This window comes from Pseudoliparis swirei, chromosome 11 (assembly GCF_029220125.1).
Source record: "Pseudoliparis swirei isolate HS2019 ecotype Mariana Trench chromosome 11, NWPU_hadal_v1, whole genome shotgun sequence".
In the NCBI taxonomy this organism is placed as follows: Eukaryota; Metazoa; Chordata; class Actinopteri; order Perciformes; family Liparidae; genus Pseudoliparis; species Pseudoliparis swirei.
In genome coordinates, this window is record NC_079398.1 from 23,127,304 (window position 1) to 23,271,482 (window position 144,179).

The 144,179-nt window shown below is 45.1% G+C and overlaps 2 protein-coding genes across 5 annotated transcripts; one reads left to right on the top strand and one right to left on the bottom strand.

Annotated features, from left to right (window-relative positions):
• Positions 1-17,733: 17,733 nt before the first annotated feature.
• On the bottom strand, positions 17,734-21,744 carry LOC130201206 (uncharacterized). 2 transcript variants are annotated; one of them, XM_056425995.1, is made up of 6 exons: positions 21,329-21,741; positions 19,910-20,026; positions 19,626-19,819; positions 18,606-18,753; positions 18,210-18,414; positions 17,734-18,047 (listed from the first exon to the last, which is right to left on the bottom strand). In XM_056425995.1, the coding sequence occupies exons 1-6, from the start codon at positions 21,545-21,547 to the stop codon at positions 17,740-17,742; spliced, it is 1,191 nt and encodes a 396-aa protein (XP_056281970.1). In that variant the 5' UTR covers positions 21,548-21,741; the 3' UTR covers positions 17,734-17,739. The 2 variants fall into 2 exon arrangements, with proteins under 2 accessions (XP_056281970.1, XP_056281971.1); XM_056425996.1 differs by lacking the exons at positions 17,734-18,047; positions 18,210-18,414 and adding an exon at positions 18,487-18,519 and having other exon boundaries at positions 21,329-21,744.
• A 24,963-nt stretch (positions 21,745-46,707) lies between these two features.
• fgfr3 (fibroblast growth factor receptor 3) lies at positions 46,708-102,430 on the top strand. 3 transcript variants are annotated; one of them, XM_056425994.1, is made up of 16 exons: positions 46,708-46,969; positions 50,664-50,717; positions 61,790-61,959; positions 74,616-74,739; positions 74,859-75,049; positions 83,196-83,340; positions 84,298-84,473; positions 87,220-87,368; positions 87,996-88,117; positions 88,758-88,868; positions 89,311-89,501; positions 90,955-91,077; positions 92,230-92,300; positions 95,440-95,577; positions 96,986-97,091; positions 98,205-102,430. In XM_056425994.1, exons 1-16 carry the CDS (start codon positions 46,771-46,773, stop codon positions 98,367-98,369), a joined length of 2,235 nt encoding a protein of 744 aa, XP_056281969.1. In that variant the 5' UTR covers positions 46,708-46,770; the 3' UTR covers positions 98,370-102,430. The 3 variants fall into 3 exon arrangements, with proteins under 3 accessions (XP_056281969.1, XP_056281967.1, XP_056281968.1); XM_056425992.1 differs by having other exon boundaries at positions 46,709-46,969; positions 50,664-50,729; positions 87,223-87,368; XM_056425993.1 differs by having other exon boundaries at positions 46,709-46,969; positions 50,664-50,729; positions 84,301-84,473.
• The last annotated feature ends 41,749 nt before the right edge of the window (positions 102,431-144,179 follow it).

A 144,179-nucleotide genomic window follows, 5' to 3' on the forward strand; every position in this document is an offset into this window, starting at 1 on the left:
GCCCTTCGTGTGACGCATCAGGGCCGAGCTGAAGTGACGAGATGATTGATGAACACTCCCTCACAGAGGAAACCACCTCTCAGGGCCTCGTGCTCTTTATGCACGTGGGTTTTATTGTGCTCCTCCCCTTGTTTACACAACAACGACAGAACGCGACCAGCAGCATTCTGCTTCCGTCTCAACGGGTTTTCATCGGGGGATCAGATCGCATCATTTTTATTCAAATTTTACGTAACACGTCGATGACTTTTTACCACCTCAGGATGGATTACTACGCAAAGTGTAGTCATATTGTGACTGTTCAATTATTGCAGTTCAGTTTAGTCCGTATTGGCATTTCGTCCCACCCAGAAGTCACAATAGAACATTACAGTTAATTTCAATATTTCTATATATGTACACTACCGTTCAAAAGTTTGGGGTCATCCAGACAATTTCGTGTCTTCCATGAAAACTCACTTTTATTTATCAAATGAATTGAAAATTGAATAGAAAATATAGTCAAGACATTGAGAAGGTTAGAAATAATGATTAATATTTGAAGTATTAATTTTGTTCTTCAAACTTCAAGCTCAAAGGAAGGCCAGTTGTATAGCTTATATCACCAGCATAACTGTTTTCAGCTGTGCTAACATAATTGCACAAGGGTTTTCTAATCAGACATTAGTCTTCTAAGGCGATAACACAATGTACCATTAGAACACTGGAGTGATCGTTGATGGAAATGGGCCTCTATACACCTCTGGAGATATTTCATTAGAAACCAGACGTTTCCACCTAGAATAGTCATTTACCACATTAACAATGTATAGTGTGTATTTTTTTATTTTTTTTATTTTTTTATAATGGTTTATTTAATAAGGGACAGTGCACATTAATAAAAACTTTGCAGTAAATGTGCCAGAGTTAGCCAAGAGGCTATTTTTCATCTGTAGTCCCAATGTTGCTGATGTTAAGAACAAACCTAAAAACATAAGATTACAAATACAATCTACAGATAAAGCAAATAAAATAAGGGAGAACAATGTTAAAATGGACAGAATAAAAACATAATGTCACAGATACAACGTAAAAGCTTACAGACTAAATGTGACATATAACTGCAAACAGGTGAACGACAAGAGGAGACACGCAGGTGGAGTAAAACGGCCGACCAGCAAGTCAAGACATACAGAGACCGGACAACAGACAGACAACAACTGACAGACAGAAAAAATGAAAGTCCAACCTGGACAGATGGAGGAGGTAGTTACAGTCTAGTGCTGACAGAGCTGGGTAGTAATGTACCATTTCTTTGTTTCTGCTTTAAAAGAGTTGAATGATTGTAGCTCTCTGATAGATACTGGAATGCAGTTCCAGTGAACTGCTGCTTGTACTGAGAAAGCAGCGTGACTAAAAGCACTTTTCCTGAGAGGGACGATACAATCCCCTCTCGCTGCTCCTCTTGTGAGCCGATATCCAGTTCGTGTGGTGACAAATTGTTTGAGAGGAGGAGAGGTCAATCCATGTATGATTTTGTACATCAGACAGACGTGCACATATTTAATCAAGTTATCCCAACTAAGCAAGTTGTATTTTTTTAGTATAGGACAATGATGTGACAGAACTTTTTTTTTTATCAAGAGTTTTGAGCGTCCGCTTGTATAATGACTGTAATGGTTTGAGCGTAGTGGCACTAGCATGTGACCAGGTTGTTAAACAGTAGGTCATGTGGGAAATAACCATTGAATGCATGAATGTTTTAGCTGCCTCTGTTGACATGTAGTTGCGCGAGAATCGGAAATTGGATAGATTGTATTTTACCCGATTACAAACTTTTTTCACCTGTGATTTGAAAGACAAATTAGAATCAAAAAGTACTCCCAGGTACTTGTATTCAGATACAACCTTTAGCCTCTCCCCAGATACAAAAACATCCGGTTCTACACTATCAGAGTTTCTTTTGGTAAAAAACATACACACAGTTTTGGATATATTGAGTTGTAAACAACATTGCGTTAACCAATCCTATTTTTGATTAATGTTGTCTTTATTGAAAAAACAGTGCTTTTCTTTGAAAAATAAAGACATTTCTAAGTGACCCCAAACTTTTGAACGGTAGTGTATGTCAAGATTAAGGAGATCTAACAGCTCATGGCGTTTGGCCTTTTCAAAAGCTGCATTCTGTGTCTCGTTTGGGTTTTCAGGTTCAGTAAAAGGTTGTGTTTGGGGTTTAAAAGAGTCCATCGCTGTTGCTTTCGCATGAGACACAGACAGCGGTCCGCTGGGTGAAAGTCTCACCCATCCATCCGTCACGACCTCCTTCCAATGCAAAATTTGATTTAACATATTTGTGACACAAGAAAAATGAACACGCCCTGTGTTTGATACGTTAATCGACTCGTGTGAAGTTCAATTACACTGATATTTAAAATAGAAACGTAATCCGGGAGCAAACACGACCTTTGGAAACAGACTTGACGAGGCAGTGCGGGAGTTTTATGAGACCAGGCGCATTTTTCTGAGACTATAGTCCTGTTGGAAATGATTGTGCTGCAGCTGATGAAATACGCAAGATGGGGTCCATGTTTAAAACACACCGACACGGACTGTTAGTCGGAGTGCAAAGCACACCTCAGGCTTATTTACACCTGGATCGTTTCGCTCGGGTTCGAGAGAAAAATAAATAATCAAGGAGATCGAGCGCAGAGGAAAAACAAGTTGACCCGTATTCAGTGGCGGCTCCTGTGTTTCACTCGCTGTTTAGACAGCGATTAAAGAATTAGCGGCGAGCATGGCACTTGTCAGGTGTGCACTTGTCATGCACACCTGTTTGGACAGCGGTGACATCACAAGGCGCCTCTTCAGGTGAGGTGACACGCACTGCGATCGGCAGCTCGTGAATCCCATCGAGCCGAAGTCACCGCGCCGCTCTCGCCCCGGGCTTCAGGGAACCGGTCCGACCGGCCGCGCGGGTCTCGCCCCGCCGCCTCCGCGCTGTTCCCACGCTGCGAGGCGCGACGATCGGGCGGAGATCGACCTCCCCCGCCGTCTAGAAAGCGGAACGAGAGAGGGAAACATCTCCCTCGTGTCCCGCCGAGGCCCCGTGGGAGAGGAACCCGCCGTAGGGCCCGCTGAAGGCAACGCCACCGATACAACCAGGGCCATTTTCATTGAAACCACACACACACACACACACACACACACACAGACACACACAGATACACACACAGACACAGACACACACAGATACACACACAGACACACACACACACACACACAGACACACACAGATACAAACACAGACACACACACACAGACACACACACACACACTCCTGCTCTCTGAAACCCATCTCCTCTCTCTCTCCATCTCTCTCCTCTCTCTCTCCGTCTCTCTCCTCTCTCTCTCCGTCTCTCTCCTCTCTCTCCGTCTCCCTCGGTTGGAGCGGTGGCTTTTTGATGTTGGTAAGAAGCTGAGGGAGTGGTGATTAATACAGCAGGCTAAAAATAGTTTTTGGAGGAGAAGCGGGCAGCAAATCGTCTTTCATGTGTCTCTGCAGCCTTCGTTCTTCTTTGACACAGAGAAGGAAATCCTGAGATCAAAACCTGCTTGGCAGCCGGGTCTCAGTGAAGGCCCGGGAGCAGACGGGTCGGATGTTGCAGTCGGACCGAGTTTCTAACCCCTGAGTCTTCATCCTGAAGATGAAGTAAACAAACCTGAATGGTATTGGACTTGTTGTTGCTTCCGTCTGTTCGGATGTTGAGCCTTTCAGGTTTTTTGTTCGCTGTTTTAAGCGGAGTTATGTTAAGTCATCTCTTAAAACATTACATTTAAAATGTTGCTGGTGGACTCACATTACAATGGATCTTGTTGGAGCAGAATACATGCCAGGCGTTGTGACCAATAGAGAGCAAGTCTGAGAAAGCAAACTTCTGACTCACTTTCCTCACCTGTCTTTGGGTTTCCACCAACGTTTAGTCCCAGGGACTACTTTTCATCCGGTCCTTCGCCCCATATTCATCCACGTTTCCACCGTGGTCTAAAGAACCGTGAAGAAAAGAGACGGCTGTTTGAAAAATAATAATAATTGCCTGATTTAACACACGAGCCGGTACACAAAGACACCCGATCGCCTCCACGAGAACGTTTGTATTTGCATAAACTGAACACATGGAGAGAATTATGAATATCTTACAAACTTAATACGGTGGCATTTCAACAGCTATGAGCAGTCTCAAGGCGCCTCGCCAGGCACTCCTAAATGAAGATTAAATAAGATCATAGAGGTTCGTGTCGCTTCGTTAATCAACCGAATGCAGTGATGCAAACCCCGCCGCAAAGTTCCTGAACTTTGAGGAAGCACGACGCCTCGACCAGGGACTTCACTTCTCAAGGTGCGTTCACACCAAAAGCGAAACTATTTTTCGCGTCGCCCAAAACGCGTGAGTTTACTCGCTCGACCGTTCGCCGTGTTCTCGCCATGAGCGTCGAGACGCTCCGCGAGGGGCGGGGCTTATCTCCGCGTCTCGTCTCCGTAGAGACCGTTATCATCTCCTTCATCCACCAGAATAATAACCACTAGTTCTGCTTTATACTTGTTGTGGACGTCTCACACACTGACGCCCTCGTGTTTGGGTTGATGACATCACCCGTAGGCTCACTCAGCTCGGTCACTTTCACCGATGAAGTCACCGTTACGTCTGAAAGACTTCCGCTTCCAGCGACGAGAGAGAACTCAAGAGCCGATTGGCCCGAGTTGCGAGATGACGCCTCAAAGTTGAAATATTTCAACGAGGGGCGAAAATTGCGCCGCTGTAAACGCGCCGCCCACATCGCGACGCCCCAAACGCGCCGCCCGGGAAAATATCGCGTCTGTACGTTGACTTCTCATGGGATTCGGTCGCGCGAAAAAATAGTTTTTCTTTTGGTGTGAACGCACCTTTGGACCCCCTCCCTGCTGCTGACGGACAGAGTTCCCCTCAACGCTCCTAGTTCGATGGCAAAGTTAAGGTGGAAAAGGTGTTTTACATTGAGCCCATGTAGAAGGCAAAAAGTAAATAATTTCACCAATAATGTGATCGGGATTTTGTCTTATTGGTTAAAAAACTTCCACATTATTGGTGCTATTCTGTTTTTGGAAGAATGATGAGAAAATGAAATGAAAATGTGGGAAAACATCCGGTTTACTCTTGGTCATTTACTTCTGAATTATAAAATAACACGCTTAAGTAGTTACATCTTTCTTAATCCTTTATTATTGTAGTATTTCAAATAGATTGAAGTGTTTCCTTCCTGCTTGTTACACAATAGCAGCTGGCACTTCTTTGAAGCCTGGAGCTGTTTCTCTTTGGTTCTCAGGTCTATTGTAGCTGCAATATCCACACTGCTGGTGTGGAAATGGCTTTTGTGCGGCTTCCTCCTTCTATTAGGTATTATTTCTAAACGTCGGCACCAAATCGCAGCAAAGGAAACCTTGACTCTTTGACTGGCAACAATCCAGATTGTTACGGTTGCTTTCTCCCCAGCTCAGTTAAATAAAAACGGCACAATGGACCAGAAATGGCATCACCAAGCTGCGGATGTGCTTCCACAATCAGTTTTTTTTTTTACGACATGATGTTTCGACAGTGAAATTCATCTTTCCCTCTACAGGGTTCGTACGGTCATGGAAAACCTGGAAAAGTCATGGAATTTTAAAATGGTCATTTCCAGGCCTGGAAAAGTCATGGAAAAAACTTAAATCATAAAAGTTTTGGAAAAATCATGGAAATCTTGTTATAATCACATGTTCATTTACGCCGAGTTTGAAATAATTAATATGTTTTTTAAAGAAAGACGCACAAAATATAAGCCGGCGTACGCTCTCAATACGCAACATTTTCTAAATTTTGCATGTTTATACCGAGATTTCAGTTTGGTCATGGACATTTGGTTTAAAGTCCTGGAAAAGTCCTGGAAATCCACTGGTCAAAATGTGTAAGAACCCTGCCTCTAACTTCTCTCATCCTCCTCCATTGAGGGGCTCTACCCAGAAGGCCCTGCGTCATAATGCAGCGCCCGAGTCGTGTGACCAGGGCAGCGGCGGGATGAAACCGAGCCGCTGTGATAGCGCGAGGCCGTGGCTCTGAGAGGAGCAGCTGACCCCGTGAGAGGAGGAGGAGGAGGCGCAGCTGAGTTTGTGTAAGCTCGACGGAAGAGCCGGCTCACCGCTGTGTCCAATGTATATGTTTGTGTAGTGAAATACAGTCTGCTGACCGCTGTGCGTCTTGATCCGAGCGTGAAGTCCTGCTGCTGTGACGGAGCGATGGACCGAAGGGAAAAAGTCTCATTAACACACGTTATCCAACATGTCTGAAGGAGGACGGATACATATGAGATTAAAAAGACCAAATATCTCTGGATGTAAGGCTTTCAGATTAAAAGGAAATAAGAAAGGATGGACATGAAGAGGTAGGAAGAGAACGGCAATAAAACAAGGGGATATAAGGAAGAATGGATGGAAGGAAAGAAATAAGCTGTAGGAAAGAATAGAAGAAAGACGATGAAAGAAAGGGATGCAGAGCAGGAAGGGAAGAAAGAAAATGGGATATAAGGAAGGGAGGGTAAAGTAGGAAACTAGGGAAGAAAGAAAAGAAAGATATATCATGAAGAAAAGAGAGCAAGTAGAGAAAGGAAAGGAAGGAAGGGAAGTAAAGAAGGAATCTAGGAAATCAAAATCTATATTATGAGGGTATATGCAGCCGACATCTGAGTTCACAATCCGCTCCGAGGGAGGAGGCGGCGTGTTGCTCCACCCCGGGCCGAGACCCCAGACCCCCGCGTCTCCGCCATCTCCACCTTGATTCAATAAAGTTCAAGAGAGTTTTTCTTTTTCTTCTCTTTCCGTTCCCGCCGTCTGGCCGGCTGCCTCGCGCTCGCAGCTGCCTATTTAACCGAGATATCGCTCGACGTTCAGGTCCGACGATTAGATAACGCCGCTTTGTTTGATCGGGCTGAAGTGTTGAAGCCTGTGCTGCGATTCAAAGAGGAAAAGCTGCACGGGGAGAGAAATCCACCCCAAAACGTTGCCTCTTTTTTATCCGATTTGGCTTCTTTCTCCTTTTTTTTCCCCGCCAAAATGCAAACAGAAGGAAACTCGCGCTCCGTCTCGAAGCCCGGCGTTCAGCTCGCTCTCCGGCCTCACGAGGAGTCGTTGCCCCCTTGTTTGAGTTTTGTCTGCGAGTGGAGTTTAAATATAAATGGATTTGTGTGGCGTAGTGCTTCTGTTGTTTATCCCCTGTAAACAGCAGATTTACTCTGGTGAGGGGAGGCGGGTCGCTAGAAGAGAGCCGCTTTCCCATTCTCTGAAGTTGTTGTTATTTTGGAGAAGGGGGGCGCCAATGCAAACACAGCTGAGGGCTTGTTTTGTTTTGCTCTATTGACTCTCACTTTTACACCTCGGCTCATAATCAGAGCAGAAAGGAGGCGAAGCCGGAGAGGGACGGAGTGTGCCAAGGCCCCGGCGGACTGAACAAGAAGCCTCTGTGGACGAGACGCCGCTGCTCTTGTGCCAAACTCCGGCTTTGAAGAGCGGCAAATAATCTCCAACGAACCTCTTTTAATTTACTCTGAGGGGCCCCGTCTCTGTGTTTCTGGAGGATTCAACTCAGATGCTGCAGAGTAAGATCTTTAAAACGGAGGACGTCCCCGGTCCACTTTGTCCATTCATACACGTGGCTGTTTAAAAGGGGATCCTTCCTTATCTATTTGAATATCAGTACCAATATGAATGCCATATTCACACACGGGAGCGACGGAAGAGAGACCTGACAGACGGGGAAAAGTGCGCGAGTCAGAGAAGTCATTTCATTTGGTGCTCCAAAAAGAGAAATGTGGACAGCTTAACCAGAGCCTTTAACCAAGAATGGATTCTAATGTTTATTATTCACACAACTAGTATCTCATGTTCGGCGATATTAAAAGCAGCGATGCGAAGCGCCACTAAGAGACAAAGCACACGTCTTTTGAGCAAACGTACCGACTCACATCTGAAATGAAATACACCTACGAGCCCAAAATGATCAGAATCCTGACGCGTGAATTAACTGCTCAACAATAATGTTAACAGAGACGAGAAATGAGAAACAAGAAGTTTAATAACCCAGATAATGTCCCAGCACACACATGTTGTCATGGCTGAGGGCAGGTGAAGGGAATGAACCAATCAGGGAGACAGAGGAGTGGCTGAGGGCAGGTGAAGGGAATGAACCAATCAGGGAGACAGAGGAGTGGCTGAGGGCAGGTGAAGGGAATTAACCAATCAAGAAGACAGAGGAGTGGCTAAGGGCAGGTGAAGGTAATTAACCAATCAGGTAGACAGAGGAGTGGGCTGAGGGCAGGTGAAGGTAATTAACCAATCAGGGAAACAGAGGAGTGGCTGAGGGCAGGTGAAGGGAATGAACCAATCAGGGAGACAGAGGAGTGGCTGAGGGCAGGTGAAGGGAATGAACCAATCAGGGAGATGGAGGAGTGGCTGAGGGCAGGTGAAGGGAATGAACCAATCAAGAAGACAGAGGAGTGGCTAAGGGCAGGTGAAGGTAATTAACCAATCAGGTAGACAGAGGAGTGGGCTGAGGGCAGGTGAAGGTAATTAACCAATCAGGGAGACAGAGGAGTGGCTGAGGGCAGGTGAAGGGAATGAACCAATCAGGGAGACGGAGGAGTGGCTGAGGGCAGGTGAAGGGAATTAACCAATCAGGTAGACAGAGGAGTGGGCTGAGGGCAGGTGAAGGTAATTAACCAATCAGGGTGACAGAGGAGTGGCTGAGGGCAGGTGAAGGGAATTAACCAATCAAGAAGACAGAGGAGTGGCTAAGGGCAGGTGAAGGTAATTAACCAATCAGGTAGACAGGAGTGGCTAAGGGCAGGTGAAGGTAATTAACCAATCAGGTAGACAGAGGAGTGGGCTGAGGGCAGGTGAAGGTAATTAACCAATCAGGGAGACAGAGGAGTGGCTGAGGGCAGGTGAAGGGAATGAACCAATCAGGGAGACGGAGGAGTGGCTGAGGGCAGGTGAAGGTAATTAACCAATCAGGTAGACAGAGGAGTGGGCTGAGGGCAGGTGAAGGTAATTAACCAATCAGGGAGACAGGAGTGGCTGAGGGCAGGTGAAGGGAATTAGCCTCTCTCTCTTTGGGTGTAATGGGGGCTGTGTGTTTGACTGTGCCCAACGAGGAGGGCTGGGCTGCCGTCTCCATGCGCTCTCCTCCAAAGAGGTTGCCATTACCGGGGCCATTGCACCCCGGCGGAGACGGAGAGAGACAAACACCAACGGTGAGCTGGAACCCCCGCCGAGCCGCGAGCAGAGCAGCATCAGATCGGCTCGTTTCAGGTGTTTTTGTTCGAGGGGTCGGTGCTCATCGCAATCCGTGGTTAATTCAATTCAATTCAGTTTATTTGTATAGCCCATTTTCACAAATTACAAATGTGCCTCAGAGTGCTTTACAATCTGTACATATAGACATCCCTGACCTTTGACCTCACATCGGATCAGGAACAACTCCCAAACAACCCTTCAGGGTAAAAGGTGAGAACCCTTGAGGAGAGAACAGAGGAGGATCCTCTCCAGGATGGACAGAACAATAGATGTCATGTGACCAGAAGGAATCATTACACACTAATTAAAACACAGGAACAACACAATGAAGATGACAGAGTGCATGAAGAGTTGGTAGTCGGCATATTCCACAATCCAGACCTCCACCATCCATCAGGCAGATGGAGGTAGAAAGGAGGAGTGGGTGGAGTCTCAGCAGTGGGCGGAGTCTCAACAGTGGGCGGAGTCTCAACAGGGCCATGGCATAGTTGGTAGTAGTCTGGACCACGATCCAGACCTCCATGATCCATCAGGCCGATGGAGGTAGAGAGGAGGAGTGGGCGGTTACACGGGAGTCACTGCACACAGTCTCCCATCGCCTGCATGTGTTCTGAGCTTCTCTTCAAGCGCTCCTTCGTCGCGTGCAGATGTCGACGCTCTTCATCAGAAGCGTTCTCTGCAGCCGATCTACACAAACTACTCGACTAGATTCCCTGGAACGGCAGATTGGATCACGAAGCGTTGGGTGACCTTTGAGTGTCGTCCACTTGGAGACGATCTTCACGGCTCTCGCCTCTGAAGGAATGGGAAGCCAAAGAGAGCCTCATCGGGGAGGTTTTACACGGCGGCACATTTCCCGTTTTAAAGATGTGGAATGGTTGAAGCGGACGCGTTCGAGATACTGGCACTTATCTCTGGAAAAAAGAAAAAAGATTTTTTATTTATTTCAACTGAACACAGCTTTCCATATTCTTACTGCGTCTGGAACATTTAATAACTTGCTTGGGGAAAAAATGTGTTTAACATTGTTGCATAAAGCAAGGGTTCCATCCAAATGTTCCCAAACACATTCCCCTCCCCCCCCCCCCAAAAATAGTCAGGAACAACTCATTAAAACCCTTTTACGACCAAAATGTGCTTATACATGCAAGTTATTCTAACACTGGAAAACACACTCAACATAAGTGGAAGCCTCTCAAACCAGGTGGTGGTTGTTGGGACAGTGGAAAGAACGACTTGTTTGGTGAGTTATTTTGGTGTCCAAGTTTTACTGAAGAAGCACATAAACTGTCTGTTTCTTTTCTCACCTACACTACCGTTCAAAAGTTTGGGATCACCCAGACAATTTCGTGTCTTCCATGAAAAATCACACTTTTATTTATAAAATGAATATAAAATATAGTCAAGACATTGACAAGGTTAGAAATAATGATTAATATTTGAAATATTAATTTTGTTCTACAAACGTCAAGCTCAAAGGAAGGCCAGTTGTATAGCTTATATCACCAGCATAACTGTTTTCAGCTGTGCTAACATAATTGCACAAGGGTTTTCTAATCAGACATTAGTCTTCTAAGGCGATAACACAATATACCATTAGAACACTGGAGTGATAGTTGATGGAAATGGGCCTCTATACACCTCTGGAGATATTTCATTAGAAACCAGACGTTTCCACCTAGAATAGTCATTTACCACATTAACAATGTATAGTGTGTATTTTTGATTAATGTTATCTTTATTGAAAAAACAGTGCTTTACTTTGAAAAATAAAGACATTTCTCAGTGACCCCAAACTTTTGAACGGTAGTGTATATCTCATCACGTCTCCTACCTCATCTCTAACTTCATAACCTCGACTGCCACCTTCACCTGTACTTCACCTGCACACATATCACATACACACACTTAGTGTAAATATTGTACTGTAAATATTGTGTTGTTTTTTATTGTAAATAGTGTGTACTTGTTGCCCTTGCACATTCCTGCTGAGCATTGCCACTTTCATTTCACTGCACACCCTGTGTGTGTATGTGACAAATAAAACATCTTGAATCTTGAATCTTGACATATCTATGTCACATCTGCACTTTTATCTATATTTATTTGACCATTTGCACATACGCTGCACTCTTCTGCTTCGCACTTCTGGTTAGATGCTAACTGCATTTCGTGAATGACAATGACGTTGAATCTAATCTAATCTAATCTAATCTACTCCGTGTTTCACAGAAAAGCAAAGACAAGCGAAGGAAGAGTTTTCTCTCCTTTCCTATCCCCTGAACCCTCTCTCGACCCCTCCGGTTCATCTCGTCGCGACCCAACGGAGGCTTCCCGACTGCCTCGGTGCTCGTGTGTGGCGGCACCAGACGCGACCCGTGACATTCGTGGTATCTGGGTCGACAGCGCTGAGTCTAGTGGCGTGTGAAGTGTCCTCCGGGGATCGACTTCCTCTCTTTTCGTGTCCTGCGTCCTAGTCCGGCCAGAATCCCTCGTGTTAGTGATCAGTCCTGCTGCTGTTCTCCTCTTCCAGACAAAGACACCGAGAGGCAATCGGCTGGCCACCGGGTGCAGAGAGAACGTCACCGGATCCTTATCAGTGACCCCCCCCCCCCCCCGCCATCCCATCAAACCTGATAAACTGGAGAGCTTTTGAAATGATTCTGGCTGCTTCCATTCTTCATCATCGCCGCCTCAAACTAACCCAACAGACCTCTGAGGCTTTTGATGATAAGATAAGATATTCCTTTATTCGTCCCACAGTGGGGACATTTCTAAAATCACAGCAGCGGTGCACATCAGAGCATTAATAAAAATAATTATAAAACACAAAACTAAATACTAAAAACAAAAAACTAAATACTAAATACTAATACTAAGTATACAGGGGGAAAACAAAGTAAAGTAACATTTTCATTTTTAACTCCATTTTAAATGAAAAGGTTTCACCTTTCATCTCCTGCTGATCTGTTCCCTGAAGGGATGGGGGGGGGGGGGGGGGTAAGGAATGCAAGTGGAGTGTGTGTGTGTGTGTGTGTTCATGAGAAGTTAGGGTGTTTCGGGGGGGTGCAAAGAGGAGTTTTGTTTTTCCTACTAACATGAGCAGTGGTGGAGAGCCAAGGAGTGTGTGTGTGTGTGTGTGTGTGTGTGTGTGCGTGTGTGAGGTCATCTGGTCAGTTTGCCCATCAGTACTGGAGCTGTCTCACTGAGCATTCTCACCATCTCTATGACCTCTCCTCCTGAACCGGCTGGCTTTTGTTCGCCCCCCCCCCCTCTCCTCCCTCCCCCCCCCGCTGACGTTTTCTCAAGGCACACTGTAGTCCAAAAGGTCGCGCAGCCCGGCATTCACCGTTGGCCTGCCCTCCTCTTCCTCACTGACTTTAATGAGAAAGGCTTGTTGCTTCTCCCTTTTTAATTTCCCCATGAGCACTGAAGCATGATCACCTTTATGTGGTGGGGGGGGGGGATTTGGATTCAGCACTTTTTAAGCTTACAAGCGGATTGGCTGAAGATTTAGGTGTTTTAATATGTGTTTTATATTTGTAATGGATTCCGATCATGTTGTGTCTTTTATTAGGTATATATATATTTATATATATATATATATATATTTAATGATGTATTCTATGCTTCTGAAAGTGATTCAAATGAGAAAATAATTATTATTTAACACCTAATTGTTTTGTCGTTTTCGTCCAAATAAAAGGTCCAAACACAATTTCAAACAGCCGTCACAACCTCCCACAACCCAATCGGACGGATTCGTTTTGTGTAAAAATGCAAAGATATAATATTTATAATGAAATGAAGCAATAAAATCCATCTACCTGATGAACTCCTCCCATTTCCTGTTATTTATGACGTGTTGACGCGGACTGTCGCGGACCACAGTGAAGAGGCCCGACGGCACACTCCGCTCCGCTCCGCTCCGCGGCGCCATAAAGTCGCCTCCTCAAAGCGTCGTGTGGCCGCGATGGTCGTCTTGTTTAAAGCGGCCGTCGCCTCGGTCCTGAGGCAGTCGTCATTTACTGTCCACTCGGCACACTTCAGGGCCGACTGGTCAAACATTGGTTTGCAATCAGCTAATCACTGAGAGGCAATTAAGTCTGGGAGAAAAGCGACTTAACTTACGTTATCGGTGTTTAACATGTAGGAGTTACCAGCAGTGAACGTTTACCGTACGACAGCGAGAGAACCGATGAAGGGCCGATGTGTAGCATTTAGAGCAGAGTGACTTTAAATCATAAACTGTATCAGGAGTCTTTTTTCTAAACTCTAGTAGCTCATTTCTATCATTCAGAAGTGTTGAAAGTAGAGTTTAGTCTCGAGAGGTTTCCCCGTTGTCCTCCGCGGTGTTATTGTCCACTATAACAGACATATTATTTCACATAATTATTATTTCAAAAAATTTGAATTCAGAACATTTTGATTAAAAAAACCCATCTGTGATGGATAAAAGAAAAGAGCATTTTTTTTTTTTTAGGTCAGTTATTTGAGCTGATTAATTAATTAAGGGTAATCAGAGGCATGGCAGTGATCTGTAATCCCTGATCTGTAATCCTCTGTAGTCCCTGTTCAGGGACCCTCTATCTGGATCCTCTGATTTCTGTCAGCACTTTATTCTGACAGAATAAAAAGACATGAATCAATCATCTGCGTCACAATAACTATCTCGAGACATTCGGTCGCTGCATTAAACTCAAAGAGAAAGTCAAAAAAGTAAATCTCTTTTTTTCGCCCCAAAGGACCATGTACAGTCCCCTCACGTCCCTTTGTGGTCACCTAACCCTCACGTTGGCCACCACTGACTGTAAAGCATTCCGGAAAGTTGGTTAGGGCTCAAACAGCAGCTTTGGATTCTGCCGTGACGCCTCGCCCCATGGAGTCTTTCTGAACTGGAGTAAAAAGAGGTGGAGGAGTCGCCATGTGCGTCACTTGCTGCCTCCAGCGGCCCCGGAGGAGCGGCGCGCAGAAGTCTGCCCCCCCCCCCCCCCCCACACACACACACACAAGCACCCACCCACTCACCCACTCACGCACACACACACACACACACACACACACACACACACACTCACACACACGCACACACACACGCACACACACACACGCACACGATGAAAACCAACATGACCCTTCAAAATAAAAGTATGCTCTGTGTAGCTGCGTGGCATACTGTGATTCATTTGATAGCTTCATCCGAATAATTCGAAATATTTTATTTACTAAAATGATCATTATTTCCCAGCAGAGTGCCGATAAACATTTTATTTGTATTAATACAAAAAAGAAATTGTAAAAATGTGTTTAAAATATTTTATATATTCATACAAGTTACACAACACAATATGGAAGCAGTCGATACAACTGAGATAATTATGGAAACTAAAGCACATATGATGACTTCAAGTGATGAAGACCTTATAAACATATCGTGTTGCTCACTGCATAGTCCACTTCAAATAGCTCATATTATTTCGCACTTCCTTGACGTCCAAGAAAAGCATTGCGTCACAGTTCGTCGGCTGACATTTTATTTTGAAGGGACACACGGGAAGTCCTCCTGTCCCGCAGCCGGTGTCTCTTGACGGCAGCAGCCCGGTGCAGCTGCTACTTCACAGGCAGCCAGCGGAGGAGAGGGTCCGTGTACGTAATGTTATTTCGTTTTTTCGTTTCATTCCAAATACGGAATACGGAAATCACGTGGTTTTTTCGTTTTCCGTTTGAAAACCAAAAACGGAAAAACGGAATACCACCTCCGTATTTCGTTTCTGCCGTCTGAAACCAAAAACGACAGAACGGAAGTGCTTAAAATGAAGTCAAAATAAAAGCCAGTGATACATATTCGTATTAACCTTAGAAGAATATTAATTAATCAATATAAAGAATAAATAATTAAACGGGGATATTTTAACGATGCAAACACATAGCAGGGTAACGTTAGAAGAATATTAATTAGTCAATATAAAGAATAAAGAATTAAACCTGGATATGTTAGCGACAGTGGTGACGACGGAAGTTTAATATTCATGTAGCCTACACAGCAAGAATCACCTTCTCACTTAATCGTTGCATTGTTTGATGCAACACAGTTCCTAATATAGATTAATCAAAGTAATGTTTCTGTGCAGAGACTATATTTCCACCGCAGAGTAAACGGTTCACCTTTATACCACTAGATGGCAGTATACCTGTTATTGATACATATGTATTTAATGCCGTTTATTTCCTCTGATATTTATGTTCATGGTTAATTTCCAGCATAGTTGTATACATCATGTATTTACTTGTTTTATTTGGGTCATTTTGGAACTAAACATGGAAGAGTGAGGATATGATGACCACGAGGCAATACATATTGACAATTGAAAAATAAAGAGACAGTTGAGTTTTTCTTATTAAGCAGCGTTCAGTTAGCACCCAGTCACAGCACCACCTGTGCTTCACCTGTAACCTTCATTACTACATCATCATTACATCAACGGTTAATGGGGACACGTTTTTTGTTTTGTTTTTCGTTTTATGTTTATATGCATGTGTGTGTATGTATAGTGTGTGTGTTTATATGTATATATGTGTGTGTGTGTGTGTGTATATGTATGTATATGTATACGTATGTATGTGTGTATATATATATATATATATATGTATATATATATGATTCTTTGAAATAAGTTTTTTCGAGAAATCATAGGTTAGGGCACTTATAAGCTCGTTAGCTTCATCCTCGACCCTTTCGGTCAGCCACTTTCTTCTTTTGTTGAATTATGATTGTTGTATATTTTGCTGATCGAAATAAACTAAATCATCATAAACATATAACCTGTTCTGTTGTGACTCTGCTGTCAGTGTCTTTACTCCTCTGACTACATCACATCATCATCATGTAGTCCTCTGGTCTCCAGAAGGATGGAGCTCTGTGTTGTGTGTGAACATGTTTTGAGGAGCTGACTACATGAGTTATTGTATCAGAGTGAAACATGGAGAGCACAGCTCCTCACATCTCTAACATGTCTCACATAGTTTACAGTCGTGATTGTTAGGCATTGTTGCCTGTGTTTAGCCGTATGGCTATATCTCTGCATGTACATTTAGATAAGCCATATTCAGCTCAGAGCCTTGTGTAGCTTATAGAGCAACAGGTCATGGCCTTGTTTAGCTAATAGCAACAGGTCATGACCTTGTTTAGCTCAGAGCAGCAGGTCATGACCTTGTTTAGCTAATAGCAAGAAGTTTAGCTCAGAGCAACAGGTCATGACCTTGTTTAGCTCAGAGCAGCAGGTCATGACCTTGTTTAGCTCAGAGCAGCAAGTCATGACCTTGTTTAGCTAATAGCAACAGGTTTAGCTCAGAGCAACAGGTCGGCCTTGTTTAGCTCAGAGCAGCAGCTCACATCTGATCCAATGACATCTGCACACTTCTAGATTCGTAAAGAAAGACAATCTTTGGTATTTTCTAATTCTTTATGTCAAGCACAAGTTAACTACTCCCTAAAGAGGAAGCCTTCAGAATTAGTGGTAGCATTGCATTAGGATTACATTCTTGTATTTGAATTGTATTGCTGGATCTCAATTCCTCTGATTCTTCCATCTGCAGTTAATCTGCTCGCATGATTTACATCATCAAAGTGTTGCCTTCCAAGAGCTGTTCCAAATGAAAAGTGAATGTCAGATGTATGAACCGTCCTGACTGAGCTTCACTGAAGCTTTATACCTGCTACAAGCTCAGGTCAAAATGGTGTTTAGTATTATGTGATTTATAGGTTGGCTCAGATTGTTTATCATTGATGTTTGTTCCTGCTGTGTGATTGTAGTGCTCAGACATCAGCTGTGTTCTTAGTGAAGCAATAGGTGTCAGATTGACATCCAAACTGAGGGTGTCAGGGTCCTTAAGCTGCCCTTCATAAACAAGCGAGGTTCCTAACCACATAGGGGTCCTCCTCCAGTGGGAAATCTTCACACTGGGTCCAAATCTGTGATACCCGGCTGTCGGGGAGACCGATTTATGAGCCTGAAACAAGTGATACGATGGTGGCTGATGTATGAAGTTATCATGGCTTCACCGCCCTAAACCGGCTGCAACCGTCTTGTGTGTGTATATTTTGGGGTGTACGTTTGTTACCTAGGTCAGAGGTCACTGAACAAGCCATCTTCCAGTGCCTTACTCACACTGGCAGGGGGTCAACACACCGTGTCACTATCAATAGTTGGTGTTACAGGTCCAGCCTTTCCCATTACAGATTAAAAATGAAATTCGTGCCAGACTTTAAAGACATAAGTGTTTATTCAAAAAGAACATATTTCTCCTTTAAACCCCAACATTTGAAGAAAAGAAAAAACATCCCGTCAGTTGAACCAATTAATTAAAAGCACAGACAATAACAACTTAGACACACAAAAACATCAGCGTTGACAATTTCTCCTTGAGATGTCGATGAGGCCTTTGAGTCCATCTTTGAACGGTTGTGGCAGATTATTCACTGCATTGTCCAGCAGTACACTCGTATCAGGGCACTGCAGAGCAAATTCCCTCACTGCAGCTTCCTGGTCCTGTGAACTTGGAAATGGGTTGGTGCCAAAGTCTGACACTCGTGTCAGTGAGCCCACTTCCTGGTCGTACCAGTCTGCAGCCACAGATGCATTTGGCAAAAGGTCTGTCGACAGTTTATTTGGGCATCCATCTCTGGCCAAGTAATTTGGTATCCCCCTCCCTGTAATAATAATTCAATGTGGCTGTCACAACCATGCCATGTATTGCAACATGCTCCTTCTAGTATTTGATAAAACATGTTTAAGAAACATTCAATAGTAAAACATTTAGAAAATAATTATTCACATTAAAAAAGGCTTGAAAGACCAACCCGAAGACATACCAGGAATCCTGTGTGCATTCCATGCTTGCACAGTTCGGTTAACACCGATCTGGGCCAACTGGCATGTCAAAGATGACACACAGAACCGAGTCATCTGGTCCTCCATGTCCAGCTCCTCCTGATCCACCAGTTGGACCAATGCAGCTTTCAATGGGTAGTTAACCCGGTTGTTGATTTCTGGCCAGATTCTCTCGATTCTGTGATTCTGTCATTGCAAAATAGAGACATTTTCAGATTCTTGATAAACAAATATTTCCCCCCCCCCAGACTAACTTACTTTCACACATTTCAATATCTTCAGTTAACCATTCTGAATAATTAATGAAAGTGTGAAATAGTTATTTAATTACATGTTGATTAACTTTATAATCAGCAAAACCATTGTATGTTGATCACCTTTGTCGATGGTGTTTGGAGATATGGTGGCCTTTCAGTGTTGTGGCGGTGGCTGGCCAACTTCTCCTGCATGAAAAGAGTGAGGTAGAAGTCCTTTCCATGATCCACTCTGACCTGGTCCCACATCCCATATTCCATTACTGCACTCCTGCAAGAAAACATAACATTGGCAGACAGCAGTATGGAGGGTAAGGCTAATGGTGTCAGATACATTTACAAAATGTGTAGTAGGTCTTGTGTTATCAGGTACTGATGAGGTGAGTTGAGTTTTAACTTGCTGCTTAAAAAGGGTTTCTGTAGTTTTCAATAAGTTTAATTTAAGTCCTTTTTTAGACCAATATGAATGCAATTTAATACGTTGATTCAAATCCAAACTAAAAAAATATATATTATGAAGGTTTTCACATACGACTAATCCCACTTAAATTGAGCATTTTCTTTTAATACATTAACAAGCCATATTGAATTTAAATCCACTTTCGAAAATGTGCGTCTCTTCCTAATCAAGTGCATTTTTCAGAGCTGACAAAATGGTATTCAAGAAATTGTAAGATATTTAATTTTAAATGCATTTTTTTGTTTTTAACCCTTGTGTTGCCTTAGGGTCATTTAGACCCGAATCAATATTACACCCTCCCCCCGCTTTTGGGTCATTTTGACCCGATTCAATGTTTCACCCTCCTGTTACCTTTATATTTACTAACATATTTTACCCTTTGGATTCAATTTGACGCCAGCAATTAAAACCTCCAGAAAATTATTAGAATTAATATTGTTTTCCAAGTTTAAGTGTGAGGCACTTTATGTTTGTTTGTTGACTACCGAAAGAACACCGACATTAAACATTGAATGGGGTTAAATTAATCCTAAGGCGGGGGGAGGGTGTAATATTGATTCGGGTCAAAATGACCCTAAGGCAACACAAGGGTTAAGGACCCACAGACACCCTGTTAAAACACCTCATAAAATGGGGATGATTTGTAATGTTTAGGGTACAAGGACAACAGTCTTTTCAATTACCTGTAAACGTCATTGTAGATGGTGAGGTTGTTCTTTACAGGCATAGTAGCTTGTCCAACAATTTTGCTGGAGAAGCCATCTATTGCCAGCACATGAGTCACGCCAAACATGACAATCTTCTCATTTTGGTCCATGTGGATTTTGTGACCCACATAGGCTGCATGGTAAGGAAGAGGGTTGAGGTTCCTTGCTCCCTTAAACACAGACAAAAAAGAACATCATGACCTTATTGAATAGCACAACATATTCTAATTTGAGAAGAAAAAAAAAATCTGGCATCGTGCCTTATGGTAAGGTGGGTGAATGTTGCGCAAAACAGCTCCAACACGACCCTCTGATGCAAAGACACCTGCAGCTGCAAGACTCCCAGTCATCATTTTCCTGCCATAGGTAGGACCACCCTGAAGATAAAGAAAGGAATACATGTTGCATTGTAATGTTAAGCCATGAAATGTCAACTTCAACTCCAATTAAATTACAATTAATTGTTAAGTGTTTTGAATTATAGATGATTATGAAAACTAGTTGCAGTTTAAACATGTTTTACTCGTAGTTGTAAGAGACAAATTTAATTAGCAGTAGGCTACATTATTTAGTTGGATTCAGATGTTGACCTTTAATCAGATCTGTGTCTAACTTTAATGTTAAAAGATGTCGTTATCATTTGTTATTGTAATAAATACAAGCAAGTTACAGAATGACGTCACATGGATCACACTTTACGGCAGGTATTTGCGGCTGGAGCTGCGTGGAGCTGCACAGTTTTCGGACCGTGTTACAATAACTATATAACTACTAAATACAATAGCTATTATGGAGTTCCCCTCTTTGTAAATGTGGGACAGTCTTTCTTACCATCTGTTTGTATGAACCATCTATATCCTGCCTGTGTGCCCATCACCCCACAAGAACCACACTTTACAAATGTTTCTCATTTTCCCCCTAAATACACCTTTATTGGACATGGGACACTAAAGTAAGGCTTTCTTTCATGTCTCTCCTAATAAATATGGTGCTCTAGTACTTCTAATAGACTGGGTGACTGAGAGTGACACACACCCTGTTCAGGGCTCTCAAGTTTTGAAGACAGGCAAGAGTGACATTTCTGCAGATCCATACGACTGCACCAAGAGGATGACTATGTGCTGGCCTTTGGTCATCTTTTATAACATAATGTATGCATATCAACACTATAAATGAACATAACTAAAGTTTACTTTCAATACAAATCCTTTATGACTCATTTGGCTTGATTTTTAGTGGGCGGGTCATTATGACCCTGAACACAGGTGTCTCATCTCTATTTATCTACATCACCCCATGAAATTTTTCTACTAAATGGTAATAAAAGGAGAATATACATGTTATAGTAAACTAATGCAATTTAATTTAGATTTAGATTTTTTAATGTACCTAAAAAATTGTTTGAACATGTATTTTTCATTAAATCTATGGAGGGTGAATAACTCAATTCCACTAAAACTGATTGGATTGTTAGTAATGGTGTTGGTGATGAGGTACAAACTATAGTTATTAGGATGTTTTGTTTCTGACCACTTTTGGGTCAAACTGACCCGGGAGCATGACGGCTGTATGTAAGAAACGAACATAACAGGAGGGTTAAAGTATAACATACTAACCTTACACACACTTATAGTTTCGTTGTATGCATTTTTCGCGCAAATAAATTAACTGCACCCTACCTGTGTTATTGCATTGGAGACTGCAGCTTCAAGTTGTTGGTCCGTCACTCGCTGTCTTTTTAACCCGTGGTCTTTACAAAACTTCCGAATATTGGCCACGGACGTTCCTCTACGCAAGCCACATTCAAATATCAAGTGTTTTTTTATGTCCACATCACTACAGCCACTATGCATCATTTGTTGTACAATATCTAAGTAAGGTAACAGGCTGGAGTCCATCTTGCGTGCTTCAGTGCAAAAGGGTGTATATAGCAGTGGCGAACCTAAACACGTCTACTGCGGGAGATAAACACAGAATAAACTCAGTTACCCAAAATGCAACCCTTTGTAGTGTCAACTACATTTAACCCTCCTGTTATGTTGCGGGTCAAATTGACCATTTGTTTCTTTGTAAATGTGGGACAGTCTTTCTTGCTCCCTCCAACCATATGTTTCAAAACACACACACACACACACACACACACACACACACACACACACATTAAGTGAGAAGGTGATTCTTGCTGTGTACATGAATATTAAACTTCCCGTCGTCACCACTGTTGCTAACATATCCAGGTTTAATTATTTATTCTTTATATTGACTAAATTATATTCTTCTAACGTTACCCTGCTATGTGTTTGCATCGTTAAAATATCCCGGTTTAATTATTTATTCTTTATATTGATTAATTAATATTCTTCTAAGGTCAATACGAATATGTATCACTGGCTTTTATTTTGACTTCATTTTAAGCACTTCCGTTCTGTCGTTTTTGGTTTCAGACAGCAGAAACGAAATACGGGGGTGGTATTCCGTTTTTCCGTTTTTGGTTTTCAAACGGGAAACGAAAAAACCACGTGATTTCCGTATTCCGTATTTGGAATGAAACGAAAAAACGAAATAACATTACGTACACGGACCGGAGAGCCACCAGTCCGAGTTGGTTGATCCGAGGCGCCGAAGCAACACCGACTGGAGCCGAGCGCGGAGCCGCGTTCAGTGCGTCCGGTGCCGCCTCCCCGACCCGCGCCGCGTGCGCCGCAGGATGAACTCGTTCCGGAGCTTTGGACACGTTGGGCAGCAGCGCGCGGCGGGACGCGGGATCTAAGTGGACAAGTTGTCGTTCGCAGCCGCGGGGACCGAGCCGAGGACTCTCGCCGTCACGCTGTGACGGGGATTCCGGACTTTCCCCCCCAACTGTCGTCACGCCGCGACCCGCAGCGCGAGGATTTACGGATTTTAAAGTAGTTTTACGGGTTTTTATGAAGTTTAAAGTACAATAATGGCGGTTTTATTCCTCCTGAGTGATTGGTGACACCTGGAAGGCTGCGAGTTGCTGTCAAAACGGGATATTGTTGGTAAGTAGCGTATTATTATTATTATTATTATTATTACTATTATTAATAAGAGTATTATCATGATTATGAGTATACAAAGACAGCTCTTTGCAGCCTCAGAAGTGCGAGAGGAATAGCTCCACTTCCTTGTAGAAGTGGATCAGACAGGTTGAGCTGTCCAGTCTCTCGGTGTCAAGTCGCGGTGTTAAACACCGTGTGCCTGTGAAGCGTGAAAGAGGAGGTGGAGGAAGAGGAGGAGGAGGAGGAGGACCAGCCCCGCGGCCGCGCCGTGGCACAGGTGCCGCAGTGGGGGATGTGTGCGCAACCCGCGCGCGTCTCCGCCGCTGTCAGCGGAGTAAAAGGACGCCTTTCTGCGCGTCATTCCATCTCGGTGTGTGAGAACGCGCACAGGTTCCTGGTCCTCATGTTGGCTGAACTGCGCGCGGCCCAGAGCTGTGCCATTACGCACACTGCGGGGCTGGAAGAGACATATTGTTCCATCTCAAACTGGCAGTTGACTGAGCGCATTCCCTTATTTTCAGTGGAAATCAACTTGCTCAATGAGTGCCTCATTCTGTCTGTTAAAACTAAAACAAATACATATATATATATATATATATATTGACACTTTGGTTTCGAGAAAATATTGAGGGCCCCACGTCACCAGGAGGAGCGTGAGGATCAGATGCGTCTGAACAAACTCTGCTCTCCCTTTGCAGTCAGACGTTTCCCTGCGTGATTTCTAAATCCCCTCCAGAAGAAGCGGAACAGCCTCTACAGGACGAGCGTTTCTCTCCTCACTGCAACAGTGACGTCTTCTCTGGTTTAGCAGCAGCGACATGAATCACACATCGGCCTCGTTCACAGAGCCGCGCTCCTCGGCGCCTCTCATCGTCTCTGAAGTTCCTCCAGAAACCAGAAAGCATCACCCCCTCTCCCCCCCCCTCCTCCTCTTCCTCTCCTCCCTTTGAATGAACGAGCTGTGCGGTTGCCCTCCCTCAGCAGCAGATCAGTCCCCCCCCCCCCCTCTTCAAACACACGCGCGCCTCAATGGGATTCAGATGGTGACGCCGGCCCCCTCAGCCGCAGCTTTGACTCCTATCGTGTCCTAAAAAAAAAAGCATCACCGGATTATCGTCATCCCGGAATGAGACGTGTGACCGCTTTGGCCGGTTAGATGTCGGAGGCGTGAAACGAGCGCGCGGGTGATAATAGTTTGGCGTTGGCTGCACATTAATTGCATTTATTGACCCGAGACATGTTCGTCGTTTTCAATCCGAGGCCAAATGAGCCTCAGTCTGCCTCTGTTCATTACCGGCACCGGCCTGAGAGAACTCCCCCCGCGTGGAGCTCCGCGCGCGCGGTTTCTCCACGCGTTCATACATCAGGAGCGCGAGGCTATAATTGGCCCCGACTCGTCTGATTTGAGAAGAAACGCTGATGTGTGTGGCGCAAACACTAATTGACTGTAATATTCCATATAACCAACATGACCCTTCAAAGTAAAAGCATGCTCTGTCTTGCTGCGTGGCAGACTGTGATTCATGTGATAACTTCATCCCAATAATCCGAAATGTTTTATTTACTCAAACGATCATTATTTCCCAGCAGAGTGCCGATAAACATTTTAATTGTATTAATACAAAAAAGAAATTGTAAAAATGTGTTTAAAAATATTTAATATATTCATACAAGTTACACAACACAATATGGAAGCAGTCGATACAACTGAGAAAATTATGGAAACTAAAGAAAATATGATGACTTCAAGTGACGAAGACCTTCTATAAACATATCGTGTTGCTCACTGCCTCCCGGGATGATCGGGTTTGAACTCTCGCTCGAAGTCCTTTCGTCCAGCTTCCTAGCGTGGATTCATTTTATGTATTATTCAGGATCGTGTTTCGCTTTACAGGTCGAGAAAATATTTCCATTAAAAACACTGAAGCAGTTTGCAACCGTGGTCTCGCGGACGTATCCAGATCACGTGTCGCGCTTCTACGTAAACACGTCTCGTGGTTTCATCACTAATTATCCCCGAAACGAAATGCTGCACAGCTTCACGTTCCCTCTTGTTCCATGAGACGATGACTGTGATCGGACAGCTCTCACACAGGGTTTAGGGATTCAGTTGTACGTCCGGCCCCCAACACTTTGGACTCCTCATAAACAAGCATACCATTTCGCTGTCAGAGGTGACTTCCGTATCGAGCTGACGACCGGTGAAGAAGAAAACGCTAAAACTGCTTTCCGCTCCGCAGACATGATTCCTCGTTTGAAAGAAGCCACGCTGCCCTGTCATGACGGCACGTCGGAGAAGTCTCGCATGGGCCCGCGTCGAGCGTTGCTCGCTTCATCTCGAGCTCTAGCGTGTGGTGTCTTGATTGAGTAGACCACCGATGTGTGTGTGTCGATGCTGTGATGTAATATCATAACAAGACCTCGGCAAGTCGCTTCAGCGTGCTGATGGATCTGTAAATCGCCACGCGATTTCTCAAGACGTATCATTCAGTGTAATTTAAGATTCAAAAGCAATACCTCTACATGACGAGTTCCCCTTGGAGCAGTGAGTGTTCTCTGGTTTGTAGATGTGATGATTCAACAGTTCGGCCTCGTTCGCGGTGTGCCTCATCGCTCGATGTCTCAGCAGTAGTTCCCTTTTTCGCGTGGAAATGTGATTGTAACCTCAGAGAGATGTCGTTTCAAAACGTGCTCAAGTTGGGCATCAATTACGCCGGTAGCACTGAAGCTTGACAGCTGCCTCAGAGAGCTACGATCGTTCCGTGTGACTGGACGTGGCTTTTCGACCTCGCTCTTAACACTTTGGCGTTGCCTCAATAATTCAATTGTCCGAGTTCTCCGTTCTCAAAGAAACATGAGCCAGTCGCTCCGCCTCGTCTACCGGCGCCTATAATCCCGCTGAGTCCGTCACGTCCCACGCGTTCCAACTTCATGGACCAGCGTTGAGCTTATCTGTAGACCCCGAGCGTCTGCTCTTGGACGGATGGTGTGACTTATGAATCTTCCTTCGACTCGTCGTAAACAGCACGCCTGAGGATCGTTGTCTCGGCAGACGTCGTGTGATGTGTATCGTCCTCCTCAATAATCCGATGATGTGTTATTTGTGTCTGTTCGAGAGTGTGGTCCGATAGCACATTTCTGACGTTTCAGGTGTTCGTGAAGTGTCTGAGAAAACTGATAGGATTTCATGAAGTCACACGACAATGAGGAGAGTCGAGTGCAGGAAGTGGGAAAGAGCCAGCGAGACCTTCGTCTCAACACTCGTTTCCAACTGCATCCGATATCTTCAATGCTCCAGGTCGATTGCGTCCGCTACCAGAGAACGTAAACTTCTTCTGTCTTGTTGGATTCTCTTACTCATTCAACAGTCGACCACTGAGTACGCGGATGCGTGCCGGGACGCGGGATGTTTGAATCCGCCGTCGAACGGTTCCAAGCCAGGCGGAGCATGTTTCTGAACAGAAGTCGTGTTGCTTTCTGCGTCCGCACGACCTAAAGCAGAAGTGTGGCCGGCCTGGCGCTCCTCCTGGCATCGGTGCCTCTTCCGCCGAGTCCACGTCCAGGGTTCACTCCTGATTCCGGCCACAGGAAGTTAAGTTCCCCGGTCGTCGACGACATCGACGGATGTTCGCTTCTCAGCGGGTTAACCGTGCGCTCAATTCGTCGTGACCGAGCTGAGTGATGCGTAGGTGTGTGTATGTCCCCAAAGTCCGAAACGAGCGCCTGTCTCATCGCTGCCACGTTAAAGCACTAGGGCATAGTTCCCGCGGAAGGAAGGGAGAGTGACGGCCAGTGGAGACGAGAGACGCCAGATGCCTGTTATCGCACGCGACCTACACCCCACAGCGTGTGCTTTGTGCTCGTGGACACGGCTGCGTCTCTGTTTGACGAGCAAGGACTCTCGCGTCCTGACGGAACAGTTAGGTTAAGTTAAAGCCACCGCGCCACGGAGTTAGGTGTGCGCTTCCCGCGTGATGAGGGTGAAGCGTCGATAGTCTGTCGTGAGTGTCCAGCTGTCATGTGATGATCAGTGTGCTGTGTTTCCTTCTGCTCGATGTATTGCTGACGCGTGGAGTTAGGCGTCTTGTGGTTCGCCGCGTCTTCAGGAAACGTCAGAGTTTATTTATTACCCAAAGGGAATCGGAAGCTAAGTGCCCTTTCAGAAGATCTGTGTTGGTCCAGGTGGATTTCTCGGTCTCACACTTTGCGTCTCAATCGGCATTCCAGTCTTCTTCCTGCTCGGAAAGAGACGGAGAAACCCGAGCAGTCTCGCGCTGCGCCGTGTAAACCGTCACGCTTCTCCTCCGGCTGCCGTAGCGTCCGCACGCTGAGAGAAGATGTGATCAGTGGTCGTGACCACCAGGAGTAGGTGTGTGTTTGTTCTTCACTCGCACGAGTCGGCTCCAGCTTTCCATGACACAGGCCCCAGGCTTCTATAGTGAAAGTTCAGTTAAGTTCGCAACACTTGGACTGTGTCGGTCATTGATGGGGCGGGCGTGCGCCGTGCTTCCGCGGTCTCTGTGTTGCTCGATGAGTGGATGTTCTCGTGTGTGTGTGTGTGTCCTGTTGTTGTGTCGCGTGGGTCCTTCCACTCGAGATTCATGCGACGGGATCGGTTGTTTTGCGGTCTCGCGAGGCGTTCTGGGCAGAGCTCACGAGGTGCCGTCTGGTCGTCGGGACCTCCGCTCCCTGGCAGCGCCGTAAGAGAACGGACGCTGCGCCACCGGCTCAGCGTACCTCCTCCCCCTTCGCCGGCAGTTGACGCCCCGTCCCATTCAGACGAGCGCCTCCGCGGTCAGGGCTCATTCTCGGTCGTAAGGCGACTTCAACGTGTGATGTGACCTCAAAACAGTGAGCAACGATGTATCCTAGTCGGGGGTGTGACGATCCAGCTTTATAGCAGGTCCGAGTGGTTACCTGCGAGGCTGTTGAAATGATGTCGGTTCGCGGGACGGCCGCGCAGCGCCACGCGAGCTCAACCCAATACGGTCTGCGTTATGCGCTCGCTCTCCATGCTGTCCATCACTTACTTGGTGACGTGAGTTGGTGTAAACCGTCGAGGCCGGTCTCCAGCGTGGCACACTCCAGAGCCGTAATAAACAGACACCTCGACAGGGCTAATGGTGAGCTGTTGCTCCTCCTGCCCTCCTGCGTCGCGCGCACGCGTCCGGCCGTGATCGGGAACTGATTGTGTTCGACCCTTCTACGGTCCAGTGATTGGACAGAACGCCTGGGCATGTGACCCATCAGAGGTCATTTGCCAAAGTGAGAGATACTCAGTGTTTTGGATTCACGGTGGGTTGCCCCGAGCGCGGAGAAACCCGAGATCAGACAGCACGTTTGGACGTAAAACTTTGCTAACTCACTATCTTCTATCAGAAAGAAAGAAATAAAACGTATGCTGTCTCCTGGAAACTCTTCTCAAGTCACTCGTCATCAACAGACCTCAATAAGTATTAGAACTCACACATGGGTACTGCTCAGCTCTCTTCCTTCTGCAGCGCTCAATCGGCGTCGCGCTCAAGTGGTCTGTGTGTGTTGTAATTGTTACCAAGACGTGCTCAGTCGCAGATCTGTTTCCACGGCGGTTGACCTCGCAGCTCATTCCCTCACGATCAACTCAGATGCGAGAGTGGGGAAACCCAGAATGACTCGCATTACAAACCTGAGCAGTGGCTCAATGCTCTCCGAGCCCAAAACAGCACGAAAGAAAGCAGCACACTATCTGTGTGTTTGTTGCACTGTTATGACTCCGATGTAGAGACTGTGATTCGCCTGTCTGCTGGTGCATGATGCACTGGCGTGGGCGCATGCAGACGGTTTGTGTGTAGAGACTCGTGTGTGTGGTGTGTGTAGTGTGTGTGAAGACGTGCTCAGACTCAGTTGTGTCGGATGGTTGACTCGACGTGTGTGAGAGGACTGAGATGATGCTTTGGACGTGAACTGTTTTGTACCGTATGATATGTGACATGTGGAGCATTATTGTTATTGCTGAAAAGATACTGTGTTCAGTCACTGTGCTTGAGGGTGAAACGAGCAGCTAGTTGTGTGTGTGTGTTTATAGAGCCCTCGATGTACAGGGATGTTGTGATGACTGTGCCTTATGACTGTTGTGGCACGAGACCTTTGCTGGTGGTAAGAGAGCTGTTTGGCGTGAGAGCCTGTCGTTCCAGTGCCTCGGGTAAAGAGAGACACTGAGGCTGTGCTGGTGAGACTGTGCGTGGTGTGAGACGTGTGACGTGTGTGAGTGAATGACTGTGTTACTGGAGTGACGTGTCTAGATGGTACTTGGACAGAAGACTGGAGTGTGAGTGTGTGTGTGTGTGACTGTGTGTGTGTGTGTGTGTGTGTGAGAGAGACTGTGTGTGTGTGTGTGAGAGACTGTGTGTGTGTGTGTGTGAGAGACTGTGTGTGTGTGTGTGTGTGTGAGAGACTGTGTGTGTGTGTGTGTGAGAGACTGTGTGTGTGTGTGTGTGTGTGAGAGAGACTGTGTGTGTGTGTGTGTGTGTGAGAGACTGTGTGTGTGTGTGTGAGAGACTGTGTGTGTGTGTGTGTGTGTGAGAGACTGTGTGTGTGTGTGTGTGTGAGAGACTGTGTGTGTGTGTGAGAGACTGTGTGTGTGTGTGTGAGAGACTGTGTGTGTGTGTGTGTGTGAGAGACTGTGTGTGTGTGAGAGACTGTGTGTGTGTGTGTGTGTGAGAGACTGTGTGTGTGTGTGTGTGAGACTGTGTGTGAGAGAGACTGTGTGTGTGTGTGTGTGAGAGACTGTGTGTGTGTGTGTGAGAGACTGTGTGTGTGTGTGTGTGTGTGAGAGACTGTGTGTGTGTGTGTGTGTGTGTGTGAGAGACTGTGTGTGTGTGAGAGACTGTGTGTGTGTGAGAGACTGTGTGTGTGAGAGAGACTGTGTGTGTGTGTGAGAGACTGTGTGTGTGTGTGTGTGAGAGACTGTGTGTGTGTGACTGTGTGTGTGTGTGTGTGAGAGACTGTGTGTGTGTGACTGTGTGTGTGTGTGTGAGAGACTGTGTGTGTGTGAGAGAGACTGTGTGTGTGACTGTGTGTGTGTGTGTGAGAGACTGTGTGTGTGTGAGAGAGACTGTGTGTGTGTGTGTGTGTGTGACTGTGTGTGTGTGTGTGTGAGAGAGACTGTGTGTGTGTGTGTGTGTGTGTGTGTGAGAGACTGTGTGTGTGTGTGTGTGAGAGAGACTGTGTGTGTGTGTGTGTGAGAGAGACTGTGTGTGAGAGAGAGAGACTGTGTGTGTGTGTGTGTGTGTGAGTGAGAGACTGTGTGTGTGTGTGAGAGACTGTGTGTGTGTGTGTGTGTGTGAGACTGTGTGTGTGAGAGAGAGAGACTGTGTGTGTGTGTGTGAGACTGTGTGTGTGTGTGTGTGTGTGAGAGACTGTGTGTGTGTGTGTGTGTGTGTGAGAGACTGTGTGTGTGTGTGTGTGTGTGTGTGTGTGAGAGACTGTGTGTGTGTGTGTGTGTGAGAGACTGTGTGTGTGAGAGAGAGAGACTGTGTGTGTGTGTGTGAGAGACTGTGTGTGTGAGAGAGACTGTGTGTGTGAGAGAGAGAGAGACTGTGTGTGTGTGTGTGTGTGTGTGAGACTGTGTGGGGGTGTGGATTAATGTGTGGATCTGTTTCAGGGTCAAACCTGAGCAGGTGCTGAGGACAAAAGTGCCCGTGATAGTTTACATGTAAATATGAATTAAAAGGGCTTATAGGCTGCAGTTTGTTGGGCAGCTTTTATTCATATGTCCAAATAATTTATTGGTTTCAATTGAGCTGCCAGATAATAAAGTATGTGCGTGACCACTGGCCCCTGTGGGCCACCGTAGTTCTGTTATTTAGATGGGGAACACTGCTTTCTGTTGATGAACGCCACACAAACAAAAAATACATAATTGCCATATTTCTAAAATGCTCTCTGGAATACATATTGAAGTCATCATCTGGTCTGTATCCATGTGACTGATGACACAAAACAGAGGTTGTGTGTGTGTGTATCTTCTCCCCTCTATTTAATGACCACACACACACACTCCCCCCCCCCCCTGTGCATCTCAGAAGGAATATGTGGCTCATCTTCTCCGAAGTTCTCAGACGTTTAAAATCAACACATTGAGTTTGCAGCTAATGCCTCTTTGTGTGTGTGTGTGTGTGTGTGTGTGCTTGCGTGTGTGTGTGTGTGCTTGCGTGTGTGTGTGTGTGTTTTCTATGTGTCAGAGCAGGTCTACGTGCAGTCTGCAGTTAAATGAATGCCATGTCTGTTTGAGTCCAGGTGGATTATGAAAGGCAAGATGAAAAGAGAGAAAAATTAAAGGACAGCGAAGAGAGAGGGAGAGTGTGTGTGGGGGGGGGGGGGGGTGGGGGGGTCATTACACCTTGTAATCGCATTACCAAACATGTGCGGCATTTTCAGAGGAATAAAATGTGTGTAATGTTGTGTGTGTGTGTATACTCGTCCACTTATCTTTGTGAGGACCAACAACAGTTTTAGACCCTGAGAGTGAGCACTTTGGAAAATGAGGGTGTTTTGGCCATTTTGTAATTATTCTACCAACGCAGGTTTATCTCAATGTTCTAATGCAAATTAAAAAAAAGATGTTTTCTTTATGAAAAAAAATGTTTTGCCAATACATCGGCAATATATACCTCGTACCTTCGGGTCCTGCAGTCAGGCTTAGAGTTGTGATGGTAAAGGTCAGGTCGAAGGTGAGAGTATGCTCGCAAAGATAGAAGTACAAGGTTGTGTGTGTGTGTGTGTCCCCCCCCCCCCCCCCCATGTGTAAATGTCAGCAGGGTTTGTTTGGGTCATTAAGAGACTCGTTAAAACCACGCCAGCCGCAGATTTACGCTCAGACTCGACAATTCTCTCGTACACACACACACACACACACACAATGTCACTTCACTTCTCTCTCTCACTCTCCTACTTACACACACTTGTCTTTTGAAAACCTCTCCTGTGTGTGTGTGTGTGTGTGTGTGTGTGTGTGTGTGTGTGTGTGTGTGTGTGTGTGTGTGTGTGTGTGTGTGTGTGTGTGTGTGTGTGTGTGTGTGTGTGTGTGTGTGTAGTACATATAGCCAGCCAGCAGCTTCAGTGCAGGATTGCAGTGAAAACACGCCGCGTTTACAACCAGCTGTTATTGCGCTAATTTTACGAGGAAAGACTTTAGTGTGAGAAAGAGAAATCCCCTTTTCAAGCCGTGTCTACAAATCTGCATCCGGGATCGTGAAGAGTCACAAAGACCCGGCGGACACGTCTCCCGGTTCTTCTTCGTCTCTCAGATGCAGTAGCTCCGCCTCTCCGGCGTGCGCTCATAAAAACAGTTGCTTTTCCTGGAGTCAGCTCTCGGCGTGACGTCCTGCGGTCGCTCGACATTCCCTTCGATCGTCCCGTGATGTAACCGAGTCGTCCTCCTCGTGGGGGCTTTCACGAGAGACAATTGGGCCGTCCATCATAACCTGAGCGTAAAAAGTCGCTTCGTCTTCCTCCGCAGCGACACGTCGGCTTTCGGAGTCTCCGCACGAACGCTCGTTTCCCTGGCGACGTTATCACGGAATCTTTCGCCCAGTGTTGGAGGCACGAAAATCAGCTGTGGAGAAAGACGACTCGTTAAGCAACGGCTGCTCTATCCGTCGTCCATCAGGCACTTCAGACAGTTTGTTGGACGGGTGTTAAACGTTGAACACGGCTCCTGGTTTCCCTGAGGACCGAGGTGGGACGCTTCCCCTTTAAGTCGGACAATAATGTTATGAACACAATAACATATATTATATATTATAATGTTATGAACACAATAACATATATTATATATTCTAATGTTATGAACACAATAACATATATTATATATTCTAATGTTATGAACACAATAACATATATTATAATGTTATGAACACAATAAAATGTATTATATATTATAATGTTATGAACACTAACATATATTATAATGTTATGAACACAATAACATGTATTATATATTATAATGTTATGAACACAATAACATATATTATATATTATAATGTTATGAACACAATAACATATATTATAATGTTATGAACACAATAAAATGTATTATATATTATGTTATGAACACAATAACATTTATTATATATTATAATGTTATGAACACAATAACATATATTATAATGTTATGAACACAATAACATATATTATAATGTAATGAACATAATAACATATTATATAGTAATGAACACAATAACATATATTATAATGTTATGAACACAATAACATATATTATATACTATAATGTAATGAACACAATAACATATATTATATATTATAATGTAATGAACACAATAACAGCGTTTAGATGTTCCGCTCTCGTAGCTGGAAGCGGAAGTCTTTCAGGCGTAACAGTGACTTCATCGGTGAAAGTGACCGAGCTGAGTGAGCCTACGGGTGATGTCATCAACCCAAACACGAGGGCGTCAGTGTGTGGGACGTCCACAACAAGTATAAAGCAGAACTAGTGGTGAGTTATTCTGGTGGATGGAGGAGATGATAACGGTCTTTACGGAGACGAGACACGGAGATAAGCCCCACCCCTCGCGGAGCGTCTGGACGCTCATGGCGTGAACACGGCGAACGGTCGAGCGAGTAAACTCACGCGTTTTGAGCGACGCGAAAAATCGCATCGCTTTTGGTGTGAACGCACCTTGACATTCACACAACGATCGTCTTTAACTTCTTAAGAAACACGAGACGGCAAGAAGTGCAGAACAACAACTTGTTGATGTGTTCTTTGTGTCGTTTGTACATTTTTGTACATGGGTCGCTGTAGGTCAGGGGTCGCTGTAGGTCAGGGGGTCGCTGTAGGTCAGGGGTCGCTGTAGGTCAGGGGTCGCTGTAGGTCAGGGGGTCGCTGTAGGTCAGGGGTCGCTGTAGGTCAGGGGTCGCTGTAGGTCAGGGGTCGCTGGAGGTCAGGGGTCGCTGTAGGTCAGGGGTCGCTGTAGATCAGGGGTCGCTGTGGGTCAGGGGTCGCTGTAGGTCAGGGGTCGCTGTAGGTCAGGGGTCGCTGTAGGTCAGGGGTCGCTGTAGGTCAGGGGGTCGCTGTAGGTCAGGGGTCGCTGTAGGTCAGGGGTCGCTGTAGGTCAGGGGGTCGCTGTAGGTCAGGGGTCGCTGTAGGTCAGGGGGTCGCTGTAGGTCAGGGGTCGCTGTAGGTCAGGGGTCGCTGTAGGTCAGGGCTCGCTGTAGGTCAGGGTCGCCAGGTCAGGGGGTCGCTGTAGGTCAGGGGGTCGCTGTAGGTCAGGGGTCGCTGTAGGTCAGGGGGTCGCTGTAGGTCAGGGGTCGCTGTCGGCCCGACCCCGTCTGCAGGCCACGGTTACGGTTGTATTAATACACCTAATTAATGCCTTTGAAAGTCTCTCTGCCCGTCAGCGGATGACTGATGGACGCCGCTGTGTGTGATCGGCTCGCTGCTCGCCCTGCAGTGGGATTCCATTTTGTTCTTCTCTTCTTCCTCTTCTGCACTCGGATATTTTGACGCAAGCTTTGATATTTCTTATTTGGGCTTCTGTCAAATCCCCGTCAGTTTTCGGAGACCTTCGAAGGCTCTGCCCGTTTCACCCCAACGGTGTCTCTGCAACACACACACACACACACACACACACACCTGTACATGTCCTCTACCTCTGGCGGCGTTGACTTGCGGTCGGGTTTTTAATTACAAAGCTCCCCTTGAGGAAATCGTTGAGATACTCAACAGATACGGCAAACATGGAGCGGAACAAAGAGGCTCGTTGTGTCAGAGCAGGAGGATTGGTTTTGGAGGGCGTGCAGGGTGTGTGTGTGTGTGTGTGTGTGGGGGGTTAAGTCAGCTGGAGCTGCAGTTAAATCTGACTAAATGTGTTTGTGCTGTGAAGTGACTCATTGATTGTGTTTTGTTGAGAGCTACGTGTCTCTTTCAACCGTTTAATGCTGTTCACCGTCTCTCTATCTCTCTCTATCTCTCTCTATCTCTATCTCTCTCTCTCTATCTCTCTCTCTCTCTCATTCATGCACACTATATATATATATGGCTGCATAATTCTGATTGAATAGTTATGATGGAGGATAATTGCTAGAATGAGCCAATATACACAGTCCTCATGCATACATAGAGTGTGTGTGTGCGTGTGTGTGTGTGTGTGTGTGTGTGTGTGTGTTGGACTCCTTACAGCTCGGCACACAACCTGCCACCTGTTTGCCTGTGCCAGCAACAAAATACAATCTTCCAATGGGGTTGGCACAGAACACACACACACACACACACACACACACACACACACACACACACACAGAGTCTTCTGGACTGTTGTTTTTGTTTCTTTGGGCTCCTCCCTCTGCTTTAACCCATTTACATTTCTGTGAATGGAAGCAGAGAGCCCACAGACAGTGTTCACCATGGTGTGTGTGTGTGTGTGTGTGTGTGTGTGTGTGTGTGTGTGTGTGTGTGTGTGTGTGTGTGTGTGTGTGTGTGTGTGTGTGTGTGTGTGTGTGTGTGTGTGTGTGTGTGTGTGTGTGTGTGTGTGTGTGTGTGTGTGTGGTTTGTTTTTACGTCCGTGCTCGTCATTCAGAGTGTGTGTGTGTGTGTCTTTCATCTTCTTCCTCCGTCTATCTTCCTCTTACCTTTCCCCCTCTCCCTCCTGCTTCTTGGTCACACTCACACATCTGCTCTCCTCCTCCTCTTCCTCCTCCTCCTCCTACATCCCTCCTCTTCGTCTGTGTCTGCCACAACAAATCCAAATTGGCTTCATTGATTTGACCAACATTTAGTGCAGTATTGCCAGAGCATGTCGTGCAGGTCTAATAGGCTCCGCCTCTCCTCCTCTCTCAGATGGCTGATCCAACATCGTTGCTCGCCTCCTCCGCCACCGCTTCATTTAGAAAGGTCGGGGGTCGACTCCCTTCTGTTTAAAGCCCCCCCGCCCCCCCCCCCCCACATCCAGGATCCAAGGCAGCTGACTCATCTAATATAAAAAACAAACTTAGCTCCCCCCCCACCTCCCCTCCCCCTCCCCCTCTCTCTCCCCTTATGTTATTTTGCTGGGCGAGCTAAACTAATAAACCCTGGTACCGTCTGCAGAGCGTAATGGAAGAGTGGAAAGAGGAGAAAGAGAGACGCCGGCTGATGGCGGAGCGGTGACCGTCGAGCTGACTCCAGTTTCTTTCCTTTTTTTAAACACCCAGGGTCAAAACCGTTTCAAAGCTCTCATGAAATGTAATTTTTAATTTTTTAATGCTGCCTCTCTGGTTATGAAGTGCATTGTTTCCTCGCGTGCCGACGCTCTCCTCACGACGCCGAAGAAAGTCCTTACTGCAAACTATTCAATCATTTTTACAAGTCTGAGGACCGAGTATTCTTTTTGTCAATCCGGGGAGGCGGGTCGCAGTCTGAACCTCGGCTGCAGCTTCTTTTTAAAAGGGTCATGTTGACGTCTTTGACCTTTATGCAATGACCTCCAACCGAAGTCAGGCTTTCACAACGAAGAGCACCGACACATCTGTTAACTAGAACGGGCACTCGGTAGAGCGCATACCTTCGCATATCACAAGATTTGGCATTGAATTATGAACATGTTGGCATTAGTTGCATGCCAATTGGATAAAAATTGACCGTGCTATGGTAAAAAGAAGATTTTGACCTATCCATGACCTTGACCTTTGACCCGATTGATCCCAAAATCTAATCAAATGGTCCCCGGATAATAACCAATCATCCCACCAAATTGCATGCGATTCGGTTTAAAACTTTTTTTGTTATGCGAATAACACGCATACAAATAAATAAATAAATACATAAATAAATACACGGCGATCAAAACATAACCTTCCGCATTTTCAATGCGAAGGTAATAAAGTAATAAACAACCTGGAAAGAAGACATCAACAACAGGGCTGACAGATTTTTGCAGTTCTAACTTCTTCGTCGCGGTTCAAAGTCGAGTGCGAGAGCTTTGCTCAGCGGCACGTCGGCGTGAACAGGAGAGCGATGGAACATGTTCGTGTGTCTTCCATTAACTCCTTGACCAATGGCGAAGCAGGGCTGTCGGCCATAGTGAAGCATGTACAGATGCAGCCCCCCCCCCCGGTTACCATGGATACATCTGGTCCAGCTGTCGACCCGCAGGGCATGGCTGACGCGCTCTTCAGCGTCACGTTTAGCATTTACAGCTGAATGTGAAACATGTTTTGGGGTTTCTTTGCTCTCCAAACTGTCAGTTGGTTCATCTTGACCCAGAGGACTGTTGGTGAGTGTTCAGGCTCTGCTGGTCTCCATGTCTCAGGACAACTGTTGTGCTCCTCTCTGTGGCCCGTTGGTGCTGAACGTGGAGGGCGGGTCGGTGGGATTAGAGGCTGTCCTGCTCTCGTCCCGCTCTCAGAAGCAAGCGCGCTAAACGCAGCGAGGAGTTCCGCGATGTTCGGAGCGCGGAGCCGGCGGCGGGAGACCGCCTGCTCCTCTTCTTCACGCTTCAACTCGTTCACGCTCTTTCTTCGGGAGTTTGATCGATCGTGAAAGAAACTATCAAGAGGCTGAAGACCAAAAGCACCGGAAAGGGTGATTGACGAACTGTTTGAAGTTGTTGACGCTACAAAAACACACCGTCGACTCGCGGTTGTGTTGGAGCAAAGAATCACGGATGTGGTCCCGCACAAAGACATCACCAACCGGACAAAAGGTTTATTCTAGTCGGCCATCATGCATTTTACTTTGTACGGCATTTGTCCTTTAAGTCAAAATGAGTATTATTTATTAGGAATTTATTTATTTTATAAAGTACCGTCCTGAGCTCTGGTCACTGGGTCTCCATCGGATACTTTAGATTACGCTTGTGCTGCGTAAACCTGACACTTTAGAAAGAAGAAGAGCTTCGGGACAGGAAGCGGCTCAGGAAGTGTGTGTGTGTGTGTGTGTGTGTGTGTGTGTGTGTGTGTGTGTGTGTGTTTGTGTGTGTGTGTGCATGTTTGTGTGTGTGTGTATGTGTGTGTGTGTGTGTGTGTGTGTGTGTGTCCAAAGTCCAAAAAAACAAGTGGGCCTTTCCATACATCACATGACACTGATGTCTTTGTCACCATCCCACCCACCGCCACAGACAGGTCCTGGGGAGCATCAATAGTCAGTGAGTGTGTGTGTGGGGGGGGGGGTTCACTTGCCAGAGTTCAGGGCAGGGGTCGGGGTCAACGGAGGTCAAAGTGTAACATTTCAATCAGGCGTCTCCTCGCGCTGCTGCGTCAGTTCACAGACGTTTTGATCAGCTGTTTCTTGTCTTTGGGGTTTGGGGTATAAAAGCTTTTAAGAAACTAATAATATTTTTTTTTAAATTCCATTCTTCATAGACTGCGTTTGTTCTCGTCAAACGGCGTTCCTATTTTTGTGCTTTGATCTATTTCTAATCACTCCTCTGATCCAGAGACGCTGAGCGAGCGTCCCTCGCCCCTCAGACGTCTCCAGATTGACCCGAAATCAATAAACCGAGCCGATGACTCGTGAAACGTCGCCAGTGAAGTCTTCGTTAAGTCCAAAGAGCAAGTGGCCGGCAAAAAAAAAAAAGCATCTGGAGATCCAAAAAGCCGCCTTGTGATGGGATCGTCTCCTCGGCGTCGTGACGACGTCGCCTCGTGGCCCCACACACACTCCGCTGACATCCTGGCTGCTGTGGGGCCCAGCTTCTTACACTCGTCTGTTGAATTGAAACTCGGCCAGTTCGTCTGTGGAATGACAATTAACCGAGGACCGGACCCCGCTCTGAGGCCGGGGGGCTGGAGGGCGGGGCGGGAGAGGGTCTGAAAGGCCGATTGGCCGCTGCCAAGACGCTCTGGATGTACAGTAGCTTCCGATGCTCGTTAGCGCAGCCGAGCGCAGGGGGTGGGCTGGCACAGGCCGGGGGGGGGGATGTTTAGAGGCAACGTCTATCTTTAACTCGATTGTAGGGGCTCTTTTGATTAAGTGCGCCTGAGCTCGGCGAAGCATGGAGGCAACAAGCCGGGGAACCCCCTCTCCTCCTTCCTCCTCCTCCCCTCCTCATTGATCTCCGCCGAGCCATCCCTCTCTCTTCTCTCCATCTTCTGCTGGCAGGCTTCTCTGCAACGGTGTGAGGTTGTCAGGCTGGCTCAGATTAAGGGGCATTGTCCGAAGGTATTTACATCCGGCCAAACCATATTAAACAGAGATTAGAGGGGGTTTCACTGCACAGGGCAGAGAAGAAAGAAGAGGAAGAAGAGGAGGAGGAGGAGGAGGAGGGAGCTCTTCCAGCACTAGCAGGATGTACAATAGGCATATAGCTGTGAAATGGAGGAAGAGAGATGTGCTCTTTATGGAGTTGGAGGGGCTGATGGTTGGTGCTGGGGGGGGGGGTTCCACAGATCCTGTTTGAAGGTCATGTGACACCGAGTGTGCCAAGCGGTTGGCAGCCGGTCCAATTGTTCAGCTTAGGAAGCAGAAGTAAAAGAATCTGTTGGCGGGACACAGCGAGCAGACGGGCTGCGGCGGAAGAGACTCCTTTCAAAACAAAATATGTATTAGTTTTGGAACTTCTGGGAGCGTGGAGACAAAAGCGGAAAAAAATGACGTTTTGATTCATATATTCAGAAGCACTTTACACGGACAAACTGTTCACGCGACGTCACACGTCCACGCCGTGGTCTCTCCCCCGTTACGAGAAGAAAAGGAGAATCCGTTATTATTTTGACAAAGTAGAAGCAAACAACTAATTACCTGCGATAAGAAAACAGGCTTTTTGACCCTGGAATGTTTAGCACTGGTAGCGTGTCCAGTCCGCTCCGCACATGTTGGAAACATGGCCCTGTTGTATTATTAGCGAGGAGGAAGAGGAGGAGGGGGGAAAATGAGCTTGATGAAGATGAATGTCTCCTCGGCCCATCTGGACTGCATCACTTTCCAAAGTGGTTTAAATGTAGATGGTTTTAAAAGGTATGCGGACCAATAAAAGTTCCCGTTAAGTTCCCCGACAGAAAGAGACGCTTGTCATCTTCCACCGTTTACGATCCGGTTTGAAGCCGCGAGACACGAACAAGAGGGCGTCGCTCTGAAGCGGCGACACGAAGGAGCTTCAGAGGATACGCAACTGGCAGAAGTTGTGTTGTTTTCTTCTGAGGATATCTGGAGATGAAACCCAGAACTGAATCCTCCATTCCTCCGAAATCCATCAACAATGACCATTTAGATAATAAGGCCTCATGTGCATATCCCAAAATAACATTTCTGAAAATGTGTGATGCAGAAAGTAATTGTCAGTCATACAAAATACATAAGTAAATATATTTTAACGGCCATCTTCTTCAAAATGAGTTGTTTTTATATTCTGAGAGTTTACACTTTCCAGAGGGTTTGTTCATATGTCACCCACAGCCTGATTTACACAATATTTTATGACTAATTAAAAAACAGTTAATGTCTGTTCTGACAGTATCTTGTTTATTTATGGAGCGAAACAAAGAGATATCTCAATTTCCCTCTTTAAAAAAATAAGACTGATATGTCAACAACATGATTTAAGAATGTTTAAGCTGGCTTTCTCCAAAATTCAGATTGGGAATATGTTGCCTTTAACTTCCTGTTACCTTCAAATTTACTAACATCTTTTACCCTTGAGGTCAATTTGACCCCAGCAATTAAAACCTCCAGAAAATTATTAGAATTAATATTGTTTCCCAAGTTTAAGTGTGAGGTACTTTATGTTTGTTTGTTGACTACCTAAATAGCCCTTTAAATAAATCAAAAAGTTGATATTTACCTTCGCATTGAAAATGCGGAAGGTTATGTTTTGATCGCCGTGTATTTATTTATTTATTTGTTTGTTTGTATGCGTGTTACTCGCATAACTAAAAAAGTATTAAACCGAATCGCATGAAATTTGGTGGGATGAATGGTTATTATCCGGGAACCATTTGAATAGATTTTGGGATCGATCGGGTCAAAGGTCAAGGTCATGAAAAGGTCAAAATCGTCTTTTTACCATAGCACGGTCAATTTCTATCCAATTGGCATGCAACTAATGCCAAAATGTTCATAATTCAATGCCCAATCTTGTGATATGCGAAGGTATGCGCTCTACCGAGTGCCCATTCTAGTTCTTATATGTTTTACACAGTGAAAACAGCCTGGGGTCAAATTGACCCCAAAGAACACCGATGCGTACAAGTTGTGTTCAGGACATTGAAAACATATCGTCATGTGAATTTGATGTTTTCCCAGTTGTCCCCAATAAATTAGGAAAAGTCGTGAAATATGAAGCAAAATGATGTCATTCATTTATTTAGAGACGTTAAACATTGAATGGGGCCAAATTGACCCCAAAGGTAAGAGGAGGGTTAATGTTTCACTGAAGAAGCTTCGTGGTTCCCTCCTCACCGCGTCGGCGCTGAACATCTGTTGGAGAACTCCTGCTCCGAATGCGAGAGTAATAGTTATTGATATGAATGTGCGTCGACAGACAGTCAGCCGGCGTTGTAAACCAGTAAAACCCAAACGTATCACTTCAAACCACGCGAGTCGGACGAAGCGTTCGCGCGTCCGCCGAGCCGAACGTCGTCCGAGGCCCGACGCGGCGGCGGCTCCTCGGGTCGGGGGTCTGCGCCGCTTCCTGTTCCTCCGGCGTGGAAAAGGCTCCCCGCATAAAGAGCTCTTTTCATCCCGGGGGCCGCAGCCGGCCCGCCGGCCCCTGCAGAAGTTTGTGGAGGATAAATAAACCTCTTCAGACGGACACAGAAGACGGAGTCTGCATGCGGCGCGCCAACGTACGACGGGGTCTCAAAGAGAGACTTCATTTTATTCTGAAGGGCTATTTGTTATGATATTGAGCCGAGAGGGTAAGGAGGGCCAGGAGGGCAGGGGGGCCTCTTGATTTATGGAGTGACCGCCCAGCCTTTTTACACACACACACACACACACACACACACACACTCACACATGCACTCTGTTCCTCGTTTACAATGGCGATACATACGTACACACACACATGTACATTTCACATATACACACACACACACACACTCAAAGAGTACATATCACACATTGATTCCAGCTGGCCCCAGGTTCCGGTGAGAGTGCTCACGCCCCCTTCAGATACACACACACACACACACACACACACACACATACATACCAGGCAGCTGAATTTCTCACACATGCCACACCGGATGAGGAAACAGCGGGAACGCCTCGCTGCTTCCCTTTTCATCTGCCGCGCCGCCATCACTTCAGATCTGATCCGATCCGGCGGCGCTCTGACATCAGACGGGTTCGTTGTCGAGCGGCTCGCCGGAACACAAAGGATTTTGAAAAGACAAAAAGGCTTTGAATCGGCGTGTTTCATGAGAACAGGATACGTAGAGGAATGGCCGAGCAGTCGCACCAAACCGTCCGACCGGTTCAAAGTCGTGATATTTTACCCACAAACCACCACTGTGACGTTTAATTCCTTTGGTTTTTTCAGTCGGAACAAAAAGCGTGTCGTGGCGTTTGTTACCTTCGCATTGAAAATGCGGAAGGTTATGTTTTGATCGCCATTTATTTATTTATGTATTTATTTATTTATTTGTATGCGTGTTATTCGCATAACACAATTAGTATTAAACCGAATCACTTGAAATTTGGTGGGATGGTTGGTTATTATTCGGGGACCATTTGATTAGATTTTGGGATCAATCGTTTCAAAGGTCAAGGTCAAGGTCATGAAAAGGTCAAAATCTTCTTTTTACCATAGCACGGTCAATTTCTATCCAATTGGCATGCAACTAATGCCAAAATGTTCATAATTCAATGCCCAATCTTGTGATATGCGAAGGTATGCGCTCTACCGAGTGCCCGTTCTAGTTATTTACTGCGTTTTGACCGTTGTGAGATACTTCAGGAGCTTCAGCTGGGCTGTGAGCGTCGTCAAGATGGAAAGAAATGTAGATCCCGATCAGTTCCTGCTCTTCCTGCTCTAAAGGGTTTCTGGAATTCTTCCCGTGGTCAAAACGTGGACCTCCTTCTCGCGTTTCCAGGACTCGCCGACAACCTCCATCACGTTAACAACCTCACCTCCACGTTCCCGCACAGCTGGACCGGCAGCAGCTGGGATTTGTGTCTCTTCGGGAACTCAACGTGCCCGTGTGCTCATTAGGACTCTTGGCGCGTTCTTCTTGCACGACCACATTCCAGAGAGCCGTCTCTCGTCACTGTGGTCAGACCGGCGGCCGTGCACTGCGGCGGTCCGTCCTGAAAGCCTTTTCAAACAAAATCCACTTTTATTCAAAGCATCTCGTTTTTTCTTACCCCTCCATATTTTAAATCTGCGTGTCGAAGTGCAGGAGCTGAAGCTGAAGTGGGTGTTTTGTCATTGAGGGTGACCAAAAAAGAGGGATTTGCTCTTTTTTGTATGGCACCCGAGTTATTTCAATTTTTTTCCCCTTTTTTTATGTATGGAGCAAACATCTATTGTTTTTGTTTTGTTCTTTTGGTAGATTGCATTTTTTTCCCTGTGGCAAAGTTTTTCACTTTTTTTTTTTCCCAGGATCAAAGCAAACTTATTTATCACACACACACACACATTCATCGCCTTGCTATTAACACATCCTAATTAAATATGCTGTGTGGCCGCAGGAGGCTTTAAGTACATGAGTACATGTCGTGGAAAAATAACAGATTCATTAAAAGCCGAAGCGTATTGCAACTGAAACTATATGAATTGTTGGAGACCAAGAGCTGCAGCCAAAGTGAGAAAATATGTGTTTTGTAATGAGGGACGGACTAACCCTTTTAAAGCAGGAAGTATGTGCTCAATACAAAGAAGCCTTCCAGCCTCGGTGCAGAGCTGCCAGAGGAGATCATGCTCAGCTGCTCGGATCCATGAATCCAGAGTGAGCTACGAGTGTCTAGAGATTATTATATCCACCCCATGAAGCCCAGTCCCCCCATGTTTAAGACCTGACGATATTCTAAGAACCATTTTCTCCTTTCCTTTGACAGAGGTCATAAGTAACACACATGCCGGGCTCGGATTTATGTTCCGTGATCCGCCGTCTCGGTGCTTTTCTTGCCCTGAATGGGCCTATTCTGCTTTTCTTTTTTTTTTAAGAGAAAAAAAAGTGTTGTAAATATCGTTGTCGAAGCCAAGAGGCCATGCAGCACGTTGTTGACTTAACATCTCCGGGATTTTTATTGGGTGTAACAAGAGAGAGCGTAACATAATTTTTTTTTTTTTAAAGCGTCTCGCAACTCATCTCTTCAGTCCACTTTGTTTAAGACCCGCCGCACCTGGAAGACAGAAACCCCTCGCGGTCGTGTTGGGGGGTCTGAGCTCTGGCGGCGTGCGTCCGTCTGCCAGGGAGCGCTCGTCTCCGGGGCTTCTGAGCGGGCGAGAGCTCATCTATAATTTAGCGCGGCCGTTATGAATTCCCCCGTGAAGACGGTCTCGTCCGGGACCGCTCCCGATTCCGGCCTCGCCTCTCAACTTCAATTTTCAAATTGCTTTGGAGGCTGTTTTTCGCGTTGGCCGCCAGTCAGCGAGGCCGACGCCCTTTCATCGGGTCGACGGTGGTGGGCGTGTTTGCCGTCGTAAATCATGCATCTCGACGCACCTCGTGGCGTCCCCCCCCCCCCCCCCTGCGGGCGGCCGGGTGAGCTCATTCAAAAAGCCTTCCGCAGCAGGCGTTTGTGATGCACGCCTGCACATGTGTGACTTACGTGTGTTATGTGTGCGTCTGAGCGTCCTCAAGGTTGTGTACATAGGTGGCCGTTCCCCTTGAATGGTTGCCAGAGCGACCGGAGTGTTGCGCGAGGTTGATTCTCTGTCTCTCCCCGACGGCGGGGATGTATAATGGAGGTCTGGCTGAGGAGACACAAGGGGACCCACTGTTTGTTTGCTCCAGACCGGCCTTCCATCCTCAGCGAGGCCAGTAAACATGTTGATTTTCCCTCCTGGCTAATCGAGGGAGGTGTGTGACAGGGGGGGAGGTCGGAGCGGGGGAGGTCGGAGCGGGGGAGGGGGGGGGCTTTCCCACACAAACACCAGGATCTGTCTCCGTCTTGGTGCCGGAATGAAAAATGCCACTTTTCCGACTTCCGGAGGCGAATCGACTAATCGGTTGCCGGCGGGTCGGCGGTTAGTTCTGCATCACAGCCTCTTTGATTTAGAAGGAGGCTTCTGAGACCGAGTGTTCCTCCTAATTACACCGTTGAAAGAGAAAGATGGTGTCGTTACAACATCTTAAGGCCTTCATTTTTAGAATTCTACAAATCCGGTGTGGAGAAAAGGGATTTTTGATGATATATATTAGTGCTGTGAAAAATAACGCGTTAACTCAGTTAATCCATTTACAGGTTTAACTAGTTATTTTTTTTTTACGCATTTAACGCATGCGCAGAATGAGCTTCCAATCTGTCTGTTGTTGGTCGTCGGGACGAAAAAAAGTCACTTGCAAAATGAGCTTCCAATCCACCACTTCAATCTGAACTCTGTCCGCTCTCATGCAGACGGTCTGTTCATCGGTAATGATCCTTCCGCAGGTTCACCTACGGAAACCTTGTTACGACTTTTACTTCCTGTAGATCAGGGTCTCAACACGTCGATCGCGACCTGCCAGTCGATCGCGGCGTAGTGTTGGTAGATCGCATGACATTAAAGAGATTGGCCCGACCTCTGTCATGTTCTCTATAGCACGTCTTTGTTCTTTGATTAAACTAAACGTCTGTTGTTGATCGTATCTCCACAGCAGCATGTCATTTCTGTCTCTTCGCGTTGCGTTAACACTTATCGATCTCCGTCTGGCGCGCCACAGAGCTCCGTGCGCGCATCGGGACCGAGCAAAAAAAAAGTCACTTGGCAATCTGTCCACCTTTAGATTGTATCATGGTGGAGTTAATGGTTGACAAACAAGAGAAAAATGCTCTGTTTAACCCTCCTGTTACCTTTACTGACATATTTTACGCTTGGGGTCAATTTGACCCCAGCAATTAAAACCTCCAGAAAATTATTAGAATTAATATTGCTTCCCAAGTTTAAGTGTGAGGTACTTTATGTTTGTTTGTTGACTACCTAAATAGCCCTTTAAATAAATAAAAAAGTTGATATTTCTGATATGTTTGACACAGTGAAAAACAGCCTGGGGTCAAATTGACCCCAAAGAACACCGACATTAAACATTGAATGGGGTCAAATTGACCCGAAGGTAACAGGAGGGTTAAACATTCTGTTTAGGATGAAGATGTATTAATGTTCCATATGGAAGAAAACTGCTAAATAACTGCTGAGTTGCAGCACCATTGTATAGAAGAATGTATAAATGTATATATCCGTCTTTTGTCATAAATCTCTATGTTCTCACAAAATATACCGAGAATATCGGTAATATGTGATTAATCATGATTAATCCACAAAAACCTGTGATTAATCCGATTAAAAATTTTAATCGTTTCACAGCCCTAATATATATATATATATATAGCTTACATTCTAACAGATAGAAAGAAGCAAACCTTCACATTTAACCCTTGTGTTGCCTTCGGGTCATTTTGACCCGAATCAATATTACACCCTCCCCCCGCCTATGGGTCATTTTGACCCGATTCAATGTTTCACCCTCCTGTTACCTTTATATTTACTAACATATTTTACCCTTTGGGTTCAATTTGACGCCAGCAATTAAAACCTCCAGAAAATTATTAGAATTAATATTGTTTTCCAAGTTTAAGTGTGAGGCACTTTATGTTTGTTTGTTGACTACCGAAAGAACACCGACATTAAACATTGAATGGGGTCAAATTAATCCGAGGGTGTAATATTGATTCGGGTCAAAATGACCCGAAGGCAACACAAGGGTTAAGAAGCAGCACATTTTCACTTGATAATAATGAGAGTTTCAATAAAACAATGTAAGCTTTGTTATGTGTTATTTTTAAAACTTAAAGTTGAGAAGTGTATTACGAGATGGAGTTAACCTCTAAACACAGATTTACAAATCGTTGATCGGCTGGATGCGTCTCAACGTGTTGAAAACCAAACCTCACACCTCTGTCTTCTTTTCCTGCAGACTCTGTGTCCAGTGAGACGGCCTTCCTGGAGGACTACGTTCTGGGCGTGGGGGACACCCTGGAAATGTCATGTGACCTGGAGGACCACTCGGAGCCCATCGCCTGGTTCAAAGACGGCGCCGGGCTGGTGCCTAGCAACCGGACGCGGCTGGGCCAGAGGATTTTGCGCATCATCAACGTGTCGTACGCGGACTCGGGCGTCTACTCCTGCCGGCTCGCCCACGGCAACGCGTTGCTCAGCAACTACACCATCCGAGTGACAGGTGAGACCAACAGGGGCTGGTCTTAAACATGACAGGTGTTTTTTTAGACGGGGGAAATCATGCGCCTAGTTGTGTGTGTGTGTGTGTGTGTGTTCAAGTGATACATGAAAATCTAAAATAAAATAAAAAATTGGGACTTGGAACCATGTCTGTATCTCATTTAGAAAGGGTGGTCCCCAGCAGACACCTTTTTGACCACTGTCCTCACCGTGCCAGTTAAACGTGTGTGTGTGTGTGTGTGTCCGTCCATGGATTCACCTCTTCAGCCCTCTAAAAGTCCTACTAGCTCAAACTAAATAGTGAACTATTAGATAGTTAAACTTGGTTTCAGCTACTGGTTAGCTGGCAGCCAAGCTTCACACACACACACACACACACACCTAATGCACAATCAAAGGTGAAATAAATGATCATATGAGGAGATGAGTTCGGTGTTAGGCGAGTGTGCGATGTAAACAGAGCTCTATGAGGGGGAGGGGGAGAAGGGGTCGGGGGGGGGAGGCGGGGGTCAAAAGGGAGAAAGCAGTAGCGTAAAACGTCTGGCAGATTTTTTCCCCCCGTAAAACTCACGGACGCCAGCTGAGCCCGTTATTGACAACTAATTAGAAAGCAATTAGCTCGAAACATTTCATCATTGAAAACAGATGGGGTGGCAAGAAATGAGAGAGTTCACTGCCTCGCAACTCACCCCCCACCTCCTCACACACACACACACACACACACATATGTGTTTGGCTGCAAGCCCGGGAGAAAATGGTCTTTTCCTGGACACGCGTATCGTCTCCAGACTGCAGGATGACACACGCACACACACTCCACACATCACCGATTCAGAAAGAAGACGGTTCAGCTTTAAAATCAAATGTTTCTTCCTCTTTAAAGCAAGTGGACACATTTTGTATGGATATAAAAATTAAACTCTTATTGAGATGAGGTGAGGTATTTGCGTTTGCTTCCAGCTCGGCGTGTCTCTGGAGAAAGAACACACGGGACGCGAATTCATCGCAGTCCGTCGTCAGTCATTTCAATATCATCGTAACACTCGTGTTTAAATCGCACCAGAAGTCAGACGTCTTCCCGTACGCGGCAGCAATATCCGGCTCTCTTCCCTCGACTCTCAACGCAGAGCCTCGGCTCCGTCTCAAACACACATGGGCGATTGTGTTTGTTTTCTCTCAAATATTTGAGTAAGGTGTCAGATATTTAGGAGCGGTATCAGATTTAGCACCTGGATGCCGTCCAGACAGCGGAAAGCAAGGCGGCTCATATTGTGTACACACACACACACACACACACGCAGAAACAAGAGGAATGTAAGGAGGTGAAAGAAGTTAGGTTAGGGCACTTATAAGCTCGACAGCTTCAGCCTCGACCCGTTCGGTCAGCCACTTTCTTCTTTTGTTGAATTCTGATTGCCTTCGCATTGAAAATGCTGAAGTTAATGTTTTGATCGCCGTGTATTAGTATGCGTGCGTGTTATTCACATAAGTCAAAAAGTATTAAACCGAATCTCATGAAATTTGGTGGGATGATTGGTTATTATCCGGGGACCATTTGATTCGATTTTGGGATCGATCGGGTCAAGGTCAAGGTCATGAAAAGGTCAACATTTTCTTTTTACCATAGCACGGTAAATTTGTATCCAATTGGCATGCAACTAATGCCAAAACGTTCATAATTCAATACCCAATCGTGTGATATGCGAAGGTATGCGCTCTACCGAGTGCCCATTCTAGTTGTTGTATATTTTGCTGATCGAAATCAACTAAACTCAAACTCAAGTTATCAGCAACACCAAATGTATGAAAAATTAGCATTTTTTGCAATTGTAGAACGGACAATATTTCTGGGTTTGTGTGTGTCCAGCGGACTTCATGGCAAAGGCATCCTCATTCATTGTTTTTTACAGTCCAATTAGCAACTTGAGACGCGAGACCGGAGTTGACGTTGAGAGACGCCGTCTCCTGCAAATCTCAAGATACATTTTTTTTAAATGCCTATAAAATGCTAAATCACCTTCATGCAACCAAAGCCCGCTCAAACGTGATTGGTCAATGCTCCTCGGTCCGATAAGAAAAATGTTGTCCCTTTTGAAAAAACTAATTGATAATTGTTTCCATTTATACTGAACCTGAATAAACTGCCTTGTCTTTCTTTGTGTTCATTACAACACTCCGAATATTTTACTCAACACATGATCCATTTGTTTCTATAAAGTCAAGCAACGCATCGTGTAGTTTATGGATCCACAGATCCACCATATTAGCTCAACCGATTATTCCGAATCTTAAACAAAGTCAGTTGAATGTGTTGTTCTAGAAGGTTTTGTTCCCTGGAAAATGATTGAGATATTCTGGAGCTTTCTGTCAACGTTTTTCTCGTCACTTTCCTTTGTTGAAATTGTCTTATTTGCTTACATCTGTTCCGTCTAAGACCTTTAAGTCTCGTCTCTTGACATTCTTTGAGTGCAGCAGATGGTTGTAATTGACGCTCCGAGCGCATTCGTCTTTGTTTTCATCTCCAAAAGGAGTTTGGTGAAGCTAGTGCAGTAAATCTGGGCTCTGTGTTTCGTGCAAATTAGCTCATGTTAGCATATCGACACACTAAACCGAGGCAGTTAACCGATAACCTGCCAAACATCAAGCATGTTGCCATTGTGAACATGTTAGCTTGGAACTAACACAGCTTTTCTCAGATTTCACCACTTCTGTAATCGCTCGATTGTGAGCTTTATTTTGACAGAGTTGGAATCCATCCAAACTGGTAATGTGACGTGAGTCAAACCAGCTCCCGCACCACGGCAGCCGCCTGGCCGAGGCGTCGCGCAACAGAAACTAAAGAACCTGCTAGTCAGGAGTTTCAGGAGCCGCGTTGGCTCGCGGGGGTTGTCCAGGCAACAGCTGGCCCTCGTTAACCAGACCTGCGAGGTCGAACCGGGAGACGTCGAGGTCAAAAATAATTACGACGCGGACATGAAAATGTGTGACACGGCAATTATGAGCCGTGGTATTTGCGGCTGGGGAGTAATTAGTCGCCATCCAGCATGCTAGCTGTTAGCGCGAGTTAGCGCCGCGAAGATTGGAAAGACTGTGTGTGTGTGTGTGTGTGTGTGTGTGTGTGTGTACTAATACTTGTTTGTGAACACACACCATCTCATCTCCACTGGGAATTTAGCATGCACAAAATTCCTGCTTTTGTTTTTGGTTCCCCTCTTTATTTTCCTTGCACAGAATCGATTGTCGGAGCGTTCCAGAGCAGGGTTCGTACGGTCATGGAAAACCTGGAAAAGTCATGGAATGTCATTTCCAGGCCTGGAAAAGTCATGGGAAAAAATTAAATCATAAAAGTTTTGGAAAAGTCATGGAAATCTGTTATAATCACATGTTCATTTACGCCCAGTTTGAAATAATTAATATGTTTTTTTAAAGAAAGACGCTCAAAATATAAGCCGGTTTACACTCTCGACACGCAACATTTTCAAAATGTTGCATGTTTATACCGAGACTTCAGTTTGGTCATGGACATTTGGTTTAAAGTCCTGGAAAAGTCCTGGAAAAGTCCTGGAAATCCATTGGTCAAAATGTGTAAGAACCCTGCCAGATGTTCTCGTGTATCTGATGGCTCACGGAGAACAGATGCCAAATGAGATTTGTCCGAAACGCTGATCGTACTCTGTTTTCTCTTTTCTCCAAAGATTCCCTGTCGTCCGGCGATGATGAAGATTATGACGAAGATCCAGAAGATGCAGGTAATGGAAATGGTGAATTCTTAATTACTATTTTTCAGCTAACTTTTTTGAGTGAAACACTGTCTTCGGTAAGGCGACAAGCCTTTCCTACGACGAGGAGACGGTTGATGCTCATGATAAATGGCCTTGTGTAAAATGATCCTTCATGGATAATAACCTGAGAAGCAAAGAACTTCTACGAAAAGTAGAAGCAATAAAGGGACACAACTAGAAACACTAAATACTGTGAAAAAAATGCAGTTCAGCAAACCCAAATCATAGCTGTACCTCTCGAAATGTCGCCCCAGATGTGGGCTCATGTTTTCATCTCAGTTGTCGTTGTTTATTTTGTAATTTCAGCTTCTTTTTTTGCTGACCGCTCTTCAGTCACCCCTTGAAACTCGTTTCTAAATCGAGAACAATGCATGTTTTCATTTCGGTCCACGAGCAACAGCATTTTTAACACCTGAGCGTTCATGCGTTCCTAAATTCTCGTGTCAAAAATACAACCTGACTTCAATTAAGGCGGCGTGAACGAGGTCGTTAAGCTTAACGAGCAGCACCTGCTGTGGAGGGTCTGCGAGGACAAAGAAGACGCGGCATTGTTTAAATGCTACGACTTTATTCCCCTCCCACTGCAAAAGAGTTTAGGCTGGCTGTGAAATCAATATTTGTCAGGGCCAAATTATTATTAAAGGTTGTACGGATCAATTCGCCGGTTTAATCGTAACTATACCTCAACCGCAGTTGTTCCTTTTACTTCAAATGTCAGACTTTTTATTTTTTATTTCTTGAGGCGAGTTCACATATGTTGGACAATTCAAAGTGCTTTGTATCAAACGTTATATAAAAGCATCGCAAGTAAGTGCAAGAGAAACGCATTACTGAAGGACATTTGAATACAACTAGATCAGATTAGACAAGATAAGATAAGACATGCAATAATAAAGGTTCCAGTGCAGTGTGAGATGCATGATACTAGACATGTAGGGAATACAATTGGAAACTATGATTTGTTACCTTCGCATTGAAAATGCGGAAGGTTATGTTTTGATCGCCGTGTATTTATTTATTTATTTATTTGTATGCGTGTTACTCGCATAACTCAAAAAGTATTAAACCGAATCGCAGGAAATTTGGTGGGATGATTGGTTATTATCCGGGGACCATTTGATTAGATTTTGGGATCGATCGGGTCAACGGTCAAGGTCAAGGTCATGAAAAGGTCAAAATCTTCTTTTTACCAAAGCGCGGTCAATTTGTATCCAATTGGCATGCAACTAATGCCAAAATGTTCATAATTCAATGCCCAATCTTGTGATATGAGAAGGTATGCGCTCTACCGAGTGCCCGTTCTAGTTAAGAATAGTGGAATCATCATAGACAATGTTATTGTCTGAATAATGGCCACAGGCAGGACCGCAGTGCAATATGAGATACTTTAACTGTAAACCCTTTTGTTTACCTGAATTTAATTTAATTTTAAGAAATAACTTGACGGACGATTTAAATATTTGGTAGGCAGGTATTCTGTTTCAAACAAAGCATTGTACTCTCTCCATTCTTATAAAGGTCGTAGACTCCGAATGACGTCTACGTATCTTCCAGTTAATTGAGGTATTCTTGTGTTATTAGAAAACCTCATTTCATGACGAACAGGTGGTGTTTTGTGCAAAATGCCGTTAAACTGCATTTTAGAGCTTCACTTGTCATTGTGATTAAAAAATGTTGTCAGTTGAAACCAAAGGAGTTGCTTCTAGAGGAGTTGTTATTGGCAAATATCATTGGATTGATGCAACTGATTAGATTTGTCTGAGTGATCCGAGTTTTATATCTGTAATTGGAATTATATGGCTCTCATAACCGCTCTCCAGCAAAGCGTCTCCCCAGAGCACCGAGCTAAACGCCACCGTCGCGCCATCAAAACCCGGCAGGTTTTAATTTCCCCCCCAGCGGGTAACACGCCCTCCTTGTGACGCGAGCTGTTTTTGGCACTTGGGAGACGTGCAGAGTTCAGGTGCAGGTGAGCAAAGAACGACGAGGGTCGGCTTCTGTTCCCGCTCGGTTCTGTCAACTCGCATGACTCCGGAGACGCGGAAAGAAGAAAATTAAGGGAAGGAAATGATGTAAATATGGTGAGAAAGGAGGAGATGATGTGAACCGAGGGAGACGATCTGAGGCAGAATCTGAAAATAACGGCAGAAAGGGAGAGATCTACAAACGCTTAATTTCCCCCACATTTTTGAAGGAGTGTTTGCATCCTCTGACGGCTCACGATGGTTCAAAGAAGAAGGAATCGATTCCACGACTCGGTATCGTGACTGGACTGCAGCTGTCGATGGAAAAAAACACACGCCGGCAGCGTCAGACAGTCCATCATTTCTTAAAAACCGAAAGCCGTTCGACTTTTACTGCTCAACTAAATTGGTGCCAGAAGCGAAATGTGGAACGGATTTCCTCTCTGTTGTGACACTGGCAATATATATATATATATATATATATATATATAATATGTCAGTATTTTAATGAGGCAATTGCTACTGATTACGGCATTAAAGCGAGCTTTGAGAGACAGTCGGGGAGCAACTGTTAAAGCTGGTGCTTAGAAAAATAAGAGTAAAAGCCCAGTTAGGGATCAAGTAATCCCGTCTTAATTTAACCTAATCCTGTCATTTTAAGACTAATTTATTTTTGTTCTTAAAGCGATCAAAGAATGTAATAAACACAGGAATGTTAATATTCTTTGTCTTGGCTGACTTTCGATCTGTAATCCCCGCCTTCTGCTCACTTCAGATGGATGTTTGTATTGATACAGTCGTGCCTTTTTCTCGAAGGCATGTCGCTGATGCTCTTATCCGGAGAGATTATGGTCGAAAGCAGCAGAACAAGCGGAGCATGACGCTTCCCGTCGCTGTCTTTGTCCCGAGCGTTCGTGGACGGGCTTAACACCTGCGATGCAAGAACCTGAATGCGGCGGTGAAAGCCTGAAGTGTTTTCTAAACGGATCGGAGTGGCGGCGGCGGCAGCGGCTTACTGCAGACATCCTGAATGCCGGTAAATAGCCTGAGAGTGCCAGACTTAATCTCTGGATGTAAGTCTACCTCGTGACATACGAGGCTCCGATTTCCTGGCCGAAAGGAGAGGGATTAGCCCAGAAACGTTAAACCCCTATCGCCGCTTAACGTCCGCTAAACCGCCGCTAATTAGCCGGCTACGCGCGGGAAGGAGCCGCGTGACGCGTGGCGGCGAGCGGCGTGGCGAGGCGGCAGCGGCGTGACGAGCCGCGCAGCCAGACGGAGAGTCCCGGTCCGCATGCAGAGAGGCCGTTCTAGAGGCGTGGCGAACGAGGCTATTAATGTAACGAGGGAGCGGCGGGGAGGACGAGACGGGAGGGACGGAGTGAGAGAAGAGAAAACATGGCGCAACAAAAGAGAAAAGTTGAGTCACTCTGTTGAAACGACGCCGCTGGCCGCAGCTGACGGTCCTCAGACAGGAAGTCGTGAGCTCACTCTCCACCGGCCTCCAGAAGTCACTCGGCTGTCTCGCACGGCCTTCTGGGAAAAGGCAGAGGAGCTCGCCGCCTGCCCGGCCGCCACGGTAATCCCAAACCCTAAGCACCTAAACCCAAATGACATTATAGATTTTTTTTCTCCATTTTATTCCAAGAGAAAGACGGCGGCTGTGATTTGTGAAAAATAAGTGGACACGGTCATCGTGACGTCGACCGTATGTTTGTGGACGGACGCTTTGAAGCCCATCTTGGATTTTGATATTTTGGCCGTCGCCATCTTGAAGTTCGGATTATGGATTACATTAACCCTCCTGTTACCTTTGGGGTCAATTTGACCCCAGGCTGTTTTTCACTGTCAAACATATAAGAAATATCAACTTTTATTTATTTAAAGGGCTATTTAGGTAGTCAACAAACAAACATAAAGTACCTCACACTTAAACTTGGGAAGCAATATTAATTCTAATAATTTTCTGGAGGTTTATTTGCTGGAGTCAAATTGACCCTGAGGGTAAAATATGTTAGTAAATATAAAGGTAACAGGAGGTTAAACATTGAATGGGGTCAAATTGACCCAAAGGCAACAGGAGGGTTAAGTGACCATATTTGGCATGTGGAGGAGTACCGTAGTGCACGGCTCTGTTTGCGACAGTGACCTGTCAATCACAGTAAGCCCGCCCTAAAGCAAACTCGTAAAGCGAACTTTATGGTCTCTCTAAACCATCATTTACTAAATAAACACCATGATGTATTGAAGAAGACTTGAAACAAGAGCTCGAGACCATAAACTCGTGTTTACAATGTTTACTGAGGGAATACATCAAGAGAGAAGTGGACTCATTTTCTCATAGACTTCTATACAGTCTGACTTCTTTTTTTTTGCAGCCAGAGAAGTCGCCCTCTGGTAGCCAGGAGAGAGAATGCATGTTCGTCGGACACTTTTCACAACCAGAGGTCTCTTCGGCGTGTTATTGATCCAGCTGTGAGCTCGAGGCCTCGAGGCCGCACGCAGAACGCCACATGTGCTGCAAATGCGGCGCAAAGTCGGGTTAAAGTCTGTTTAAGCCGTCTCGAAAATGAAAGGGAATTTTCTCATGCGATCTGCTTTAAGAAAGACCAAATCAAAACCAAACGGAAGACACGTCAACATGTGTGTGAACTGTCGAGATGTTTGCTTTAACGGGCCTGTATCGATCCGAAAGGGAACTTTGTCGACATGAAGTCATCGCGGACGATTACCATCTGTCAAGTTGTCTGACGGCAGAGCAAATAGAAGTTGACCCTCACGCGATATATAGACACAAGTTCTGAGAGTATTCTCTGGAAAGCAGCGCACACACTCTGAAAGGGGCAGTGTGTTTGTCGGGGGGGGGGGGGCACTAGGAATGTTAACAGAGCCTAATCTGTGCTCCTGAGCTATGCAGCCTCCTTGTTTACCCTGGCAGGAGAGCAGAGAGCCGGCCGGCGGGCCGCGGCCATGCCGCCCCGCGGGCCCTCCGGGGCAGCGTGCCTTCAAAGAGCCCCAGTGTCATCGGTCATGAAATCTGCCTGTGAGCTCGCAGGCGTCAGCGAGGGCAAATTATACAATTACACAATTAGACCCCCTCCTCCTCCTCCTCCGCCTCCTCCTCCTCCTTTTCCCCCAGATCGGTGTCTGAGCGCTGCGTCCCGCTCCGGCGCCATGCTGACGTCGGGCTGATGGAGAGGCCCAGTCACGCTCCTCCGACCCGCCACACCGAGCCGGGGGTCGGAGGAGCGGAGTGAGCAGAGAGCGGCAGGGCTTTTTGTGGAGACACTCGTGGCTGCAAAGCTTCGTCCGAAATGCAAAGAAAACGTCTCTCAGGTGTTACAGCACGCCCCCCCAAGACGGCAACGCCCTCTTTTACGAGAGAAAGTAGTTCAACTATTTGAATCGGCATCTGGATCCGCATTATAATCCACACAGACTGACGGTGCCAGATTTTTCTTTCTGCCAGTAAGTGCAAAAATATTTTTAAAAAGAGAGATTTCTGGTTCCCCATCAATATGTTTTCTTTGTTGCTATCTTTACTTTCCACTTGATTTGATTGAATTTAGCTCAAATGTTGAGAGACCCAGCTAGAAGACACACAAACAACCCAGGTGACGACAGGAATGGAACATTCTGAATATAAATACCTGCAACAGAAAGGACAAGTTGGGAAATTAAACGGCTTTAATTTTGCTCTCAAATAAGTTTGAATAAAATCTAAATCTAACTTAAGAAAAATGTCAATTCAGACGAATAAGTGATAACTGGTAGATGCAACACAGTACTTTCCCTCCAGTCGATGTGTGTGTGTGTGTGTGTGTTTTAGGCTCCCGGAGAGATTCCCCCCCTCGGTTAATCTCCGCAGCTGACAGGTGGACATGACGCTGTAGCTACGTTACACCACTTTCCACCACAGCGATTGCATATCCATGCGGGGTTACCCCCCCCCCCCCCCCCCACGTTTGAATTCAAACATCGACCGCTGGCTGGTTCTAAATTGGAAAAAGCGAAAAATGTTAGACTCAGTTCATCCCATTCATCTCTTCCTGAAGCATAATCCAAGCTTTTTTTTAAATATCATGGTGTCCATTATCCCTTAACTTCCGAACACATAACACGTGTCAGATGCCTGGAAACGGGGAAAAAGAAAAGTGAAATCAGGTCATAGAAGCTCTGTTTGAAAACAGAATAGTTTGTCATAGTAAAATGTTCATTCATGGAAGTGATGGTGTTTCTGGTGATGAAGAAGTAGAAGGAAAAGCATGGGGGTGGGGGGGGGGGCTTAGCATGAGCAGCAAAAAAAGAGACGGGCAGTTAAAGACATCAGAAAGTGAAGAGACTGTTTAAAAACTCTGTGTTTCTGTTTGACCCAGTGTGTGTGTGTGTGTGTGTGTGTGTGTGTGTGCGTGTGTGTGTGTGTGTGTGGTTGATCGCAATGCCAAAAAACATTGTGTGTGCGACTCCTCAGGGTCGTCCCACGCTGCGCCGGTGTCGCTCCAAAACACGGCGAGACAGACGAGAAGTAATGAAATCGAACAGATATTATCCTTTAAAGGTGTGGTAGTGTGTTTGTGTGTGTCTGTGTGTGGTTGTGATTTTGTGTGTGTGGTTGTGTGTGTGTGGTTGTGATTTGTGTGTGTGTGTGTGTGTGTGTGTGGTTGTGTGTGTGGTTGTGGTTGTGTGTGTGTGTCTGTGTGTGGTTGTGATTTTGTGTGTGTGTGTGTGTGTCTGTGTGGTTGTGATTTCATGTGTGTGTGTGTGGTTGTGATTTTGTGTGGTTGTGATTTTGTGTTTGTGTGGTTGTGATTTTGTTTGTGTGGTTGTGATTTTGTTTGTGTGTGCGTGTGTGTGTGTGGTTGTGATTTTGTTTGTGTGTGTGTGGTTGTGATTTTGTGTGTGTGTCTGTGTGGTTGTGATTTTGTTTGTGTGTGTGTGTCTGTGTGGTTGTGATTTGTGTGTGTGTGTGTGTGTGTGTGGTTGTGATTTTGTGTGTGTGTGTGTGTGTGTGTGTGTGTGGTTGTGTGTTTGTGTGTGTGTGGTTGTGATTTGTTGTGTGTGTGTGTCTGTGGTTGTGATTTGTTGTGTGTGTGTGTCTGTGTGGTTGTGATTTTGTGTGTGTGGTTGTGATTTTGTGTTTGTGTGGTTGTGATTTTGTGTTTGTGTGGTTGTGATTTTGTTTGTGTTTGTGTGTCTGTGGTAGTGTTTGTGTGTGTGTGTGGTTGTGATTTTGTTTGTGTGTGTGTGGTTGTGATTTTGTGTGTGTGTGTGTGTGTGTGTGGTTGTGATTTTGTGTGTGTGTGTGTGTGTGTGGTTGTGATTTTGTGTGTGTGTGGTTGTGATTTTGTTTGTGTGTGTGTGTCTGTGTGTGGTTGTGATTTTGTGTGTGTTTGTGTGTGTGGTTGTGATTTCGTTTGTGTGTGGTTGTGATTTTGTGTGTGTTTGTGTGTGGTTGTGATTTTGTGTGTGTGGTTGTGATTTTGTGTTTGTGTGTGTGGTTGTGATTTTGTTTGTGTTTGTGTGTGTGGTTGTGATTTTGTGTGTGTGTGTGGTTGCACGTCGAGATCATTTGCCTCGGCGAGCTGGGGAGTCTAACTCAAGCAGGGAGCGATGTTCAGCTGCTCCATTGCAGTGTGTAAACACACACACACACACAACCACACACACACACAACCACACACACACACAACCACACACACACACACACACACGCACAGGGTTCACAGAGTGAAGTCACGCTGTGTGTGTTTGCTCTCTCAGACGATGTGGCTCTCTTCACTGAGTCTCTCCTGGTCTGGTTGTAATTATTCCGTGAAGATGAAGCCAAAGTTTGATGGCGGGAGCCAAAAAAAGAAGAAATGTGTCTGAAATATTTCAGAACAGCCAAAAGCGTTTAGATAAGTAGACGCACAACGAGAGACGACCACAGGGGAGACGCCCCTCCCCTCTGAGCGACCTCTAGGGAGCGTATCCATAAGTCTGATCGGCTCCTTCTCGATGCTCTCAGACGCCGGACGATGACAGTTTTTCTCGAGCAGACAAAATCGTTCGGATGCATTTGCGGCTAAACCATTAGCTCGTGGATTAGCTCGTGGATTAGCTCGTGGATTACCTGCTGTTAGCCTCCTGACGTTCTGCTGTTTCCTGTGTTGCTTGTTGGGCTGTATTGTGTTTGTGACAGCGAGAGTAAAGTGTGATTTCAGGAAGAGAAGGAGATCTCCCTCCGTGACTTCTGAAGAGAGCAGGACGGATGTCACAGCGCCGGGTTCTCACCCATGAGACCGGCTCTCTATCAGAACCAGGTTCTACCTGGGGAATCAACTGAGTCCACCTGAGTCACCTCGTCCTGATGAGATCAGAACACGCCCATGTGGGTTACTTTGGGCTCGTTAAAACACACACAGACACACACAGACACACACAAACACACACAAACACAGACACACACAGACACAGAAACACACACACAACACACACATACAGACACACACACAACACACACACACAGACAACACACACACACACACAGACACACACACAGACACACATATAGACACACATAGACACACATAGACACACATATAGACACGCATATAGACACGCATACACACACACACATATAGACACACACATATATATACACACAGACATACACAGACACATACACAGACATACACACAGACACACACACACATACACACAGACACACACACATACACACACAGACACACACATACACACACACATACACACACACATACACACAAACATACACACACACAGACACACACAGACAGACACACACACACACAGACACACACACACACACATACACACACAGACACACACACATACAGACACACACACATACACACACACACACACACAGACACATACACACACACAGACACATACACACAGACACACAGACACACATACATACACACAGACACACACAGACACACACACACACACACAGACACACACAGACACACACACACAGACACACACAGACACACACACACACACACACAGACACACACAACACACACACACACACACACAGACACACACACAACACACACACAGACACACACACACACACACACACAGACACAAAAGCGCAGACATTGAGATGCTAATTAGCTTCTCTCTCTCTCTCTCTCTCTCTCTCTCTCTCTCTCTCTCTCTCTCCTGCTGCTTTTTGAAAGTAAAAGAGACATCTGATGACCGGTCAGCCTCTTCCCCAGCTTTTGTCCTAGGAAACACACACACACACACACACACACACACACACACACTCTCACTCAGTGTGTGAGCCTCGCTGCAGCAACAAGAGGCCCCTCTCTCTCTTTGTCCGCCGTCTCCTCAATACAACTCAATAAATCGCTCCGACAGTCGTTGTTTTTTTACCAGCGCTCAGGAATCGGACGATTGGACTGAACTCCTGCATTGTGGCCGGGGGGGGGGGGGGGGGCTGTTGTTTGGGTCCCGGTGACGTTTCGCTTTGTGTCCTCCGTTTAACTGTTTCTTATAACCGTTTGCGCGTCTCGAACCTTCTCGGGGACGAGGGCCTGACGGCGGAGACCCAAACGGCTGCAGGTCGCGTGTTCACGACCTGCAGAGAGGGCGCGGCCTCACATCCGCAACTCGTCCAAGATGGGGACCGACTTGAAGACTGGGCGAGTTGGACCGCCTCGCCATCTTTGAGCCATTACTGAAACATGTTACGATGAATTCCTGGAGGGCCTTTCCCCGAACATCTCTCTGATCTCAGATTATACCAGAAAATGGAAAACTGATCCGTCCTCATCTGAAAGTGGGACATCTGGGCAGAGCCACAGACGCGAGGGCTGGAGACCTGAAAGTAGAGACGCTTGTGCATCAAAAGGACTCATTCACACTTTAAAGGGGAACGCTTTCATTGTCAGGATTGGGATATAAATGGTTTGGACTTCTGGCCTGACTGGGACTTCCCCTCACGAGACTTCAGCTTCACGCCACAGAAAACGACGTAACCACGTTGTGCGCAACGGCTCCGACATCGGTCTCTGCACTTGGTTGTGCATCTCTGAATTTTTGGTAATCAAGTTGAACTTCTGGATGATAAACACGACTGAGGATTTCACAAAGAGTGTTCATTTAATTTGAGGTGCTTTAGAAACAAGAGGGCTTAAACATTTGAATACAGATAAGACAAGTTGTCCATGAATATGAAGAACAGCTTTTAAGTGATCCAGTTTTTTTATGCAGAAATTTGGTTCCCCTAATTTAGTTTGTCTGTGTTTAATAATTTTTTTATTCATTCATTTTTTATTTACATTTTATTTTTATTTTAATATATATTTTAAAATGTAATATTTGTTTCTTGCTATTTCATTTGTTTTGCTTTGACTCTCTGTGGAGCACTTTGTAAACATTGTTTTTAAAGGTACTATATAAATAAAGTTATTATTACCTTTGCATTGAAAATGCGGAAGGTTATGTTTTGATCGCCGTATATTTGTATGCGTGCGTGTGTGTTATTCACATAAGTCAAAAAGTATTAAACCGAATCGCATGAAATTTGGTGGGATGATTAGTTATTATCCGGGGACCATTTGATTAGATTTTGAGATCGATTGGGTCAAAGGTCAAGGTCAAGGTCATGAAAAGGTCTTATTTTTACCATAGCGCGGCCAATTTTTATCCAATTGGCAACTAATGCCAAAATGTTCATAATTCAATGCCCAATCTTGTGATATGCGAAGGAATGCGCTCTACCGAGTGCCCGTTCTAGTTATTATTATTATTATGAGTCATGAGTTTAGAGTTAATCACAAAGCCTCCTCGGCATCGTGGATGTCGGTGTGTGTCTTTTTGAAGGTCACACTTGTTTGTGCGCTCGCTGGCGTTTATATTACCACAACAAGCGGCTCATTGAGCGTAATTGCATTGAGCGGTACGTCTAGAACGAGTCCATACTTCAATTATTTCAAATGGTTTCAAATGATAACCACGCATTAAATGTTGTCTCAAAAGTTCCCGCACAGACGTAGTTTCCCTTGACTCGAGCGTTTTGTGTTTCCCCAACAGAAGCTCCGTACTGGACGAGGCCCGACCGGATGGACAAGAAGCTCCTGGCCGTTCCGGCCGCCAACACCGTCAAGTTCCGCTGCGCCGCGTCCGGAAACCCGACGCCGAGCATCCACTGGCTGAAGAACGGCAAAGAGTTCAAGGGAGAGCAGCGGATGGGAGGTATCAAGGTGAGAGGACTTGTTGACGCCTAAAGGGTGCGAGGGGAGCCGCGATCGAAGGCCTCGCATCGAGGACGCTCCGCCCCAACTTCGAGCTGCCGCCCGCGTGCCTTTTTAGCAAGGCATCTTAATCCCTCGTCCGGCAGCGCTGCTGCGTGTCCGTCAGTCGATCCGTGTGAGCGACGCGATGCTACCCCGGTGTGAAATACCGTAAGTGGAAGTGGAGTGTGAAGCTGAAAGAGCACTCATGCGAGGTGGATCTTCCCACGGTGAATAAAGGTCAGAGAACGCATCGCGGAGCCGGACGTCCTCATTGGAACTCGAGCTGCTCTTAGACCCCCCCGCCCCCCACCCACCTCCACAACTCACCGAAAATACATCCAGGGAGTCCGACTGCCGTGCCGAAAACGAGAGTGCGTGACCACTCGCCGCTGCCGGTAATGCAGCGCGGCAAACAGCTGCTCGTCGGATCCTCTCTAAACACCGGGCTCTCGTGCTTCAAGTCGCGGGGCTCGGTTTACTCTTGTGTTCCTCTGACGGAGCCGTGGGATGAAAAGACAAACCCGGTGCGGTGAGACGATCGGAATTCAAACAGTCCAAACCTGTGTTTTGGTTCAAAATAAACTCAAACGCGATGACATGAGGGATGCAACGAGGCCCGGGGAGGCTCATTGTTCCCGCGCTCGTCCCGCCCTCGTCTCGAGGCTCGACTGTTTTTTTTAGCATGTTGCTGCTTTTTAATGTTGGTAATAGTTGCGAGGCAACTATTTAATTAATGCTACCTTTAGCGCCGCGAACTGCACTCACTTCCCCCCCCCCCTGCCGTCTCCCTGTTGAGATGATAATAACTACGGTGGGTAAAGTCCGACAGCTCCGGGGAGCCTGCGAAAGGTCACGGCAATGAGAAAAGAAACGCCAACGATGTCGGACGGGTTTTATTGTTGCTCTGAATTAAGTCTTCGTCTCGAGGCGTTCGTGTCGCTCGCGGAGCGGGACCCGGGAGGCGCTCTGCGACGCGGAAAGGTTGAAAACGGTTAGAAAAGCCGGTCTGATGTGGAATGCCCCCCCCCCCCTCTCAGTCCTCACTCTGCTTTAATAAGGTTGATTTATTTCAATTTAGGATAGGATATTTATAAGCATGTTTTGCTTCAACCTATACCTTTTCAGTCTTTCTCTTTTGTATATTATATAGGATAATATTGTATTGTATTTGATTTGGTTGACTGAATAAAATACACAAACAAACAAACAAACAAAAGGCGATGCTGAGGGGAGACAATTCACCTGCGAGGATTTTACAGTCATTACACATTTCCCCACAGTTCCAGTGTAAACATCGGTCCCATTTACAATGTAAAAAAAATGAGCTTCTTTTTGATTTTTGTGACGCTGAATTGCCCCCCCCCCCCCCCGGTGGAGCACTTTGTGACGAAGACAATAAGCAGGACGCGTGAAACTCAAACTGACCTCAGCTGTCCGCACGGCGGCCGGCGGCAGTGAGAGACGCCCCCCCCTCCCCGGTGGAGGTTTGGCATTTAAAGAGTTAAATGTAATGAGATCCTGCAGCTATTAACAGTTTACAGAGATCTCCAACATCTGCTCCCAGCAGACCAACAGCAGTTGTCTCCTTCCCTCTGTCCCCACTCTCTCACACACACACACACACACACACACACACCTGTCACCAGCCCTCCGGACCCTCTGAGTGGCTCCCCGACAGCAACTTTTCGCACGTTTAGGACGCCGGATGATTTGCTGATAAAGTTTGCGGCCGCGTTGTCGACAGCGTAAGAATCCCGGTCTCATCGCCGGGATGTTTATTCCATCTGTTCACCAAACCTCTGACTGCTCTCTCTCATCCATGAGTGTCCTTTCTGTGCAGAAAATGACAAAAATAGAGATTGTTTTTCTGGTGCCGCGTGAAGATATGAATGTGAGCGCGAGGTATAAAGGAGGACGAGAGCTGGCGGACGGCCAACGTTAAAGGAAGTTGCGTCGGGTTATGAAACGAGTTAAATTATAACGTTATCGATCGTGAGGCGTTCAAATGCATCTTGTCAAACGTAGTTCTTGCCGAGAAACTTGAATAAATCCGCTTGTTTGAAGGAGATGTTTTCACAGGATTAGCAAAAGACATCAGAGAGGGAATCACGACTAGTTCAACTTCTTAAGACATTTTATAATACAGAATTACTTACTAATGCTAAGATATTTTTTTTAATCAAATGCAATATTGAATGAAACATAAACTCTTTATATCCTAATAATTTGAAATGTGTGTTTCTAATGAAAATTACCACTAAAGCTGCCAATAACAAAGTCAAAGGATCAAAAGGACGGTTGGAGACGCTCCAGATTACTTTTCAGGACGAAGTGAAAGAAGTTTAGAAATGTATTATTGCACTTAAACGCACTAAGTGGGTTCAGTTTGGACAGAGAGTCGTCTCTGCTAAAGGAAACCAATCGTGAGTTCTGTCTTCTCTTCCTTAAACTTTCTCCAACTGTGGAATGTTGGGGCGGCTGCAGCTCAGAGGGGTCAGGGGGTCGTCCTGCAACCCCGAGGTCGTCGGTTCGATCCCCGCTCTCCCTATTAGTTGCAAGTCGAATCGCAGAATCAGTAACTTCTTTTAAATCACTTCTTAAACCCCATTTTTATAGAACAGCTTTTAAGTGATCTCGTCTTTTAATGCATGACTTTGGTTCCCCTAATTTAGTGTGTCTGTTTTTAATTTATTTGGTTTTTAATTTATTTATTTATTTTTATTTTCCATTTTATTTTTAATTGTAATATATACTTTTAAATGTAATATTGGTTTCTTGCTATTCCACTTGTTTTGCTTTGATTCTCTGTGGAGCACTTTGTAAACATTGCTTTTAAAAGGTGCTATATACATAAAGTTATTATTACGAGTCACGAGTTTAGAGTTAATCACAAAGCCTCCTCGGCATCGTGGATGTCGGTGTGTGTCTTTTTGAAGGTCACACTTGTTTGTGCGCTCGCTGGCGTTTATATCACCGCAACAAGCGGCTCATTGAGCGTAATTGCATTGAGCGGTACGTCTAGAACGAGTCCGTACTCGAATTATTTCAAACGGTTTCAAATGATAACCACGCATTAAATGTTGTATAAAAAGTTCCCGCACAGACGTAGTTTTCCTTGACTCGAGTTAAGTTATTATTATGATTATTATTTTCTCTGGGCTGCTGCATGTGTGATCGGAGAGAGATATGTGTAGCTGGCCGTCCGTGGCGTCCCGTTGGCGTTGTCAGAAGCGCATTCCTTCACGTGTCCCGCTCTGTGTAGCTCGGCGGGTCGCTCTTGGCTCCGGCGGAGGCCACCCAGGCGTTGTAAAGCGTGTGGGTGTCCCCCCCCCCGGTGTTATTCGAGGCGCGCGCTGGTTTGACGCCGGCGCCGTCGGTCGGTGCGCGGCGCTAGAAAACAGAACGACGCGGCTGCACACGATCGGAACGTGTTTTATCGTCATATTTTCTGCTGCCCTTCTTTTCAGAAACGGTTTCTCCGGCTTAACTTTTTTTTTTTTTAATTGGGTGAAAGGGTAAATTCACCTAAATCCCATAAAGGAAACCACTTACTTTCCACCCCGCTCACCTTATCTTGCCATGCAGAACTTTCCGGAGCCACGGCGCCTCACAGCCAGAGGGCCGTGGGTTCAATTCCCAGTCGAGGCGTTCCTTCTGTGTGGAGTTTGCATATTTTGTTAGTTAGTTTATATTTTGAATTGGACGAACACAAATTAATTTAATTTAATGAATATCGTTATTTTATTTTAGATGTATTTGATACAAATGAGTTGGACTAACTTAATTACATTTTATTGCACTGATGTGCTAAATTTGAGTTGGATATAATTATTGGATGGAAAACCTGCCAACACTTTAATTGAGTTCATCCAATGTGTCATGCGCAGTCCAGGTTGTCGCAACGAGAGAGGACCCAAACGCCGACATTATTGCACAAAAACAATCTTTACTCCAAGAAACCAGAACAGGACGACAAAACACACGGACCAAACAGTACGAAGCCACACTGGGAATGAGACGAACAGGGTTTACATACACAGGCAAGGTGAGAGGATTGGACAACGGGGAACGAGACACAGGTGGACACAATGAGGGCGGGGCCAGCAATCACAGAAGGAAACAATCAGGGCCAGGGCAGACAATCACAGGGAGACAGACGACACAAGGACTTCCAAACAAGACACAAAAACACAAACTCCAGATCATGACAGTATCCCCCCCTCAAGGGACGAATCCAATTCTGTTGTTCCACAAGGGTGGGTGGAGGCGGAGGAGGGTCCAAGGCTGCAGAAGCAGTCCGGGGCGGGCCGCAGGACGATAACCAGGCCGAGGGCGCTCTGGAGGCGGGCCGGAGGACAGGGGAGCTAGGGACCGCTCAGGAGAGGAAGTCCAGGGTACCGGGTCTGGGATGGGGGCTCTGTGGGACCAGGACCAGGCGGGACATGGGAACCAGGGCTGGACGGACGGTCACGGGAACCGGGATGACGGACGGGAGTGACTGACCGGGACGGAGGCGGATGAGGAGAACCAGGGCCGGGTGGGAAGGAGGAACACGGGGACTGGAGCCGGACGGAACACCAGGGACTGGAACGGTGACGGAAACCCAGGGACTGGAGCCGCGGAACACCGGGACTGGAACTGGAACATCGGGACTGGAACTTCAGGGTCTGGAGCCTGTGCGGAACCGAACATCGTGGACTGAAACCGTGGCGGAACTCCGGGACGGAACCGAACTCGTGGACTGGAGCCGGCGGAACACGGGACTGGAACCAGAACATCGTGGACTGGAACCTCGGGGTCTGGAGCCTGTGGCGAACATCGTGGACTGGAACCGTGGCGGAACTCGGGACTGGAACGAACCTCGTGGACTGGACCCGCGACTGGAACCTCAGGGTCCGGAGCCTGTGACGGAACCGGAACATCGAGACCTGGAACCTCGGGGTCTGGAGCCTGTGGCGGAACATCGGGACTGGCGCACAGGGCCAAGGGCCGGAGGGACTCACATGTTGTGGAGATGCACCTCATGGAAGGCTGGCCAGACCAGAACCGCCACGGAACACCGGGACTGGAACATCGTGGACTGGAACCTCAGGGTCTGGAGCCTGAGACGGAACATCGGGACTGGAGCCGGCACAGGACCACGGGCCCGGAGGGACTCCACATCTCCTCCAGAAGTACCTGAAACTTAGTTGGCCCGGCAGGAACCGTGCAGTGGAAACTGAAGGCTGGGTCCATTCTTGGTGGCTTCGTTCTGTCATCAGCGTGCGACAGGTTGTCGCAACGAGAGGACCCAAACGCCGACATTATTGCACAAAACAATCTTTACTCCAAGAAACCAGAACAGGATGACAAAACACACGGACCAAACAGTACGAAGCCACACTGGGAATGAGACGAACAGGGTTTACATACACAGGCAAGGTGAGAGGATTGGACAACGGGGAACGAGACACAGGTGGACACAATGAGGGCGGGGCCAGCAATCACAGAAGGAAACAATCAGGGCCAGGGCAGCCAATCACAGGGAGACAGACGACACAAGGACTTCCAAACAAGACACAAAAACACAAACTCCAGATCATGACACAATGAGTCATTTCTTTGAGTGTACGCACAGTTATAACACGTTAAATCCAAATCTAGCACCGGAAAAGTCTCTCGAACAAAGTCCCGCACCGTGATGGAGATGTACGATCGGAGGCGTCCGTTATTGAGACGTTCCTCTGTGTGTCTTTATCGAGATATCCACCACACCCCCCCCCTCCCTTCTGTCCCGGAGCCTCTTTACAATCCAGTTAGCCATGTGGCCGCTGTTGGCCTCCAGGGGGGGGGGGGGGGGGGGTGAACGGAGAGGTCACCCTCTATAGAATCAGGGTGCTGGGTGACAGACAAGCCCGTGACATGGCCTGGCTTCAGAGGGGTCAGGGGTAACCGCTTCACACCCCGCCCACCTCCACCCGGCGACACATTCGGCTCAACTGTCCAGAACAAAGAGCGTTTCATCTTTCAGTGCTCAGTCATTTAACCAAGCATATTTAATTCTTCTTAAAGTAATGTTCTCAGAGATAATTCGGACGTTTGCGCATGAGCATCAACAATCAAGTCACATTATCTCCAATCGATGCGTCTAATACTCTGATGTTGTCACTTAACGTCTAACATAGTCATCAGATCCGGTGTTTGTGAACTGCGTTACCCAGAAATCACCTGCCACTCAAACGCCACGAGAAGCGCCTGATTCTTCAGTGTTCATGACACGGCTTTGCTGAGTTCTCCCTTCTGATCGGTCGTTCTACGGTCCGCTCTCTTCTCTATTTTGCATCAAAGTATTGATTTCTTTCGTCGGTGGTGTAATAAGCCGTATGATATTCAGCGATCCCTTACTTCGATGTTTCTGCAGATCTTTTTTTATCCTCCAGTCTTTGTCCTTTGAGTCTTGGTGGCTGACGCCGCACACGCCAACGACACGGCTCTGTGGAAACATCAAACGCCTCCTTTTGTCCGCAAAATAGATTTTTAGCGTCAAACAGAAAATACTGTCAGGGAGTCAGACTCCCAACACATTGTTGTTCGAAATATTTACGAGGAGCGAAATAAAGACGGATGACAAGCGAACTAACCGGCTGTAGATTGAATCGTCGTCGTGCGAACACACACACACACACACACACACACAGGCGCGTGTACAACCGAATGCAGTCATCAACTGTCAGACTTCTGTCGCGGTGCATTCAGGCCGGCGGTGTCACCCCGCCTCACATCTGCCAGTGATGAGTTCATCTTGCGGGACTGGGAGGGGGCACAGGGGGGGGGGGGTCATGACAGCCTCACAATGGCCGTCTCAAGACTCTCTTCCTCCGACGGGGTCCTCAAGGTGAAGCCGGCTTGAAATGACGAGATCGTTTCTGATTCCACAGCCGTGGTTAATTTCCGCTGAATGAATCGCGACCGCGACTGATTTTAGTTTTTTTTTATTTAGTTTTTTTTTACGTTTGGACGTGTGACGGGATGATTCTGTCACCCGTCTCTCAGGGCTGCGTGTGCGTGCGTGTGTGTGTGTGTGTGTGTGTGTGTGTGACTAACTGCACAATGGAGTCCCCTCCGCTCAGCACGGCGTGTCGTTTACTCTTAAGTGCCGTCCGATCTGCACCAGTAAGAGATGAAAGTTACCAACCATTAAGGCCCATTACCCCCCTACAGAAACACCTGGTGGCCTCCCAGTGGAGCCGGGTGGCCGTTCAGAGGATGCTCCGCGTTCGGCTTTGTTCTTCATCTTCCATAAAGGCCTAAAATCACTCGAAATGATGTGACACACAGTCGTGTTTCTCTTTGTAGATGTTATGTCTGATATATAATACACCAGTATCCACGATAGCGGTGATATTTAACAATGAAATATTATATATATATTATATTATAATGTTATTCAATTCAATTCAGTTTATTTTGTACAGCCCAAAATCACAAACGACAAATGTGTCTCCGAGTGCTTCACAATGTGCACACGCAGACATCCCTGACCCCAGCCTGACCCCAGCCTGACCCCAGCCCTCACATCGGAGCAGGACGATAACACAGCACCTATTAATAAGTGAATATGTGCAGTTTTCAGACTCTCTCTCTCCACCTCCATGTTTTTGGGTGTAATATATTCTCTAAAAAAGAGTTTCTCACAGTCGGTGACGTTTCCTAGAAAGTGTCGCGCTGCATTCAACACGTTTCTCTTTCTTCTGCTTCCATCGGACGGTTTGATGTTCCCGATCAGGGGTCCCCAAACCTTTTCCTGTGAGGGCCACATACCTTGTCCCTTCTCTGATGGGGGTCAGTTTGTAACAGACGATCGCAGGGGTGCCTAAATGTAAACATGTATTGTTTTCCAGAAAGCCACATCACCAAATATTAATAACCCTTTCCGGGATCTTCACAGAAAAAAAAGTCAGGAAATAAATAACACTATTTGTGAAATAAATAATAATTAATTACCCCTCTCTGGGTTCTTCACAGAGAAAAGTCAGGAAATAAATAACACTATTTGTGAAATAAATAATAACCCAATAACCCTCTCTGTTCTCTGGGTTCTTCACAGAAAAAAAGTCAGGAAATAAAAAACACTATTTGTGAAATGAATAATAATTAATTACCCCTCTCTGGGATCTTCAAAGAAAGAAGTCAGGAAATAAATAACACTATTTGTGAAATAAATAATAAGTCGCCATTATTCCGAAAAAAATCAGGGGGCCAGATGTGGAGACGGGCCGTATCCGGCCCGCGGGCCATAGTTTGGGGCCCACTGGTCTCGATGCTCTCGCACATGCTGAATCGATCACAACTTGAGTACAAAACATCTCAATCACTAAAGGTCAAAGGTCACCTCTCTATTGGGCCATCAGATGGAGGTGGGGAGGGATGGGCGTGTCGCCGGCCTATTGAGGCGGCCTTGCCTTTGAAAGCCAGCGCCGATGCTGTTGTACTGGGAGCGCTGCATTGTCCTGGCGCCGACCCGCCGCGGCACGGGCCGGACAAAAGGGGACAATGTCGTGATTGTTTCGCCTCGTCCGGGTCGCTCGGCCCGAACTGACTCTCCAATCCCTGTTTTGACAGGTTTCCAAACCCGGGGCTCTTAAACGGGCGCCACACGGTGACTTTTTAAGACTTTAAGCACTTTACATCCATGTTTTTCCAGTCCGACTTTAACACAGACCCGATTGTGAGTCTCTGAAGGCCGCTTAGGAATTTCTACACTTTGCAAGATTATTTTTGGACTTTAATTTGAGAGCTTCCACGGTCATTCACCCCCCCCCCCCCCTCTGTTGTTTTACACAAATACACCAAGGGCTCTCAAAAAAGACACATTATCCTGGTTATTTGTTTTTTTTCCTCCTCTGAAATCTCACACTTCCAGTTTTACAGACTTTTCCGCAGCAGCACGGAGAGACAAACTCGGGGCAACGGGCCCCTCGGGGCCCCTTCTCTCTATTCCCGCTTTCTCTGGAGGTCGAGTCAGACGGTAGCGCAGATCTGGGGCGCTCCGACAAAGTCATACATTCTGGTCACTTTTTGTTTTGACGGGGCTATTCTGCGAGGTGAAGACGGAGCGTTCGGACTGTAAAGGGAGCGGAGCTTCCTGTGTTTTCTCAGACGACTGTATACACTGCAAAAAATGGTCGGCTCCTTTATGAACCACTTGAGCTGGCGGTTGAGCCGGGGGCCTCTTGTTTTGATTCAAATAAGCGAAAGGCTCCGCCAATGGGGGGAGCTCACCTCACGGTTTTCCATGGCATACAAAAGTATGTTGAGATGAAGCCGATTACTTTATTTGTCTCAAGATAATTCATGCACAAAATGCTGCATTACAAATCCCAAACTCCCCCCCCCTCTCTCTTTTCCTCTGTGGTGATTAAATGTCTCCTTCAGATGCACACTTTTGGCAATGTGAAACTCCCCCGTCCGTTCCCATAAGCCCTAAAACCTTTAAAGCCTCCTCTGACTCCGACATAAGCTCCTTAATAATGTAATTCTGTTTGGAATCTGGCGTGATTGGAATGGATTGGATTATCACGTTCGGGGACTAATGCTGCAGGTTCAACGGGGGTTAGCCAATGTAACATGGTCATAAAAGCAAGTGGCTTGTATAAAAAAGTAATTAAATGTGCTGAGGGAAAGACGGAGGAGAATTAAAGTGAAAATGTCACTCACAGTTCATTATTACCACCAGATTTCTTGAATTTGAAAGATGCATTCCTCGACTATATCTGCTGAAAGTGGCCACAGTTCCCATACACGACCGTCATGGGATAGCGGGTAATCAATAATTTTCTAATCTGCACTTTTAGTTTTATAGCAAGCGATAATTGAACCTCCATAAACTACCGGTCGTACCGGCACACGTCATGCTGTAGGAGTATAATGCTTATGAATCTCAACTTTTCATTTGTAAATGGAATGAAATGTTGTTTTCCTTTTTCAAAAGCTCCACGGTCTTGCTTTAAGATGAAATAAAAGACATTTAGAAAGTTGTATTAACTTTGACAATGGCTGGAGAAAAGTTCTTATCGTGAAGATTTATGAATGCCAAAAACATGGAGTTGCAAACGGTGAAATTATTAAATACTCGGAGCTCCAGTTTGAAGTTGAAGGATCACAGATTGTATCAAAAAATACACGTTTTACTCTCCTGAGCCGACACCGTCTGGCTTTCAGAGCTCAACGTCGACCGTTTCTTCCTCGTCAGCGAAACGAGAAAACCTTAAATCGTGTGAGCCGTCGGTTACGTTGAGTGGAGTTGAAGGTACTTCAAAGCAGCCGTACCTCAAGAGAAGCGGAGAACTGAAGTACCTTCCCGAGGCTTTGTGTTATGATGAAACTTTGTTATTATCATACGGAGAGCCGAATGAGACCGCAGCCCTGATCTCAGGCTGTTCCTGTTGGTGGTCTTGGCTTCGGCTGAGCATCGGCTTCAGCTCGTATTTTACATTTTACCACCTTCTAGCTTCCCTCCCCTCCTCCTCCTCCTCCTCCTCCTCCTCCTCTGTGCTCAGCGACCGCAGCAGCAGAAGGCGTCACTCATCTGCTCATGAGAGCAGCCATTGACTCCAGTTTGACTCCCCGGCTCTGAGAGGGGCAGACGGGGTGGAGCCGGCCGCTCGAGATTTTTTTTTTTTTTTAAACCAAAAAACATTTGCCAGTGTTGAGCGGGGCGAATGGAAGGAAAAAGAAAGCATACACGAGCATAATATTTACAGTAGTTACATTGTTTTCCGCATGTGCCTCCAAGAGAGAGAGAGAGAGAGGGAGTGTATAACAAAGTGACCCTTGACCTCCACACATAGAGCTTCTGTGAATGGCCTCCCACCTGAAACGCGCGGGGTTAAAACGTCTGAAAACACGGAGCCCTCTCCGGGTCGGAACATTTTTTCTTCCGACGCAGGTGATGCCGAGTGTTCCGCCCCGAAAAGCCTCTCTGTTGACGTCGCCCGCTCCGGCCTCCTCTTTTCTTTCCGAGGCGGTTCGCTCGGCGCTCGCCGCGTGTTTCCACTCTGAGCAGACTCGCGACTCGCTCTCATCACAAGAGGATCTGGCACTGCAGGAAGGACATGAAGTTAACCCTCCTCTTACTTTTGGGATCAATTTGATCCCATTCAATGTTTAACGTCTCTAGAAAAATGAAATAAATTTTTTTGCTTCATATTTCACGACTTTTCCTAATTTATTGGGGACAACTGGGAAAACAGCAAATTCCCACGATGATATGTTTTCAAAGTCCTGAACACAACTTGTACCCATCGGTGTTCTTTAGGGTCAATTTGACCCCGGGCTGTAAAACATATAAGAAATATCAACTTTTTAATTTATTTAATGGGATATTTAGGTATCAACAAACAAACATAAAGTACCTCACACTTAAACTTGGGAAACAATATTAATTCTAATAATTTTCTGGAGGTTTTAATTGCTGGGGTCAAATTGACCCCGAGGGTAAAAGATGTTCGTACATTTGAAGGTGACAGGAGGGTTAAGAGATTCATCATCTATTTTCACTCTTGCCATCATTGTTTAGCAACTTGTAAAGTAATCCTGCACCTTGAGGATTTCTTGAGTCTCTCCTGGTTCTTTTTAAGATCTGATCCAAAGTCTGCAGCAGACGCCTCATCGGACGAGAGCGGTCTCACTTGATGCTCTGCGTCAACCAGCACCTCTTTCTTTCTTTTTTTGTTCCATTTATGTTTGTTCAAACGGGTAAACGGCTCGGTAAACATGGCCGCCCTGATGTTTCAAACCGAAAGGAAGTCAAAGGAGGGAGGCGAGGAGATGTGATGCTGGCGAGGATTAGTGTGTTCCTCCTCTGAGAGGCGCGGGTCTCCACTTCAGCCTCGGTGAGGTGGTGAGGTGGAAAGATGATGTTTTTAAGTCCTGAGGTATATGCATGAACTTGAGATGACAGGATGGATATCACAAGTGGAAATATCCAGGATAAGCAGCCGTCTGTCAGCCCTGAGAACACAACACCCCCCCCACTCAACCCCCTCACCTCACCTCCCCCTCAACACGCCCCTCACCCCCTGAGATTTCTTGAAATAGGGTCAGCATCCTTTACAGATTATTTAGATGTGTTGCAATGACATATGCTGACTGTTCTGTCTCTCTCTCTTCCTCCCTCTCTCTCTCTCTCTCTCTCTCTCCCTCTCTCTCTCTCTCCTCTCTCTCTCTCTCCTCCCTCTCTCCCTCCCTCCCTCCCTCTCTCTCTCTCTCTCTCTCTCTCTCCTCCTCCTCCTCCTCCTCCTCCCTCCCTCTCTCTCTCTCTCTCTCTCTCTCTCTCTCCTCCCTCCTCTCTCTCTCTCTCTCTCTCTCTCTCCCTCCTCCTCTCTCTCTCTCTCCTCCTCCCTCCCTCCTCCTCTCTCTCTCTCTCTCTCCTTTCTCTCTCTTATCTCTCACTCTCTCTCACTCTCTGTCTCTCTCCTCTCTCTCTCTCTCTCTCTCTCTCTCTTCCTCCCTCTCTCTCTCTCTCCCTCCCTCTCCCTCTCTCTCCCTCCCTCTCCCTCTGTCTCTCTCTCCCTCCCTCTCTCTCTCTCTCCCTCTCCCTCTCCTCTCTCTCTCTCTCTCTCCCCCCCCCCCCCCACCACCAGTTGAGACACCAGCAGTGGAGTCTGGTGATGGAGAGCGCCGTGCCGTCGGACCGGGGCAACTACACCTGCGTGGTGCAGAACAAGTACGGCGCCATCACCCACACCTACCAGCTGGATGTGCTAGGTAAACAACAACAACAACAACAACGACGACTCTCACTGCTGCTTCTGCGTGAACGAACATCTTCATTTCCTGCGGCGTCATTCCCGTGATGATGACTCTGTGCTCCCCCCCCCCCACAGAGCGTTCGCCCCACAGGCCCATCCTCCAGGCGGGCCTGCCAGCCAATCAGACGGTGGAGGTGGGCAGCGAGGTGGAGTTCCACTGCAAGGTGTACAGCGACGCCCAGCCGCACATCCAGTGGCTGAAGCACATCGAGGTCAACGGCAGCCGCTACGGCCCCGACGGCGTTCCCTACGTCAACATCCTGAAGGTGGGCGGCTGTCGCCGGGCGGAGATTTGAACCTGTGATGATTTCACTCCTCATGAACGCCCCCTAAATGTCTGGTTGAATGAGTGTGGACAGTCGGCGGGTCTGCGGGGGGAGGGGGGGGGGCACGGGCTCCTTTCACGGCAGCACGTGATCGACGAGCTCGTACGCCGTCGTCATGGGAACGGAAAGCCTCGCCTGCACTTTAACGGCAGCATCATGAACCTAATGATAACGCTGTAAACCAGGTGTGTGTGCACCTGCACCGCTTCAGTTTGAATAGTAAATAATACAGAATAATAAGTTGTTTCATCCTGAACTTTCATACTGAGAATTATCTCAAAGAGTTTTACAAAACAAATAGAAATACAAATGCAACACATGCAGAAAGACAATAAAATGAGACGATACAAAGACAAAGGACGCTTAGAACGACATTAATTAGAGGCCAAAATCAGCCGTTGCTGCGGATTGTTCTCGATGGCCGTGTCGCTTACAGCTTTCGGAAAGGGTCTTCCATCATTTTGAAGCATAGTTTAAAAAAAACAAAAAACAGCTGTGCTGCTTTTTTCCCTCGTGCATATAATTGTGTGTCATAAAGAAACATCGGGAGGAGATCTGAGAGCTCGTGAAGGGCTATAAAACAACAGCGTCTGTAACGTAGGTCGCTCCCAAACCACGAAGAGCAGAACCTTCAAATATATACTTAAAGATACGTTAAGCCAAGGGATTGTTCTTAAACCAGGCCACTATTCATCCTTTTCCTTGTTTGGGTTCAAAGAATAGCAGCACAGTTCTTATTAAGTTGACATTTTTCAGTTGACGGTTTCAAAAGACCAGTAAAAAGAGCATTGCAATAATCTAATCTGTGTGTTATAAAACCCTTTCAATAGATTTAAGAGGAGATGAAGCATTTTGGTATCTAATGTCGGACAATATTTGGCAACTGTGAGGGTGATTTAAATTCAATGAAACCGTAATTAAAGGTGGATTTTTGTTCCAGTTGTCGGTTTTGCCACCAATATATTGTACCTGTTCATTGCTGAAGTACTTCCACAAGGAGACGATTAAATCATGATTCTATTAGCAAACTAATTGTCTTCACATTGTTAAAAGAATGTCTATCAACAACACGTCTGATATTATTAGCTATTAGTTACATGATGTGCACATGTCTCCCTGAACTTTACTTATTGAATTTAAAAACAAATAATAGACGAGATCAAATGCATCATGTTGATGTTTCCGAGAGTAAAAAGGGCAGACGGAGGAAAGAAAATGTTAGACATACACTACCGTTCAAAAGTTTGGGGTCATCCAGACAATTTTGTGTCTTCCATGAAAACTCACTTTTATTTATCAAATGAATTGAACATTTCATTGAACATATAGTCAAGACATTGACAAGGTTAGAAATAATGATTAATATTTGAAGTATTAATTTTGTTCTTCAAACTTCAAGCTCAAAGGAAGGCCAGTTGTATAGCTTATATCACCAGCATAACTGTTTTCAGCTGTGCTAGCATAATTGCACAAGGGTTTTCTAATCAGACATTAGTCTTCTAAGGCGATTAGCAAACACAATGTACTATTAGAACACTGGAGTGATAGTTGCTGTAAAAGGGCCTCTATACACCTCTGGAGATATTTCATTAGAAACCAGACGTTTCCACCTAGAATAGTCATTTACCACATTAACAATGTATAGTGTGTATTTTTGATTCATGTTATCTTTATTGAAAAAACAGTGCTTTTCTTTGAAAAATAAAGACATTTCTAAGTGACCCCAAACTAGTGTACAAACCAAACGATGCGATCTGAGAAGATATCACCCTGAGAAAAGCATAAATCCACCTTAAAGGTCACATGTGGGACACGTTGAAGTCATCCCTGCCTCACTGGCAGTCCAGCTGTGATTCACTGATGCTGCATCTTGCTGCTGATTGGCTGGACGTGTCTATGAATGAACTCCTCTGTTCTACATCAAGTAACGCACAAGGCTGCGAGCCTCCATCTCCAGGTGTTGATGAAATACTGATTTGTTCTGATTCGTGCTTTTTGGTTCAAGCCATTGATGTTTTTTTCTCCCTGAAATGCATAAAAAGCATTTCTCAATCACAAGCGCTCCCTCTCAAAATCAAGTAGCTCCTGGAGGTCTCATCTCCAAGAATAGAAAGTAGAAAGCATTCCTCACCGAAGAGGACGACACCCTAAACCCACCGTGGGGCGAGGCAGAGGAAGAACCCAAGAAGGCCTTTTTCTTTCTTATTTAGCCTCTCCCTTTTTTCTTTTTCCCTGCCTTCGAGAGAGAGAGAGAGCGAGGGAATAAAACAAACATCTGGTTTGGACTAAGTTAGCAGCCGTGGTGGCGGCGGCGCAGGCAGAGAGACGGGCTCAGTCTAACCGCCGCGGCCGTCAGATGTGCTGCGTCGCGTGGTTTGAGGAGGAGGAAGAGGAGGAAAGAGGGAAGAGGCACCCAAAAAAGCCATGGAAAAAATGAGCTGAGGAACACGGGGAAGGGCAAAGTCAGCAGGGAGGGAGAGAGAGAGAGAGAGACAGAGTGGTGGGTAAAGATGGCGGGCGAGAGGCTCCAAGAATGAGTGGGAGGGGGTGAGAGAGAGAGAGACTCACGCAGGCAACGAGGAAGAAATAGGAGAAGGGAGGGATGGAAAATGAGAGGAGGAGGAGATGGAACTGAGATAATCTAACGTGGCCGCCTTCATCTATTTCTTGAAGCGGTGGGTTCGTGAGCACGGGGGACCCTCACTGATGGATCCTGTTATAAGCTTTATCATCTTTATTATACAATCTTTATGTATTTCTTTATTACCTTTGCATTGAAAATGCGGAAGGTTAAGTTTTGATCGCCGTGTATTTATTTATTTATTTATTTGTATGCGTGTTACTCGCATAACTCAAAAAGTATTAAACCGAATCGGATGAAATTTGGTGGGATGGTTGGTTATTATCCGGGCTGCTTAAAGACGTTTTGCCTTTAATTGGCGGCTCTCTATTAGATATTATCAATGTGTCTCTGCTAACAGGCCACGTACCACACTCCTTCAAGGTGGCTGTTATTAAACCTCTCCTGAAGAAGCCCACTCTGGATCCGGAGGTATTGGCTAACTACAGACCGATCTCTAACCTCCCCTTCCTCTCCAAGATCCTTGAGAAAGTGGTCGCAAATCAGTTGTGCGACTTTCTACATCATAATAGTTTATTTGAGAAATTTCAATCAGGATTTAGAAAACACCACAGCACCGAGACGGCACTGGTGAAAATTACAAATGACCTCTTAATGGCAGCAGATAAAGGACTCCTCTCTGTCCTGGTCTTGTTAGACCTTAGTGCTGCATTCGACACCATTGACCATGACATCCTGTTACAGAGACTGGAGCAGTCGATTGGCATTTCAGGCACGGCACTAATTGGGTTTAAATCCTATTTATCAGATCGATCTCAGTTTGTATTTGTAAACGATGACGCCTCGATAACCACCAACGTTAATCACGGAGTTCCACAAGGTTCTGTGCTTGGACCAATTTTATTTACCTTATACATGCTTCCTTTGGGCAATATTATCAGGAAACACTCCATAAACTTTCATTGTTATGCAGATGACACTCAACTATATTTATCGATAAAACCAGAGGAGAGCAACCAACTCTGTAAAATTCAAGCATGTCTTAAAGACATAAAAACATGGATGACCTGCAACTTCTTGATGTTAAACTCAGACAAAACCAAGTAATTTTAATCGGCCCTGAGCACCTCAGAGATCAATTATCTGGTGATGTGGATTCTGTAGACGGCATTGCCCTGGCATCCAACACCACTGTAAAGAATCTTGGCGTTATCTTTGATCGGGACTTGTCCTTTAACTCCCACGTAAAGCAAATCTCAAGGACTGCATTCTTTCATCTACGTAATATTTCAAAATCAGGCACATCTTGTCTCAAAAGATGCAGAAAAATTGGTTCACGTTCGTTACTTGAGACTGGATTACTGCAACTCCTTATTAGCAGGCTGCTCTAATAAATCTCTTAGGTCCCTCCAGTTGATCCAGAATGCTGCAGCTCGTGTTCTCACTAAAACTAAGAAAAGAGATCACATCACTCCTGCACTAGCTGCTCTGCACTGGCTCCCAGTAAAATCAAGAATCACTTTTAAAATTCTTCTCTTAACCTACAAAGCCTTGATTGGTGATGCTCCATCATATCTTAAGGAGCTTGTCGTACCATATTGCCCCACTAGAGAGCTACGCTCACTAAATGCGGGACTACTTGTAGTTCCTAGAGTCTTAAAAGTAGAATGGGAGCCAGAGCCTTTAGTTATCAAGCTCCTCTTTATGGAACCAGCTTCCAATTTCAGTCCGGGAGGCAGACACAGTCACCTCGTTTAAGAGTAGACTTAAGACCTTCCTCTTTGACAGAGCTTATAGTTAGGGCTGAATCAGGTTTGCCCTGGTCCAGCCCCTTGATATGCTGCTATAGGCTTATAGCTGCCGGGGACGTTTTAGGATGCACTGAGTACCTATCTCCTCTTTTTCTCTCCTTAAGGATGAATTTTCATCTCTCAATCACACGTTACTAACTCTGCTTTCTCCCGGAAGTCCTTTTGACTTTACGTCTCATGGGGTCATCGGACCCTATGAGACGGCATAGATCCTATCTGCCTGATGGATCGTCTGGGTCGTGGAATTCCTGCTCATGACTACGCCACTGTCCTGTTGAGACTCCGCCCTCCTCCTCCCCACCGCCATCTGCCTGATGGATCGTGGAGGTCTCCATCGTGGAATATGCCTACTATGAACTATTCATACACTCTGTCATATTCATTGAATGTATTTTAACTCTAAATCTGTCCTTCTGTACACATTACATCTATTGCATCTGTCCATCCTAGGAGAGGGATCCTCCTCTGTTGCTCTCCTCCAGGTTTCTTCCTTTTTCCCCCTGAAGGGTTATTTGGGAGTTTTTCCTGGTCCGATGTGAGGTTTTGGGGCAGGGATGTCTATGTGTACAGATTGTAAAGCACTCCGAGACAAATTTGTAATTTGTGAAATTGGGCTATATAAATAAACTGAATTGAATTGAATTGAATTGAATTTGATTAGATTTTGGGATCGATCGGGTCAAATGTCAAGGTCAAAGGTCATGAAAAGGTCAAAATCTTCTTTTTACCATAGCACGGTCAATTTGTATCCAATTGGCATGCAACTAATGCCAAAATGTTCATAATTCAATGCCCAATCTTGTGATATGCGAAGGTATGCACTCTACCGAGTGCCCATTCTAGTTTACAAATGCAAACGTGTCGGGGAAACTGAGCCAGCACAGCATGAAGGAATAGTTTGACTTGAGTTTCTTTACTTTCCTGACAAGAGGTAGATGAGAGGGTTGATGTTGCTCTTATGTATTTAGGAGTAAACAGGAAGCCAGGTAGCTGAGCATAAGGAGCGGAGACAGCCGGGCCGGGATCTGTTACTGACGTCTGACGTCGCGACATTCCCGTCGCCACTTTTACGCAAAGAAGTTTCTGAAAAAACGAGACCTGTGTGTAAAATGTAACGAGGTGCCAGCCTGATAAAGAGTGAGAGAAGGAGAGAAGGAGGGGGAGACGGGGAGACCGACAGGCCAAGAGAAAGAGAGAGGAGGAGGGGGGGGGGGCAGACCGCGGCTCCACGCTCTATTTTCAACGACCACATAATTGAAACAGTATTTACTGAGATCTGTTTGCCCCCACAGTTCATTCAGACTCTCTGCGACGTCTCACGTGTGGCAGATATATATTTATATATATATATATTTATATACGATGGGAGTTAAATACAGCTGGCGGGGGGGGGGGGCATGCAAGAGCTTTTAGAAACACTTTTTTTTATTTTTTTTATGCCTGTATCGCTCTTTTGATGCCTGGAAAAACAGTTTAACGTTGAGCGTTCCACCCGGCGTGGGGGGGGGGGGGTTCATTATTATTCCTTTATGTGCTCGGCCCCGTTTAATTATTAATCTGCAGTTTCTCCGCCGAAGAGCCTGCCACAAGCGGTGTGTTTGTGTGTGTTTGTGTGGGTTTGTGTGTGTTTACGCACACAGACACACATTCTGAGATTGACATGTTGCAATGCCTTTAATCTCCCAATGTACAGTACACTGTGTGTGTGTGTGTGTGTGTGTGTGTTTGTGTATATTTTACAGGTTTTACTTTTTAATGCTTTTAATCTCAAACAGAAAGTCTGCTTTATTGTGTGTGTGTGTGTGTGTGTGTGTGTGTGTGTGTGTGTTTTCATATGTTTGTGTGTACATGTGATCTCTTCGTAATTCGCTGCCCCGGCCTCACTGCCTCTCTTCCTCCGCAGAGTGTTGTCAGTAAACACACCGAGGCCCACAGTAAGTTGACACTGTCCAACGTGACAGAGACGCACGCCGGGAAGTACTGGTGCCGCGCCTCCAACTTTGTAGGCAAGTCGGAAAACGCTTTCTGGCTTAAGATCCACAAAGCAGGTAAACCCGGAGCCTCCACCACTCGCGATCCTCCGTCTCCTCCTCTCCGCGGGACTCCTCTTGGTTGTGGGTTTGAGTGGCTCGCTGGCTTGCTGATCGGACAACACACACACACACACACACACACATACAAACATGCCTCTACTGGGATTGAAGTTTACATTCTCACATTCTGTTACTAGTTGCTATCATCCATTGTCCATCATCCACAGCCTTACAGATCAATAACAAACACAATATCACACCTTTAATTACTGAGACAATCTCAAAAGCTTCGCTCCCCCCCCCACACACACACACGCATCAACAGCCACGTAGAAACCCCCACCGATCAAACCGTATTGATTTCCCCGGGAGTGCATTCTCCTGCTGTATTAATGTGCTTCTATATGAAAGCATGCGGCGGCACTCTGATTCATGACTATGTCTGGATGTCACTGTTCATTACTGAGGCCTGGGGAACCAGAGTCCCCCCCCCCCCCTACCGAGCCACATCAGACACTGGGTTAGAAACCCCCCCCCCAGTGGTCATCGCTCCCACCATTACTCAAAGGGGGAAAGCCACCATTGCAGAGATGCCCTTCTCGAGTCATTTCAAGGTGATTTAGCAGCGACGCTGGGTCTTCAGCGTCCTCCAAAGTATTATGAAGTCTTTGTAAGTCTTTCTCTTTATAATGCTGAATGTAAGTCTTTGTGTTTTTAATTCGGATTTGAAAAACATATTGACATTTATTTCCACACATTTCAAATTGGGGAACTATAATCTACAGGAAGTAGCAAAACATTTTTTTTTAAATCGTGAAGAGGTAGTTGTTTTAAAAAAAAATTTTTACAAAATTGGGACAGGGATGACTATGTGTACAGATTGTAAAGCACTCCGAGACAAATTTGTAATTTGTGAAATTTGGCTTTACAAATAAACTGAATTTAATTGAATTGAATTTAAGCAGTGGGCCCTGGATAGATCCTTGAGGCACCCCTAAAAACAAAAGATATAAAGAATATAGAACTACAAAAACATTTCAGAACAACATCCAAAATCAAAAAGTGAAGCTGAAGGCTGAAAAGCTTTTGAGAGGTCTAGTCAGAGCGGTGGAGGGAACAAGAAAATGTCCGCTGCAAAAAATCGACATCTTATCAAGTCATTTGTGTCTGACCGTCTGGTTTCTTCAATAGGTGATCCAAACTGAAATGATCTGGAACATTTCAACCTGCTTTAAGTGTAATTCAACACGTGCCAAGTATTTTCTACATTAGCGACCGTATCTTGCAGGAAGACTTCACGAGGCAGGTTTCCACACTAGAATCCAAATTAGGAATTTGAGCAAACTCTCGAGACAAATTGAGAGGAAACGTTCCCGCTACTGAGACTGATTTTTAAAACCACGGGATCGGAGGCGTGGCAGCGCGACGGCTCTCTGGGTTTCGTGCGGCTTCTTTCGCGGTGACGGTGATGCTTTGGGTGTTTTCAGGTGACGGCAGAAGAAAATCCCTCCTTTTTTTAAATCCTCACTCGTCCTCACTGTCCTTTCCTACAGGGTGTATTTGGTGTTTCCTCTAAGGAGCTTTCGGGCTCATGATATCTCCTCTCTCTCTCTCTCTTTATTTTCTCTCTCCATCTTTTCCCCCCCTCTCATCCTCCACAGACGGCCGGTATTAACACTACAGATAAGGAGCTAGAGGTTCTCTTCTTGACCAATGTGTCTTTTGAGGATGCGGGCGAGTACACTTGCCTGGCAGGGAACTCTATCGGCTATGCTTACCACTCTGCCTGGCTGACGGTGCTTCCAGGTATATTCCTCTCTTCTCCGCGGCTCCTTCCTCTCTCGTCGTCCCTTTCCATTTCCAAACTACGATTGTGTGCTTTTTTGTTGTTGTTGTTGTTGTTGTTGCTCGGTAGCACCATCATGTTCAAACCTCATTCCCATAGATTACTTGTTAACACGTTTTAAGCTCGCCGCAACACCTTTTTAATTTCATAAACCGAACATGAGAGAGGTTCTGTAACCGGAGCAGATCGTCTGTTCGAACGTCTCGAGGCCACGAGGCGATTTAAAGACGTTCACACAATAATTACCTCCCTGAGGAGAAGCATATCACAGGTGCAATCACCTGCTCCAGGATACAACTACAGGCTGATTACATTCTGCTTTGACTTATGTTATAGAAAACCACTTCTTGGATATGTTCAGGTGTATGCAACACCCCAGCTCATTTGCATATAAGGACACGTAAATGTCACACATAAATAAATGAAGAAATATGTGTGGACACATAAATAGAGATATAAATAAATGAAGAAATACAGAAATACAGAAATGTAGAAATATATTTATTTAATGATGTCTTGTTGAGTTATAACTTATATGTATTCATTAGCTTTATAATGAATATGTAATTATTTATTTATACATTTATTTAAGCATTTATTTATTTATTCCTGTATTTATTTACTTATTTATACATTTATTTAAGCATTTATTTATACATTTATTTAAGCATTTATTTATTTATTCCTGTATTTATTTATTTATTTATACATTTATTTAAGCATTTATTTATTTATTCTTGTATTTATTCATGCATTTATTTATTTGTATAAACTTGAGTCATTTTAAGTCCTCCATACAGGTGACATGTGCTAGTGAGCAAAGCTCTTTTTTAATAATGTATAAGAAAAGTTACTGATGGGGAAGAATGAATCACATAACGAACAATGTGTGTGTGTGTGACCTCCCCGTCCCGAAGCAGTGAGCCCGGAGAAGGAGGACTACTACGCCGACATCCTCATCTACGTGACGGGCTGCGTGCTCTTCATCCTCGCCGTGGTCATCGTCGTCCTCTGCCGCATGAGGATGACGACGCAGAAGACGCTGCCCACGCCGCCCGTGCAGAAACTGTCAAAGTTCCCGCTCAAGAGACAGGTAACAGAAAGTAGATACAAGATTCGTATGAGCACTTAACCCCCCTCTTCCTCTTCTTCTTCCTCTTCTCTCTCCCTGCCTGTTTAGTTCAGCTTCCAGCATGATGTATGACGTCGGTGCAGCACGATGCAGATGATGTAGTTATATTTATGTCACAAATTAGCCTTTTTAAAGAAAATCATAATCCATAAGGGTATTTTTCCATAACTATCCAATTTTGTTTTTTAACTCACCAACTTTTCACCAAACTATAGAGAAGTTTCTGGGAAAACCTTTTACATTTGTTTCCAGACATCAGGGGGGAAATGTGATCAGAAACGTGTTTCACACTTTCTCTGCATCCGATGCTTTCAGACGTTTTGGTCCCTCTTCAAACTGAACTGTCCGGGGTGGACTTTCACTTTGACTGTCTGTCAGTTGTTGTCTGTCTGTCAGTTGTTGTTGTTGTTGTCTGTCTGTTGTTGTCTGCATGTATGTTGTTGTATGTTGTTGTCTGTCTGTTGTCTGTCTGTTATTGTCTATATGTCTGTTGTTGTCTGTCTGTTGTTGTATGTATGTCTTTTATTGTCTATATGTCTGTTGTTGGTTGTTGTCTGCATGTCTGTTGTTGTCTGTCTGTCAGTTGTTGTCTGTCAGTTGGTGTTGTTGTCTGTCTGTCAGTTATTGTCTGCATGTCGGTTGTTGTCTGCATGTCTGTTATTGTTTGTCTGTCTGTTGCTGTCTGTCTGTTGTTGTTGTCTGTCTGATGTTGTATGTCTGTTGTTGTATGTCTGTCTGTTATTGTCTATATGTCTGTTGTTGTCTGTTGTCTGTCTGATGTTGTATGTCTGTTGTTGTATGTCTGTTGCTGTCTGTCGGTTGTTGTCTGTTGTATGTCTGTTGTTGTCTGTCTGTTTGTTGTTGTTGTATGTCTGTTGTTGTATGTCTGTTGTTGTCTGTCTGTTGTCTGTATGTCTGTTATTGTCTATATCTCTGTTGTTGGTTGTTGTCTGCATGTCTGTTGTTGTATGTCTGTCTGTTGTTGTCTGTCTGTCGTTGTCTGCCTGTCTGTTGTTGTATGTCTGTTGTTGTCTGTCTTCTTGTCTATATGTCTGTCTGTTATTGTCTATCTGTCGGTTTTTGTCTGCATGTCTGTTGTTGTATGTCTGTTGTTGTCTATGAGTCTGTTGTCAGGTCTCTGTGTGTCTTGACTCTTGACTTGTCGACCGTTTACCTGCGTGTCTTTTCTTGTCGTCCACCTGTCTGTGGTTCTATATTTATATATTTCATTTAGTCTGTGTTCTATATTTCATCGTCTGTATTCTTTGTGTCTCTGACATGATGTTTTTTTCTGTCCATTTTAACATTGTTCTCCTTATTTTATTTGTCTGTAGTTTGTCTATATTTAAGATGTAATCTCGTGTTTTTAGGTTTGTTGTTAACATCATCATCATTGGGACTGCAGATGGAAAGTCGCCTCTGGGCACATTTACTGGGTTTTGCTCTTTGTGCATTTTTAGAAGAGAAAACTCTTATTTTAAAATCCTTGGAAAACAAACACTGAAACAACGTTTTTCAGTCTCGTGTTTCTCTAATTATCCTGGTTACATAAGAGCCGCCCTGTCAGGTTCCATGAGGTACAAACGTCATCTTTAAAAGAGGCTCTAATTGTAGCCTCTAACTCTCTAGTGTTATCCGACCTTCATATAAATGCTCTTATTTGGTAGCAGGGAAAGATCTTATTGCATTTTTTCTGTAATCTTTGCTTCATTTCTTTGTAACGCTAATCTCCCAGTTCTCTCCTTTCTTTTTCATAACTTTGAGTAAATCTCCCATAAAGCCCCTGGCATGTTCTATCACATATTACTTTTCATGCAGTTTTATTTCTTTTCTTTCTAAAGCTTCACTGCATTTTTTTCTCATTTTGCCGCGGTCAAGACTTTTGTGGAGGAAAGTCTGGTGAGCGGACGTGTTTGTTCGAGGACCCCACCCGAAGGGGCCCGAGCTGGCAGAGACGAACGGATCCATCAGGAGCAGCGGGGCCGGAGCCCCCCCCCCCCCCCCAGCAGCCAGATAAATGGCGGGAGGACGTGGAGCCGACGGGCCTCGCTGATGGATGGAGACGTCCGTCCCGCCTCGCCTCCCTCCTCCATCCGTCTTCGTTAGCGCTCGCTTCCTCCTGCGCGGCCACGGGTCGGCCGTTTGTAAAAGTCGCGGCCGCCGCCCCGAATCTCTCTGACAAAACAAAAGACTAGCGAGACTCGGGGCGGCGGGCCGACGGCGCTCCGACGCCGGCGTCGACACGCGAGGCGTTTGGAAGTGATTCAGTCTGAGATCCGTGAATTGAAACCGAGGTCCGAGGTCGACCCGGAAATATATTTACATCCGACTTCACGACGTTCTCGACAAACCGGAGCCGTGAAACATTTGCAGCACTTTTTCAATTTCTGTGTTTCGCTCTTTATTTCCTGGGATTCTGGCTTTGACATTTTAAATCAATCAGACCAACGCGTGAAGGAAGAGGCATTTATTAATTCCAAAACATATTTCAGTACAAACTCAAAATGTTTTGGATCACGACGACTAAATCTCACGCCGACGGATGATTTTTTTTTTCTCCATTTGAGCAGAATTAGTGAAAGCGTTCTGTTCCGGGTCAAAGGTCACGTTGCGTTTCCTCTCTGTCCTCCCGTCTGCTCGTGTAACCACGCATCACCTCGTCCTCCTTCGGAGTCCATAACAGTTTATTTGTTATTCTGCACCCAAGCAGGTGTCCTTGGATTCAAACTCCTCCATGAACTCCAACACGCCGTTGGTCCGGATCGCCCGCCTGTCGTCCAGCGACGGGCCCATGCTGGCTAACGTCTCGGAGCTGGAGCTGCCCTCCGACCCCAAATGGGAGTTTCCTCGGACACGGTGAGAACAAAAATAAATGCTAGCGGGGATCTACATCCATCATGGCCGCCCGAACGCCTGTCAGAGACGCCGCCGAGCAACGTATTTCACACGGCTGACGGACGCCTTGTCCTTGTAACGTGGCGTGCTGTGAAAACACGAGCCGTCGATACATCGAGGTCACAACGACACCTTCCCTCCGTGTTTATTACCTTCGCATTGAAAATGCGGAAGGTTATGTTTTGATCGCCGTGTATTTATTTATTTATTTGTATGCGTGTTACTCGCATAACTCAAAAAGTATTAGACCGAATCGCATGAAATTTGGTGGGATGATTGGTTATTATCCGGGGACCATTTGATTATATTTTGGGATTGATCGGGTCAAAGTTCAAGGTCAAGGTTATGAAAAGGTCAAAATCTTCTTTTTACCATAGCGCAGTCAATTTTTATCCAATTGGCATGCAACTAATGCCAACATGTTCATAATTCAATGCCCAATCTTGTGATATGCGAAGGTATGCGCTCTACCGAGTGCCCGTTCTAGTTGTACTTGGCAATCACATCCGTCTCATGCAACACGATGAGAAGAAAGAAAGCAGCGTCCACACTGAGAAGAGGCCCCGCTGAGTGCTGCTTGTGTTTCAGGCTGACTCTGGGGAAGCCTCTGGGCGAGGGCTGCTTCGGCCAGGTGGTGATGGCCGAGGCCATCGGCATCGACAAGGAGAAGCCCAACAAGCCGCTCGACGTCGCCGTGAAGATGCTGAAAGGTGAGCGGTGGTTGTGTTGAGGGAAGACGCGACCTGGACGCAGGCCGCGTCTCCATTTCAGGGTTTTTAAAGCGTCATATCAGGAAAACTGTTTGGAAACATCTCTTCAAAAATAAATGCTTCATGGAAAAAAACTTTACTGATTCAGTTCTGATGGAGCGAACAGTGAACGATGAGCTGCATCTGCAGGTCCTGTCTTCTTGTTCTTCTTTTTGTTCTTGTTCTTGTTCTTCTTTTTCTTCTTCTTCTTGTTCTTTTTCTTGTTCTTCTTTTTCTTCTTGTTCTTGTTATTTTTGTTCTTGTTCTTGTTCTTCTTTTAGTTCTTGTTCTTCTTGTTCTTTTTGTTCTTGTTCTGGTTGTTGTTCTTGTTCTTCTTCATCTTCTTGTTCTTGTTCTGGTTGTTGTTCTAGTTCTTCTTCATCTTCTTGTTCTTGTTCTTGTTCTGGTTCTTGTTCTTCTTCTTCAGATCACCGTATGTTTCTGGTGACATTTCAAAAGGTTGCTTAAAGTTTGCCTCCTCTTTGATTGTAAACCCGTCTTGTGAGATATGTGGTGCTGCGCTCTTAGTCTTGTGTCTTTCTCTCTCTCTGTTTTTCCCTCGCGTCGCACAACGTCAACCCTCTCTTCGGTTTGTCCTCAGACGACGCCACGGACAAAGATTTGTCGGACCTGGTGTCCGAGATGGAGATGATGAAGATGATCGGGAAACACAAGAACATCATCAACCTGCTGGGCGCCTGCACGCAGGACGGTGAGGCCTCGGCGGCTCCGGAGAGAGGAGGAGCTCTGTGGGGGAGAGGAGGAGCTCTGTGGGGAGAGGAGGAGCTCTGTGGGGGGAGGAGGAGCTCTGTGGGGGAGAGGAGGAGCTCTGTGGGGGAGAGGAGGAGCTCTGTGGGGAGGAGGAGCTCTGTGGGGGAGGAGCTCTGTGGGGAGAAGAGGAGCTCTGTGGGGAGAGGAGGAGCTCTGTGGGGAGGAGGAGCTCTGTGGGGAGGAGCTCTGTGGGGGAGAGGAGGAGCTCTGTGGGGAGAGGAGGAGCTCTGTGGGGGGAGGAGGAGCTCTGTGGGGGAGAGGAGGAGCTCTGTGGGGGAGAGGAGGAGCTCTGTGGGGTAGAGGAGGAGCTCTGTGGGGGAGAGGAGGAGCTCTGTGGGGGGAGGAGGAGCTCTGTGGAGGTGACGCCCCGCTGTGTGTTGCAGGGCCTCTGTACGTCCTGGTGGAGTTCGCCTCCAAAGGGAACCTGAGGGAGTACCTGCGGGCGCGCCGGCCTCCGGGGATGGACTACTCCTTCGACACGTGCAAGATCCCCGACGAGCAGCTCACCTTCAAGGACCTGGTGTCCTGCGCCTACCAGGTCGCCCGCGGCATGGAGTACCTCGCCTCGCAGAAGGTCAGCTGCCTGCGTGTGTGTGTGTGTGTGTGTGTGTGCGTGTGTGTGCGTGTGTGTGTGTGCGTGTGTGTGTGTGTGTGCGTATTTGTGTGTGTGTGTGTGTGTGTGTGTGCGTATTTGTGTGCGTATTTGTGTGCGTGTGTGTGCGTGCGTATTTGTGTGTGTGCATATGTGTGTGTGTGCATATTTGTGTGTGTGTGTGCATATTTGTGTGTGTGTGTGTGCGTATTTGTGTGTGTGCATATTTGTGTGTGTGTGTGCATATTTGTGTGTGTGCGTATTTGTGTGTGTGTATGCGTATTTGTGTGTGTGTGTGTGTGTGCATATTTGTGTGTGCGTATTTGTGTGTGTGTGCATATTTGTGTGTGTGTGTGCATATTTGTGTGTGTGCGTATTTGTGTGTGTGCATATTTGTGTGTGTGTGCATATTGTGTGTGTGTGTGTGTGTGTGTGTGTATTTGTATGTGTGTGTGGGTGTGCGTATTTGTGTGTGTGTATTTGTGTGTGTGTGCGTATGTGCGTGCGTATTTGTGTGTGTATGCATATGTGTGTGTGTGTGCGTGCGTATTTGTGTGTGTGTGCATATTTGTGTGTGTGTGTGTGTGCATATGTGTGTGTGTGCGTATTTGTGTGTGTGTGTGTAGATTGTGTGTATGTATGTGTGTGTGTGTATATTTGTGTGTGTGTATAAGTGTGTATTTGTGTGTGTGTATGTGTGTATGTATGTGTATTTATGTGTGTGTGTATTTATGTGTGTGTATTTATGTGTGTGTGTGTATATTTGTGTGTGTGTGTGTGTGTGCGTATTTGTGTGTGTGTATTTATGTGTGTGTGTGTGTGCATATTTGTGTGAGTGTGCGTATTTGTGTGTGTGTGTGCATATTTGTGTGTGTGTGCATATTTGTGTGTGTGTGCGTATTTGTGTGTGTGTGCATATTGTGTGTGTGTGTGTGCATATTTGTGTGTGTGTGCGTATTTGTGTGTGTGTGTGCGTATTTGTGTGTGTGTGTGTGTGTGTGTGCGTATTTGTGTGTGTGCATATTTGTGTGTGTGTGTGTGTGTATTTGTGTGTGTGTGTGTGTGTATTGTGTGTGTGTGCATATTTGTGTGTGCATATTTGTGTGTGTGTGCGTATTTGTGTGTGTGTGTGTGCATATTTGTGTGTGTGTGCGTATTTGTGTGTGTGTGTGCATATTTGTGTGTGTGTGTGTGTATTTGTGCGTGTGTGTGTGCGTATCTGTGTGTGTGTGTCTGTGTTTTGGAAGCAATTTAAATGAGGAATGGGGTAGAATTAGTTCAGCTACAAATTAACTCTGGTTAAAATCAAATATAAGTAATCAGTTTTTAATTTGACTAAGTTTCAGGGTTTGCGTTTGGAAGTTGACTTCCAGGGCGTCCTCGTGGAGCGAGGGAGGCGTCTCTGTGCTTGATGCCGTCCTCCTTCTCCCCTCAGTGTATCCACAGAGACCTGGCGGCCAGGAACGTCCTCGTGACAGAGGACAACGTGATGAAGATCGCCGACTTCGGTCTCGCCAGAGATGTGCACAATATAGACTACTACAAAAAGACCACCAACGTGAGCCCCGCCCCCTCCGTCAGAAACACAGGATTGAGTTTTAGCCCGTGACTTCTAGAAAATAGACGGTATTGTCTTTGCCCAGCGATCGATTTTCTACAGCAAAGGTTCTTCCAGGCTGCAGAATCTAATTATGTGTTAGAATGCTTTATTTTATCGTGAAAGAACATAAACAAACCTTTGTCCTATGGATTAGATGTCCAAGCAGATAAGAGACATTTAGTTTACAGAGCTCAGTCCTCAAAGTTCAGCATATTGATTTAAAGACCAGGACCGAGAGCAGACATCGTGATGTGAACAATAAGACCCGCGATGACATTCTGCTTGTTCTTCTTTTTGGTCTTGTTCTGGTTGTTGTTCTTGTTCTTCTTCATCTTCTTTTTCTTCTAGTTCTTTTTGTTCTTCTTTTTCTTGTTCTTCTTTTAGTTCTTGTTGTTGTTCTTGTTCTGGTTGTTCTTGTTCTTCTTCATCTTCTTGTTCTTCTTTTTCTTGTTCTTCTTCTTCTAGTTCTTCTTATTCTTCTAGTTCTTTTTGTTCTTTTTTTCTTATTGTTCTTTTTGTTCTTATTGTTGTTCTTGTTCTGGTTGTTGTTCTTGTTCTTCTTCATCTTCTTGTTCTTCTAGTTCTTCTTGTTCTTCTTTTTCTTCTTCTTCTAGTTATTCTTGTTCTTCTTTTTGTTCTTGTTGTTGTTCTTGTTCTGGTTGTTGTTCTTGTTCTTCTTCATCTTCTTCTAGTTCTTCTTGTTCTTCTTGTTCTTCTTCTTGTTATTCTTTTTGTTCTTGTTGTTGTTCTTGTTCTTCTTCATCTTCTTGTTCTTCTCGTTCTTCTTTTTCTTGTTCTTCTAGTTCTTCTTGTTCTTCTTTTTCTTCTTCTTCTTCTTGTTCTTCCTCTTCAGATCACCGTTTGTTTCTGGTGACATTTCAAAAGGTTGCTTAAAGTTTGCCTCCTCTTTGATTGGAGACACGTCTCGTGGGATGGGGTTCTTTAATACTTGCTGTGGCATCACTAAAAAGCTGTATGTGTTGAGTTTGGATTGAGGATCCTTCTGATGGCTTCTGCGTGGACACAGCGGGCCCAGCCTGTGTGTTCGGGTCCTTGTGTTTCTGCGGTTCTGCTGACCACAGCGGTTCTGCCGCGTCTCTGTTGTTGCAGGGTCGTCTGCCCGTGAAATGGATGGCTCCGGAGGCGCTGTTCGACCGGGTCTACACGCACCAGAGCGACGTGTGAGTTTGCCCGAACCGACCGCCGCATGCCAACCGCCCGCTCATGTGGAGCCGCCGCCGCCGCACGCCGGCGGGAACCCGGGGCGTTAAGATGTCGTGACCGAGCGCGTTAGCGTCAAGCGGCGAGTTAGCGCGTGTGAATATGGAAGCGGAGCGTTCCCCCTTTCCAAATACCTCCCGCTCGATAATCCCGAGCTCCTCGTGTCGGCGGCGGCTCCGCATTCCTCGCCGCGTCTGTTCCGTGATCTCCCAAAACGCTCCGTCAGAGAGAGACAGTGACGAAGTTTCCACGAGCAAATCCAAGAAAGGGGAGATAAGATCTTTTTTTATCAGCGTGAATCCGACTCGCCAAGGGAACAGACGGCGGTAAGAGGGTCGGGGGATTCATCGCACGGACGCTTCTCCGAATTCAAAGGGCGCCGTAGACAAACACACCTTTTACGACCTGCGAGGGGAAGAAAGGCGCGTTTAAGAGAGGACAGGGTTCGTACGGTCATGGAAAACCTGGAAAAGTCATGGAATTTTAAAATGGTCATTTCCAGGCCTGGAAAAGTCATGGAAAAAACTTAAATCGTAAAAGTTTTGGAAAAGTCATGGAAATTTGTTATAATCACGTGTTCATTTACGCCGAGTTTGAAATAATTAATATGTTTTTTAAAGAAAGACGCTCAAAATCTAAGCCGGCGTACGCAACATTTTCTAAAATGTTCATTTATAAACCGAGATTTCAGTTTGGTCATGGACATTTGGTTAAAAGCTATGGAAAAGTCCTGGAAATCCATTGGTCAAAATGTGTAGGAACCCTGAGAGGAGGTCACAAAGTCAACCTGTGTTGTGGTAGTTTAACCCCCCCCAGCCAAACACGGGCCCCCGTCAACACGGCCCCGCCGTGTAATTACACTCGACTGGGAACGAGCCGAGAGGAGAATCGGCCGCCCTCTGTTATTCCAGCAGCTCTGGATTACAGAGTCGCTCCTCCCGCCAAACCTCCTCCTCCTCCTCCTCCTCCTCCTCCTCCCTTTTATACAGTAGTCGCTCTGCAGTCAGTTTACTCTCACACGCCTCGGGGGACTCTGACTCCTGACCTGTGATGGTTTTAACTGAAACAGACGGGGAGACAATGGGAACCCGCTGAATCGAGTCCGTCAAAAGGAAGAGATAGCGGGTGTTTACAGTCGTCGATTTTTTTGCCGAGGGAGAAGCAGCGCGCCAGTTTTCACAAATACACTCCGACCAGAATACATACATAGAAACCCAGACGCCGGGGTTCTTTCCTGCCCAAACACGTTTCATTTCTCCAGCCTGTGAACCTTTCCTGCCGATATCGGGGATTTTATTTTGAAGAGCTTCAGAGGCGTCGGTTTACAAAAGCATACGCACCTCGCTGCCCCTTCAGGGCGACACGCTGACCCGGTAAAAGCAGGGGAATGGATTTGCTGGTTTGTAAAAAATCAGATGCAGCATGAGACAAAAGATGTTGCCACTGACATGTTCACAGAAGAACGATGTAGGAGGTTGGAAACCACAAATTAAATCAATGCATTCCATTGCAACATCAATATATCATGTTATCAGTGTAACTCGGGCTGTGTCACAAGTTTTAATTACAACTGATATTAGATATTATATTATATATATATTATATTATTATTTTATAACTACATTACCCATTTTATGTATTTTTATTTTAGGGAAAAATAATCTTTGTGCAGAAGGTTGTAGAGGAGAGTGTCTTTGTCTTATGTTTTGGCAACGAAATTGTTCAAATTTAAGGATAAAAATGAAATAAAAGATTTTATGAGATCAAATTTTATTTACTCTGAGGCGAGTTTCCGTGCAGCAGCAGCAAAACAAAGTGCAAATATAAAAAGGCTCACGATGCGTCAGAGCATCTGTCGTCGGCTCCGGCCCTCAGACATCGGCGTTGTGTCGGCCCTCAACAAACCAACATGGCGAGAGGCCGTCTTTCTGCAGCTGGAGCGGATCCGAAGACGTCGTCTCCGACACGTCGTGCTCACTCGAGATCGGGGCTCGTACAAAATTCAGTTCTCCATTAAAACTGAGTCATCAACACAACTCTCGGTGCTTAATCCTCCAGAGCGGGAGATCGAGCTACTCGAACACGGATCGCATATTTAGGCATGTGGTGCTTTATTAAAAGTTTCACATTGGAGATTCAAATCAAAAACAAGGAGACGTGTTTTCATTTTATTCCATTTTTTTACCGCATTTGGCTGCAGCTCGTACCGGCCGCAGTCTAACAGGACGGTGACGGTGATGCTTTTATTAACCCTCCTATTACCTTTGGGGTCAATTTGACCCCATTAAATGTTTAATGACTCAACAAAAAGAAAATTCATCATCACATCATTTTTTTTGCTTCATAGGCTGTTTGTCACTGTGTTAAACATATAAGAAATATCAACTTTTTTATTTATTTAAAGGCTATTTAGGTAGTCAACAAACAAACATAAAGTACCTCACACTTAAACTTGGGAAACAATATTAATTCCAATAATTTTCTGGAGGTTTTAATCGCTGGGGTCAAATTGACCCCGAGGGTAAAAGATGTTAGTAAATGTGAAGGTACCAGGAGGGTTAAACTGATGAAACACAAGCAAAATACAAAAGATGCTAATATGCTACTGATATAGATCCAGCTGCTTTTATTTGCGTCCGCCTGATATTTCTCTTTCCTTTGTGCTGTTGAGCTTCTTTGTTGTACAAAAACTATTAAAAACACATCAATGAGCCGCGCTGGGCGACGTGTTCCTTAATTAGCGTGAACACACGCTCTGTCGCGTGTTGGACACACACCGTCCTGCTGCCACAAAAACATGCATCAATCCGGGGATTAAAGGACCTTTATTTTAAATATTTAGTGTGTTTCATCTTTAGGAACTAGTCTCTTCGACTGGCTCGAGGGACGAGGATTTGTTTTTTACAAATATTGACTGACTGTCCCAGAAAATAAGAATGTGAAATAGATTTCTACAGTGAGTGAAGTAAACATGATTGAAGATCAAAAGTTCCCCAACCAGATTCATCGGTTTATCCGGGGAACTCGACCCTCTCGACTGCTCCGGGCTGTGAGTGTTTGACCTCTGACCTGTGTGTGTGTGTGTGTGTGTGTGTGCAGGTGGTCCTACGGGGTGTTGCTGTGGGAGATCTTCACCCTGGGAGGCTCGCCGTATCCCGGCATCCCAGTAGAAGAGCTCTTCAAGCTGCTGAAGGAGGGGCATCGAATGGACAAACCTGCCAACTGCACCCATGAACTGTAGGTGTCTCTCTGCATTGTTGTTACCTTCGCATTCTGCGGAAGGTTATGTTTTGATCGCTGTGTATTTATTTATTTATTTGTTTGTGTGTGTGTTTGTGTGTTATTCGCATAACTCAAAAAGTATTAAACCGAATCGCATGCAATTTGGTGGGATGATTGGTTATTATCCGGGGACCATTTGATTCGATTTTGGGATCGATCGGCTCAAAGGTCAAGGTCATGAAAAGGTCAAAATCTTCTTTTATCCAATTGGCATGCAACTAATGCCAAAATCAAGCTCCCCACACTCTCATACCAAGTACCAAAAAAGTGGCTGCGGCGAAGGTATGCGCTCGACCGAGTGCCCGTTCTAGTGTCCTGTATAAAATCATTCTGACAGAAGGCCGGTACTGACCTGGGTAGAGAAGGATTTTAAAGGAAAGACACGACACCACAGATGAAACCAGGCTGTAAAATGTGGCACAATGTCTTAAAAAGACTGTTTTATATTTATAAAGTGTGATCAAAAAGTGTAAAGCGTAACATCAAATCGTGATCTCTAGCTGTTTATGTTTAGTTGTGACTATTTTCTTGAGCTTTATGTTTACTTTTGCATCAAAACGATCGTGGTGTGGGTCAAAAGGACGATGTTACGAAACAGAACTGCAGTCAAATAATTCAACGTTGTTTCCTGCTTTTGTTTGACCCCTCCACCTCCACCTGGACTTTCTCCCTTGATGCTGCATCAGTCGATCGATCGACTGACGACAAGGATAGACGTAACACAGTGTTGACGAGGCCTGAATTTCTGAATTCATTTGATGTATTTTTACCAAAATGGAAAGTTTCACAAAACCTCCACATTCCCCAAAATATATCGGGTCTTCATATAATCTGTTTTTCTTGCATGCTGGACTGCTATTCAGTTGCACTCCAATTACAAGTTGCAACTTGAATATGAAATACCCCGAGGTCTAAATGCATCCACATTCATTTTGAACGTCAAAAAGTGGTGAAAATGTGGTTTTAGGAAAGATCAATAACACATATTTAAAAGGCAGAATGTTTAAGCCACTTTTTCAATCACTGTGGAGAGATCCATTGATGCTCATCAAGGTCAGCAACTTATTGGGGTTTTCTGCTCATGTCTGTGGTTGTCGTAAGATGTCCTCCATTACGGGCAGCCGGGGTGAACGGCGTCTTCTTGCAGCTGGAAGCGCAGCGGAAAAATAAAAAACTGGTGAAAACCGACGATGAGCCCTTACTTTACTTTAACTTTAATTACAGAGCATCGCCATCCAGCTGCAGATCAAGGAGAGCAGTCTGATGCACTGGAAACAGTCCGTCTGAGAGGACTCGATGTGGATTTATATTTCATTTGAACCGTTGACATGCAGGAAACTGAAGCTTGTTGTGGGCGTTTCAGGTACATGATCATGAGGGAGTGCTGGCACGCCGTGCCCTCACAGAGGCCGACCTTCAGACAGCTGGTAGAAGATCACGACCGGGTTCTATCGATGACCTCCACCGATGTAAGTCTCCCAGCACAGCGGCTGCTCACTCGCAACAGCCAAACACGAAACACATTACCTTCCGTTTCACCTTGGACCGCCGCAACTCCTCGCTTTATGAAGCGCGATCGCCCGACGAAAAAGGATGTTTATGAAAAAAATCGTATTGATGTTATGTGAAACACATTTCTGGAGTCAATTCCTTCAGATGGGTTAGCGACTCTTCAGTCGATCAGATCGCGAGCCCTTTCTATGCTAATGCTCTGCTAGCTGCGACGACCGGCAAACTAACAATGTGGGTTTTTGGGGGTTTTTTATTTCTATTTTAGTAGTGTTCAGAATCTCACATACACATATTTAAATTGTTCAGATTATTTGTATAAAAAGAAGAAAAAAACAAAAAAATTAACATATGCAAATAAAGAAACAAAAACAATAGCATAGTAACAAAACTATAAATAAATAAAGCAGGGAGAAATCATTTTCCATAGAGTAAAGAAATAGTCAGGCCATTTATCTGTGACATAGTTGCACCACTTTTGCCAGTGCTTAAGAAATGTTCAAATGTGTGTTTTTAACCACAAAGCCACACATTATATTACGTTGGATGGATTAATGTCAAGTTCAAGATGAGTCATTCAAACTATTTTACCAGAAGTGAAAAGGGAGCGATTGGAGGAGTCGTTGGTGTTTTCCTCTCACGGCTTTAAGCCTTTCAGCATTTGGTTGGAATTAGCCCCGCCCTCTCCGGTCACTTCTGGTCTAAAAAAAAACAAGACGGCGACGGCCAAAAGGCCAAAATCAAGGCTTCCGCAAGCCGACGACAATCCACTTCTTATATAGAGTCTATCTTGTTTGCGTTGTTTGTGTTAAAATCAACGATGACACTGGAACCGTCGCCTTGAACACATCAACACTATTTGCAATGTCAAAGAAACATTCAATGCATGCAATAAAGAAAGAATACAATCCTAAAGTCTCTTTTAAAACATCTTCTGTTGAACTCATAAACATATTGAAAAATATATGCATCAAAGTGACAAGGCAGTAAAACTATCCAATTCTTCACCTATTTCCCGCAGAAGGGATTTGACTGTGGCGCCGGAGTCTAACCTTTGACCCCTCCTCTGACAGGAGTACCTGGACCTGGCGGTGCCCTTCGAGCAGTACTCGCCCACCGGCCAGGACTCCAACAGCACCTGCTCCTCGGGGGACGACTCGGTGTTCGCCCACGAGCCGCTGCCCGAGGAGCCCTGTCTTCCCAAACAGCCTCCCAGTAACGGCGTGGTTCGGACATAAGACCTGAGTGGGGGAGGGGAGGGGGGGGTGGCTGGACTTTGACCTCCTCTCCCAGTTTGAGATTCATAAAACACCTCTCAGTGACTCCTCAAGATATGGAAATGGCAACTCAGCATGCAGTGCTTCAGCTCGTCTTAAACTCCTCATCAAAATCCTCTTTGACTGAGTTGTCTTCCTCCTCCTCCTCCTCCTCAAGAGACTCTTGAAACGTTGAAGGATTTTTTTTTGCCGTTGAACCGTGTTCTTCTTTTCAGAAATGCAATTATATTTTTGTACTCGGGCCAGTCTTTTTGTTACGGACAATCTTTGGGGTGAAACCATTCCGTGCCTACTGGGATGAACGTGTGATTAAAAGAAAAACAAAATTTTAAAAAAGGATACAAGAGGAGGGAATGCAGGGCATTGGTCAGCGGCTGGTTGGCGGTCCAGCAGGCGAGGACCTCGTATAGCATCCCTTCGTCTGCAGCCCGTAGACCGCGGGATGAACGCGTGACTCTGAGGAGGACGATGTGACAGGATACCAGCAACGCCAGAATCATCCTGATGATGGGACTCGTTCTTCCAAGACACTCAGTAACTTTCTTCCTCCAGAAGACGGTCCACGACAGACAGGATTACGTGAGCGTCACGTTTAAGCATCCCGAAAAAAAACGAGTTTTTTGATAATTATGGAACAAAATGTGTGAGGCGGAGTTTCAGGGCCATTCAGTAATTAGTACAAGATTCAGAGTGTTTTTGTTTTTGTTTTTTTTATGTATCTAGAAAATGATTTATTGTAAATATATAAATGCAAATATGTATCATATTGCTGTTCACAGCCATGTATGTACTTAAAAGACAAAAAATTACATTTTTTAAAGTATTGTTTTAGGATGGAAGCATTGCAATCTAGAAGACACTGTCATGGAAGTGTAAAACATTTAATCATTTAAAGTGATACAGAAAAGATTTATTTGATTATTAACATGTATATTTGTAAAGATATTTATAGACTTAACAAATGTGGTTCATAAGTTTGACAGGTCTAGTTTAGGATTTTAGTACTGTACGCAAATATTTTTATTTCAATTTTTTTGTAACTTATTTTACAGCAGAACTGCGACTCCTCCTTTGATCCATCTTCCTCTTTCTTTTCTTCTCTTTTCTCTTTTTACAGTAAAAAAAATCTATGAGAATGTATGACGGAATCGACGGTGATTTATTTTGAGAGCGAGCGATCGGACCGCCGGAGGTCGAGTCGTCCCGCTAAAGGGAAGCTGGACGTTTCCGCCGAGTTACATTTCTGGTTTTGAAAAGTTGACGTTTGCGATATCAAAGCAACGATTACATCTTGCTGGGCAAGAAATGAGCAGAGAGGCCTGTTAGGAGCACGTCGAGGCGGATTGAAGATCAACAACAACTCGCGGTGACGCATAAAGAGCCTTCAGAGAACCTCAGCATCCTCTTTAAGGGAATATACCTCCTCATTATATGGTTTCACTCTTCAGTCTGTACACAACTACATTTCCCAGCATGCATTTCAGTACTTATCAAATAAGATGCTTATACTTGCCATTTTTTTTAAAGCAAGTAGCGAGTGTTAGCAATAGATTTTTCAGAGCAAATGAACAAAATAGGAACATTTTACCAAAACTGCAATGCATTTTGGGGTTTGAAGTCACGAGAAACCACTCCTCCTGTACAACCGGGCATATTTGTTGAAGGTCAATGGCTCTGGTCTTGAAAGAAGGTCACAACATTCTGACGTGTACCGATTATATATGAGAATACATTGAAAACACACAACAGGAACCCATCAATTCAAAGTATATCCCCATCTTTTGGGGTTTTCTTAAAGCATTTGTTGGTGGATACTTTCTTTTAGAGGTCGCTCTGAAGGCTTCTAACTCATATTTTAACAGAATGGTTCCGGGGTCGATGCTTACAACTTTTGCGCGGTGTCAAAATGCCCTTGAGCAAGACGCTCGGATAAAAAACATGAGCTTGAAGGCAGATGTGTAAAGCTCTTTTGTCCTCATTTCTGCTCCTGAAAAACCTGCCAGACGCTGGAGATGTGATCGCTGCTCTATCGTATTATTACTGAAATGAAGGCACGCTGCGACTTACAAGTCACGCCGCCCACAAAATGAATATGTATTTCTATATATATATATTGGTTTGTTAAAGGAGCCTCTGAAGTCTGCGGTGGATCCTGAGCTTAGTTTGCGAAGAGAAAAGTGCCAAATGAGTCTTAAAATCTATTTCACAGACATCTCTGAATCAAAATGCTGCACTGGTGAATGTAGGCGGGCAGAGGTGACACGTGCAGTGAAGGATCATGGGATTTGCCAAATGGATATCTCCCCCTTTTTTTCTTTTCCTTCATGAATTGGTCTCTCCATCTGATCCTTAAAACAAAAGCAAAAAGGTTGAAATTCAAACTGTCTGTTTTCAGCAGTGATCAGAAACCTGAATGGAAACGGTGCAACGTCCTTATTCCAGTGTGTGAACTGCATTTAAATCGAGACATTTATTGTTACACCCCCGCCCCAAATATGAAAAGTACTTAAAAGAGTGAACATTTTATTTAATGCTATTGATACACTGGGAGATTGTGATGTTTTTTAGCACTAAATTATGTATTTGTTCAGTGTATGCACAGAAACAAGGCCTTTGTAAACGGTTACATCAAGTGATTGTTACCTTCGCATTGAAAATGAGGAAGGTTATGCTTTGATCACCGTGTATTTGTATGCGTGCGTGTTACTCGCATAAGTCAAAAAATATTAAACCGAATCACATGAAATTTGGTGGGATGATTTGTTATTATCCGGGAACCATTTGATTAGATTTTGTGATCGATCGGGTCAAAGGTCAAGGTCAAGGTCATGAAAAGGTCAACATCTTCTTTTTACCATAGCGGTCAATTTGTATCCAATTGGCATGCAACTAATGCCAAAATGTTCATAATTCAATGCCCAATCTTGTGATATGCGAAGGTATGCGCTCTACCGAGTGCCCGTTCTAGTTATTTCTGTTTTCAGTTTAGGTGTTGGCCCCGAATCTATGAAGTGCCTGGAATAATCTAGCAAACAAGAAGGAGATTAATTGATAAACTAATAATTGCTCAAATATATCTAAAACAATAAAAGAAGCAGTTCTCACGAGCAGCCGGCTGTTCTTCTTCTCTCGAGTGAACCGGACAGACAACAAGGCATTTGTTTTAGGGTGGATGGATCCAATGAAACGCTGTTTTGTTTTATTTATTCTTCCATGCTGCGTAAAAGCTTTCCCTGTGGTGAGAGTCGTTTTAGTCACAGCTACCTGCTTTTCATTGTTGTTTTTCATTAAAGAGCCAGAACACGGTGGTGATGATGTCATGTATGCTGATTCGCCCCATCAGACTTTGCTCCTGGTTTAATTATCCTTTCTTTTTATTTGGGATGCCCTTTTTTCTGCATCCTTGTTGATTCTTTCTCTCTGATTCTGACGGCCTTTGTCTCTTTTTTTTATTTATCACTTTTTAAAAGTATATGTTGTTCTTAACGCATGTGTTGTTCATGGCAGCAAGCGGAGTGCGCCGCTTACCGCACGCTCCAGAGCTGGATATTTATAATAGATAACAGAACGGCAACAAAGAGCAGAGTTTATTTACTTTCTTTCAGATTTTTAAGTTTTAGACCGATCTGCCAGTTTGCTGATACATTTGACGTCTAATGGAAATAATGCTTCTCCAAAACATCAACTTTTCTCAAGCTAAAAAAATACTGGCCTGTTTTTATGGCATGTATATTTAGGCAACCCAACGGGTTCTCAAGTCTAACTGCATTTTTCATTTTTATATTTTTATATTTGCAAAATATCGGAAATCATCTAATGTAGGTTTTTGGCACGGGAGACGTTCATATTTCTCTCTTGTAAGTACAGAATTAGCTTAAAAATCAGCAGTATTTGTGGTTTTCTTTCAGTATAGTAGAAGTACGTTTCCAATACACCAACAGGTACATCGATAATTCTGAACACTATATAATAAATTGTGCCAAATTGCCAAGATTTTAATAAAAAACAATGAAGAGCTTCAAGCTTCTGTTTTATTTCTCATAATTCAATACCCAATCTTGTGATATGCGAAGGTGTGCGCTCTACCGAGTGCCCATTCTAGTTTCATATTTAACACTATTCATATTAAATGTCATCTGCTCCAATGTAAAAGAATATCAGTGTTTGACCTTGAAGACGAGAGACAGATGTGCGCTGCTCAACAGATGTGAAACACAACAACTGCTTTTGAGAATGAACGTTGGCTTTGTGATTGAATAAATAACCAGCGGGGAGGGACTCCGTCTGTACAGTCACACATCCGCCTCGAACCAACTGTCGTCTCCACCCTGACGGACTTATTTATTATCTTTTCTGCAACAAAAGGAACATCCGGGTTGAAATGGGACTCAGGGGAGAGGATGGTGTCAGAGATACGTACTTTTCCTTCCAGCGATATCGAAACTTTACATAATTCTCATGTTTTTGTTTGTTTTATTTTACGTTCCCGGTTGGAAATGGTTAGTTTTCACGCAGTTTTTCCATCACACTTTCATTTCATCAGTCAGTTCCAACTCCGATGATGTTAGTCCAGATTAATTTACAGTTTTAAATATGCTTTTGCGTTGCTGATGTACACGAGTAGAGATTTATGTCACTGTGTGAGCTATATTATAAGAATTTTAGAGAGGAAATAATGTTCTTACACAGTATTTCTTTTTCTGATTGCATTCCACATCAGGCAATCTCATATTCGTCCTTTGATTTTCTTTGTTTTTCCAATCCCACATAATTTGTTTCTCCTCTCTCTGTATTCATGTTTCTAACATAGAAAGGTGAAACTAACCATTTGGCATTATGTGAATTTATTTTCTTGTTGTAATTCATAGAATGTGTGTTGCATTGTACCTCTCTCTCTCTCTCCCTCTCTCCCTCTCTCTGTCTCTCTCTACCTCTCTCCCTCTCTCTCCCTCTCTCTCTGTCTCCCTCTCTCTCTCTCTCTCTGTCTCCCTCTCTCTGTCTCTCTCTCTCCCTCTCTCTGTCTCTCTCTCTCTGTCTCCCTCTCTCCCTCTCTCTCTCTCTCTCTCTCTCCCTCTCTCTACCTCTCTCTCTGTCTCTCTCTCTCTCTCTCCAATAAACATGTTATAATATCGCTCGCTGTCTTTGACCGTGTCTTTCTCTGAGAACCAAAAACAAGCCCAACACGTTGAACAAATCACAAATGTGGAAGTTTATGTAAATGAAACCCAAACACCACGGGACTCACGCGACAGCGAGTTTGTTTGCAGTGTGTCTCGGTTTGTTTTGCCTTCTATGAAAACCAACTGTGGGTGAAACTGAATACAAACAAAACGTTGGACATGGATGGCTCGTCAAAGGGTCTCCGCCCGGGCTTGTGTTTCTGTGGCGCCGCAGCAGGTTTAACGTTAGCCGGCGTGAGCCTCGGTTGTCCCCCACGGCTAATACTGTCAGCGCTGCAACGCTGTTAGCGCCGTTGTCTGCGGGCCTCCTGCCATGTTGTTGTTCCTCTGCGAACAAAATCAAACGTAGCACCTTTCAGCATGCTGGCATGCTAATATTTGTTTATTAGCACTAAACACATCTTACAGTTGAGGCTGGCGGGGAACGTCGTTAGCGTTGCAGGTAATCGTAAACCAAAGTAATGTATACATTACATGTTTTACGACAACATGACTCGACTCGTGAATGTCTTTCCACAATGTTGAGGCGCTGTTGAGATGTTTCCATCCTGAAACTGACCACTCGGCCATCAGACCAACCGGCCATCCCGGAAAAGGTTCTGTTAGGTTGTAATAGTTTATTTTGATAACATCTGCAGAGGTCTTATGTTTTAAATTAATACATAGAGAAAGATATTATAATAGGAAATATTAGGGAGAATATTGATATTGTTCTTAATGTATTATGAAGCATAGGGGTAATGTTTACTCTATGCAAATGTAAATGGCAAGAATTAATGTATATTCATGAGAGTGACTGTGTGTTAGTATTATAGATTGACGAGGCCGGTTGAATTCCGTCAAGTGACTTACAATAACAAGGGTCTTTTATTGTGAAAGTGACTTTAATGCGGACAATAACAAGACGGGACTCTTATTGTGAAAATACTTGTTTAGCGACTTGACCGGAGGTGGCGTTTTGACCGGGGCCAGGGACATTGAGTATAAAACTCAGTGGATTAGAGAAATCGGGTCTCTTCCACAGGTATTCTCGACGCCGGAAGGAGGGCGGAGGAGCCGATGAAGACCACCATCGTGAGCCTTGAATGTTTGTTTTACCCTTCTTGCCTTAAATGTTGATAACTTAATTCACGCGCGTCCGGAAGCCTGTTTTCCATCATTTGCGAAGTGCCCAGTTTCAGAATTACTTAACAGTTCCTAGCTTTGAGAACTTTACAGTCTACGACAAGTCTTCAGAGAGTAAACTGTGAACATCATGCAAACACATTCATAGATGTCTTTGTTCTCTAATAATGCCGTGCAGAAAGGATTCCGTGAGGGAGAAAGTAAACTGGATGTAGGTATCAGTAAACAATCTACAATGCGGAATTCTCCTTTAAATTGCGGCAGGAAAATGCTTCCAGAAGCGATTTCTGCACCCAGTTCCTGTTGATTATGTCACACAGTGAACACATCAGCCTCTTATAGCGTCTTAACTGCTCCTTAATCACGGAAAGTCTTTGCCCCCTCCGTCTTTGTTTGCCGAGGACAGTTCCACGCCCTCCCTGGCTGCAGCTCAGTAAACGGCTGGCGGGAGGGGGAAGGAGCAGGCTGGCAGGCGGCGGGGGGGCGGCGGGGGGGTTACTGAAGCCGCTCGGGCCGGGCGGGAGGGCAAAGCTGGACGGTGACGCGGGGAGAGAGAGGGCTCTGTGTTCCGGGCTGTTGGCCCTCGGCCCGTCTCAAGTGCGTCCTGAGGGGAGCATCCGGCCCCTCGATGGAACTTCCTTGGCCGGCTGAAGTGGCCCATTCAGGGAGGTCTTGAGAGGGGGGCTTGTTTTCGCTGCTAAATGGATGTTTCTGTTTCAGAGGTGTTTGCGCTGGTGGACGCTTTCCATTCCTCCCTCCTCCTCCTCCTCCTCCTCCTCTCTCCATCCCACTCCCTCTTTTTCTCCCCGCCGTTCTTCCTCCCCAGTTCTCTCTCTCTCTGCCACTACTGGCTGCCGGTCATCGAACCGACTCGCCCTCTTTAAGCTGTTGTGCGACCTTCAAACCATCTCTCACCCGGCCGACCGGAGGAGGAGGAGGAGGAGGAGGAGGAGGAGAAAGGTGATAAGGTGATGATGCTCCAGATGGAACTTGATTATGAATATGATTCTTTGTAAAAACTCATTCCAATACAAGCAATGCAATATTTTTGTTGCGAGCCTGACATTGTACCTTTCAAGAATATTCAATTTTAATTTTTTATTTTTTATTTTTTCTGCTCTCACAGCATTTAATACTACATGTTTTATTACACAAACACAAATCATGACAAGGCACATCAAAAGTACATAAAGTATAAAGTTAATCAGTTATTGTTGTCAGCTAGTTCTATACATGTACATGCGGCCGACACAAAGTAGATGAACAAGTGAACGAAAGAAGGTGAGAGAGAGGACTTTGGAAGTTACTTGTTATTGGTCTTTCATGTCAGCTAGCATTGGTCATGTTTGTTTCATGCTAAATGTGCAACTTGCAAACAAGATTAATTAAAAAGAGATAATCGACTCCTTTTCATTACCTTCGCATTGAAAATGCGGAAGGTTATGTTTTTATCGCTGTGTATTTATTTATTTATTTGTATGCGTGTTACTCGCATAACTCAAAAAGTTTTAAACCGAATCGCATGAAATTTAGTGCGATGATTGGTTATTATCCGGGGACCATGTGATTAGATTTTGGGATCGATCGGGTGAAAGGTCAAGGTCAAGGTCATGAAAAGGTCAACATCTTCTTTTTACCATAGCGCGGTCAATTGTTGTCCAATTGGCATGCAACTAATGCCAAAATGTTCATAATTCAATGCCCAATCTTGTGATATGCGAAGGTGTGCGCTCTACCGAGTGCCCATTCTAGTTTCATATTTAACACTATTCATATTAAATGTCATCTGCGCCAATGTAAAAGAATATCAGTGTTTGACCTTGAAGACGAGAGACAGATGTGTATGGAGGACTCAAAATGACTTAAGTATAAATAAATAAATAAATGCATGAATAAATACAAGAATAAATGAATAAATGCTTAAATAAATGTATAAATAAATAAATACAAGAATAAATGTATAAATACAGAAATAAATACAGCAATTAATAAATATAAGTTATAACTCAACAGGACATCATTAAATAAATGTATTTCTACATTTCTGTATTTCTTCAATTATTTATATCTCTATGTGTCTACACGTATTTCTTCATTTATTTATGTGTGACATTTACGTGTCCGTATATTCAAATGAGCTGGGGCGGTCCAAACCTCATTGTTGAACAGGATTGGTCAAGTCAGGGAGCAAGACAGAAGCAATCGATCCCTAGCACTTGGATCTGTAGACGAACAGCGTTTATTTTCAGCCGAGAAGTTTGTAGTTTAAGCATCAAATCTGTGGTCGGTTTATCGAGATTCAGTCTAATAAGGATATGCGACGGAGATTTGAGGTCCTGCTCGCGGGACCAGTGAGCTCCGGGCGGTCAGCGCGCTGTGTGGCCGCCGAGAGAAGCCTGATCTCGGCAGGACTTTTTGAAATGCTCCGCTGGCTCTGACGTCTCCGTACCGGCTAAACATGAGATATAATTAGGTTTTTGAGGATCTAAAGAGCACAACGAGTTTATTATTTACTAAAAGATAACGTTACGTCAATTTGACTGAGGGTTAAGATTCATAACTTCATATTGTAGCGACCCTGGGTCAGGAAAGCTATGAGACGTTGTATATTTATTATCGTTTATTCGTAGCCTACGCCAAACAACAGTGAACACCGCAACACATTCTACTCCACTGTAAAGTATTTTACAGTGAATAATTGGAGTAAATTCATGCGCAAGAACAGTTGATGTGGTGACGTCACAAGACCAGAAAGACCGTCCTGCGTCCTCGAGAGTCTGGACTCCCAAAACCAGACTCCCAAGACCAGACTCCAAAAGAACACAAGTCTGTACTCAGTGTTCTTGGAATTGATAAACGGCTGAAGTCAAAAAGCTGTCTAGGCTAACTTCTGCTAACGGTTAGCTGAGCGAGTCAACTTCAGCATCATGTGCCAGGCAGAAGTAGTAGAGCACAACACACAAGGTGCATTTCACTCCTGTGACCAATCATGCTTCAGACAGAGGTTCGGACCGCCCAGCTCATTTGAATATACGGACACGTAAATGTCACACATAAATAAATGAAGAAATACGTGTGGACACATAAATAGAGAAATAAATAAATGAAGAAATACAGAAATGCAGAAATATATTTATTTAATGGTGTCTTGTTGATTTATAACTTATATTTATTCATTCCTGTATTTATTTATACATTTATTTATTTATTTATACATTTATTTAAGCATTTATTTATCATTTATACATTTATTTAAGCATTTATTTATTTATTCTTGTATTTATTCATGCCTCATTTATTTATTTATTTATACTTAAGTCATTTTAAGTCCTCCATAGATGTGCGCTGCTCAACAGATGCGAAACACAACAACTGCTTTTGAGAATGAACGTTGGCTTTGTGATTGAATAAATAACCAGCGGGGAGGGACTCCGTCTGTACAGTCACACATCCGCCTCGAACCAACTGTCGTCTCCACCCTGACGGACTTATTTATTATCTTTTCTGCAACAAAAGGAACATCCGGGTTGAAGATGGGACTCAGGGGAGAGGATGGTGTCAGAGATACGTACTTTTCCTTCCAGCGATATCGAAACTTTACATAATTCAAATGTTTTTGTTTGTTTTATTTTACGTTCCCGGTTGGAAATGGTTAGTTTTCACGCAGTTTTTCCATCGCACTTTCATTTCATCAGTCGGTTCCAACTCCGACGATGTTAGTCCAAATTAATTTACAGTTTGAAATATGCTTTTACGTTGCTGATGTACACGAGTAGAGATTTATGTCGCTGTGTGAGCTATATTATCCCTTCTGTTACCTTTACATTTACTAACATATTTTACCCTCGGGGTCAATTTGACCCCAGCAATTAAAACCTCCAGAAAGTTATTAGAATTAATATTGTTTCCCAAGTTTAAGTGTGAGGTACTTTATGTTTGTTTGTTGACTACCTAAATAGCCCTTTAAATATATAAAAAAGTTGATATTTCTTATATGTTTGACACAGTGAAAAACAGCCTGGGGTCAAATTGACCCCAAAGAACACCAACATTAAACATTGAATGGGGTCAAATTGACCCGAAAGGTAACAGGAGGGTTATAAGAATTTTAGAGAGGAAATGATTTTCTTTTAATGTTTTGATCGCCGTGTATTTGTATGCGTGCGTGTTATTCGCATAAGTCAAAAAGTATTAAACCGTATCGCATGAAATTTGGTGGGATGATTGGTTATTATCCGGAGACCATTTGATTAGATTTTGGGATCGATCGGATCAAAGGTCAAGGTCAAGTTCATAAAAGGTCAAAATCTTCTTTTTACCATAGCACGGTACATTTTTATCCAATTGGCATGCAACTAATGCCAAAATGTTCATAATTCAATGCCCAATCATGTGATATGCGAAGGTATGCGCTCTACCGAGTGCCCGTTCTAGTTTGGAAATATTTTAATAATTAAAACAGGTATGCTTGTGACCCGTCATTGAGCACGTGTTAGCATGGCCTCAGATCAGGCACAGATCCATCCCACACACTCATGCTACCGAGCTAGCTCGCTAGCCCTGGCCGTCGGTCACGTGAGCTCCGCCTCTTAAGTTGTCGTGGTTGTAGAGTCCCCCTTTTTCTAAGTGGCCCTACTGTATACTGAGATTTCACAAAACAGCTTTCAAAAAGAAATATAATATATTTCCTGTCTGTCGGGGAAAAGAAAGTGAAATCTTCAAGCTGCTGAGTAAACGGTGCTCTCGAAGTGAAGAGGAGAGAATAAACAGACGAGCAGAAACCGAGCCAGACGACAGAAGGAACGCTTTTCTTGAAGATTCTCATGATCCAGAGCGGCCGAGCTGAGGGGCCTCCGTCGCTCAAAGAGCTCAGTCATTTTTGTATCGCCCTCTGGCTTCATGTGCTGCCAAGAAGCACTTTTATTGTTTCCCATTCAGTCAAAGCCACAAAGCTTTGGGCGCTCCAGTATACACAAACTATCAGCCTCTCTTCTTTTTCTTTGCAGACAAACTAAAAATAATTGCAAGTTTGAAACTGGCTTTGAAACTTGTAATTTTTTGACAATTTTTTTTAAAGCTGTTTTGTGAAATCTCAGTATACAGTCGGGCCACTTCGAAAAAGGGGGACTCTACAACCACGACAACTTAAGAGGCGGAGCTCACGAGACCGACGGCCAGGGCTAGCGAGCTAGCTCGGTAGCATGAGTGTGTGCCGAATAGCAGGACTGATCGTCTCATCTTGAGCTTTCTTTAGTTACACAGGCGTCGTGATAATGTGGGAGTTGTAGTAGTGTGTGTGTGTGTGTGTGTGTGTGTGTGGGTGTGTGCGTGTGCATGTGTGCGTGCGCTTGCACTAAGTTCCTGAAACTGGACCTCGGTATGTTGTCACTGTAAGTGTGCCAAATCAGCGATTAACTGCACTCCCTCTGAGACAGGCGTGTAGCCGAGTGACGTCCAGGAACAGGTGTGTGTAAAACAATCCGGTTTTCAGCGCTCCTTGGAGAACTGCAGTCCCACTGAGCAGCAGGAAATAGACCTGGTGATAGTTTAGGGACCAACATAGGTTTGTTTGCTGCTTGGGTCGTGGATGCCCCTCTGGCAGCGCCACTCGTCTCCGATGTCGGTCAGAAAAGCAACAGTTTGTTTTTTTAAATAATTCCCTTTAGATCTTTTTTTGTCTTTTAAAAGCAAAGCGGGAATGTGTGTGTGAGGTTTATGCAAATAACTTTTATTTGAATTGAAGTGTAACTGTAAAACTGAAGATAGTTTCTGAGGACAATAGGAGGAAACACAAAGAAAAGATCCTCAAACCAGAGGAAATCCATGTATGGAGTTAAGACATTACAGTCCCGCCCATTGTTTGATTGACAGGTGAAAGCTCAGTGCAGAAACTCCACAGCTAGGAGTTTTCAGCTCAGCTCCCTGGAGACACACAAAACTGTATAAAGATAACTTTAAAAGTAAAAATGTTGATGGACAGTAAATGGAGGAAGTGGACCCGATGGCGGTTGACACAGAATTGACATGACAGCAGGTGTTTCTGTTCTTTTCCCCCTTTTTTTTTATATTTTATTTTTAATTCTGGTTGTCCATGTTGTTGATGACTTGTTGTATTTGTGTTATTATTGTTGAATAAAAAGAAAATTGTAAAAATAAAAAATAAAATGTTGTAACAATTGAAATACGTTCACCATGAATCTCTAAATACACAAAATACAAATCTGGAGTTACTCTCTTTCTTTATATTCAAAGTGGGTTTCTATTGTAACAGACTTAGGATTCTCAGTGTTGGGGGTCGACATCTATCCTAAACCTAACTCCTCAAGGTCAGTGCCTGACCTTTACTAAGCGTCTCTGCTTCAACCAGCTTTTCAAGGCGGCTCTTGCCAAGAAATGCAATGGGCTAATAGACCGTACATAAGAAGTAAACACAGCCGTCGTGACTGCACCCATTGGTCTGTGGACTGAAGCAGAGACGCTGCACACGGCTCTGGGAGTGTCAACCTGTCAATCACAGTCAGCCCGACCGACAGCATACCCTGCTTTATGGTCTATTTGACTCAGAATAGACCATCGTTCATTAAATGAATGTCATGCTGTGTTGAAGAAGATATGCAAACCATAAACTCATGTTTACAATGTTTACTGAGGTAATAAATCAAGAGAGAAGTCGTCATTTTCTCATCGACTTCTAAACAACAATGATTATTTTTGGAACTGGAGGAGTCACCCCCTGCTGGTCAGTAGAGAGAATGCATGTTTTAAGACATTTCGGCATTGGCTCCACTTGATAGAACTGGAGGTTGCCACCAGAGTTGGATTCATAATTATGCGGATGTCCTGCCAGGGAGGATTCTCTTCGACCAATCAGTGACTGCATCGTTTTAACTCCAGCCAAACACGTACCGGGTACTAATCCATAAGTGTTGCTTCTGGAAAACTAAAAACTAAAAGCCAGTCAAGTTTCGGAGAGGCGCGGTGTCCCATGCAGTGGACATGTGGCCTTCTGTGTGGGCGACTGTTGAACCAAAACAATGAGTTGAAAAAGGTTAAAAAGCTCCGTAGATGTCTGATCGTGGTGGTGTGAGTGGGTCCTGGACCGGCGTCAAGTTGAGCCCGCTGCAGGTTCTTTTTCTTTTTTGGGTTTTGTTTTGGGGGGTCCACAGCGATGTAGATGTTGTGAGTGCTGTCTTGGTTTATGTAGATATAAATGTGTACGGATGGGTGTATGTAAACCGTGTAGACTGTGTAGATGTATAAATGAAAGGAAACTGAGAGCCATACAAGGGGAGGGGTGGGATGGGGAAAAGGTTGTGTCATGTTTTTGTTTTGTTTTGTCTTGTTTTGTTTTCTCTTTGTTTTCATCTTATGATTTTTTTTTTTTTAACCATCATCCTTGTGTGGTGTTTCTCCAAGGTTATACATTTGTGTATTTTCTTTTTGTAAAATAATACTTTCAGAATAACAAACTGTAAATGCTATTTCACTACAAATATCCTGCAAAAAAAATTGTTGTTAATAAAAAGAAATCTTAAAAAAAAAAAAAGCTCCGTAGAGCTGAAGAGTTTGGCTCAATGACCCAACAGCCACTTTGAAGTATAGCTTAGCATAGCATAACTACCCTAGCAGCAAACCCCACCCCCGTGGCACCCCACGGTGCTTAAAACAAGCCCCATGAACTATTCCTCCAGTCCGTGCAGCAGGAGGGTGGCTGCTCCCTTTCGCTCCTTGGTCGTCCTCCTCCAAAAGATTAGGAATACCGTCGGCGGGGAGGACTCTGCCATTCCCATTTATGGAACATCTGTTCCATCTCCCTGGCCTTGTCTCTAATTGCTGGATTAGAGGGTGACGGGAAGGCCCTGGTTGTTGAGAGTCGTCTCTGAGCTGTTTTGACATGTTCACCCATGATGTGCGATCATGAGGGGGAAATGTCGGTGTGGGTATCTCAGTGTTCAACAGCCTTCTGCAGGGATGATTCAGGAGAGAGGAGGGTGCAGTGTGCTTACGATTCCCTGTGGTGGATTTACAGTGGGAGAGGACAAGCAAACTAATCACAACTCACAAATGTGAGCGTAAACTACAATACAGGTAAGTGTCAAAGTTACGTGACACTTCTATCTACAGCAATGCTTGAGCACTTTCATACAAACTTTCGTATGCATTAAATGTTCGCTTTTTCCATTCCAGTAGAATGAGGCTTATTGTTTTAATTATAGTATATATATATATATAAATATTTATATTGATAAATATTTATATATATATATAAATATATATATATATATATATATATAGTATTGAAGCGCCGTACCCAGCAACAGATACAATGAATATTCATCCAACTGTGGGACAAATTGTGTATAACAGAGTTTTACCAACCAGCTGTTTAAAATTGTTGTTTCACATATGCAAGAGTTGCAATCAGAGATTGTAAGCAAGAGAAAACCATCATGTACAATCATTTTAATACATTAATATTAATGCTGCTCCAGATAACATCTCCTGTTATTTCCCTGTTGTTTTCCTTTGTGGTGCAGCAGCTACCGAGTGGCTCCATGGGAAATTACTGGAGAAAGAGAATTTGGTTTTCTTCTGCACCAATCTCACACGGATGCATCCTGGTTACTAACCAAGGCCTCCTGTTTGTTATAATAATAATAATAATAATAACTTTATTTATATAGCACCTTTAAAAACAATGTTTACAAAGTGCTCCACAGAGACTCAAAGCAAAACAAATGGAATAGCAAGAAACCAATATTTCATTTTAAAGTATATATTAAAATTAAAAATTAAATGGAAAATTAAAAAATGTATTAATTAAAAACCAAATAAATTAAAAACAGACAACTAAATTAGGTGAACCAAAGTTTTGCATAAAAAGACTAGATCACTTAAAAGCTGTTCTATAAAAATGGGTTTTAAGAAGTGATTTAAAAGAAGTTACTGATTCTGCATTCCTAATCGCTGACGTTTGCACACATGACGGTTCCTCGCTGAGTCGGACGACCCTGAAGTATCAGAGTGGCAGCCGTGACCCGAGCCGCTTGACTTCTCTAAACGCTGAGGAAAGCTGCTACCTTGCTTCCTTTCTTATCTCCTTCAGCATAGGACAGACTGGACCATCCTAAGGACAGGAGGAAAGGAAATAATGCCGTCCCACAATCCCTTGCGGCAGCAACAATCCGTCCGTCAATAACATCCGTCGCTGTTAAATTGTAATTTATGGATGAATTGAAAACATCCTTCTTTGGAGGTGTGATTCTGTTACGGACAGGAATCTTTAATCGAGTTGTGCAGCATCGAGTTTGTCACTTTACTCATTTACTGTGTTGTTATTTTCTGCTTTTCAATTCTCCTTCATTTCTTTCTTTGGCCTGATCAAGGTCAAGGACAAATGGTTTGCAAAAGACAGAGGACCTAATTTCCTAAACCTGTCTTCCTTTCTTGTAGGTGTCAACATTTCATATTCCCATTTAAAATCGTCTAATCACGTTAAACAAGAGATTATTGAGGGTTCGTTTGTAGTTTTAGGGCACCCTGAAGTATTAATCAGAACAATTATAACATACAACAAACCCACTGTAGCTGAGATCAGATCAGAGATGAGATCTAGATTAGCTTGGTAGCCTGGAGATAGCTAGGTTGCGCTAGCTTCAAATTAGCAACAATTCTCTTGTTTGGTGAAGTCTAATTTAATCAGATTAGCTCCTTGAATGTTAAGAGTTGTAATATATCCTCAATTATTGGCAGAAATACTGAGGACTGTCAGCACGTGTTGGAGGAATGGTTCCCCAACCCAAAGGCACCGGACCTCAAACAAACAACCGAACCCGAAGAACTTCACGACAACAAACGCAGGGCGCTTACAGGTCGATTGGCAGATAGAAAAGGAACATTTCAAACGGCACTTCAACTGGAACATAATGCGATGTTGTCTTGTAGCTCAGCGAGGAAACGAGCGAGACTCAAAGGCATCAGTGTTTAGTTTATTTGCCATGAAATTAGGAGTCATTAGGCAGCGAGGAAAATGGTTCCACATGCAAAAAAGATCGACCTCCATCTCCTGTTCAAGGTAAACAACAAAAGAAAGCTCTCTCTCTCTCTCTCTCTCTCTCTTTTATTTTCATAACCTTTAGCTTAGCCCCACTGAGAGTACGACTCCCCCTCCCCCGTCTGACCCAGAAAGAAGCATCAATGACAAACTTCACAACGCACACCACCAAACACAACATCTCTCCCTCACGTTCCACACGTCGGTTCGACCTTGCAGAGGCTTTTTGATCACGCACATCAACACACTGCCTCTTCCTACTTCTTTTGTGAGAGTAAAAGCGAACTTGACCGGTGACACCGAGGTTAGCGCGACGCCACCGGTGAGGAATTTGAAACGCTCCTGTGAAACTCAGCTGGAGGCCGAGAACAGGAAGTTCACAGACGTTCGACGGAAAATATTTTCTCAAAAAGCTGACGCACGATGTCGTTCTCGGGTTTAATTGCAGGTCCTTGGCGTTGTTGAATGCATTTTTCACGCCAAGTAAAAATCTGTAAAAAAAATATATATATACAAGTCTCAGTTTTAGGCTTTTAGGTTGGCAGGATGTCCAGCAGGATGGGCTGCACAGCGGTGGCTAGAGCTGCCACCTCACAGCAAGAGGGGCCCTTCTTCAGGTCCTGCAAACAGATCAAGAGCAGAAAGAGATGAGACCCCCCCCCCCCACCACACACACACACACACACACACACCCTCTCCAGTTACCACAAAGCCAGTGAGTATACAGGATGAAACGTCCGGCTTTTGCAACTCCTCCGATTTAATATCTTCTAACGTCACTCCGACGGAAGGAGTGAACAAATACTCCAGGTTTGGGATCAATAAGGTCCATCAATCTATCAATCTATCAATCTATCCACAATCTATCAATCTATCTATCTATCTAAACAAAGAACGTTCACCCAGGAGGCCGCTCTTCGTGTCCCGTATGAAACCCAGACTAAAAGTTGAGTTAATGTTTTTTAATGAAACATTATGAACAAAAGTCTTTTTGTTGTGATTTTATTCTCATGTTTTTTCTCAGCAAGTAAACAATGGTTTTACAATACTAACCACATGCCATTGTGGCTTTCTGTAAGCTTGACACGAGGCCAACATGATTTATAGCGACCGGTTTCTCCTGCAGAGCAGTGGCACTAGAATGATGATGATGTCATCCTCATGCAGTCGGCCTATAATTAACACCTCTATCCATACACCTGCCGAAATAGATCATAAATATCTCACCTGAGCGACACAATAGGGTTTAGAGCGCCACGATACGGTATGGGAAGCCCTGTTCATTCTTATAATTCAGTAATATTCGGGTTAAGGTGTCAGAACTTTCCATGAACCTCTCATAGTGCAGGATTAAGTTTCCCTCTTGTCAAAAAAAGCAGTTAATAGGATATTCCCGTCTGCTCCGACTCGTCTTCTCCATGAAATATATGAAAGGGCTGTGCTGCCGGCTCCCTCGGTGACGGAGGCTTCCTCTAATAGCCTACAGGGGAAATAAATGAGGGTTCCCATGGCAGCAATGATCGTGGGCTCCGCTCGCTCACTATGCCGTTTTATTGACATCCAAATCTACCTACGACCCATAATTAAATGATGAGTTCAGCACGGTTATTCCGAGCCATGTATGCGCATCGATCCAAACCAGGCTGCCTCTGCGCATGTAAATGAAATATCTCTTGGAAAAATATTCACAGCATTTATTTGTTTTTCATTCAAAGCGAGGGGTCTACTCGCTTCATGCATGAATTAAAGTATTATTTACAGAAAAAGTCCTTCATTCGTCCCCGAGACAAAAAATTGCACACAGAAGAACGCCGGTGTAACCGGGTTAAGAGGTGAACGCTCGTGCGGCGCGTGTCGACAGAGCGGCTGTCTCCGGCGCTGTCGGCGTGTGATGGATGAGCTGCGAGGGAGATGAGAGGCTCCTCGGCGCGCCGTGACAGGTGAGTCCGGCAGGCGCGGCACTCCGGCGCTTTCCACCCGTCTCCAGACGGTACGAGGCCCTTTGTCAAGAGCCGGACCACAAAGACCCTTCAGGTCTCCGTTGTTCTCTGCAAATCAATATGGAGCTACAGGGCGAGCCCCGTTCTATTAGAAACTAGAACGGGCACTCGGTAGAGCGCATACCTTCACATATCACAAGAGTGGGCATTGAATTATGAACATTTTGGCATTAGTTGCATGCCAATTGGATAGAAATTGACCGCGCTATGGTAAAAAGAAGATGTTGACCTTTTCATGACCTTGACCTTGACCTTTAATCCGACCGATCCCAAAATCGAATCAAATGGTCCCCGGATAATAACCAATCATCCCACCAAATTTCATGCGATTCGGTTTAATACTTTTTGAGTTATGCGAGTATCACGCATACAAATAAATAAATACACAGCGATCAAAACATAACCTTCCGCATTTTCAATGCGAAGGTAAAGATGGTGAAATGTCGTGTCTGGTGTTAGCGTGCCTTGTATAGACAGCTGTCATGGGTGTGTACACAGTGATCCTGCAGTGGTCGGTTCCCATCGTCGTTTTCACTCACAGTCTCCAGGTGTCTCCATCCTGGGTTCGTTGGTTTTATCCACCTGCAGTGATATCATGATTGTTGAGTATTTTGGAGGGGGCGAGCACTGCCGCCTCACAGCAAGAGGGCCGTGGGTTCAAATCCCAGTCGGGGCGGGGCGGTCCCTCTGTGTGGGGGCAGCATGTTCTCCCCGTGGCAACGTGGGTTCCCTCCGGGTTCTCCGGCTTCCTGAAGACATGCTGCAGGTTAATTGATCTCTAAATGTCCCGTAGGTGTGAATGTGAGTGTGGATGGTTGTGTGTCTCTATGTGAGCCCTGGATGACCTCTGACCTGTCCAGGTGACCCCGCCTTCGCCCAATGTCAGCTGGGATCGGCTCCAACGCCCCGCGACCCTAATGAGGATGAGCCGTATGGATGATGGAGTATTTTGGGGACGTTTGATATCCTCACCTCTTGTTTTCATACATTAGTGTCCGTCAAAGCAGAGCGGAACAAAGTCAAAGTCTCCTTTATTGAAACATCCGTCAGGTGTCTCAGTGTTCAATGTATTCCAAGACTGCGGCTCGTTTGTGTCGCCTCAGGTTTTAAAGTGATTACAGTGCGTCCAGTTTTCTTTCATGTTTTTGTTTTTTTAACATGACAAAGAAAACAAAACCACATCATGGGATTTTTCTTCTTTCTTTTTTTACATTTAATTTTAGAGGCGTGCAGCGAGCGCAACTCATCTTCGGTTGGAAGCGTATCATTACTCGCTCTCATATATATATTTATAGTCCGTATTTTAGGACAGTTTGACACACTTCCTGTCATTCTTCTTTTGGGAGCGTTTCATCCGAAGCTCGGCAAAATAGAAACACCCGCATCCTTTAATTCTCCGCTCGCCAGCAGAGGCCTCCGTGTGATGCGAGATCTGCAGAGCGGCACATGCACATTTCCTACAACACGTTAGCGTAGAGCCAAATAACAGCAAATCAAACTTATTTTCCCCTGAGCAACGGAGACTGCATGCACAGCTGTGGTGAACATAATTATACAGAACACACATATGCATAGAGCTGGAACTGACATGCGTGCATACATTTACAGTGTGGTGTGTTTAAAAGTGAGCAAAATAAAAGTACACACACATCTTGTAGTTTTTTTGTTGGGTGTGACCGTGGTTTACTGACTGACCCTCAGGTGGCCTGAATATTTGACAGTAATGCATGCAGGATGAGCTCAGATGTGAATAGAGGCAGACCACTAACTTTTCCAGTTTAACAAGACAACTGACAGGAGGATATCAACTTTCTCCTCGTCACCAGCACGGTCTACGTATCCCTCGGCGAGCCACAGTGGCCGACTCCTCAAATAAAATACAAGGTGTCAAATTCTTGTCACGGGGTGAGGCTCGGGCGCAGAGAAACAGGCAGGACTCAATGTGAATCACAAAAAAACTCTCTTTACTGAGGCCAAAAAGTTTACAAAAAAACAACAAGGTCCAAAAAGGGGCAGGCAGAGAATCGGGGGTCAGGGTCAAACAGGGAGGTCAGGAATATCCAGGGTACAGGGACGACGGCCCCACAGACAACGACTACAGACAACCACCCAACAGGAGACAAGGAAACACTGACTCAATACATAGGGAGAACACAGGTGTACCACATCAGACACTAACGAGATGAGAGGGGCTGAGGGCAGGTGAAGGGAATTAACCAATCAAGACAGAGGAGACACGGAACACAGGGGGAACAGAACAGGCGGCGTTTCTCAATTCAAAGTCCACGAGTACAGACTTGTGTTCTTTTGGAGTCTGGTCTTGGGAGTCCAGACTCCGGAGGACGGGAGGACGGTCTTTCTGCGATTGGAGCAGCAGCTGACTTGATGACGTCACCACATCAGCTGTTCTTGCTCCTGGGTTTACTCTAATTATTCACTGTAAATTATTTGTTACAGTTAAATAAACAAAACATCCTAAAATGACATTCCGTGACTCAACAACAGGAGTATTTTTAAAAAGTCAACTGTCAGTAGTTTATTTTCTCCTCCGCTTCTGTTTCCGGTTGCTGGTGAAATGCATTCTGGGATATCTGCTGGCCAGAGTACGCACAAGTCTCCTCTGATGCATCCTGGGTAAAGTGGGAGGATCAAGTCACATCCGGGCATTTTGACCGTGCTTTGCGAGAAGCGAACTTTGAATGTGAACATGTCCTCGGGCTGAGACTGATGACGAGACACGAGTCACGAGGACACGAGGAGAGGAAAGTACGCACAAGTACGCTGATTGAGAAACGCCGAGGGTGTTACACAAGGGACTGAGTGTCACGGAGCAATGAAGCTCACGCAAGAACATCTTCATTTTCTTATCTTGACTTTTTTTTGTCCCACATCAGATTCAGAAAACGCTTCTGATGATTGTGTAAATCACCGAGCTGAACGTGAGAGCGTCCAGCTCACAAGGAGACGTGTCCTGACCCGCGTGACCTTACGTTGTTGTCATGCAGCTCAGCGAAAGTTCAGACGGGAAGACGTTCCTTCCAGCTGGTTCGTTCACCAGCTGTCTCAGACCCCGTTTACACGATGGGAAAACGCATATATTTTCATGCGTTTTGGCCTTTCATTTACACAAAAACGGAGGTTTTATCACGGAAAACGATCATTTCTAAAAACTCCGGCCAAAGTGGAGATTTCTGAAAACTCCGTTTTTGTATTTGCGTGTGAACTAGGTCAAACGGAGTTTTAGGTTGTCAAACGCCACAGTATGCAACTAAAAATGCTTCACGTCATGTGAGCGTCCGATGTTTACAGTTAGTTTGGCCGCTCCTACCAGGGTTGCCAGGTCTGTGACAAAACCAGCCCAATATCAGAACTCAAAATATGCCCGTGCCAAACCATATACACTGCTTTTAAAGTGTGTGTATGTGGACGTGTCCAATGTCCATGTGTGTACGTGCTGATCTGGAGTCAGTTTGGTAGGATTTGTGTATAAATAAATTATTTCATTTAAAATATGGATTTTTATTTAAAGATATTCATGTAATTTTCATGCAAAATAGGTCTACCCGAACCAGCGGACAAAAAATTCAACCCGCGGCAACACATCAAAAGTAGCCCAATTCCGCGGGAAAACCGCGGACCTGGCAACACTGGCTCCTACGTCCAGTGTCGACTGCCTTTATTTTCGTTGTCAGGTGCGCCCGAGTTATTTCCTCCTTGACATGAGGATACTTCTCGGAGGTCTCGAGTCTTGAGAATTCTGATTGGTTTGCATGTCTTTATCCTTCTCGTTACACTGCCGACTGCAGGTTTGGCATAGTTATGATGGCGCCCGGGGGCGTATTTATGCGGGTTCATATAAACAGAAACTTTTTTGAAAACGACCTTGTGTGTACAACGTTATTTTTGAAAACGGAGGGGCAGAAATATTCGTTTCTGTAAAATACCCGGCTCTGTGTAAACGTGGCCTCAGTCTCGCAGCGGTTACTCCATTAGCTGATTGGGGGCGGGGTCTAGGAATGAACCAACCATTTAGAACAACTCGCGGCCCGCGGGCCACATCCGGCCCGCGAATGAATTATCTTTGGCCCGCGTGATAAAATCTATCAGCGATCACACCAGACGCCAAAAACACTGTAAAAAATGATTGTTAAACTGTAAATACCCGTCTCTCCTGATTGAACTGCTTTCATGGATCCATAAAGGAAAGTCTCTAACTTCTAACAGAAGATATTATTCCATACGACAAACATCTCGCCAAAGCAACACAACCGATGACTCCAACGGGAGGGGATTACATAATGTAAGATGTTCATGACATATTGTCATTTCAATAACCAATTAAAAATAATAGTGATATTGTTCGGACATATTAACAGATGTAGAATTATATTACGCTATAATTCAAACAAGATAATATACCCATAATGATGACGTGTAATTTATCTGGGTTTAACAAATTATTAAATCCTGTAAGCACTTTATTGATACTGATATATTGCAAATGTTCATTTCTTTACTCAGATCGCACATAATAAAGAGTTCTATGTGAAAAATGCAAAAACAAATCAAACCGCTCTGATTGCATAAAGAAGAGTAACCTTTTTTAAATTCATATTTCATGCACATGTTTTCTTTTTGCTGTGACAGTTTTCATTGGATCTAAAACTAAAGCTCAACCTATCTCACTATATTGAACCGTAACCCCGGTATCACTCGACGTAGCGGCGGTTTCTTGCCGATACAAAGCACGAACGATTTTGGGGTTTTCAAAATAATGAAATACACACTCCATTCGTGAAAAACATCGGCTTGGATCACGGCAGACTCCTCCGACAGATCTGGACCACTTGTAAACAGAAAACTTCAAAATAAGAGCATATTCTGCTAAATCAAACGTACACGCCGCTTAAGAATTCATATTTGGTTCTTGCATGAGGCCGATGTTCAGACAGTTTGGGCAGATTTGTTACACTTTGATAATAACGGTCTGCCTTTCCATCGCATGGTGAACTATAGAGCATTTTTCCTCAACAACCGCCTCGCTTGTTGAAAGAAGCCACAGACTGTGGTTTATTGTATAATCACACACTGTGCTATACATTGTGTAATTATGGTATCGCATGCAGCCATACAGTTGCCGTGTGTTTTCTAACATCGCGCCAAACAAGAGCCAAATAAAATCACGGAAATGTCCCGCTCTGTGGCTGTGAGCTTAGTTTCTCCACAGTGCACTTATACATGTGGGCATTTAAAGGGAGGGCAAAATTAAAGCACATATTTCTGTCTTCTGCGCTCGCAGAAACAGAGTCTGTGACTGATTAGTATAATTACATAGCAGATCCCTGCATCCATCCGTCTGTTTATCCCAGTCAGGGTCACCGAGGGCTGAAGCCAGAAAGTACAAACATACATTCAGAGTGTAATTACGGTACAGTGGAGTCAGAAAGTGGCGGGACAGCGATATGTTTTCTTTTTGTCCTCCAACTCACTGGATTTGAACAAAGACGACGGAGATTAAAGGGAAAACTGTCTGACGTTAATTCAAGAGTTCCAGCATCTCTATTGTGACCACTGTGATACAAAGCTCTTTTTATACGTGAGAACAGAGTTTTATGTTTGACTTATTTTTCTTTTCCATCCATAGCCAATTATTTCTGTCCTTTTATATTTTGTCTTTATGTGTTCAGCCGATCAGTCAGAGGAGGTATCTCAGAACTCTCGCGCCATAAAGTTTCTATTTAGGGTTCTGTCGACAACAAAGACTTTTATTTTCATGACCAAAAAGTCAAACACGGAAATCCCAGAGATCTCGTTGCCTCGTCCGCCAGAGACGGTCAGAAGTGTTTATGTTGCTGCGACTGTGAGCCCAGCCAGCCAACTAAACACACAACACACACACACACACACGGACACACAGACACACACACAAACACACATTCACACCGATACACACACAGAGACACAAACACACATACACACAAACACACATACATATAGACACAAACACATACACACACACAGACACACACACACACAGACACACACAGACACACACAGACACACACACAAACACACAGACACACACACACACAGACAGACACACACAGAGACACACACAAACACACAGAAACAGAGACACACAGACACACACACAAACACACAGACACACACACACAGACACACACAGACACACACACAAACACACATTCACACCGATACACACACAGAGACACAAACACACATACACACATACATATAGACACAAACACATACACACACAGACACACACACACACACAGACACACACACAAACACACATTCACACCGATACACACACAGAGACACAAACACACATACACACATACATATAGACACAAACACATACACACACACAGACACACACAGACACACACACAAACACACAGAAACAGACACACATACACACAGACACACACACAAACACACAGACACACACACACAGACACACACAGATAAAGACACACAGACACAGAGACACACACACACAGACACACACATACACACAGACACATACACACAGACACACACAGAGACACACACAAACACACAGACACACACAGATAAAGACACACAAACACAGAGACACACAAACACACAGACACACACAAACACACAGACACATACACACAGACACACACAGAGACACACACAAACACACAGACACACACAGATAAAGACACACAAACACAGAGACACACAAACACACAGACACACACATACACACAGATACACACATACACACAGATACACACATACACACATATACACAGACACACAAACACACAGACACACACACACAGAGACACAAACACAAACACACATACACACAGACACACAAACACATACACACAGACACACATACACACAAACACACATACACACAAACACACAGACACACACACACACACAGAGACACAAACACAAAAACACATACACACAGACACACAGAGACACAAACACACATACACACAGACACACAAACACACATACACACAGACACACACACACATACACACAGACACACAAACACACATACACACCGATACACACACAGAGACACAAACACACACACACACACATCCTCCACCAGCAGCACCGCCGGCTCCTGCCCGGCTCGTTTGGCTGGAAGCCGGCGGCTCCGGGTCGGGTCGGGTCGGGTCGGATCGGGTCGGGTCGGATCGGGTCGGGTCGGGTCGGGTCGAAGGAGCTCAGCGGGGAGGACGGCCGGCTCTGGCGGCCGCCGTCCGTCTCCACGACAACGGCCGAGGGGCCAGAGGAGCCCGACGGGGCCGCGGACGCTCAGCGGCTCCCATTGATGAGGCGCTTCCTGGAGGCGGCGCTTCCCAGAGGAATGAGCCGAGAGGAAGGAGACGATGCGAGAGGAGGAAGAGTAGATGGAGGGAGGGAGGAGGAAGGAGAGCGGAGAGAGAGGGAGAGAAGAGGGACGTCAACAACAACAAAAGGAGGAAAGCCGACAGAGAGACGAGATGAAGGAGAAGAGGAGTTTATGAGGAGGACGTGAACATGAGAGGGGAAGAGGAGAGGAGATAGGATTTGAAAAAGAGGAGAGGTGAAAAGACACAAAGGGAGAGAGAGAGAGAGAGAGAGAGATAGAGAGAGATAGAGAGAGAGAGAGAGAGAGAGAGAGAGAGGGCACAAAGGGAAAGAAAAAGACTGAAGGGAGGAGGAGGAAAGTGTGGAGTAAAAGAATGGAGGAAGAAAGGAGACCAAACCAAAGTCTTTGGAGCCATCAGCTCTGTGGTCTGTGACTCTAAATGGACCTGATTCACTAAATAAACATCATGCTGTATTGAAGAAGACTTGAAACTAGAGATTGAGACATAAATCATGTTTACAATATTTACTAAGGGAATAAATCAACTAGTCGAGTCATTTTCTCATGACTCCTCTAACCAGAGGAGGCGCCCCGGACAGACAACGCATTACATTACATTACATGTCATTTAGCAGACGCTTTTATCCAAAGCGACTTACAATAAGTGCATTTCAACCTAGAGTACAAACTAAGAACAACAAGAATACAGGAAGTAACATTTCCTCAACATAGTCGAACTACAAAAGTACCATAAGTAAGTGCTATCTAAGTGCCACTGAAGTGCTAATCTGTGTTTTAATCCAGATATAGTCGGAAAAGGTGTGTTTTCAGTCTCCGACGGAAGATGTAGAGACTTTCTGCTGTCCTGATGTCAGTGGGGAGCTCGTTCCACCACTGAGGAGCCAGGACAGCAAACAGTCTGGATTTCGAGTGATTAGCTCGAGGTGCAGTAGTCACAAGTCGATTGGCTGTTGCCGGCGGAGTGAGCGTGCGGGGTGCGGTGTGACCATATCCCGGATGTAGACGGGGCCCGATCCGTCTAGAGCACGGTACGCCAGGACCAGTGTTTTGAAGCGGATGCGAGCAGCCACCGGTAACCAGTGGAAGGCGGAGGGCGGAGTGGTGTGGGTGAATTTCGGGAGGCTGAAGACCAGTCGAGCTGCTGCATTCTGGATGAGCTGCAGGGGTCGGATGGCCTTAGCAGGTAGACCAGCCAGGAGGGAGTTGCAGTAGTCGAGGCGTGAAATGACCAGAGCCTGGATCAGAACCTCGCCGCCTTCTGAGTAAGAAGAGGCGTATTCTCCTGATGTTGTGCAGCATGTACCTACAGGAGCAGCGTCGTCGCAGCGATGTTGGCCGTCAGGAGAGTTGACTGTCGAGTGTCACCCGAGGTTCCTGGCAGTCCGGGTAGGGGCCAACACAGAGCTGTTGAAGGTGATAGTCAGGTCGTGGGTGGGGAGCCTTTCCTGGAAGGAATAGTAGCTCAGTCTTGTCAGGGTTGATCTTCAGGTGGTGAGCAGACATCCACTGAGAGATGTCAGTCAGACAGGCAGAGATTCGTGCCGCCACCTGTGTTTCGGACGGTGGAAGCGAGAAGATCAGTTGGGTGTCATCAGCCTAGCTATGGTAGGAGAAGCCATGCGAACGAATGACAGAGCCGAGAGAATTTGTATACACAGAGAAGAGGAGGGGACCCAGGACGGAGCCTTGAGGAACCCCAGTAGTGAGAGGACAAGGATCAGACACAGATCCTCTCCAAGTTACCCAGTAGGTGCGGTCTTTAAGGTAGGAAGAGAAAAGAGCGAGTGCAGTGCCTGAGATCCCCAGGTCCTGAAGAGAAGAGATCAGGATCTGGTGGTTCACGGTGTCAAATGCTGCAGAAAGGTCGAGAAGGATAAGGACAGAGGAGAGAGGCTGCTCTAGCAGTGTGAAGCTGCTCAGAGACAGCAAGGAGGGCCGTCTCTGTCGAGTGGCCGGCCTTGAATCCAGACTGGTGAGGTCAAGAAGGTTGTTACTGTGGAGATAGGAGGACACTTGGCTCAAGATAGCTCGCTCCAGAGTTTTGGAGAGAAAAGGAAGAAGAGAGACCGGTCTGTAGTTGCTGACTTCAGGCGGGTCGGCGTGGGTTTCTTCAGGAGAGGGTTGACTCGCCTCCTTCAGAGAGTTAGAAACAGCCAGTTGAGAGGAGCTGTTAATAAGATGGGTGAGGCAGGTCAGAAGGTCAGGAGCAATAGCCTGGAGAATGGGAGGCGGCGTCAAGGGCGCAGATGGTCGGTCAGCGGAGGTCACCGAGCTAAGAACTTTATTGGGAGACAAGGGTGTGAAAGAGGAAAGAGAGGGGGATGAAGAAGTTAGTGTTGGTGAGGTGATAGAAGATGGATTTGTAAAGGAGGAGCGTATGTCGTCTATCTTGTTTGTAAAGTAGTCGACAAAGTGGCTCGGCAAAAGGGTGGAAGGAGGAGGGGGACAGGGGGGATCAAGGAGGTTGGAAAAGATAGAGAACGCACATTTTAAGGTAACCCAACATCAAATTCACTTTTCAGAACCGGAGGTTGCCGCCTTTGCTTTGCAGCCAGTGTTTACCTTCTTAGCTTAGCATGTTAGCATGAGAACATCTGCTAACATCTGATAATTAGCATTCAGCACAAAGGCTTAAGCCATCAGAACTCCAAATATTTGGACATAAACTAAAGTATTGGACACATTTTTGAAATGTCCCCACTGTGGGACGAATAAAGGAATATCATATCATATCAAACTCCATGTGTGTGCCTGATGAAGACGCTCATGGAAAAATCACCGAATTACAACAATTCATTCTGAATTATGATTCTGATCCCTTTGAAATTCATTCAACACAATATGTGTCACTTCAAATCCCAACATGAACCTGGAGGAGGAGCATTAGTGTGTTGCTGCTGATCTCCTGCTGGACCTCTGACTTCACTGGAGTCCACTGGGAACAGAGGACAAGAAAGGCTGAGGGGACAAAGGTGAAGACGAGTAGCATATGAAAGCAGACAGAAGAGAAGGACGTGAGAAGAAGGACGTGAGAAGAAGAGAAGGACGAGAGAAGAAGGAAAGGACGTGAGAAGAAGAGAAGGACGTGAGAAGAAGAGAAGGACGTGAGAAGAAGAGAAGGACGTGAGAAGAAGAGAAGGACGTGAGAAGAAGAGAAGGACGTGAGAAGAAGGAAAGGACGTGAGAAGAAGGAAAGGACGTGAGAAGAAGAGAAGGACGTGAGAAGAAGGAAAGGACGTGAGAAGAAGGAAAGGACGTGAGAAGAGAAGGATGTGAGAAGAGAAGGACGTGAGAAAAAGGAAAGGACGTGAGAAGAATGTGAGAAGAAGGAAAGGATGTGAGAAGAAGAAAAGGACGTGAGAAGAAGAGAAGGACGTGAGAAGAAGGAAAGGACGTGAGAAGAAGGAAAGGACGTGAGAAGAAGAGAAGGATGTGAGAAGAAGAGAAGGATGTGAGAAGAAGGAAAGGATGTGAGAAGAAGAGAAGGACGTGAGAAGAAGAAAAGGACGTGAGAAGAAGAGAAGGACGTGAGAAGAAGAGAAGGACGTGAGAAGAAGAAAAGGACGTGAGAAGAAGAGAAGGACGTGAGAAGAAGGAAAGGATGTGAGAAGAAGAGAAGGACGTGAGAAGAAGAAAAGGACGTGAGAAGAAGAGAAGGACGTGAGAAGAAGAGAAGGATGTGAGAAGAAAAGAAGGACGTGAGAAGAAGAAGGACGTGAGAAGAAGAGAAGGACGTGAGAAGAAGGAAAGGATGTGAGAAGAAGAGAAGGACGTGAGAAGAAGAAAAGGACGTGAGAAGAAGAGAAGGATGTGAGAAGAAGAAAAGGACGTGAGAAGAAGAGAAGGACGTGAGAAGAAGGAAAGGATGTGAGAAGAAGAGAAGGACGTGAGAAGAAGAAAATGACGTGAGAAGAAGAGAAGGACGTGAGAAAGAGAGAAGGACGTGAGAAGAAGAGAAGGACGCAATTTCAATGAAGGAGATGAAGAAGGCTGTTTGTGTTTGGGGAGTTCAATGCGATGAAGACCACGGTGTTAACATTTATTTTATTCCGGGGTATGTATGTGTGTATGTGTATATATATATCTGCACCTTTTGACTACTGTCTTTAATGTCTTTTTTATATTTATCCCGCTTATTGTATATTGTGTGTGTGTATAAGTACGGAAGAGCAAAGTGTAACCGGAGTCAAATTCCATGTATGTGCAAACCTACATGGCCATTAAAGCTGATTCTATTCTATTCTATATGTATATACTGCATATATATATATATATATGTATATACTGCATATATATATATATATGTTTATGTGTGTGTGTGTGTGTGTATATATATATAATATATGTGTGTGGGTGTATGTGTGTATATATATTTTTATGTTTATGTTTGACATTTTTATACTTGTTTTATGTTTATATGTCTAAACGAATAAAAAGATTTCAGTGAAAAAAAACAGGAAAAAAAACATAGTGCCCAAAGAAGTCTTCTTCTCCCTCTCTTCTCTCTTCTCTTTTCTCTTTTCTCTCTTCTCTCTCTCTCTTCTCCCTCTCTTCTCTCTCTCTTCTCTTCTCTCTCTTCTCTCTCTCTCTCTTCTCTTTTCTCTCTTCTTTTCTTTCTCTCTTCTCTTTTCTCTCTTCTCTTCTCTCTTCTCTTTTTTTTTTTTTTTCTTTTTTCTTTTTTTTTTTTTTTTTGGCGCCTCCTCCCTCTTTCTCCCACAATCTCCCGCCTCCATCCACTCTGTATCAACACTCCCTGCTCTGCCTCCTCATCGCGCCGTCGTCCGCCGTCGCCATCTGGAGCTTCGGTCGTTCGCTTAGCAGACGCAAGAAGAAGAAACGTTAACGCTAATGTGCAAGAATGCACAAACAAATGTAGTTAGTTTTTTTCCTGGTCCTGTTTATCGCCGGCTGAAGTAACAGAAGAGTGAACACCGGATGTTGACTTGCTGTTTTTCTGCGTTGCATCAGACTCAAATACAAAATGCGTTTCCATCGGCAAAACATATTTATTATTATTTAAAGGAAATAAAGTTTTTGACATTTCTGGATTTCTGGCTATAAAACACTCAAACACGCTTCTTAACCCTCCTTTTACCTTTGGGGTCAATTTGACCTCATTCAATGTTTAACAACTCTAAAATAATTATTGACAACATTTTTTTTGCTTCATATTTCATGACTTTTCCTAATTCTTGGGAAAACTGGGAAAACATCAAATTCACATGATGACATGTTTTCAATGTCCTGAACACAACTTGTACGCATCGGTGTTCTTTGGGGTCAATTTGACCCCAGGCTGTTATTCACTGTGTAAAACATATAAGAACTAGAATGGGCACTCGGTAGAGTGCATACCTTCGCATATCACAAGATTGGGCATTGAATTATGAACATGTTGGCATTAGTTGCATGCCAATTGGATAAAAATTGACCGTATATGGTAAAAATAAGATTTAGACCTTTCCATGACCTTGACCTTGACCTTTGACCCGATTGATCCCAAAATCTAATCAAATGGTCCCCGGATAATAACCAATAATCCCACCAAATTTCATGCGATTCGGTTTAAAACTTTTTTTGTTATGCGAGGAACACGCATACAAATAAATAAATAAATGAATACACGGCGATCAAAACATAACCTTCCGCATTTTCAACTTTTTTATTTATTTAAAGGGCTGTTTAGGTAGTCAACAAACAAACATAAAGTACCTCACACTTACACTTGGAAAACAATATTAATTCTAATCATTTTCTGTAGGTTTTAATTGCTGGGGTCAAATTGACCCCGAGGGTAAAAGATGTTCGTACATTTGAAGGTGACAGGAGGGTTAAATCATATGATGAGGATTACCACAAATATGCACACGTCCATCTCCGCTAAAACCTTACGATTTAAAACACTTCCAGGCCGAAGAGCTGCCGAAGTCTTAAAATATACACAAATGTATTTTTAGTATTAGATACTAAAACATTTTTAGGGTTGAAGCATCTGAAGAATCCCTTTAAAGCTCATCTGCCGTCCACAATGACGCTCTGCAGGACGTCACATGTGGCGCATGAGCGCGTCGTGTGTGTCGGGCAGATGCTTCAAATGTACAAAGTGGAGGTCAGAGGCCTTTTGGCAGCTCTGCACACACACCTGCCTCTCATCAGCTCATCCTCCCTTCCTCTTCCTCGTGAAGGCCGCTCGACAACGCCGGAGCTCAGCGGTCTAAAGGGACATGAAAGCTTCGCCTGCAGGTCTTCACTGACGTGTGTCGTTCAACACGCGTGGAACACGGGAACCTCAGCAATCAACACTCGTGAGACATGTGGAAAAAAAGTTGATTAACTTGTTTTTAATGGTTCTACACTTTGGTCCAAACTTACTTTGTTCCTTTTTTCCCGTAAAGAACTCTGACGGCTCGTTAAATCACGAGTTATGTGCCGAGGAGTCGCAGCCCGAGTGTTCGGGCGCCAGCGTTTAATCACTGGCCGGGCGAGAGGAGGAGGGCTGAGGCTGAGGCCCGCTCCTTCAGAGGGAGGCTCCACATCCTCCCCACTGGGAGGACTGAACTGCTTTTCAGAATAAATTCCATGGCTGATTTCTTATGGCTGTTAGCGCCTTGCTGTTCATCTCTTGTGAAAGGAGGGAGAGAGGAAAGACGAGAGAGGAAAGATGAGAGAGGAAAGACGAGAGAGGAAAGACGAGAGAGGGAAGACGAGAGAGGGAAGACGAGAGAGAAACGCTCCGGTTCCAAACCTCGTCCACGCCGACCCAGCGCCCTCCTTCTCGTCGCGGTAAACGAAACCCATCCCCGAGGTCATAAAACCTCTTCGCTAAGCAGAACACCGGGTTAGTGTGTGTGTGTGTGTGTGTGAATATCAGAATACAGTGAAGTGGAGGAGAGAAGCGAGGGGAGCTGTTGCCTAGCAACGGGCAGGCCTGGCAAGTGCTTTTCGGGGATGGGATGCTGAGTTCATCCAGTTGTTCTCTCCCCCCCCCCCCCCTCCCCCCCTCTTTGAATATGTTGCTCCCTTTGGTGCTCGCCGGCTGTGAAGGCGTCTGCTCTTCTCACATAACATCGTAGCCTCAGAGTTTATTATTAGTTATATTATTTACTTGCAATACCATTTCCTTTCTTTCTTTTTCCATTTGATTTCCTTGTTGTTCGGATGCTGGTGACAAAGCGGTCGTCCCGTAACTAGACGGTACCGGGCGCTTCACTGCAGCTCACTGCTCCTGAATGACTGAGGATGTCCCCACTGTGGGATCAATAAAGGATATATATCATTATTCATTTCTCAAATCTGCATTCATCAACAATGACTCGTCATCGTAGCCAACCGTTAATTATTTACACTTCCAGTCGACACCGAGTCAGATTCATTTTGACATTTGTTTGTGTCCATCTGAATATAATATTCACTCTCCTTGTGTCTCTGTTTTGGTCTCCACCTCCTCGTGAGTGAAATATCTGGATCTTTAGCTGCTAAAGTTCAAAAGAAAAAAGTTTCTAATTTGCCTGTTTTTTGTGAGTTTTTAGCATCTGATTACAATTTTTTTTTTTTTACAAAGTATTTATGTTGCGTTCACACCGACAACCCGGCAGGCAGAACCGAAGGAGGAGAAGAAAAATGTGAAATGTTCAAAAGGCGAGGAAAAGGCAGAGAGGCATTCCTCCAATCTTCAGGACGGGAACTTAAACGTGACAAAGAGAAACTATATTTGGGATTTAATATCCTACAATCACTGGAAAGTGTTGCCGCCTGGACTCCGCTTCATAGAATGATCAACGATAAGAAAATGCTAATAATTGCACTGTAACTGCGTCTGGTTATCAGAGATGATCTTTGCAAATATTTTCTCAGTGCGGTTCATTTGCACATAAAGGGTTTGCGTTAAATATCACCGAGACGAGACGAGCAGCTAGTTTGCATTTCACCCGTTGCAAGTTCTCTTGAGTATTACTCGGTTTCTTTTTTCATATTCCTGCAGGTTTAGACCCAGAAGCAGCACACTCGTTGTGAGTTGTGCTGTAGAAGTACTCTGATCTTGAGACTATCCTGGTAAAAACAATGTCAATACTTGTACAGTGGACAGGATTACTAAAATACTCAGAGGTCAGGAGCGTCTGACGGGCCTTCGGTCGGCTGGTCGGCGTCTGCTCAAAGCGCTCTCTGAAGGAACGCCGATATCGAGAAACAGAAATGATCGTTTTCCATCCCATATCCATGACTCAGTTTTCCATCATTCGCCTTGTGATAACGTTGACGCTCTGCACACGGAGGAAGAGGACTGCCTCATATCAGCAAGTTTCATTCAACCTCTTATAAGCACCCCCCCCCCCCCCCCCCCTTATCAGCAGAGTACCTTTTTTTTAAAATAAGCCTCTACGTAAGGCTCTCCCTCTGGTGTAAAGAGAGGGAATAACGGGATGATGGAGTCTTCATCGCCCCCCGAACTTCTCAATCCCACCCGCAGTCATGGAGGAGAGGTTTTCGGGGGGTTGTTTGGGGGCCAGCCGGGCATTAGGAGGGGGGGGGGGGGGGCTTTACAGGTGAATAGGTGGGAGGGGATGGATTAAAAAAAAAGAAAACGCAGGAGAAGAGGAGGAAAAAAAAGCCTCTAGAGGTCAACTCGGCTGCCAAGACGCTGCCTTTCATGCTCCCTCGTTCTCTCTTTCATCTGCCGCTCTGCCTGAGGAAAATGAGGATGAGGAGGGTGAGGAAGAAGGCGAGTGTGTATGTGAGGAGGAGGGGGGGGGGGGGGTGACACAATGCATGCTGCAGGAAGAGAAAGGCAGACTTAAAAAGTCCTGATATGAGATGCTTTCTCCTTTTTTTTGATCCGCTAATTAACATTCATTACACATGGCATCACATTCAAAAGGGAACTTTTGTATTATTATTATGTTGCAGCAACAGCAGCAGACGGGAAGTGTCAAAGTATATCTGTATATTTCCGTGAGCTCGAGTCGGTTACCTCACACGGATTGGAAACTGACCCTGGCGTCACCCTGAGAAACCAGAACTCCCCGAACTCACTGCAGCTGTACAGTAGCTGTGGTTCCTTTCTGCCGGGACGTCAAGCTTCTGGGGAAGGGTTGAAGGAGGGGGGCGGGGGGGGGGGGGGACAAGGGGCACAGCTGGGCAGCTGTTGGGGAGCGCCAAGGGTCCCTCAGGTCCTTTTTTTTTTTTTTTTTTAAGTAGGCCTTTTCATACAACACCCACTCCAAGCACTCGGAGAAACAAAGAGGAGGCCGAGGGGCCGGCCGAGGAGCGGAGCGGACCCGACATGTCGAAGCCGCGACGCTCGTTTTACAGACGTAAACCGCCGTTCCCTCTGTTGTGGAAAAAGTGACCGACGGTCTCTTCTGTTCCACGATGGTCTCTGTCCACGCCGCCCAGAGGCTTCCTGTGCGATGTGTAAACAGACGAGTGTCGTGTCTCGTCGGTTGTGTTAAGTTTGAGGTTTAAGTCATGTTTTCCATGTCCTTTTATTTTGTAGTAACTGTTCTCTCTCGTTTCAGAAACTGTATCTCCTGCCCCGGTGTTTCCTCGTTAGTGTGATTGTGTCCACCTGCTCCCCATTTCCTCATGTATTTTAAGCCGGTGTCTACCTGTGTCTTGTGTCAGATCGTCTTGTCTCTTGTCTGTAGTCTTTTGTCATGGATTACTTTTCCTGCATAGTTGTGATTTTGTTTTGTACTTTGTTCAAGTCTTTTTCCAGCATAGCTGTGATTTTCTGTTTTTTTATAAATCCTTTTGATTGCCCTGAACATTGGAGTCGTGCTTTTGGGTCCTGTTTTTTGAGTCGTGACAACGAGGACGTGAAGGCAGAGCTGCGCTCCGCTCGAGTTCGGTCAAACTCATTCTAAGCATGGAATTACTTAATTATATTGAGTTGGACTTAAGTTAAGTTTTTGAGCTGTGCTTACTTATACACAAAATAGTTCCATTTAATAAAAAAATATTAGTTTACAACATGTTACAACAACTTGACATATTTAAGTTAGTAGAATTTTTTCTAAAGTTTCTTTGACTACTTAATCTATTTAATTAATTTGGACGTTCGGGTTTACAGTGAAGTTTGAAAGTTCAGTTTGTGCTTCTCGACCAAAGTTTTTTTTTTTTTTTGACAATCAACCGCTTTTATTTTTTTAATCCATAACGTTCTGTGAACCAGAGAATTTTAGGCTCAAGGTCAAAAGCCCCACTGATGACCTCTGACGGCCTAACCGTTCATTACATCGCACGGGATGAGGAAGTTGACGCGTAATCTGACTTTAGGGCCGAGGTTGATGAAACACCATCTCGTCAGAAAAGTGTTTCAATTCAGCGATACCTATGAAAAATGATGTCATTCAGAATCGCCCAACGGAACATTGTTTTATGTTATCCACTTAATCTTGAACGAGGATGTATAAAGAGCATTAAAGTGACGCAGGGCAGCGGGAGGTCAGGTGGGCCGGTCCAACTACCAGACGGGAGGCCGCTGTTTACAACAAGAAGTCAAAGTTGAAGGTTTTTGTCATGTGACTTGCTCACTTTTCCGTGGTTATTTCAACCCAAACACGGATCTCCTGTGAAGAAGGGACTTTATTTTGAAAAGTAGAGAACTGAAATTGGTGCGTGTTGCTGGATTTTGTAAGAAAACACAGGAATAGTGAAGAAGTAACTTTTTTGCAGGAGATCGTACTGACAGTTGCACAAGGCCCAAACTCAAGAACTCCACGTAGCATTTGATATTTTAAACTGAATAGGCAATTAAGCCAGAAATAGAAAAATACTTATCCATTCAAAAAAATGTAATGCATCGTGCGAGGAGAAATAATTGACCTTTTTTTGCAGTTGGACGTGTTCTGTCAGCAGTTTTACTGACGTCCTTATTAAAATGTAGTCTTGGGGGGAAATGAATTTTCGTTTCCTGCAGTTCCAGAAATGTTAACTTGGATAAATTATCATCGAGGCTGAGTGTCCGACTCCATAAGATGAGTCGGTGTTGGTGTCGGCTGATGTTCGTTCATCTGGGACCCAGGAGCTCAAGAACAGACTGTAGGTGTTCTGGTTTTATGGTGGCACAAGTTGAACAGTTAGGTGGGGAATAAAAATATTCATCAAACATTATTCAGCCCTGTAACATGTCAGGGATTACACCGATATTTACTTTTATTCCACATGTGAGCAGAGACTTGAATAAAGAACATATTTTAACATAGTTTTTATGTCTGTTTTTTTAATTTAAATTTTTTATTTTGTAATGATTTTATGAAGAGGCAAGTATTTTATCGTAACCTGTATGTTTATTGCTTTTTTTATTATGTTACTGTGTTAACCTCATTCTCCTTTAGTGAAGGCTGTAACATCTGGCCACAGGGACTAAAGCTGAAATGTAGCCTTAGCTAACGTTAACACATTTACCCATGGGTTGATTAATGTGTCCGGTCCCTTTACAAATAAATGAAATAAATTGAAATGAAAATTTACACAACAGTGTGCAACTGCATCAAACAACAGCTGTGGAAGCCCGGAAGTCCAAATTCATCATGTGAAATATGTCAAAAGACAGCGAGGGCGGCGGAGGGAGGAGGGAAGAGGAGAAGGGAGGCGGAGGGAGGAGAAGGAGGGAGGAGGAGGAGGGAGGAGAAGGAAGGAGGCGGGTTGAGGAGGGAGGCGGAGGGAGGAGGAAAGAGGAGGAGGGAGGCGGAGGGTTGAGGAGGGAGGAGGGTTGAGGAGGGAGGCGGAGGGAGGAGGAGGAAGGCGGAGGGAGGAGGAAGGTGGAGGAAGGAGGAGGGAGGAGGAAGGTGGAGGGAGGAGGAAGGTGGAGGAAGGAGGAGGGAGGAGGAAGGTGGAGGAAGGAGGAAGGCGGAGGGAGGAGGAAGGAGGAGGAAGGAGGAGGAAGGAGGAGGGAGGAGGAGGAAGGCAGAAGGTGGAGGAAGGAGGAGGGAGGAGGAAGGCGGAGGGAGGAGGAAGGAGGAAGGCGGAAGGTGGAGGAAGGAGGGAGGAGGGAGGCGGAGGGAGGAGGAAGGAGGAGGGAGGAGGAAGGCGGAGGAAGGAGGAGGGAGGTGGAGGAAGGAGGAAGGCGGAGGGAGGAGGAGGAGGAGGAGGAGGAGGAGGAGGAGGAGGAGGAAGGAGGAAGGAGGAGGAGGAGGAGGAGGAGGAAGGTGGAGGAAGGTGGAGGGGAGGAGGGAGGAGGAGGAGGAGGCGGAAGGTGGAGGAAGGAGGAAGGCGGAGGGAGGAGGAAGGAGGAAGGAGGAGGGAGGAGGAAGGAGGAGGGAGGAGGAGGAGGAAGGCGGAAGGTGGAGGAAGGAGGAGGGAGGAGGGAGGAGGAAGGTGGAGGAAGGAGGAGGAAGGCGGAAGGTGGAGGAAGGAGGAGTGAGGAGGGAGGAGGGAGGAGGAAGGTGGAGGAGGGAGGAGGAAGGCGGAGGGAGGAGGAAGGTGGAGGAAGGAGGGAGGAGGGAGGAGGAAGGCGGAAGGTGGAGGAAGGAGGGAGGAGGGAGGAGGAGGAGGAAGGCGGAGGGAGGAGGAAGGCGGAGGAAGGAGGAGGGAGGAGGGAGGAAGGCGGAGGGAGGAGGAAGGTGGATCCAACGCAACGAAGAACATGAGCCTGTCCGCAGGCGGGAGATGAGAAGGTGACATCGAGGGAAGAGGAAGAGACGGACGGATGGGGGGTGGCAGGAAGCAGAGCTGGTGTTCATGAAGCCCCTCCTCCCTCATTATGTAACCTTATCGGAGACGCTTTACAATCACGGCCATTCCAGGGATTTCTCACTGGGTTCACATGGAGTAAAATGGCGTCCGTTGTTTCTCCGGCCCGGCAGCTGTCGCCCCGCTCGGCCCGCGGTCGCAGAGGACCGAGACCCCGATGAGGCGCCACATTGTTGGGGGAGCAGAAGTGCAGCAAAATGCAATACCCCAAGAATGTGAACCTTGACCCCCCCCCCCCCCCCAACCAATGCTCCCCCCACAGTGCTGTTCCTACAGTTATCACACCCCCATTTTTGTGAAGTGTTGAAATATTTATATATAAATATAAATATTTCAAATTAAGATTTTTTATTTTGTTGAATTGCAAGTAAGATGAACTTCCCTGGCTGCCTTAAAAAGATAAGTTGACACAACAAGACGCTGAGTGGAGTCAACTTGTAAAACTGTTTTGGCCCGACTAAAAATCTTTATTTTTATTCAACTCAGATTTAAGTTCGTACAACTTAGAATGTATTGTTGGAAGTACCAAAAAAAATGTTGATTAAAATTAAAGTTTCAATTTGATATAACTTTTTTTTTTCATCTTTCCCGTTGTCAGCCCAACTATGTTTTCTTACTTGAATTAACTCTAATTAAAGTTCAGAAAACTTAAGTTTCTTAGCTTGTCTAACTCAACATTTTAAGGCAGCCAGGTTACTTATTATTTTAACCCTTGTGTTGCCTTCGGGTCAATATGACCCGATTCAATGTTTAACCCTCCTGTTACCTTTATATTTACTGACATATTTTACCCTTGAGGTCAATATGACCCCAGCTATTAAAATCTCCAGAAAATTATTAGAATTAATATTGTTTTCCAAGTTTAAGTGTGAGGTACTTTATGTTTGTTTGTTGACTCCCGAAAGAACACCGACATTAAACATTGAATCGGGTCACATTGACCCGAAGGCGACAGGAGGGTTAAATATTGAATCGGGTCAAAATGACCCGAAAGCAACACAAGGGTTAAGTTGCACTAGCATATTATTTTTACAGTGGTACATATTAAACGTTTATAATCTTTCTTTCTCTTCTTCTCTTGGTGGATTCGAAGCGGAAGGCCCTTTCTTTCTTTCCTGCTTTCCGGAGGAGCAGTGCAGCAAATTTGTACGATAATATTATTCATTTTGTTTCCATTTTATTGGTTTACCACACACAGAAATCCAGAATGTTTGACGTCCTTTTTTATTTCTTTTGGATGTGTTCCTTGATTTGGCAAAGGGACAACGTGTTGCTTCTTGAGGTCCGTGGAGCATGTTTCCATCTGTCAGCTGTTCTTATATCATTCAATAATTAATAATGTTTGAGGTACTAGCACATCACTGTTACATTTCATTGGTTTATTCCACATGTTCTCAGCCCTTTCTTGCTGGAGTCCTTAAATATCTAGAATTTAAATATTTTTCATAATCTTTGATGGAAGGGAATATATTTATTGTTTCAGGTTTGTCAGCCAACAGTAGACGGATCAAATCTGCTGAGAGGAACAATACATATATGATAAACATAATTAATAAATATACCCACTTATATTCTAGACGTCTGGCGTTGGCCAGGACCCTCTGAAGATCTATTTGACGGTCCTCCTGAAGCCCTGCAGACAAGTTACAAGTCCACATTATCAGAATTACATCTCTGAGTGAAACCTCAACTCATGGCAGCGAGTCGAGAAACAAGAAATACCCTGAGATGCAGATTGTGCCGACTTTCATGAAACGAAACAAACACGACTGATAAACTTCATAACCATGACAGCTGCATGAGTTTACTTGTTTCAGTAAAATACACAAAGAGTGTATTGAAGACGATTTCCATTTTATTAGAACTTTTCCGTCTTTCCGTGTTTCTTTTTTGTGTTAATAATCCGTCTCGGTGAGATTAATGAAGACAAACGCCGACGTGTTTACACACAGAACCTGGACCTGGATACATATATCACTTCATATGAAACTAGAACGGGCACTCGGTAGAGCGCATACCTTCGCATATCACAAGATTGGGCATTGAATTATGAACATTTTGGCATTAGTTGCATGCCAATTGTATAAAAATTGACCGCGCTATGGTAAAAATAAGATGTTGACCTTTTCATGACCTTGACCTTGACCTTTGACCCGATCGATCCCAAAATATAATCAAATGGTCCCCGGATAATAACCAATCATCCCACCAAATTTCATGCGATTCGGTTTAATACTTTTTGAGTTATGCGAGTAACACGCATACAAATAAATAAATAAATACACGGTGATCAAAACATAACCTTCCGCATTTTCAATGCGAAGGTAATCACAGCAATGCTTTTATCCCTGTGGTGTGCAGCCAAAGTTGCACTAGAGCAACTTGTTTCATGGTCTAATGTGAAAAACATATTACGCTGTAAACCAATCCACCGTGAAACACTGCGGCGTGCGACGTCATTAATCCCCCCCATCGACTGCAGAAGCAATGCAGGCCTATGATTCAGCTGAGAGGGATCCGGAGTCAATGCGGAGCGTTAATGGGTGAAGCATTGAAGCGTCCGGAGTCAATGCAGAGCGTTAATGGGCGAAGCATTGAAGCGTCTGTGGGAGCGAAGAGCCGATCCTCGCGAGCCGCTGTGAGTTCACCCCGCCGGCTCGTTGATCACGCCGCACCTCGAGCCGCCTCATTTCTCCATCCAGAAGTCTCTAAACGTTGCTTCCACCATTTTATTTAACTTCAAGTCAGTTTATTTGTTTTTCCTCAACACACACACACACACACACACACACACACACATACACTCGCAGATCAGCCTGGACTAAACTGCATTGTGAGTAACGATTTTAAAGGATGACATTTGCTCTGGACGTATTCAAAGTGTACCAAAAGAAGGCCTTTCCCTCTGCTGCTTGTGTCCCATGTAAAACTAACACTTCTGTTGCCTAAACATAATAAAGTATTTATTTTTTATGTTTTAGTGTAATTTTAAGACAAATCATGATTTTTGTTTTGTTTGGTTTGGTTTTACTAAACCACACACATTAGTTGTGTTGCTTGAACCTCACCAGGCAGTTTAGTTTACTTTTCATTTTTAGATTGTAAAAAAACTTTAAATGTTGGAGCGGTCCTGGTCCCATAAATGATTCAATTCAATCCAGTTTATTTGTAGAGCCCATTTTCACAAATTACAAATTCCCCTCAGAGTGCTTTACAATCCGTACATATAGACATCCCTGACCTTTGACCTTTGACCTCACATGGGATCAGGAACAACTCCCAAACAACCCTTCAGGGTAAAAGGTCAGAACCCTTGAGGAGAGAACAGAGGAGGATCCCTCTCCAGGATGGACAGGTGTCATAGATGTCATGTGACCAGAAGGAATCATTACACACACATTAAAACACAGGAACAACACAATGAAGATGACAGAGTGGATGAAGAGTTGGTAGTCGGCATATTCCACCATCCAGACCTCCATGAGTGCAACGCGTCTCCCTCCACGGGGCTTTCTGAACTCACTGTGAGGCGTAAGTGTGCTGATCCTAAATGAGAGAGATTATCTTGTAGTTATTGTGGAGCCACTAACCCCGTTTAATCTGTCCAGAGGGTCCTACGAGTACTAATGTTCAATTTACTGTAAATAAACACGAGCGCAACACCAAAAGTCATTACTACATGCACAACATATTCTGTATTGAGCTATTATTCTTACTAAGCTGTTTACACGGCTCATGAATATTGCACTTCCTGTTTACAAGCAGGCGAGTCTATTGGATGAACATCCAGCCTTCATCCCACTGCGACGCTGCTGCTCCCGTGATGCAGCCTCGCGTGTCTGAGGAGATCCTCCTTTGAGCCGCCTTCATATCTGATGCTTCTTATTACCTTCGCATTGAAAATGCTGTGTTTTGATCGCTGTGTATTTGTATGCGTGCGTGCGTGTTATTCGCATAAGTCAAAAAGTATTAAACCGAATCGCATGAAATTTGGTGGGATGATTGGTTATTATCCGGGGACCATCTGATTAGATTTTGGGATCGATCGGGTCAAAGGTCAAGGTCATGAAAAGGTAATAATCTTCTTTTTACCATAGCACGGCCAAAAGGCCTCTGACCGTCCACTTTGTACATTTGAAGCATCTGCCCGACACACACGACGCGCTCATGCGCCACATGTGACGTCCTGCAGAGCGTCATTGTGGACGGCAGATGAGCTTTAAAGGGATTCTTCAGTTGCTTCAACCCTAAAAATGTTTGAGTATCAAATACTAAAAATACATTTGTGTATATTTTAAGATTTCGGCAGCTCTTCGGCCTGGAAGTGTTTTAAATCGTAAGGTTTTAGCGGAGATGCACGTGTGGATATTTGTGGTAATCCTTATCACATGATTTAACCCTCCTGTTACCTTATAATCATTTTATTTTTATATAGCACTTCTCAAGACACCCAAACCTTCACATTTACTAACATCTTTTACCCTTAGGGTCAATTTGACACCAGCAATTAAAACCTCCAGAAAATGATTAGAATTAATATTGTTTGTTTGTTGACTACCTAAATAGCCCTTTAAATAAATAAAAAAGTTGATATTTACCTTCGCATTGAAAATGCAGAAGGTTATGTTTTGATCGCCGTGTATTTATTTATTTATTTATTTGTATGCGTGTTATTCGCATTACAAAAATAGGGCATTACTTTAATAGGGCAAACCTAAAAAAAGTCATGCCGAACTTTCACCAGCACATTACGTGTGCTACCAGAGGGGAAAGAACGTTGGACCACTGCTATACGCCATTCAAGAGAGGCTACAAGGCTGTCTCTCTCCCTCCGTTCGGCAAATCAGACCATGCCGCCATTTTTCTGCTTCCGGAGTACCGACAAAAGATCGCGCGGGAAGCGGTAGTGACGAGGAACGTAAAGCGGTGGTCTGACCAATCAGAGGCTGAGCTACAGGACGCTCTGCGTGTCGTCGACTGGGACATGATCCAATCCAGTTCCAGTGACGCCAGCGAGTTTGCGGAAGTAGCAATGAGCCTCATAGCAACGCTTAACGGACACCATCGTCCCCACGGTAAAAGTTAGGGTCTTTCCTAACCAAAAGCCGTGGGTTGATAGATCCATCCGTGAAGCTGTGAACGCCTGCATTGCTGCCTATAACTCCGGTCTTGTATCCGCAACATGGACGAGTACAAGGCAGCGGTCTATGGACTGAGGAGGCGGTGAAGAAGGCCAAGAGGAGGTACCGAGACAGAGTGGAATCACAGATGGAGCAGCGCGACACCAGGCGCCTATGGCAGGGGCTATGGACTATCACAGACTACCAGAGCAGACCCCGCAATGGTGAGTGCCGACGCATCCCTAGCGGACGACCTGAACTCATTTTATGCACGGTTTGAGGCTAGCAACAACAGCGCTAGCTCGCCGCTAACAACAACACCGTTAGCGTAGCCGAGGTGAGTTCTACCGCTGGGGATGAACACACACTCTCTGTGACCGAGCACAGTGTGAGGAGGGCTCTGTTGAGGGTGAACACCAGGAAAGCTGCAGGTCCAGATGGCATATCTGGGCGAGTACTGAAGACCTGTGCTAACCAGCTAGCTCCAGTGTTCACCACAATATTCAACCTCTCCCTGGCTGAGTCCATGGTCCCCGCCTGCTTCAAGAGATCCACTATTGTCCCTGTGCCCAAGAATGCTTCTCCAGCATGTATGAATGACTACCGACCGGTGGCCCTCACCTCGGTGGTCATGAAATGCTTTGAGAGGCTGATAAAGGACTACATCTGCGCCTTCCTCCGTTCCTCCATGGACCCGCTGCAGTTTGCTTATCGCCCAAACAGATCCACGGATGATGCTGTCTCCCAGGTACTGCACACCACACTCTCTCATCTGGACAGCCAGAGGGGGCTATGTGAGACTGCTGTTCATTGATTATAGTTCAGCTTTCAACACCATAGTCCCCTCAGACTGGCCGGCAAGCTGATTGAGCTGGGACTGAACACCCCCTGTGTGCTTGGATCCTGGACTTCCTGACCGCCAGGCCACAGGTGGTCAGGGTGGGCAGACACACCTCCAAATCCCTCACCCTGAACACAGGATCCCCAGGGTTGCGTCCTCAGCCCCTACTGTACTCCCTGTACACACATGACTGTGTGGCCAGGTTCAGCTCAACACCATCATCAAGTTTGCGGATGACACAGTGGTGGTGGGCCTGATCTCCGACAACGACGAGAAGGCCTACCTGGAGGAAGTTGCTGATCTGTCACTCTGGTGCCAGGACAACAGCCTCATCATGAATGTCACCAAAACTAAGGAGCTGATTGTGGACTTTAGGAGGGTACAACAACAGAGGACGTACTCACCACTGGGGATTAACGGGACTACTGTGGAGAGGGTGAGCGGGTATAAATACCTGGGAGTCCACATCACCGAGGATCTGACATGGTCAACGAACACAGACACTCTGGTGAGAAAGGCAAGGCAGCGCCTCTACCACCTCAGGCAGCTGAGGAAATTTAAAGTTTCCCAGAGGATCCTTCAGTCCTTCTACTCTGGAGCTGTAGAGAGCGTCCTGACAGGAAGCATCACAGCCTGGTTTGGCAACTGCTCCGCTCAGGACAGGAAGGCTCTGCAGAGAGTAGTGCGTTCGGCTGAGCGCACTATTGAACTACACTCCCACCCTGCAGGACTTGTACACCAGGAGGTGCAGAACCAGAGCCGGCAGGATCATGAAGGATCCTCACCACCCCAACAACAGACTGTTTCAGCTGCTGCGGTCAGGCAGGCGCCTCCGTAGTCACGCTGCAAGAACAGAGAGACTGAGACGGAGTTTCTTTCCTCAGGCCATCAGGACTGTGAACTCCGACCTCACCAGGACCCCCACATAGACCCACACAACTGCCCCTCTTAGGCACACACACACACACACACACACACACACACACACACACACACACACACACACACACACTTACTGTAAATATTGTGTTTTTTATTGTAAATAGTGTGTACTTGTTGCCCTTGCACATTCCTGCTGAGCATTGCCACTTTCATTTCACTGCACACCCTGTGTGTGTATGTGACAAATAAAACATCTTGAATCTTGAATCTTGAAAAAAAGTTTTAAACCGAATCGCATGAAATTTGATGGGATGATTGGTTATTATCCGGGGAGCATTTGATTCGATTTTGGGATCGATCGGGTCAAAGGTCAAGGTCATGAAAAGGTCAACATCTTCTTTTTACCATAGCACGGTCAATTTCTATCCAATTGGCATGAAACTAATGCCAAAATGTTCATAATTCAATGCCCAATCTTGT

Coding starts and splice junctions, on each gene's coding strand:
- LOC130201206 (XM_056425995.1), bottom strand. CDS start 21,547: ATGGACTCCAGCCTGTTACCTTACTTAGATATTGTACAACAAATGATG. Junction 20,027..21,328: donor TCTCCAATGCAATAACACAG/GTAGGGTGCAGT, acceptor CTTTATCTTCAG/GGTGGTCCTACCTATGGCAG. Junction 18,048..18,209: donor GAATGCACACAGGATTCCTG/GTATGTCTTCGG, acceptor TTATTATTACAG/GGAGGGGGATACCAAATTAC.
- fgfr3 (XM_056425992.1), top strand. CDS start 46,771: ATGTCATGTGACCTGGAGGACCACTCGGAGCCCATCGCCTGGTTCAAA. Junction 75,050..83,195: donor CCTACGTCAACATCCTGAAG/GTGGGCGGCTGT, acceptor CATCCTCCACAG/ACGGCCGGTATTAACACTAC. Junction 83,341..84,297: donor CTGGCTGACGGTGCTTCCAG/GTATATTCCTCT, acceptor CCCGTCCCGAAG/CAGTGAGCCCGGAGAAGGAG.